The 144,179-nt window shown below is 39.1% G+C and overlaps 3 protein-coding genes and 1 non-coding gene across 5 annotated transcripts; 2 read left to right on the forward strand and 2 right to left on the reverse strand.

Annotated features, from left to right (window-relative positions):
- Nucleotides 1-28,948: 28,948 nt before the first annotated feature.
- Nucleotides 28,949-69,789, reverse strand: gopc (golgi-associated PDZ and coiled-coil motif containing). 2 transcript variants are annotated; one of them, XM_052025177.1, is made up of 9 exons: nt 69,376-69,766; nt 45,909-46,073; nt 44,554-44,577; nt 43,423-43,598; nt 42,509-42,674; nt 40,794-40,889; nt 38,406-38,570; nt 34,875-35,055; nt 28,949-31,626 (listed from the first exon to the last, which is right to left on the reverse strand). In XM_052025177.1, the coding sequence occupies exons 1-9, from the start codon at nt 69,643-69,645 to the stop codon at nt 31,502-31,504; spliced, it is 1,368 nt and encodes a 455-aa protein (XP_051881137.1). In that variant the 5' UTR covers nt 69,646-69,766; the 3' UTR covers nt 28,949-31,501. The 2 variants fall into 2 exon arrangements, with proteins under 2 accessions (XP_051881137.1, XP_051881138.1); XM_052025178.1 differs by lacking the exon at nt 44,554-44,577 and having other exon boundaries at nt 69,376-69,789.
- Nucleotides 69,790-72,677: 2,888 nt separating this feature from the next.
- trnac-gca (transfer RNA cysteine (anticodon GCA)) lies at nt 72,678-72,749 on the reverse strand. The gene has a single exon. It is a non-coding gene; the product is annotated as a tRNA-Cys (tRNA).
- A 5,682-nt stretch (nt 72,750-78,431) lies between these two features.
- Nucleotides 78,432-88,564, forward strand: LOC127575199 (nephrocan-like). The gene is made up of 4 exons (XM_052024904.1): nt 78,432-78,483; nt 80,916-81,049; nt 85,849-86,750; nt 88,102-88,564. Exons 1-4 carry the CDS (start codon nt 78,432-78,434, stop codon nt 88,562-88,564), a joined length of 1,551 nt encoding a protein of 516 aa, XP_051880864.1.
- Nucleotides 88,565-93,339: 4,775 nt separating this feature from the next.
- nus1 (NUS1 dehydrodolichyl diphosphate synthase subunit) lies at nt 93,340-120,295 on the forward strand. The gene is made up of 5 exons (XM_052025290.1): nt 93,340-93,949; nt 104,081-104,206; nt 108,142-108,294; nt 109,852-109,954; nt 116,681-120,295. Exons 1-5 carry the CDS (start codon nt 93,628-93,630, stop codon nt 116,769-116,771), a joined length of 795 nt encoding a protein of 264 aa, XP_051881250.1. The 5' UTR covers nt 93,340-93,627; the 3' UTR covers nt 116,772-120,295.
- Nucleotides 120,296-144,179: the final 23,884 nt, after the last annotated feature.

Below are 144,179 nucleotides of genomic sequence, written 5' to 3' on the forward strand. Positions count from 1 at the left end.
GCACATCTTCTTTGAATTTACCCCTTCTCACTTTAAATGCATGCCCTCTAGTATTAGACATTTTAATACTGGGAATAAGATACTGGCTGTGTTTGCTATCTATGCCTCTCATAATTTTATAAACTTCTATCAGGTCTCCCCTCAGCCTCCACCACTTCAGAGAAAACAACCCCAGTTTGTCTAACCTCTCATTATAGCACATGCCCTGTAATCCAGGCAGCACCCTGCTAAACCTCTTCTGCACCCTCTCCAAAGCCTCCACATCATTCCTTTAACGGGGCGACCAGAACTGAATGTGATACTTCAGATGCAGCCTAACCAGAGTTTTATAAAGCTGCAACATAACCTCCTGATTCTTGAACTCAGTGCATCAGCTAATAAAGGCACACATGCCATAACCCTTCTTTCCCACCCTATCAACTTGTGGGGCCACATTCAGGGAGCTGTGGACTTGGACCCCAAAATCCCTCTGTACATTAACGCTGTAAAGATGCATGTAACAGATTTCTACGCAAATATTTGGGGAAATGTAAGAAGCTATCCTACTCTTCTTGGTCAATGATCAGCACAAAAATATACCAGGTTATTTGCCTTCTGTTCAGAGAACTAAACATTGTGAGAATTTAGGTTTGGCCACAGGTGTGCATCTCAGAAATCTACATGCAAGGTATTTTGTTGCTCTTCTTCAGCAATGCACTTCCTACTTCCACAGCCCAAACCTTCCACTTCCCATTCCAGCCAAGCTCACCATTAACATAAACTTGCAGCTGTATTGTCAAAGGGCTGAACTGGATGCCTCCAGTGAGGAAATCAAAAATCTGCAGATGTTGGAAATCTGGAATAAAAATCTTCATGTAGAAGGGTGTCATACCTTAAGATATCTTTATTAGTCACATGTACATTGAAACACACAGTGAAATGCATCTTTTTTGCATAGTGTTCTGGGGGGGGGGGGGGGGGGGCTGCCAACCTGAAGCAATGATTTCTCTTTCCACAGTTACTGCATAACCTGCTGAGTGTTTGCAGTATTTTCTGCTTTTATGCCTCCAGTGTGAAGGTTGTACAACTCTTCTCACTAGCTATTATTGGGGTGCATTTCAGTCAAGCTGTGAAATTGATTTCTCTGATTCTCTGATCTGTCTCCTAAGGAGAGGGAAGATAGAGATTTGATCATTGACTTTTTACCAATCCATCATTAATTGGCTTTGGTGTCAATGTTTGTGTTATACACAACACAGGCATCCTTAATGAAGAAGAACTGAAAAGGGATGAATATGTAAGATAGAGGCAACTTTTTTAAAAATAACCCGTGTTTGCTATTACTGTTGTAAATGTGTGAATATAAACTAGGAATTAGGCAGAAGCAATACTTCTTCTGCCTTCATCTTTCTTTTCAGCAAGCATAAAAGTCCAGGAACAAGAGATCACAAGGTAAGAATGTTTAGATGAAAGACATTCCCTCACAAGGCCACAACCCTCATTCATGTGTCAAAAAGAGAGGCATGCTGGTAATGGAGACACTTTTGCCTCATCAAGTGTGCCTCCTTCAGGAATTCAGACTTTTCATGGTCCATGGCACTTTTCTTCAGGGTCTACTCAAAACAAAGACAAAACAACCATTTAGTACCGCTTTATCACTGTCAAATCCCAGCCCTGAAGAAATAATGCGGGTGCAACATCTTCCCGGGCCCACTACCCACCCGTGGACACCTTAAATAAGAGGTACTTGGTTCAATGCATAAGAGGCTACCCAGGTTTTTTAACAACGGGCCTGTTAGGCACAAGCGTGCAAGCCATCTTTGTAAGCTGGTTGTTTTGACAAGAGTTCCATTGTTTGTTGTCAGCTGCCCTATCTGTATCAGTAAATGGGAACAATGTTTCAGTGTAATGTTACACTAGTGTCTGAAAAGCCTGAAGTTCAAATATTTGCATCTCCTGTTAGCAACACCACTTACTATAAAAGAAATGAAAAATGAAATAAGCCAGACACATCATTATAATCCCGTACCTCTATATCAGCTTGTCAACTTTGCTGCGAGAATCTTTCAAGAGCCATGCACAGTGGAGGCCCTAGAAGCAAAGTCAAGGGGAGAGATAATTGCCCACTCAAGTAAATCTCACTGAAAGCCAAGTTCCTTGAAAAGCACAGTTAAAAAAGTTAAATCCTTTTCAGAGCAGAAGCTAGCATCATTTTAAAGAGGAGAAAAGAAGTCTATAGCTCTTTTATGCCCTGTCTCCAGTTAAGTTAATTCATTCACCTAGCAAGTATTATATTGGGTGTGAAGGTGGCTCTGATTTCTGCAGAAGGTACTCAAGGCCCAGCTAAAGGCAATACATTGGAATAGTTTATAAAAGGTGACTTAGACAGAAAGAGCATTTGAGCTGTAACAAAATAGAAAAGTGGTTACAAAAGTGCAACCATCAGTATTTTCAGTACTTCTCTCAACATCAAAACATGAAGTATGGTCTCATTCTGTGCATTGTTCAAAGGTTTCAAGGAAAAACACCTCAAATTGCAGCAAAAAAAAAAGTTTTGCCACTGTCATGTTTGGAAGGAAACCAGCTGCCTTTATTTGGCTCAGTCTCACACTTCATTTTATTTATTCAGATTTAAAATCTGGACAACAAGGTCAGTATTTATTGACCATTCCTAATTACCCTTGAACTGAATGTCTTGCTGGACCATTTTAAAGGGCATTTAAGAGTCTATCACGTTGTTGGGACTGGAGTCCCATTATCAGACAGACCAGGGAACAATGGCAGATTTCTCACATTCTCACAGAATGAATGTTTTTTAATGACAATCTTATATTTTTTTGGTCATCATTACAAATGGCATTTCTTTTTTAAACTCTACAGCTGCTAAAATGAGATTTAAAATGCAGGTGTCTGGAGAGGTAGCCCAGGCCTCTGGATTAGTGGTCTAGGAGCTTAACCATTGTGCCACCACCATGCTCTACATCAAATTGGCTGGCTTTCAATTGTCCCTAAAAGCTATTCAGCCAAGGTGGCTAATGCGGTACCATTGTTTAAAAAGGGTAGCAAAAACCAGCCAGGAAAATACAGGCTGGTGAGTCTGACATTGGTGGTGGGTAAATTGCTGGAGAGTATCCTGAGGGACAGGATCTACCAGCATTTGGAGAGACAGGGTCTGATTCAGGACACTCAGCATGGCTTTGTGCATGGGAAGTTGTGTGTGACAAATCTCTTGGAGTTCTTCAAGAAGGTAACCAAGAGGGTAGATGAGGGTAGGGCAGTGGAGGTTGTTTATATGGAATTTAGCAAGGTCTTTGACAAGGTGCCTCACGGTAGGCTAGTCTGGAAGGTTAGATCGCATGGGATTCAGGGGGAGATAGCAGATTGGATTCATAATTGGCTCAGTGGTAGGAAGCAGCGGGTGATGGCCAAGGGTTGTTTCTCAGACTGGAGGCCTGTGTCTAGTGGTGTGCCACAGGGGTTGGTGCTGGGGCCTTTGTTGATTGTAACTTACATAAATGATTTAGATTTGAATGTACAAGACATGGTTAGTAAGTTTGCAGATGATACTAAATCGGTGGTGGTGTAGACAATGTAGAAGGTTATGAAAAGTTACAGGGGGATCTTGATCAGCTAGATATGTGGGCTGAGGATTGGCAAATGGCTTTCAATCCAGATAAATGTGAGGTATTGCATTTTGGGAGATCAAGCCCTATAGTGAATGGTAGAGCCCTGGGGAGTGTTATGGAACAGCGGGACTTAGAAGTGCAAGTGCATAGTTCGGTGAAAGCGGAGGCTCAGGCAAATAGGGTGGTGAAGAAGACGTTTGACACGCTGGCCTTCATTAGTCAGGGCATCGAGTAAAGGAGTTGGGAAGTTGTGCTGCACTTATATAAGACATTGGTGAGGCCAAGTGAGTACTTGGAATATTGTGTACAGTTTTGGTCACCCTATTATAGGAAAGATGTTATTAAACTAGAAAGAGTGTAGAAAAGATTTACCGGGATGTTGTCTGGACTTGAGGGCCTGAGTTACAAGAAGAGGTTGCGTAGACTAGGACTTTATTCCCTGGAACGTAGGAGATTGAGGAGTGACCTGATAGAGATATATAACATCATGAGGGGCATAGACAGGATGAAAGCACATAGTCTTTTTCCCAGGGAGGAGGTGCTAAAAACAGGAGGGCATCGGTTTAATATCAGAGGCGATAGATTTAAAAGGGACATCAGGGCCAACTTTTTCATGCAAAGGGTGGTGTGTATTTGGAATGAACTGTCAGAAATAGAAGTTGAGACAGGCACATTAGCAACATTTAAAAGCCATCTAGATAAGTGCATGGATAGGAGGGGTTTAGAGGGCAATGTGCCAAAGGTTGGCAGATGGGACGAGCTCACTGGGCAACACAGTCGGCATGGACGAGTTGGACCAAAGGGCCTGTTTCCATGCTGTGTGACTCTATGAGTCTAAATGTTGACATCAAGCTCTGTTTCACCAGATCTCTCCCCATTGCCTCCAGGTGAGTTTCCACACACATTTGCTATTCTTGCAATGCCTTCATTATTGTCTCAATGAAAAGGAAGATTCACCTGGATGGTCTACAGAATACTTATCCATTGGTGTGCTTTAGAATGCAAGATACATAAAATGGCACACATATGGACATCCTTTATATCAATTCTATGGCTCACATGCAAGATAAACATTTGACTCAATTGATGATAAAATGATATGCGCACAGAAATACTTACAAACAAATCATTCACCATCTATGAAGACACGCCAATTGTGTTTTCTAATGAGAGGAACTTCACAATGGCTGCATTCTTTGCAGATAGAACAGTGGGGAGTATTGCTCAAAAGTGACCAGCACTAATGACTGTGTCCAAAATTCATGATCCCCTTAAAACCCTTAAAAATTGAGCTGGAAGTTCAATATCTGTCCACTGCCCGGCGTATGAATTCATCAAAGAGGAATTTTAACAGCAGAAGCAAGTAGGTTTGAAGTAGATAGTGAGGTAGATCTGGCCAGAGAAAAGGTGTGGTCCAATCTGCTGTTTTTCACATTTCTCTATAAAGTATTAGGCCTACTCAGGAGTGGCAAATTACTTGTTAAGATAGCTGATCACCTGGAGTCATAGAGTCAGAAAATACACAAAAATCATTCGATATGGTAACCATACTTCCACAGTATTGTAGTGCATGACATCAAAAGCACATAAGACTGATAAGAAAGAAACTACAAATGGAGAGAGGAAACCAGTTCTGCCGTTCATAGGAATAAAGGTATGTGCGTACATCAGACTTTTGAATTTAATAATATTACAGGAGTGTGTTCATATGTAAGGGTGTCCATTAGTCAGGTGATCTTAACACAGGGGCAGCTTGTATGACCCTTCTTGTACAATGATTTCCCCTTCCCCCTCTATTCCCCCATCCTTCGTCATTTTGCGCCCTCTCCCCAAGTCCCCAATTTCCCTTATGTCTCAGGCAGCCAGTGTAACGATGTCGACCAACATCCCAATGTTTGTTGTGTAACCTCAGGTTTAGCATTGGGGCATTTTCAATACCTACTTGGTGCTCCAAAAATGGGTGAAAGCTGATTTCTAGGCTGCAGTCCCTACATCACACTGACAGCACCCTTCACCTTCTAATGGAGGACCATTACTGTGCTAAATGGGATATATTGAGAGAACATTTAGCAGCTCAGAACTGGCCATCGACAACTCCACCGCAGTCTCTAAGCTTATTGCTATCGATCTGTCACTGTTCCATCACATTCTAACCAAGAGACCAACCCTTACTCAAGGAGGAGTGCAGAAGAGTAGGCCAGGAGTAACAACAGTTACATGTAAAAATAAGGGTCATCTGTGAAGTTACAACACGGGACTTCATGTGTACTACATAGTGTGAGCAGAACATCACTGACAGAGCTGAGAAATCCCACAATCAACACATCAGAAAAGTCCTACTACAATCTAGTCATGAATGATAGTGGAAAGATAAACAGCTAACAGGATGATGGTTGCATGAACATACTCTTCCTTGGTGATGGCAGAGTGCTGCCCGGGACTGCAAAATGAAGCATCTATCGTCTTTGGATGGTTATCCTGACTTCCTCCTGAACCACCGCCACAGAAGCTGATATTCAGTCAATTTGATTCATTCTACATAGACCAGGAAATCCCTTAGTGCACTGCATACAAGAAAGATGAAGTGCCTTGATTAAAAAAAAATACCCAGTTGTAGAATTGAGGTCTTGTGGTTCAGAATTTACAACACAAGTCAGAGATTCCTACCAATTCATAGCCAAACATAACTACAACACCAGAACCTACATGATACAACATACAACAGAGAACAGTACAGCACAGGAACAGGCCCTTTGGTCCACGATATCTGTGTTGAACATGATGCCAAACTAAACTAAATCTCTTCTGCCTGTATATCATCCATATCCCTCCATTCCCTGCATATTCATGTGTCAATCTAAAAGCATCTTAAATGCTCCCATCATATCTGCTTCCAACACTACCCCCACTATGACAAATCAGAAAGTTAGCCAGGTTTATCCTCTTCACACAAAATAGGACAAGTTCAGTTTGGCCAATTACAACACTCTCGATCAATAGAAAAGTGATGGGAAGTGTTTTTGATATGACATTAAGTGGCACCAATGTTTGGCTCGAGTTCTGCCAGGATCACTCATTTCCAGGCCTCATTAGAGCCTTGGTTCAGAAGTGTGAGTATGACTGCTATCAACATCAGTATTTGATTTGACGTATAGTATTTGATTGATGGTGACAACCAGAAACCCTAGGGAAATCAGAAAACAAAACCTCCAATGGTAGGAGAAACACCAGCCCAAAGGCACTTGGCTCTGTTCCAAGTAACTGGGAAATGTCCTGCTGTTCTTTCATCACGCTGAGTCAAAATCTTGAACACACTACCTAAAGTACTGTGGCACCCCCCTCATTGCACAGAGAGCTGTGTTTCAAAAGACCATTACCTTTTCAATAGCAGTTAGGGATAGATAATAAACACTGAGAAATACTGAAACAATGACACATCTCCTAAACAAATGAAGAATAGGTTCAGTACCAGTATGACCAACACAAACATCATGAGCAGGCTGAAGTTAGTAAACCTGCAGCTGTCATTAGCAAAGAGAGGTATTAGCTGCAGGGAAGGAAAAGCTACAGAAGGCTTTTATTTAAATTCTAGATTTTATTTAACTATTTTTACTGAAATTCCACAGCTGCCCTTTTGGGATTCAAACTTGTGTCTCTGGATCAATGGTCTAGACCAGTAACTTAACCATGATGCAAGCACACCCCTGAGTTGCAGTGGCATAGCTGCTAAATTACTGGGCTGTACTTGAGGCCACCTGGTGGTGGATTATTCAAGTGTATCCTAGCCTACCACTCTGATCCAATACCCATGGAAATATACCTTTCAACATGATTTACCAGAAAGTGAACAAACACCATGCTTTTATTGAATACCTTTCAACACTAACAAAGTGCCTCTCAACGAGTATATTTCTTGTGCAGTTGCTGCTGTAAGGTAAGAAGGTATGGTAGTCAGTTTGCGTTGTGTATTCTCTTTTTCCCAGGAGCAAGAAACAGATAGTTATTGGGTAGGATTAAAAATGTTAATTCCAGTTGATCCTTTCCCTTAGCCAACCAAGGCACTGAGACTATGTTCAGAATCCCTTAACTACCAGTTTTAAAAAAGGTTGGGTTTCGAATGACTACCTTTCTTGTTTTTTTTAATGGGATTGGAAGGGAGTTTTGGAAAGCTCAACGGTGTAGAATTCCAGAAAGTCTGATAAAGCTCCACATTAAAGGTTTTGATACATGTCTGAAACAGCATATATCCTGAAGAAAACCGAGTATTCAAAAAATTGGTTGAAAGGAAGGGGGCAGAAGGCACTAATTAGTTGGACTGAGTACCGTGCTAAGCAGATACACAAGGATCTGTATTGGGGCTTCTACTTTTTCTGATCTATATAAGGAGTCTGTGTTAAAAATAACACAATTTGGTAGTTCACCAGTATAAACAATAGACAGTGGAGGAATCAAAGAAAAACTCAGATAATATTTGCAAGCGGCATATTTTTTCTGTCATATTTGTAAGAAAATAAAAGCTTTCCTCTTTCTGCTACTTTCTCCATCCTGGCAGCTCTTCCTCCCTGCACCTTCCCTCCTCATTTGAAAAGGGAAGGGCTATGGAACAGATTCTTATTGTCTTAGTTTCAAGCTATGGGGAAGGGTTTAAATAATTGGAATACTTGCTGGAATATAGTTGAATAAAAGGAAGAGCATATAAATTTATATAAGAAAGAAATATCCCTGCTCCTCTTCAAAATAGGGAACTTTGATGATCACCTCAGAAGGGAAGAAGGAGCCCTCAAAATAATCGACATCCATGGGATCTTCAGCAAAATTAGAATTGCTCCTTCCTATTGTTTACTTTGAAGATAACCTGTGCAGTGCAGTAGTTAAACATAAGCCCAGTGAGATAAAAAAATGTGGCATGAAATGTTGAATGAGAAAATAACCGAGATAGCTGTAAGAAGCAATGTAGTTTTTTTTATTTATGAGAGTCATAATAGATGAGAGTTACCTGCTTATGCTCTGAAATGTGTCATGAATGAGGATTTAAAAGCAAGAAAGTGAAAGGAGGCAAACTGGCAAAAGAACAGCACAATGGTTAGTGCTACTGAGTCACAGTTCCATTGAGCTGGGTTCAATTGGATGTTGTCTGTGTGGAGTTTGCATGTTGACCCTGTGACTGCACAAGTTTCCATCATGTGCTCTGATTTCCTACCACATCTCAAAGATGTGCCATTAAGCTAATTGATTAGTTTGAATTAACAATGTAGCTAAGTGACAAAAGAATCAAAGGAGAGTTGAGTATCTGAGAAAGAATAAATTCCAGGGTTATGGGAAATGTTGAAATAAGGAATGGAATTGATGGGATTACTCTCTTGGGAGTTGGCATGGACACAATGGGCAAGTGGCTTCCTCCTTATAATAATAAGAAACAAAAGATTACAAAATAACAGAACACTGGAGGAACTCAGCAGATCAGACAGCATCAGTGGAGGCAAAAGGTATATGTTGACGTTTCGGGTCAAGACCCCACATCAGGACACAGGATTTCCTGTGTCCATTCGAGTTACATTCTGTTAAAACTCAAATTATCCAATAATCTAATCAAGCAATTTAATTAATCACAATTGTGTCTAGTAGTGAAGTAAAAAAAATCATATTCTTACCTGGAATTTCTGAAGTGGATGCTACTGATTCACTTACTCCAGTGGAAGATCATCAGGGAAATAAGGTAAATAGCTAAATGTGTGATAATTTTTTTTTTTGGTTTTCAATGGAACAAGAAAACTATTGAATTCTTCTCTGAATTTTTAATACAATTATAAATCTGAATAATAAAATCATTTACAATTTTACTACAAATACATAGCAGCAGTAATCTTCATCAGACTTTACACATACAACATGTTCAATAGTATTATTAGAAGATAAATATCATTCATCTGATGTACATTAATTTGCAAACCAAGTAACAAGTTTATCCTTAGAACCGTAGCAAAGACAACTCTCTTTGAGTTAGAAATAAGCTTAATTCAAATTCACTGAATACTTCCAGCAGCATTTTATCACTCGTTGCTACATGCAGAGTAGTATTTTTTGTTTCTAACAGTCATTGACCTTTCCAAGTAATTTCCTCTAAAACGTCACTGTTTTTCCCCAGACCAATTGCACTTACAGCTGCCGCTCTGAGCTGGAATGCTCCTCTCACATACTCAACTCGCCAGGTGCAGAGCTGGTGCTACAGAACTCATTCCACACCACTTCCCACGGCTCTGATGCACTCATATTTCTCTGAGAGCCTTTCACTACATCAAACTACCTGTGGATTGATTGTAAAAACAAGAGAGATACAATCTTTCTGCCTCATTTTAACATGTTTTGTGCAATTAGGAAGTTTAGTCCCAAGGTCAAAAAGATGAGTGGAAAGTACTAAACATCTCCCAGATTTCATTCAGTTTTCAATCTTAAATTGACAATTCAAATTGAGTAAAAATTACAGATCTATTGATTAATAGTTTCTACACTGTCTATTACAATTCTAACAAGCATTTCAAAATATGTGTATGTTTTGTAATGACTAGTAATGTTGTCCAACTTGCTTTTTAAAGGATTTTACAAGTTTTAACTCCACGTGCTAGCACTTACACTGTCAGTAGAAGTTTACTACTACATGGGGTGGAATATGGTAATCCGAATAAGCCATTTTTTTTTTTAGTTTTATTTATTATAAATCTAAATAATTGTCATGCTCAAAGAAAATCACAGCACTGCTGCAACTCTACATAAATCATGGGATTTGCAAAAGGGTTATAAGGAAAAATTATTTCCCTCAAGCTGTTGCATTTCAATTGAATTAGCTTTGTTTTCTTTCTCTTAGTTGATGACATTTCTTATTTCAATTTATATTTGAATTTTATCAAAGTAAAACATCCCAGAGTGCATCACAATATTGTAATTAAATAACATTTGACTCTGAGAATCAAAGACATATTAGAACGGGCAAACACAGCCTTTGTCAAAGAGTCAGGTTTCCTTTCTTTCACGACAGAGTTGTTTTTAAACAGTGTCTTAAAGGAAGAGAATTGACAGCTGAAAGCATGGCTGCTAATGATGGAGCAATTAAAATTGGGAGTGTTATAATTGAGAGAATGTAGCTATCACCAAGAGACGTTGATTGACTGAGTTTACAGAAATAGCAAGAGGTATAGCCACAGAAGGATTTGAACAGCATATCAAAGAACTGCAAAGCCATGGGCAATGTAAACCAGCGGTCACAGGGGTGACAGATAAACACGTCTTCAGGTACATAAATAAGCTTTGCTGCAAACAGATTATAAATCATACATTTTGGTTTTCACTTGCAGTGCAAAATCATTGCTATAACTATCTTAACTAGAACTCATTTATATCTGCAACACTACTAACAAGAAATCTTACTTAATAACTTCCCACTTGCAGAAAATGTATTTATGTTATGGAGTTTGTCCAAAAACTCAACTTTTTATTACATAAAATAACATTTATCATGCTTTCTTTCCATAGATTTGCAAAAGAGGATTTAGCTTCAATGTCTCGTTTTTGAAAGCATCACGTATTCAAACAAATGTAAAGAAGTATCACACCTTAGGCTAGACTTTACTGGCCTAGTCCCCTGCCCAGGACTACCCATTGTCCCATTACAAACCTAATTACCTTGTTCATATGTGGAGTGTCAGTCTTGCTCAGGGAGCTCCAGCAGCATGGTGAGGAAGGAGGTCTTGCTCTAAAGAGCCTTGATTACCTTCAACAATAAACAAAGCTGGGAGCTGGCCTTAAAATCTGTAACTGAGTTTAATAATTTTTAAAATTGTAATTAAATGATTAAATAATATTAAATGAAGCTAAGAATACCAAAAACACTATTAAAAAGCATCCCTTTATTCTTCTAATCCTTGGCGGCATGGTAGTGTAGTGGTTAGCGTAACGTTATTACAGCGCCAGTGACCGGTGTTCAATTCCCGCCGCTGTCTGTAAGGAGTTTGTACATTCTTTCCGTGTCTGCGTTGGTTTCCTCTGGGTGCCCTGGTTTCCTCCCACATTCCAAAGATGTGCAGGCTAGAAGTTGAGGGCATGCTATGTTGGCGCTGGAAGAGTGGTGACACTTGCGGGCTGCCCCCAGCACATTCTCAGTAACGCAAAAAGATGCATTTCACTGTGTGTTTCGATGTACATGTGACCGATAAATAAATACCTTACCCCCTGGGAAAGGTCTAACCTGTCAAGAGAGCTCAGAGATGATTCCTCAATGTAACGTACAGGTGGTCCTCAGAAAGCGTGGTCTCTCGTTCATGTGGAATTCCCAAAGGTGAAGCAAACAGACAGATTCTACTTTCAACAATGCATGTGCAGAATAGGTAGTAAGATCTGGTCTATTCACTCTCCGACTTGCTGAGTATTTTCAGCATTTTCTGTTTTTATTTCAGATTTCCAGTAAATGTAGTTTTTTGCTTTTGAAACAATCGGGCAGTTAAGATGCTAATAAATTAAATGTAATGATCCTTTCTCACAGATTATAAACAATAAGCCTTGCATTAGTAGGTAACTGTAAACCATGTCAGTTGTGCTGGAAATCTGTTGATGAAAATTTGGCTGTGACAGAGCGGTATTGGCCTGGAATATTTTTGATCTGAACTGCTACCCAGAATCACAGCTGCAATCCTCTACCTGCCTGCAATTAGGTTTACTGGATATGAAGGGATGGATGAGCTTAACACCCACCTTTTACACCCCCCCACCCCAACTCCAGTGGGGCTGAGAGGATCTGGAAGCCCAGCTCCCTGAAACCCCCTGACTGCTGCCAAAGGCTTTCTAACATCTCTTTGTCAGAATTGAACCTTTGTTTCTCTTTCCATATGCCACCTGGCCTACTGAGTGTGGGTGTTTCCATTATTTTCTATCTCAATCTGATTTTTGACTCAAGCTATCATATCCAATCTTAATATTATTAAATTATTAGCAATGATTCAATAAACTACTACTAAATCCCCATAATGAGTGCAGCCTAGTGACCCAGTGAGTAACTCCACCATTGGGTGTGGTAGTTAGTCATTAAGGTTGGCAAATTCATTGGCTAAAACCTTGTTCTACACTGCATTGACTGCTTTCAGCCAGAGCACAGCAGAAACATGAACAGAAGTTTCTAAACCTCTATTATGGCCCTGTGATTTCTGTTCAAATTTGTGTATGCATGGAGCACGGGTGAAGAAAGAAACACATAATCAATTCATCATCAGGTGTTAACATAGCCTTCATTATACATTGAATTGTCACATGAACAAAGCACCAAAGGGTTTGCATTGCCTGTGAAACCCATCAGGTCATGCCTTTAGGAAAAGTTGAAGCGACATTTGCTGTCTCAATGTGCTATTTATAGGGACAATGATGGTATAGTCATTCCTTCTTCTTCCAAGTCTTGGTACTTGTAATCCTTTCAAGTTCAAGTTAAGTTCCTGGGAGTGAACATCACCAACAGCCTGTCCTGGTCAAATCACGTAGATGCCACAGCCAAGAAAACTCTCCAGCGCCTCTACTTCCCCAGGAGGCTAAAGAAATTTGGAATGTCCCCTTTGACACTCACCAATTTTTATCGATGCACCATTGGTAGCATCCTATCTGGATGCATCATGGCTTGGTATGCCAACTGCTCTGCCTAGGACCGCAAGAAACTGCAGGGAGTTGTGGACGCAGCCCAGCGTGTCACGGAAACCAGCCTCCCCTCCTTGGACTCTGTCTTTACCTCTCGCTGCCTTGGCGAAGCAGCCAGCATAATCAAAGACCCCACCCACCTGAGTCATTCTCTCTTCTCTCCTCTTCCATCAGGTAGAAGATACAGGAGCCTGAGGGCACATACCACCAGGCTTGATAGCTTCTACCCCACTGTGGTAAGACTATTGAATGGTTCCCTTATACGATGAGATGGATTCTGACCTCACAATCTACCTTGTGACCTTGCACCTTACTGTCTACCTGCACTGCACTTTCTCTGTAGCTGTGACACTTTACTCTGTACTGTTATTGTTTTTACCTGTACTACCTCAATACACTCTGTACTAACTCAATGTAACTGCACTGTGTAATGAATTGACCTGTATGATCGGTATGCAAGACAAGTATTTCACTGTACCTCAGTACAAGTGACAATAATAAACCAATACCTGATCCTTTATATATCAATAATAGGATGTTTCCAATTTGGAATATTACATGCAATCTCACCAGTGGAGAGTCTTATCATAAGATTGGACAAGGCTTATAATCAGGAACAAGAAGCTGGAAAACAGTTCTAATTTTATGTAAGCAGCTTCAGTATATGTTAAGTTTCAAAAGCGTTTTGTAGCTGATGTTGTAAAGTTCAGACATATCAAAAATTACATTGCAGAGCAGGGGAAATATAAATGATATTATATCATAATATTAATTAAGTTGATAATAATTGTCTTATTAGTAAAAGATGGGTATCAACAAACAACAATGTTAGTGTCATGAAACTATATTTCCCTGAATGAAATAAAAGGTTTAGATATTAGATAAGTATTTGAAAGATCAAGGAACTGAGGATTAGGGGGAATTATCACTGAAGAACAGGAGGCCAGCATAGATCAGCCATGATCATATTGAATGGTGAGACAGACTTGAGAGGTCTAGTGGCCTACTCCTGCTCCTAATTTCTTGTGTTCTTGTGTTTATCATTCCTTACACAGACAGTCCTTTGGATATGACAGCCATGTTTGCATCTTATTTATTGGGATTGTATTATTTCTCATAGGGCATAAATCCACCCACACTAGCTCCAAGTACAAGTGGGATGAGGGGGGTGAGAAGAGAGAGATAAACCCACTCAGGAAATAATAGTGATCGTTTTTAAGCACAGTATATGGAAGACACAATGGTGTAGCTGGTAGAGCTGCTGCCTTACAGTGTCAGTGGCCTGGGTTTGATCCTGACCTCAGGCTTTGTCAGCGACCATGCAGATTTCCCCTCGATGCTCCAATTTCTTTCCACATCCCCAAGACATGCAGATTGGTAGGTTAATTGACCACAGTAAATTACCCCACATGTGGGTGACTGGAAGAATCTGGGAAGAGTTGATTAAGAATATGAGGAGAATAGTTACAGGGGAAATTAGTGGGGGAAATGGAATTGTTCTGTGAGCTGGTATAGTCAATGCACTAAATGGCCTCCATCTATGGAAATAAAGATGGAGGTTGCATTTTTCTTTCATGTTCAAATTCACACCTGTTAAATAGCATTATCAATTGACTTACTATACACGTTAGGAGTTAATCTGAGCATTTTCCATTCTTTAGTTCCTGATCTTTCCTCACAATGTTTGGAGTTTGGAAAGAACTCATTCCTCCCCAAACACCAGCATTAGTTGCAGTGTTGATTATGTTCTCTGTATTTACCAAGGGATTCATCAGCACTTTTCAGAAGATTTCTCTCAGCAGAAAGTTTTCAAATTCTGAATGCGAGGGATATTCCCTGAAATAAGTACATGGTGTTTTTATAAGCTGGAGCTTGGGCCTGTCAGTATCACATTGGAAGTAGGCACCGAATTGTTATAGCAGAAGCCTGGTTATCTAGCATGTGCTGGAGTAGGCCAGTGCCAGTTAGTCAAATATGCCAGTTAACCCAATGTCAACTCAGTTGCTCCTTCAGGTCTATCCCAATGTCAGCTTGTGCATTCCTTGCAAAGTACTGACGTATGCCAGTCCGTGAAGTGTCAGATAATTGAGACTTTACTGTATGATCACTTGATCATGTAATGTTTCTATATACCATCACTTACTAGCACAGCACCTCTATCATCCTGAATCTACTCCCCACCGTTAGATATAAGCAAAGGCAAATGCCTGGAAATTGTTTCTCACTTATTTTTTGTGCACTAAGTGGGTGTTTCAATGGCAATTATCAGGGCCATAGGTTTTGTCACCAGTGTGTCGATGCTCCCATCTTCCTCAGCGCTGCAAGTCTCCAAAGAGACAGCATTCATAAGCCAATATATAGAAGGCAGTGGAAATCAAAATTATGTCCTTTTAATTCCGTAATGAGTCCTGACTTCCTGTATGATGTACTTCTTGTTTTACTGCGTGTGAACAATGAAGGTTGTAGGTTGTGACCTTTGGACTCAATTTCTGTCCTATCAGAAAGTTTCTGAAGTCAAAGTCACAATTTTTTAAGCTATATTATATAACAATCATGATATAATAAATATGAATATTTTGTAGGAATTGTAAAAATTGCAGAAAAAAATCATTTAAAAAGCTATTTTATATTTACTGAATTAAACAATTTAAATACTCTAAATTATAATACCCAAAATGAAGTAAGGGACAATTGAAAATAAATAACGATTTAAAAAATCTTATAAGAAACTGTATAATTTTATGACCACCTGTAACATTTTTATATACAAATTGATCTTTAGTTCTTCGATTCCAGAACAAAACTCTCTTCTGCAATAAATATTTTGATAGCAATCACAACACCATGGAAGTAATAAAGTATATGGAGATACTGGTCTTCAAATACAAAAAACTAATTTCTACAGCAGGTAATAAGCCTAAACTGGCAAGTTATATGCTGCAGTACAAAAGACATGGAGGAGGTACTAGGAATGAAATATACTGGGAGAGGATAGGAACGATGTCTATCTAGGAGGGTTCAGCTCAAATTATTTACTTAGCATAGAAAGTAGGACTGGAGTGAATGGAATTCAACATCATTGTTAACTTGAAGGACAACAGGTTTAGAGGCAGCATGACTGAATGCTAGAATGGAGTGATTTTTGTAAGATTTTAAAAATATTAATACTTAGCTAAGAGAGACACAAATTTCTTCACATTTAACATTTTCAGCAGCAACACCCCAAGTGATGAGAATTTACAACTGCATCAAGAGGAGGAGCATTCTCTGAATTGTTACATCAGTTGTTGTTGAGTGGGTGAGGTGGTATGTGACAGGCAAGGTGACACCTTCAGCATTGAAACAGCATCACCTGCAGTCACAAGAGGACATTGCAGGAGGTGAACACTTCAAATATGGTTTCACTCAAGAACTTTTCACAGAAATTGACAGTTGTGAACACAACCTGCAGAATTTAATACACGACAGGTTAGGTTTTGTGATTAGTGGTAAACAATGTTGATTCACTGCTGACCTTGTTTAAAAAACACAAATTTACATTTGGCAGTCCTCTCAAATCTAGCCACCCACAAAATGAGGGAAAAAATTGACAATTAACTGTGTTAAATCTGCATGAAGTCCCGTACCACCAGGTTCAGGAACAGCTACTTTCCTACAACCATCAGGTTCTTGAACTGGCCTGCACAACCCTAACCTTGCCTCAGCAACAGAAAACTACAGACCACCTCTTGCATAACTATTGTCTCTGTTTGTATTTTTCTTGGCACAAATGTCTTGTTTCACATGATTTTTCTTCTTCTCTGCCTTGAATGATTTATGTATAATATATGTACAACATATATTCTGTATGTTGTTGTCTGAACCTATGTGCCTGTAATTCTGCTGAAAGCAAGTTTTTCATTGTACCTGTACCTCACCGTACTTGTGTACATGACAACTTGACTTGAGGTATTAAGTACTTAAAGTAATTATTTTAACAAACTGTGTCTTGTAGAAGATTTTAAAGAGCATTTTAAAAGTATTTAAGCTCTCAGATTCTTACCCAAGGCTCTTGCTACTTTTTTCTTCCACTCAAGTGAGGAATATCCTTTGCTCCTCTTTGACCCTGGCATAGAGTTCTCCCGTGAGACTGTAACATGGATGCAAGGCATGCAGCTCATGTTCCAGCACTTGAGTCCACACTCCTGCCTGCCAATGGAAAGTTGACAGAAACTTCCAAATATCTCATTTGTAATAATTTTGAAGTTGCTGCCGGTTACATAAGGTAATGTTCGCTGTTCCAAAGAGGCACTTAAATCCCACCACCAATTGTACTTCCATCCCAAAATTAAATTGGCTGTGTGCAGGATCCCCTTTTAACCTGTGTCCCCAGTAATTTCACCCACAGTTCACCCTCCTGCTCTTCTTCTTCAGCAGTCCACCAATGTTGAGGATTACTCAGGATGACTTGACGACGAGGAAGAACTTCAGTAGGATGAAACAGGAACTAACTGGAAATAAAAGCCATTTAAAACAGAAGCCAATATTCCTGCTTGTCCTCTATATCCCTTGATTTCTGTTGGTGCCTGAAAATTTACCAGTCCCAGACTTTCCCTCTAGCTCCAGTCTTTGTGCCTGAAGATAACAGCTACATGGCATCTATCCTGTCAATGCCACACAGAATCTTACTCATTCCAAAATAAAGATAGAAAATGCTGGAAGTTCTCAGTAGGTCAGGCAATGCCCATGGAGAGAAAAACAAGAGTTAATCTTTCAGGCTGGTGACCATTCATCCTTTCAGGTCAAGACAAGCTCCATCATGTGCTCTCTCATGTGGAATTAAAAGGTCCCATGATTCCTCCTTGTTTTTACCCTGTGGGTTTGGTTACGCAGCATAGGCCCCTACACTGCGATTATATAGGGGCCTGTTAAAACCGCACTGTTAAAACCTTCACAGGTCCGGTCTACCAACCTTTGGAAGGATGTGCATGCAATAAACTTTCACCAGGTGGATTCTTGGGATGAGGGGAATGTCCTATGAGGAGAGATTAAGCAGACTAAGACTATGGTCTCCAAAGTTTAGAAGAATGAAAGGTAGCGGTTAGCGTGACGCTATTACAGCACCAGCGATCGGGGTTCAATTCCCGTCGCTGTCTGTAAGGAGTTTGTACGTTCTCCCGTGTCTGTGTGGGTTTCCTCCGGGTGCTCTGGTTTCCTCCCACATTCCAAAGATGTATGGGTAGGTTAATATGGGTTTAAAATGGGCGGCGCGGACTCGATGGGTCAGAAGGGCCTGTTACGACGCTGTAAGTAAAAAAAAACTTAAAAAAAAAATCCCATTGAAACATACAAAATAGTTCAAGGGCTCGACAGGGTAGATGTGGAGTTGACGTTTCCACCAGCTTTTGTGTTTCTAGCACCAGGGGTCACAGTTTCAGAATTCAGGGTTGCATTTCAAGAATGAGATGAGAAAAAATTCCTTTACCCTGAGAGTAATGAACCTTTGGAATTCCCTACCCAAGATGGCTGTGGAGGCTGAGTCATTGAATATATTCAAGACAGAGATCAAGAGATATCTGGAGTTGAAGGGAATCGGGGATGTGGGGATCCTACAGGAAAGTGGGACGAAGGTAAAATGCTATCCTTGATCTTATTGAATGACAGAGCAGGTGCATTCAGGCTGTTTCTGTTTCTTAGATTATGTCCTTATCCTTCCTTAGGTAGAAATAAAAAAATGCAGATAGCGCTCCAAGCGTGGTGTCACCAAAGCTCTGTAAAATTGCAGCAAGATTTAGATTTGATTCCAATCCTATTAGGATAAAGACCATCAATCCATTTTCTGTCCTGTTGGTGTTTTTCAGGAACACACTTCCAGATTATTCTGCACATCAATATTTATTGGTTTCCTGCCATTTTGAAAAAAAATATTCTGTTTTGCTACTGATCCTACCAATCCAACCTCACATTTTCTGACATTATACTTCACATGCCAACTTCTTGCCCACTTAATTAACCCATCTATATCCCTGCTGACTTTTTTCCTGGCTTGGAAACTTACTTTCTTAGCTAACTGTGGATCATCAGCAAATTTTGACACATGGCATTTTGCTCTTTTTTCTATCACTAATGAAGATTATAAATAGCTGAGACCAGTATTGCTGACATCCCACCAGCACCAGCCTGCCAACCTGAAAATCTCCACATTTATTCCTACTCTGTTTTCTCCCTGTTAATAAATCCTCTTGCTCTGCTAATATATACTGTAATTCCCAAACCTGCAAGCTCTTATTTCATGTAACAATGTTTGTGTAACACCTAACAAATCCCTTTTGAAATTCCAGATTTACTACATCCATTGATTTCCCTTCATTTACCATGATAATTGCATCCTCAAAAAGCTCTAATCGACTTGTCAGATATAATTTTCTTTCCCATAAGAACATATTGACTCTGCTGAAGCATACGATCCTTAATAATGACATTATGTTCAAGATAGATATGACCACTTTATCTGCTACAAACATGCAAATCTTTACATTGGATCAAACTAGTTTTCAGCATGAAAGGCACAGCATTGCCACTTATGTCAAGAAATAAATCTTTTTATCAAGGACATAATCAAGTATTGACAACTTTGCTATACAAGGTTATCTATTTATATGTAAAAATGTGAAGTGTCATTTCACTTTATGAAAGGTTTATGCTTGGCAATTTTAAAAACTGGCACGGTATCGTAGCGGTTAGCATAACACTATAACAGTGCCAGTAACCTGGGTTCAATTCCCGCCGCTGTCTGTAAGGAGTTTGTACATTCTCCCCGTGACTGTGTGGGTTTCCTCCGGGTGTTCCGGTCTCCTCCCACATTCCAAAAGATGTACGGGTTAGGAAGTTGTGGGCATGCTATGTTGGCACCGGAAGCGTGGCGACACTTGCAGGCTGCCCTCAGCACATTCTCAGACTGTGTTGGTTGTTAACACAAAAAGATGCATTTCACTGTGTTTTTCAATGTACATGCGACTAATAAATAAATATTTTAAAATATTGTAACATGGCCCAGAAAGTTAATAGCAACGATACTGATTTCCACCCAGAAACAAGCTTGAATCTGAGATGAGTTCATCGCATAAGTTAGATGTGAAAATTTAGCTAAATATTTTTCGTTCTTTAATGAATGCTGCAGGAGGCATCCTACGCAATTACCATTGGAAAAAGGAAAGTTGCCTTGCCTCACAGTTTGTTGTGTACTTGCTGGCAGGGAACTGCATGAAGTGACAGTTGTGGATGAGCCTGTTTTGGAAACAGATAAGGTCATTTTTCTTGGCTGAAAGTTGTGGAAAAAAAAATAAGAACAGTGTGTATCTACACATATGGAAGTGTCTAAATATTTAATTTAAACTCAGATTACTGAAACGTGAAAGAGAGCAATAATATCCTCACAGGAAACACTGAATTATAATTCATTAAATTGGTCAAGTTGCATAAATCACTAGGCACAGTTTGATAACTGGATACTTAATACTAGCAGGAAATATTTGACAACACATGTTAAGTGGTGCTCAATGGAATTTTTATGGGAAGTAATCACAAAAATAATTGGGCTCTAGCTTAAAATGAAAATAAAACATTTTTCACATGATAGGCCATTTGAATTATCATTATAGGTTTGTAGGACACTTAAAGCCTTGTAATTACATAGCATAGTAATCAATACCTGCCAAGTGATTAAATAAATGTCTTCATGATAATATATGGTAAATGTAAAAAAACGCCCAGGAATTTATTCCCACACACAGGTCTACAGTGAGAGTTTGAGCTACATTCCCAGCATCGCCTTGAGGAATATTCCAACACAGACTGCAGTCATCTTTCCAGGATCACTAAGGTACTCACCTTTTTATGGCTTGAAAGGAGGAATCCAATGAGCAGGAAGGCAAAAATTATTACTGTTTTTCTCTCAGTGTAAATGGCATATATATTAATTTTGAGCCATGCTGGTGACAGGGAGTGTTAGTCCAAGAGACACTCCTGGCTTGAATCTCCATACAGGAAACCAAAAGTAATTTAAATCTTTCAGTCATAGGAAGAGATACAGTACAGAAACAGGCTCTTTGGCTTACCCAGTCTGTGCTGACCATCGACTACCCATTTACAATAAACCCATTTTATTCTCCCCACATTCCCATCAACTCCCCCCAGATTCTACCACTCTCCTACATATTAGGTCAATTTACAGTGACCATTCAACCTACTAACCAGTACATCCTTGGAATGTGGGAGGAAACCAGAGCACCCACCACACAGTCACGGGGCAAATGTGCAAATTCTGCACAGATAGCACCTGAGGTCAAGATTGAATCTGGGTCTCTGGTGCTACAAGGCAGCAGCTCAATGGCTGCACCACTGTGCCACCTGTACCTTTAAAGCAAGGCTCAATGTGGTCCCTGTGTCTCTTTCTATGAGGATGGGTGAGTGGTAGCAGTGTGAAGATGAAGCCACATGGTTGTATTGGTTGCTGAATGGTGGCAGTCACCCTGTAGGGGGTGCTATTGTACCAGTCCACCAAAGAGAGCTGTTGTTGACATCTCAAAAACAAATTAAAGCTCTTATTGCATTTGAAAATTCTGAGAGCTTTCCTTCAGTTAAGTTTTTATAAACAGGGAGCATGTTCAATTCACATTTGAACTTTCAATGAAGTTATAAAGAAGCCTTCTTACTGCAAAATAACCCATCTTTTGCTGATTTATTTACTCAGCACCAAATGTTCTCACATTTAATTAACATTGCAATGTTACAAGGAATTTTAGCCATACCATCTTCTCAATTCCAACTCTAAATTTGTTTCATGAGAACAATAAGCATAAGAAAATTGGAAAACAAAACTTCAGATGTTTTTATGAGAGGCTTAAGTTTTGGAGGGGTTTTTTAAAGAGAGGATGGGCACGTGAATGAAGGAAAATGGAGGGATATAGACAATCAGTAGGTGGGAGGGATTAGCCATGTCGGCACAACATTGTGGGCCAAAGGGCCTGTTCTGTGCTGTATTGTTCTATGTTTTAAGTAAAAATCAAAACTGCTGGAGATACTAAACAGGTCAGGTGACATCTATGGAGAGAGAAGTATGATCAACATGTTGGGTCAAGTGGTGGCACAGTGACAAAGCTAGTAGAGCTGCTGTCTCACAGACACAGCAACCTGGGTACAATCTTGACCTCTGCTGCTGTCAATGTGGAGTCTGCACGTTATCCCTATGATAGCATGGGTTTCTTCAGGGTGCTCTGATTTTTTCCCACATGCCAATGAAGTGCAAATTGATAGATTAATTGGTGACTGTAAATTGCTCCTAGCATGTAGCTGAGTGGTAGAAGCTGGGAGGAGATGATGGGAATATGGAGAGAGAAAAGCATTTGTGTAAAAGAGTGCTTGATGGTTCGCATGAACTCAGTGGGCCCCAAGGGCCTGGTTCCTTGCTGTATGATTCTATAAATCTCCGTATGACTCAATGACCCCTTATCAGAACTAGAAAAGTGAGAAAGCAAGTATGTTTAAGTTGCATAGTGGGGAGGGTTGGTGAGAACAAAGTGAATGTCTATACCTGGCTGGAAACTAAGGTTGTCCAAGTGACATAATTACTTTTAGTGGTATCTACTTAATTATAGCTGATCTGTTTGGAGGAGCATAACTACAGGAAAATGAATGATGGCAGTTAGAGAGATACAATAAAACAAACTGTGGAATGCAGAACACGGTAGTTGCCAGAAATCTGAAATAAAAGGGAATGCTGAGAATACTCAGCAGGTCAGATAACATCTATGGAGATATAACAATTTTGTTGATATTACAGATTGTGACCTCACATCAGTACTAGCAGTTCAGACACAAACAGGAAAGATGGGTTATCTGAAATTGTTGAATTCAATACTGAGTCCCAAGGGCTGCAAGGTGACTTGACTAGACAGAAGGTCCTGTTCCTCAAGCCTGCATTGGGCTCCTTTGGAACAGATTGGGATGAGAAAGAAAGTTTAGAGTGGGAGTGTGATGGAGAATTAAAGTGACAGGCAGTTGTAAGGTAAAATCACATTTGCAGACTGAATGGAGGTATTCTGCAAAGCAGTTACCTCATCTAAATTCATCCATTTGGCACCTCTGGCTGAACAAACACTTCAGCCTCTCATTCAGCATTCATATGCTGAGCCCTACCATTGTGGAGGATGAGGATATCCTTGAACCCTCCTTCTTCCGTTAGCTGTTGAATTGTTCACCAGCATTCATGGCCAGATGTGTCAGGGGTGAAAAGGTTTAGTCTGATTAATTGGTTATGAAGTTGCATGGATCTATCTATTGTATATTGTTTTTGCTGGTTAGGATGCATCTAATCCTGTATTCACATCATAATCTCCAGGAATGTCAGGTGCTGCTCTCAGCAAATGATTCTGCACTCCTCATTGAACCAGTTCTTTATAGTAATGGTGGAGTGAGGAAGATGATTGTGGTGGTGCTGTTGTCACTGATGGTCTATGATGGATCATGGACCCCTGGATTTAAGTTGTCATATTACAACCGCACACTTGTATTGTAAATTCTAACCCCCCCCCCCCCCCCCCCCCCCCCACTCCCACTCAGCATAGGTACCAACTGGAGTAGACAAAAGGCCTCCCAAGCAATGCTGTTGATGAATCAGAAGAAACGGTTCTGAGCTCTGTGCAGTAATCTGACTGTTTCAGCCTGCAACCACACTTAATCACCTGAGGCTTGGTATTTGGAACTTATCACTTCATTACTGGTGATGAGAGTGATAACGCTGGGATATTGTAAATCCCCTGGAAACTGTGAATCCTGAGAGAGCAACTGGGAGACGGAGCAAGAGATGCATAAGCTGAAGAATCATTTACACTCCTGTGCAAACTGCTTCATTTTGGGAGTCAGGTGGTTTCAGTGCTTCTCCCCAATGACTGAGCCTCTGTTCCATGAAGCTGAACTGCACTGATGTAGTGTAGGATTCAGTATATTCAGTCCAATTTTGTGGTACTTATTATTGTTATAATGTTACAAAATATCACAACATTGTTCAAAAAGTATTAGTTTATTTATATCACTGATTTTCTTTGAGCTAGTAGGAATTATATTGATATTCCCCTCAGAGTCACTTCTTTAGAAACATTACAATAATAATCTTTAAACCTTGAAGTGAGTTATTCTTAATATAATTTGCAAATCAAAGAAAAAAAATTATTCATTTCATTGTAAAGCAAAAATTCAATTATGTCATTCTAGCTGACTTCAGATTAATGACGACAATAACATTTGCAAATAAAAGCCATCTGGCTAAGCAACACATGAGCTTCAGATATACCTTTGCAGCACTGATCACAAGCCTTTAGAGAAGATGCACCAAAACTGTCCTCTTAATGTGGCTTCAATCTACTTCCTCAATAGAATGTGCATATTCAAATTTGATCTGCCAAAGTGCATAGTATTACACTTTTCTGTTTTAAATATCTTTGCCATACACAAGCCCATTCATTGACACATTAAGTACTGCTTGAGGCAGATGAGCATCACTTACAGTATAAAAACTTGTGCAGCCCTTGGTATCATCTGAAAACTCATGAATCAGTTCCTCTAATACCTGCACCTAAATAGTTAAAGAAAATAAAAGACAAAGCTTTAACACTGATCTCTGCAGGATGCCGCTAGCAACATACCTCCATGCAGAACCACTGACAATCACTTTCTGTCTATGCAATTGACTGCCACTATTTCCATGAGGTTCTGTATTGATCACGGAGAAATTTGTAACTTACCTTCTGAATGTCCAGGGCAGACAATATCTGCAGGGTTATTTTCATTCATTAACCGGATCATTTCTTCAAATAATTCAATCAATCGGTAAGACTCGAGCTTTTAAAAATCTGAAATGTTAATGGCAGCTGGAGGATGCTCAGCAGGTCAAGCAGCATCTGTGAAAAGAAACAAGGAGCATCTCCAACAACTTATCACCACACTTCTCAGGAAACCCATTAGAAGAGCCTAATAAGACTCCTAAATGAAGATGTGCTGCCTACCCATAATGCCTTAAAGCATGTGTCTGTTACTGAAATCAAATTAATGTGCTTATATTTGTCAGGTTGCATTTTACTGTGAATGCTGATAATTGTAACTGTAATAGCTTAAGTTGAGGGGAAGGTTCCAGCAAAAAGAGAGCTCCTAACCATTTCTTTAAGAACCCATGTGTGAATTTCAAATGGGTTGGCTGACTAATCTATTTAAGTATTTTTCTTTATCTAATATGATATCTTCAGTCATCTTAACTCTAGGAAGTTTCTTTAGCATCACCATCTAACAGTTACATGGAATTTTAAGGATATAATTCACAAAGAATATAGATCTGTGCCCAGATTTAAGTGGGTGCTAATGAAATTTACTCTTAAATCAACATGGAAAATAGAAGAGTGATGATTTGCAGACATAGTACCACTACACAGTAAATATCATCATAGTTTTTCCTGTTACCTTTACATATTCATTTAGTTGGAGGCATCATTGTGCAGAATAATATTAAAGCATCTTTTCATTCCATCACAACCATCATCCCTCCTTCTTTTTATAGAAGCTTCTTAAGTTGCCAAGGCCTTATGCCCAAGGTTAACAAGTGAAGTTAGAGATATTATTAGATCAAAGGAGAAAGTCTGTGATGTTCACAAAATAAGCAGTAAGCCTGAGGATAGGAATATTTCAGAAGCAGAACAAGGCATTGAAAAGGAAAGTAGATGCAAGTAATCTAATGATAAACATAAAAAGAGCGTACAAAATCTTCCAGAGATGCATAAAGTGAAAAAAAAGCAAAAGTTAACATAGCCCCTTCCAGACTGACACAGGAGAAATCATATTAGGGAATAAGGAAACGGGAGAGAAATTAAACAAATATTTTGTGTCTGTTTTCACTGAAGAAAATGAAAACCCTTCCAGAAATGATGAAGAACAATATGTCTAGAAAGAAAGAGGAGCTGAAAATTAAAATTAATAAGACTGAAAGGCATTAAATATCCCAGAACATGATGACATTCATCCTAGGGTTTTAAAAGAGGTGTTGATGGAGATAGTAAATGCATTGGTTATCATCTTCCAAAATTTCTCAAGTTCTCGAATGGATCCTGTCAACTGGATGTAGCAAATGTTATTCTACTATTTAAGAAAAGAGTAAGAGAGAAATTGGGGAACTGCAGCCTAGTAGGGAAAAAGGTAGCATTTCTTATTAAGGACATGGTAATCCGGCACTAAGAAAATTATAATAGGATTATGCAGAGTCAACATATATTCATGAAAGGGAAATCATGTTTGACAAACTTTCTATATTTTTTTAAAGTTGTAATTAGTGGAATAGATAAGGAGAGCAGTGGTTGTTGTGTATTTAGATTTTCAGAAGGCCTTCGATAAGTGCCAAAAGGTTATTAAGTATTATTAGAGTATGCAGGATTGGGAATTGTAAACTGTCAAGGATAGAGGATTGGTTATCAAATTTACCATGATCTGAGCATACACTAACCACTTTCCTCCATTCATATTAGAAAATTGTTACACAAAGGCTTATTGGTAACAAGGTTAGAAATTTAAACTGTTCTTTTCCCATCTATTCCACTTACTTTATTGCAAACTGAGAAGGTGTTCACTAGATGTCAATGTTCAGTAGAAGAAAGTACAATCCTGTTGCCTTTTCTGGTATCAGAATACTAGTTATAAAGGAAATGCATTAAATTCCAAATTTCCAACATTGAAGGTTGAATGGAAGAAACTAATCTGAATATTGTACCGTATAGGCTCCAGAAAACCATTGATGAATTTGCTAGCCAGCAGACCCTGGGTCCAACTTCAGAAAGATTCAATTGTCACCTTTTCAGCAGATGAAGGTCCTGTTCTAACTATAACATAGCCCAAAAAGAAAAATACAAGCGAGAATGATCCCAGGGATGAAAGGGTTAACATGAGGAGCATTTGATAGTTTTGGGCCTGTATTCACTTGGAGTTTAGAAGGATGAGGGGGGGATTTCATTGAAACCCATCAAATATTGAAAGGCCTGGATAGAGTGGATGTGGAGAGGATATCTCCAGTAGTGGGAGAGTCTAGGACCAGAGGGCATAGCCTCAGAATAAAAGTACATCTCTTTAGGACTGAGATGAGGAGGAATTTCTTTAGCCAGAGGGTGGTGAATCTGTGGAATTCATTGCCACAGACAACTATGGAGGCCATATCATTGGGTATATTTAAAGCGGAAGTTGATAGGTTCTTGATTAGTAAGTGTGCCACATGTTATGGGGAGAAGGCAGGAGAATAGGTTTGTTGGGGAAAAATAAATCAGCCATGATCGAATGGCGGAGCAGACACAATGGGCCGAATGGCCTATTTCTGCTCCTATGTCTTATGGTCTTATAAAGTATTAACTTTTATGTTCTCATTCATCCCAGTTTACAGAATATTACACATACTCATAAACATCAATAACTTAGCCATCTCCCATGAGGAAAAAATAAGAGTGACAGAAAAATTAAGTTTTCCCTGAACTCCATTTGGTCACAATAGTCAAGTAGAGTCACTTTGAAAATTTCATCGTAGCTTTTAACTGCACACCAGTTCTTTTTTTTGTGAGATAATGTTAATATTGTCAATCTATTACACTCTACTTGATCTGGTTATGGAATGCAGCTGCAAACGTTGGTTATGGACGGAAGCAATTGAAAGATTCTATTTGACAAAATTTTTCAGTTGTCATTTCTCTGCCTTCCCATTATATTCCAGCAGGAGTTTTTTTCAGAGTAATTGTGAAGAATTGTTCATTCTGAATTTTCGGAATGAAAAACTTGACTTTACTGAGGAACATAAACTCATTGTTCTAGCTTTTTTTGGGGTAGTAAGGCAACACTGTACAAAGCCATTAGTCCTTCATGCTTTGGTAATAACTGAATTGGAAAAGAAAAAGGTACAAACATACGTACATTTGTTGGTTGCATTACAGAATAAGAACCCACATTCCAGATACCTCTGCAGTAGTTTTCCTGAGTGCACACTATCAGCACCATAAATATTATCAATTCCCTTCAATTCCCAAAAGAGCAAGGAGGCCATACTTTATGCCCACTTTCTTTATAGGTTGGTTGTTTGCTTGCCTAAGTACAAAGCAGTTTTAGCTTTGTATCTCAAATTTTGTTAATTCAACCCAGTTAAGGTGAATTGCGTTAATTCAATTTGTTATTGCAGTGCAGTTTCACTCCAATCAATGCAAAGGAAAGCAAGCTGGAAGGTTTTTGGTAGAGGATGTCAGTATTGTACTAATATTAAAATTTAACCAGCTCTTTGTTCAGCTGTGGGGAGCTATGTGTTTATTATAGAATGAACAGAGTGTGTGCTGGTGCAGTTCTGGTCTATTGGCTCTGCACTGCTGTAAACAGGTTTCAGCCTCCATCTGTGACTACTGTCACTTTCATTTTCATAACACTCATCAAGAGATCTTTGGAAATGACAGAATTGCCTAGGTAACACAATATTTAACTATGTCTTTTGCATGTTTTGAAGAAATAGAAGTTCCTGAACAAGCTAAACATTTTGTGACTGGATTAAATAGTGAATCAGACTTTAAAAGTTAAGAAAGTAAGCCTTGCAGATAATCTGATGTTTCTCATATAAATTCACATTTGCAATCGGATAACTTAAACTTTTATGTTTTTATCCTTCCACATCCCTTGTTACCCATTTCTATTTTCACAATCCTGAGAAAATTACTTTTTTCCATTTACTTTGGCATTGTTATGCTTTCTGCAAGTGTACAAAACCGAAAGTACAAAATATAATGATATTGTCATCCAGGTAAAGTTAAGACGTTCCAAAACACAAGGTAATGATAACATAGCATAAATATATTGGATTGTAAAACAAAAGGTAAACAATACATTATACACTTTATATTAGTGAATATAACAAAATAAACTAGTAGCTCTTTCAAATCTCTCTATCATTCAATTGACACGGCAAGAGCCTGGTGTTGAAAGAAAGGAGTGAGGCTTAAGTGTCCAGTAAAAAAAATTCATTGCTGGCACTTCAGTTTTATATAAAAATGTAAATGTGGACAGAAGCTAGTAGTAAAAAGAACATTTGAGTAAATTAAGTAAAAGGATTGTGAGATGAACAGTTTTCTTGGTGGATAAGAGAACAGTGTCACTAATTATGCAAATTCAGAAGTAGATGGTAATCTTGTCAAAGGCTTTCTAGAAAATGTTTACCAGTTATTAGTAAAAGAAATTGATTTACAATTGCATAGAAATAAAACCTATATTTCCATAAATGTACAACAAATATTATCCCACAAATTCTGAACATGCATGTCTCTACAGGTAATTAGTTGCCATCCACTGAAAAAAGATAAATCTTTGCCATTTGAGTCGTATCACATTTAGCTTCAGAAATAGCAGTGATTCAAAATGAAATGCAGCAAAAAAACTAAAAAAAAATGGATTATTGAAGAAAATGTCATGCCAAACTGTTTCAGCAACTCAGCCCAAATGGCAGAGTGTAACAATAAAATTGAATATATTTAATTGTAGACAACAGTCTTTTAACATTAACTTTGAAGCCATGAAAAGTGTTTGTGCATGTGTCTGTGCGTGCAAAAGAGAGAGAGAGAGAGAGAGAGAGAGAGAGTTGGGGGCTGTGGTAAGGGAGAACATAAAAATAAGCATTCACCATAAACCGTGTAACTTTATAAATAGAAAAAAAATCCAATAATGAGTATGTATGTACAATTTAGAGCTACTATTTCAAAATAGCAAAGTAACCATTAGTACGACTGAAAACAAACATACACTATATAAAGTGAAGCATTTGTTTTCTTATAATATAAACAGAAAGAGCATGAACTCTATCAGTAAGTATAGAAAAAAACAGGAGTGGCAAGTATCTCTCTTCCTGTGCTCAGAATATGTTATTTTTTTAACTAATGTGCAGTAATCTTTTGCAGCACTAGCTTTTCTATTATCCAAATTCATGTCACTAACCAAAAACCATTCTTAAGCATGTTCACAAAAGTTAAAAATCTGCATTTCATACTGCAGCTGCACTGTATGAATGAGAAGGCTAAGAGTTCTGAATATTTTAGTAATTTTGAATTAGCAAGTGACCCATGCACAGAGATCAATATACAGTGTACTCTTGGAAGGGTGCAAGTTACCTGAAGAAGTGATACTATGTAAAACATACCACGGTCATCTTAACTTTAACAGACATTACACTTAACATTTTTGCAGAATAACTAAATAGTTACAAATAGTGCATTTCAATGCTGGATCGGATATATATAGGAACTGTGTACTTTCAACAACAATGTAACTCAGGCTATCTTTAAATAATTATTACAGCTGCATTTGGAAATGTTCTTTAAGAAAAATAGTCTTCCAATGAGATGCAGCTATGCAACCTAATAATCCATAACTCACTGGCTCATTAAATTTTACTAAAATACAGAAATACAAGGTATCACATTTTCACTATTGATAGATATAAACTAAGATGTCAATTCATGTCTAGGTTAACAGTAATATTTAAAGCAATGCAACAACATTCTTTATGAACATGACTGTGGGTCGTCACAGTTACATTGTACCATTAAGAGATTCTGCTTAACAGTTCTGCACGTATTTAAAGGGATTATATTTTCAGATTAATTATGCACGAACAAAGAGAAACAAATACAATTCCATAATTTTCTTTGAACCGCTATGGTTCAACTTAGAAGCAAAAACCTCAAGAAAACACTGACAGAGTGTATTGTAAAATGGTGAAAGTGCTTCTTGTGCCGATATTGTGCACAAAAGAACTCCAAGGGAAAGTGCAATAACAGGCAGTATTAACACACGCCAAAATATGCTCTTTGATTTTAAATTTAGGTTAACACCTAGTACGTGCCAAGTCTCTTTCAAGTTTCAAAGTTGAAGTTCGGTGTGACTCACAACTGGTATCTTCCAATAAATTTACTTGTAATGGTTAATTATTGTAAAGTCAAAATATTTTCATACATGCAGAACTGTTATTAAAGCAGTTTTGTGGTATCATTGGAACCCCTTAGCCCCAGAACATAATCAAGGTTATGTTTTCTGACATTTTCAGTACAGGTTTATACAGGTGATCACATTCATACAATGCTCCTTCCGTATTACCAGTCAAGTGCAGAAGAATCATGTTAGTGTTCAAGTAACATAAGCCCAATTTAAGATGAGGATTCTGCACAATCCTTTTGTTTGAATGTTGCATCTTCTGAAGCCGTTTCACTATTTGTTCCTGCATCTCCATTTAAAATGGCATCCAGAACTGGTTTCTGGTCTGTTACTTTTTCTAAAAAAAATTATTCAACATTATTATTTGAAAATGCATGCAGAAGATCTTTTAAGATTTACCTTTGCAATTTGTTAATTCCAAAAATATGTATCCACAGCATCATTTCACTGCATAATTCATGATATAATTAATTTTGATGAATACTGATGGGTTAAGTAATGTTGGCACAAACATGCCCTACCAAATGGGAACTCTATGGACATAATAGCAGGAAGAATGAATTACCAATATAGAATTTCTAGGTGAAAGAAATGAAACATTCACCCAATGATCAAACTGCTGATGGAAGAATGTAATATGCAACACAAGCCATTAAAGTGCTAATTACAGTGTGACAATAATGTTAGCAATACCCCAGGATTGACAGCAAAAAGAACAACCAGACTTTTAACTTTGCATACTTTGTTCCAGAAGGCAGTCACACCCCTTAAATTAAAAGTGTAGAACTTGTCATTCAAGGATAAAAGGTGTGACTCGCATAATGTTCAGGATGCATTCCCAGCAATGACAATGCTAGTGGAATCAGCACTAAAGGGGGTCACCTTTCTGTCTATAGAGCTGTGTTACTGACAGCGCTGCTGTCCAGGAACTTGGCGTGAACCCCTGCTCTCCTAGTAACCTGGCTGAGAGCTTAGCCTTTTGTGGGTGCTCCTGCAGCAGTGGAACGTTTAAAGTTTCAGAGCAGGGAAACAATGCAAAACAAAACTAAAGGCTTTATATCTGAATGAGTGCGGCATTCATAAAAAGGTAAATGAATTAAGGGTGCATATGAAAACAAGTAAGTACATCTCATAATCATTTACAAAACAAAGTTGGAAATGAAATATTCTACGATACTTCATTTCAGAAAAGATAAGCAAAATGGGAGAGTAGGCAGGGTGGCCTCGATATTAATGAATGGGATGAAAGTAGTAGAGGGGGAAGGGTCTTAATTCGAAAAATCAAGTCAAATCAGTTTGGTTCATGCTAGGAAACAGTATGGGGCAAAAAAGATGTTTGGGTGTTGTATACAAAAGCCCAACCACAACAGTAATTCAGGGTAGAGTATAGGTCATGAAATTAGAGGTGTAAGTAACAAGTGTAATACAATAATCAAAGGAGTCTTCAATCTACATTTAGACTTGGGCAAACCAAGTTAGCAGTGTTTAGAGGATGAATTCATAAAGGGCTTGTGAAGTTATGAAATCGTAGAGTTATACAGCACCGAAACAGGCCCTTCAGTCCCTGCTAACCATCAAGCACCCATTTACACTAATGCTACACTAACCTATTTTATTCTCCCCACATTCCCATCAGCTCCCTCAAGATGGTATGACTCACATAATAGGCAGAATGTACAGTGGCTAATTAACCTACAAACCCACTCATCTTCGGGATGTGGGAAGAAACCCATGTGATCACAGGGAATAATGGGACTGAAAGGCATAATTCCTCATGACCTGATGACCTGCATCCAAGGCTTTCGAAGGAGGTAGCTATGGAGATAGTGGATATGCTGATAGTCAACTTGCAAAATTACATAGATTTTGAAACAGTTCCCAAATATTGGAAAAGTAGCAAATGTAACCATGCTATTTAAGAAAGGAGATAGAGGAACACAGGGAACTATATAGCAGTTAACCTGACACTGGTTGTAGCAAAAATGCCATAATCTATTAACAAAGTGGTAACAAGACTCTTAGAGAACAATTATAGTGTAGTGATTTACGGAATGAAAAGCGGATTCAACCAATCTGCTTCAAGTTTTTAAGGTTGTAAGTAGCAGAATAGATAAGGGCAAGCTAGAAAGCCTTCCATTAGTGCCACACCAGAGACCATCAAACAAAATCAGAGCTCACTGAAAAGGGAGTAAAGAGGGCATGGACTGAGCAGTAGTTTATGTTGTTCAAGTTCTGTTTACAGTCAAAAGGTTGTGATTAAAGCAAGCAGCAGGGATTGGTACAAGGATCCCAGCTGTTCACAATCTATATCAACAATTTGATTGAGGAGATCCAAGTGCAATATATCCAAATCTGCTGATGAAACAAAGTTAGGAGGCAATGGTGTGGGCCAATGCACAGAAGCTTCCATCAGATGTAGAATGGTTAAGAGTATGGCTCAGGATATGGCAATTGGAAATAAAGAAAAATGTGGGCAGAATTAGGGTAGAATTAGAAGAAACAAAGACACAAAGTATATTTTAAATGGCAAGAGCTTAAGTGTTATTGTTCTGGAGAACAGCGTGTCCTTGTATATAGGTCACTGAAAGTTAACATACAGATATTTCAAGCAATTAGGAAGGCAAACGGTATGTTGGCCTTTATTACAAGACGATGTGACTAAACAAGTTGAAATATCTTGCTCCAATGATATTGGGCCCTGGTAAAACCACATCTGGAATATTGTGTAATATCCAGTCTCTCCTTACTTAAGGTGTACTTGCGATTGACGGAATGCAGTGAAGGTTCACCAGGTTTTATACCCAGAATGGCTGGTTTGTCACATGAAGAGAGGTTAAACAGCTTGGACCCATAATCTCTTGAGTTCAGAATGCGAGATAATCTCAATAAACATACAGAAGTATTACAAGGCCTGACAGGGTAAATACAGGGATGATCCTTTGGCTGGGGTGTTTAGAACCAGGGGTCAGTTTCAAAATAATGAAGCAAAATTAATGAAAGCAAATGACACTGAGGTAAAAGATCTTATAGGCCAAATGGCCTACTGCTTCTTCTATTTATTTATGCTTTTATGAAGAATATTGGAAAGATACTTGAATGCAAACATATCTAGGGTCATCATAGCAGGTCTGAATGTATGGCAGTTTGTTTGACTCAGTCATAGTGTTCTCAACCCTGAACTGAGATAGTCATAGGTTCAAGTCCCATCTCCGGGAGCTGATTGCACAAGTCAACACTGAGCAAGTGCCACCTTTTAGTTAAACTGATGATGCTAGGGCTTATCTTCTTTGTAGGATATGAAACAATTTGAAAAGAGATTGGAAGATTCTACCATTTTCCCTAGTCAATATGTATTTCTCATCTAATCATGTAATTCTTATTACATCATAGTTTGATGACGCACAGATTGCTTGCCATATTTCTCTACAACAGTGACTATAATGCACAAGTTGCAGAATGCTTTGAAATATCTTGGGCTGATGTAAAGTGCTACATGCATGCTTTTGCCTTTTCCATTTCTAACACGTTCAGGCATCTTAGTGCCACATACTTAGTGCACAGCCAAGTCCATTTTCAAATTTTTACCTGCTAGTGGTTTGGCATCTCCACTTCCATCATTTCTACCGACAGCCGCGTTTCTGCTTTCCTCCAACTCATCAAGATACAAACGATAACGATGCCCAGTCTCATCTTCATAATCCACATTTTCATCATCAGAGTCTATCTCTGGAGCAACATATACCACCTCGAACTCAATTTCTCCTCTCTTAAAAAGAAACAAGGTTATCTTTGTTTTAGTCCTGTTAAAGAATTCTACATTATTAAAGAACAAAATTACTGTCAATGTTGAAATAAAAACTTAACATACTGGAAATAGTCAATCTACAGACAGATAAAGGTAGGGTTTATGCTTCAAGTCACTGACCTAATTACAAATATCCATTTTCTGAAAGAGCTTCAGAGTATGTTCACTCCTACATTTTTAATTAACTTGCTAACCAATGATATTTAATGTATAAATCTGAAATAGTACATCTCATTGGGAACAACGAATATCGCATATATCTCGAAAAATAAGTGAGGTGGGTGAATAGAGAATCATAAATCATGGAAAATAATGACATAATTTAATAAGATTACAGGAAAGCAACAAAATACCAAAGTTCATTTTAAGAGGGATAAAACTGAAAAACGAAGTAGTTGTGTTAAACTTGTGTAGATCATTGGTTAGACCACATGGAGCATGACGAACAATTGCGGCATTCATGCTTGTCTTTTCTATATATAGCAGCTTCGGGCATCTTAATATGGATTTAGATGTACTGGAGAAAATACACCAGAACGCTATCAGAACAGAGAGCTAATACCCATAATAAAGGGCTGAATAGGTTGTGGGAACAGAAGGAGGAATGGACTGATAGAATTTTAAGATTATTAAAAGGTTCAATTGAATAGATGCAAAGAAAATGTTTCTGCCTGCAGTTGAGGCCAGGATCAGACATCCCAAATATAAGTGTCCCTGATAAATCTAAAGGGGATCACGAGTGAAATTTCTTTAACTACAGAATGGTTATAGTGTAGACATTGCTACCTCAAACAGCAGTTAAGGCAAATAAAGTAAATGCACTTAAGGAGAAGCTATTCTCCTTAAGATAAAGGAATGGAAGGATACGTTGATGAAATTAGATGAAAGAAGGTGGAGGATGTTTATCTGGAGCATAAACACTGGTAAATATTTTAGGCTTATTGACCTGTTTTCTGCTATGAATACTTGGTAATATTTAATTTCTGCTTTTAAAACACATATCTGAAGCCAAAATTAAACAAAAAATAACATTTTTATAACTTTCTATTTCTTACAAAAGCTGAATTACAGAAATATGTGGAACCACAGAATTTTTTTTTACATTCAGAAAATTAAAGAGTAAACTTTTTTTTAAACAGTATTTAAAAGTATCAAAAGCATTTAATAAATTTGTTTTTACACATTTATAATTACTAAGGGGCTATATATGATGTCCCAAAAACAGGCAATAAGGATCACAGTTTTCAATTAACCAGTCAACTTTGTGCTGCCTACTAATTTGCAGTCTGTGATACCAGCGCTGTTTTTGTTTGCATTCTTCAACAACATAACAATATTGAGTGACCAGCACCTCTTATAAATAGCCTGAACAAGTAAAGCCAAGCTGCACTTCGAAAATAAGCAAGGTGCGTTTGGCAACAGAACTTGGTGTAGTCTGTGAGACAATGAAGAAAGGAAACATCAATGTTTAAGATTTTCCAAAAATGCATTGGAGGTCTTTGTTGGAGGAGTTGGAGAAAAGGGACAGGATCTATATACAGTGGGCCTGGAAACCCTTGAGATAAATCCTGCAAAGGCAGTGGGAGCAGGAAGTTATAAGGATTAATCATACGAGTTGAGCCCCAAGGATTGCTTATGTGTGGATATGGTCTATGAATGTATCTTCAAATACCATACCCTACCAGCTACACTAAACGCTGCTCAATGTACCTCATTCCCTCACTCACTTACAAAACAACCTCTAATGAATCAGGATTCATACCGAACATTATAAATCCACTTCACCTACTGACCAAATACTTGACTGAAGTTTCATCTCTCCACACATAAACTTTGCCTGCAATCCATTCATAACAGGCATTCCATCCAAATGTGTTGCAATATGCTCAAATATATTCTTCCTGTTCTCAAGCAGAACAAATTATTACTTAATCACACTTCAGTTTAATGGCAGGGAGCATCAGTGACCTTAACTATGTACTTGGTTTCATTAAAGTAGCTGGTGCTGACTCCATATCCAGTTGTAGCATTGAAACAATAGAATGTGATTGTTTCCTCACACCAAATCCTTCTCCTTGTATCCCACTCTCTTCTTTATCCACAATCTCTTTTCAGCATTCATGCATGGGCTGATAAGTAGCCAGTAACATTTATATCAGAAAGTTCCAGGCAATAACCATCTCCCACAAAAGAGAACTTGACCATTTACCTTTGAGATTCAATGGCATCAACATCTACCATCAACATCAGAAACACAACTAGACAAGCTACATAAATGTGTGTTACAGGAGCAGATCAGACGGTGGATATCCTGCAGCAATCGATTCATTTCCTGACATCCCCCTAAACCTTTCCAACTTCAAGTAGGGACAGATCAGGAGCATGAGGGAATACTCTCCATTTGTCTGGATGCTTGTGGCTCCAACAACGCTCAAGAAGTTCGACACCATTCAGAACAAAGAACCCGTTTGATTGGAGTGAAAATTAATTAATTTTCTCTGTTACTGTTTCACCATGACTGCAGTGCTTGCTCCCTACAAAATACACTGCAGTTATATGCCTAGGCTACACTGACAGCACCTTGCAAATCTACAACCTCTATCATCAAGAAGGATAAGGGCAGCAGATGCATGGGACCAAAAGTGCCCACAGATTCCCATCAAGTAACACACCATCCTGACTTGGAAATATCTTGCCATTGCTTAATCATCACTGGATCTAAATCCCTGAAAATGGAGAATATTCCACCACATTCTTGCATCTTATGGAAAGACGTTGTGGTATAAAAAGGTGAATCATACAGTGCAGGATATTAAGCTTCTGAGGTATATTTTTGTATTTATATGTCACGTCCAGATGAGTTTCTGGACAATAGTGACACTCAGTATGAGCACCCGGCATTGAACATCAAGGATGGATAATTAAAACCTCTTGCTAGAGATGATTATTAACTAGCATTTTGGTGGCACAAATGTTACTTGCCATTGATCAGTTTTTGCACAGATTACCTTCCGCTGAATATGTTTAGCTAAACAGGATTATGAGATTGTGCAAGGTTAAGACATATCTATGCATTGGCTGGCTTTTTAGAAACCATTTAGCACTCATGGAATATAAAAAAGCATACACAAAATTTAGTTGGAATAAAAGACAACTATATTGGAAATATAACAGATATTGAAACTATGGAGAATAAAGCCAGATTAACATTTCAGACATAGATTAAGTTCAAGCTCAAAACTTCTTCATCCATAAGCATTTCTTTGACAATCGTACATACACCTCTATACCACATTGGTCTGTTCAATTACCTGTTGGGAAAGGATTGTAACAGCTTCTTTGTGCTTTGCATCTCTTAAATTTATTCCATTAACAGCTAGTATGGCATCTCCAACGTGAAGGCCGCCACATCGCTCAGCAGGCTGGCCTGGGTGGATTTCTGATATTAGAATTGGGACTCCATGCTCCTTGCCACCCTGTTTTACAATTCAGAAAGTGGTTACATTTATTTAGCATCTGAACATTGTTAATGTCTAAACATTGTACTCTTAAATTTGTCTTGGAATTTTGTCATAATTATAAATACCTATAATTGATCATTATTAAAGGGTCTTTAAACTCTTTCATAATGAAGTCTTATTGCCAGAATGTCTCCCTTCAAACTATCATGCATTATATTGTGAAACTCTTAGATTGTAGATCAGACTGCACCCACAGTATTGCGTACAGTTCTGGTCGCCACAATTTAGGAAGGATGTGGTTGTGATGGAGAGAGTACTTCACAACCACACCAGGATGTTGCCTGGATTGGAGGACTTTAGTTAGGGGGAGAGATTGGAGAGGCTGGATTTATTTTCTCTGGAGCAAAGGAGGCAGAGGGATGACCTGATAGAGGTGTATAAAATTATAAGAGGCATATCCAGTTGTAGCATTGAAACTTCATTGTAGACCTCTTTCCCATGGTAGGGGTGTCAAAAACAAGAGGAAAGAGCTTTAAGAAGAGAGGGATTCTGAAGGGGAAGTTGTTTTTTTTTTACACACAGAGAGTGACTGATATCCAGAGTCAGATGTTATCACTATGTTTAAGAAACTGTTAGACGATACTGAAATAGACAAGGCATATAAAGATATGGACCTAATGTGGGCAAATGGGATCAGTGTATTTGGGCAAAAAGATTGGCATGGTGGGCCAAAGGGCCTGTTTCTGTGCTGTACACTCTATCACTCTTTGGCTCTGTGACTCTTTGTTCATCAAGGGTAAGTCACTTGGGGAAACTGAGTAATGTTATGGGAATTCTATTAACATACACAAATCTCAATGCATACATATTTTTGTAAATATTACATCACATCTTAGAGAGAATTTTTGCCTAACACCGATTTATCTAATCTCCAATAATCATATAATCTGAACTCATAATTTTGAATAAACCTGAGATTAGAGAATCCGTATGGTATTTTCCGATCAGAATAAAGTTCTGACAAGGTGACATTTCCTCCAGCTAAGCTCAGTTAACTCTTCACTACCACCTTTGGCTCTTGACTAATAATAGAATTGGGACTCCAAGTCTAGATTTTACTCATCTACTAAATTGCTACTTTGAACTTAGAAGTGCAAAACTTCTTCACTGCCCAACAATCTTCACGTTTCACAATCTTCCTATAACCAAAGTGACTTACTCAATATTGTACAAGTCCCTACATGTACTCAGGATTAGCTTACTTCACCAGTTCCCGACAGATATGGATACCTATGCACATCATCCATTTTTCAGATAACAATTAATTTATTCTTCATATCTCATGTAATTTGCCACTCATGGCTATTCAGCCACCATGAATTCGTGGATTCCATTCTCTAACTCCTGAACCTCAATGCCATTCTGCCTGAATCTTCTTATAATGTACTGCTCTTCAAACTTGCCTTTGCTATCTCTCCACTGTCTCTGATTTTCCTTCTTGCTTCGATACATACACATTCCATGTGTAAGTGATGAGATGTCTTCCAATAGACTATAGACATAAATTATAGCTATAATTGCTAATATTATTGTCCCAAATGTTGCCAATAAAATGAAAGTTGCCCAAGCATTATTTTTCTGCTATAACTTTTTACATCTTTTCATTTAAATCTTTCACAAGAATCAACCAGCACTGAAATGGTGCATTTAAGTTTAGTGAGGTATAGAGCTAAGATGCATTGTTTACGACCTCATACTCATAGAACAGGAAAGTCTAGGCTTCTTAACTTTGTGGACATCATGGAACATTATAAGTCTCTCGTAATTTTTAAAGAACATTATCTTGGACATAGCTGAAGTTGTGGATACTACATTTTAGGATAAATATGAGATTTATCCACCAACAAATCAACAGCTCCATGAATAGCCCTTCACAAACCAATGAAACTCATGATACAACAGCTATTCAAAAAATAGAAACCGAATTACTTGTATTCTCTACCTTAGATTTCCAGGGTTTGAGGACATAGGTGATAATTGGACAAAAAGTTACAGGCAATTAAGATTTCACCTTGCAACAACTAATACTTGTCAACTCTATAAGAGTTTGAAACATATATTAACAGTAAAATAAATTCTGAGAGACTATATGCTACAACTCACACAAGGTATTGACATGGATACTACAACCTGACATACCCAGATAACTAGCATTAATAAATGTTAAAGTAGACTCACTGTAATTGATATACCAAGTCCTTCATGATCCTCTTTAACCAACAGTACTTTGCGAATTGGCCCAACCCCTTGGGTCTTCCTAATTATATCTGGATCCTATTTCAGGAAGGAGAAAAAGATAAATCATTTTTGAATGTGAAAAGCAAGAAAAACTCTCATGATATTTGTCTATAAAATCTTATAAAATTGTGCAACTTATAAAATAATCTAACATTACTATGCTTACTTAACATAAGACATGTATAAATTAGAAAGAATCTTTTAATGCAACAACTTGTACATAATTCACTCATGGTCAGCTGATGCAAGTTTAGGCATTAAGATTATAAATGTGGAAAGTAAAACAGAGTTAATGATTCAAAATGAAGGCACTTCATTAGAACTCTGATGAAGGGTCTCCAACCTCAAATGCTTGAATTGTTTCCAGCATTTTCTGTTTATATTTCTAATATCCAGCATCTGCAATTTTTTTGGTTTTCATTAAGAACACATGTTCCTGTCAAATCTAATTTTGTTGCAAACAATGAAAAACATTAATTAAGATCTAACATGTTGACAGGGCATCATAAAATGATCACTTTGACTTTTATGAAAAAGTAAAGCATATAACACCATTATCCAGCTTTCAGAACTCAAATTATTCAAATACTCTATCATTGATAGAGATCACAAAGATCATTTATATACTGCACTATTTATAGAGGTAAACTTCTTACAAAATTCACCTGGTCTATACCTAACTAAGCCTATGATGTACAGAGATATGAAAGTTTCCTCCTGGACATGGTACAAATTCCTGGTGAATAGTCATAAGTACAAGTCTGGATTTACAGCCTAAAATTGTAATTGTTAAATTCCTAGTTACATTGAAAGTGCTCGTGTGGTATGATTTTACTATGTTGTAAAATTATGGTTGGTCAATTTGAAATGAGTGCATTAAATGCCTATTATGTATTAGATTAAAACTAAGTCACCTGCTTCTTCCATTTGTACCTCCACAAGACTACTCTTCAGTTTCTCTACTTATCCCCTCACCACTCTCTTTTGTCACGCAGTATCATTGCTTGTCATTTGATCATGCCAATCATCAACACCATCATACACCTTTCCTTTTTTTCTCTCACATCCTCTTCCTTTCTCTGCATCTTAAAATCTATTTATCTTTATCCACTTTTGATGAAAGATCATCAATATGAAATATTGTTTTTCATTTCTGAGGACTTTCAGCATTAGCTGTTTTTATAACATTACACACATGCCAGTTGAGTCTAAATTGAGCACATATATTATTTTCTGCTAAGATTTCTGTGTTTTCAGTAGCCATGAGGAGTCTTGTGAAAGTTGTAAAATATCACAAGAATACTATGACTAGTATAGGCAAACTAAAAGTCAAGATGTTATACACATTATTTGGTATAATATGACCATAAAAGCAGAAACCATTTGCACAAAACAGACAACTAAAATGTTTTAAGTATCATTAGATATGCTGACAGATGGATGACTGCACGACTTGAAAATACTTCTGGAGACATATGCAAGATCAAGAACTGAAGTAATACTTCAACCTAGAGCGCTGTTTCGATCTTGAGCTTTGGATCTCTTATTGAGGCTCAAAACGAATTTCACCATTTGTAAGGTTCTTACTAAAACAAACTAATACACAAGTAAACATCATCTTTAGTTAGTAGAGTGAAATTTGAAATTTTGTGTACATGTCCAGGTGGCATGGGCAGGGGTCGTTTCGGATCGTTGCGTCCTCGGCATGCCCGAATGACAGTTTTATGTCTGTGAAGATGTATTTCTGCTTCTAGCTGGTTCCAGAGCTTATCATGAGCAGGTCCCTTCATGTCTCGACCCAAAAGCTGGATTTGTTGAACCCTGCATGAAACATATCAACACTTAGGATTTTTTTTTAAAGAAACGGATGCAGGTTCCTTTAAGAAATAATATTTAAATCAGATTCAAACCCCTTTTCATTTAGATGGAAAAGTATCTTATAATGACACAGGTCATTCGGCCCATCGACTCCCAGTGGAACAATCTAATAGGTCCCATTCCCACTCTCCTATTTCCCTATAGCCCTGCAACTTATTCTCCCACACAAATGCTCGTCAACTTCCCTTTGATTCTTTTCTTGCTATTAACTTAGAAGGAGGAGTAATTTACAGTTACCAATTAAGCCAATACATCTTTGGGATGTGGGACAAAACAGGAACATGTGAAGGAATCCCATGCTCTCACAAGGAGCGCATGCGAACTCTGCACAGACATTACCTGAGGACACTGAACTGCAAGTCAACAGTATTAACTACCGCATCACTATGCTGCCCATGATATAATAGAAACAGAGAAAATATGGAGTGAATCTTTAAATGTGATGATTCAGCAGGAAAGTTCTTCCTTTCCCCATTATGAGCAGACTTTGTAGATTTTCCCAAATTTTCTGTTATGTTTTGCACGTTTAACATTCATTCTAAACTCGGAAAAATTTACCATATGGATCGATGCCTAAATTTAATTATGGTAATTGTGTTAAATTGAAATTATTATATTTGTCAAATGCACGTCTCTGCTGGTTTTCTGTTAGAAACATAGTAATAATCAATAATTATGAGCAATTGCTTACCTGCCCGCTAGCTCTTTATCTAGATACTTAGCTGCTAGCCTTGCACCATATACTTCAGCTTGTAGAACTGCTATATGTCGACGCAGGGCTTCATTCTCTTTTCTCAGCAGTTTTACATCAGCTTCTAGTTTTGCTTCCTTCACTTTTTCTTTTTTATTGGCTTCTAGTTCTTTTTCCTTCCAAAGAAACATACACATTGTTTACCATTACATGTAATCAGTCTCATCAAAACAAAATTCCTTTGCAGTAACAAGCAATGCCAAGCTCACAATGTTCCAACACTAAACAATATCAAAGCCAAAATCTGAAGGAGGATTGGAATAACTTGGGCCCAATGTGATGAGAGAGCCCAAGTACTAACAGCAAAATTTTTTATTGGACATCTCAAAGGATAATTAAGACAACAAAAGACAAGACATGGCTTCAAACTTGGAAACAGAATTTAGCCGAAAGCCAGAAGGAAGGGAATATTATACCATCTATCTTTCCTGTAATTTAGTAAATCAAGCTTTTTAATATTTAACCTGTAGAAAAAATGAAAATATAGTTTACATTTAAAAAGCAAGGATAGGTAAAATACATAATTTAGTTTGTACCAATAATCTTAGTTGAGACAAAGGCTATTTATCATAATGATCTATCACATGTTCATAAAACAAAGAATATTCATAACGGAAATATTTAATGACTACTTTTGTTCTAAGAAAGGACATGAACTATAAAACGTGTCGTTAATTTTGTGCAACTTTCTTGGTGCCTGCTTTGTAAAATACTGAGCTTTCCTCTCCCCAGCAGACATATTGTACATTGATTGAAACATTCTGTAAAAATGCATAACGTAATACTTTTATTAAAAGACCCAAGTTAAAAATATTCAACAAATTAAAAATTGTAGAAATAGTGAACTAACTTATTTTTAGTCAATTATTGATGAGACCTGGTTCAATTTGTCACTGCTGTGCACAATGTAAATATAACAAAAGGTAACACTATTCACCAATAGTCAATCCTCTGTTGGAGTCCAAAAAAAAATTTCCTGTGTGACTTACACTGAAAGTACAAGACTAATGGAAGGCAGCATGAGTTGACACGAAATCCACAAAACAAAACCACACCAGTGTACTCACTTACCATCTCATCCACTGAAAGGACAGACTTGGGACAGGAAAGAAAAAGTTAGGAAGTTAGCATATAGAGAACAGTTAAAGAAGATTCATTCACTGAAAAAAGAAAGAAGTCAATGAATTTTGTTCAACAGCACCATGGAGGTAGTATTCTAATACTAATGGCTATATAATTCTACAGCATAGCTATTTCAGTGAAAGGAGCAGCATTTTAGATTAAAACAATCCATACATCCAAAATGGTACAAATGGTCAACAAATGTGTACATAGTACTTACGAGTGTTACCAGTGGGATTTCACGATGGTCACTACTCAATCCTTTGCTTTATATAATATACAATAAATTACTTAGACTTAAATGGAAGAGATATAAGAAAGAAGTTTCTGGTTGAAAGAAGCATTTGCCATGTGGTTGACGGTGAGGGGGAAAGCATAATACTGTACAAAGATATAGATGGCCTGGTCAGCTTGGCAAATGGTAGTAGAAGCTGAGAGCAGTACATAAATGCGTTTGGAGAGGTGCAACAAAAAAGGATATTAAAAAAAATAAGGGGGAATAATACATGTTGTGGAGAATCAAACAAACCTTGAATCATATACCCACAGATCCTCAAAGGCGGCAGATCAATAAGATAGTTAAAAAAAAGATATGGGATGCTGAAGCACAGAATAGCAGGAAAGTTACACGAGAACTGGACTCAAAACTAGCTTGAGAACTGCATATAGTTCTGGTCATTACATTGCAGGAAAGGTGTGATTACACTATAAAGGATGCAGACTAGTTTTATAAAGATTGGGCAGAAATAGAAAACTGTAGCTATGAGAAAAGATTGGATAAGCTTGGACTGTTTTCTCTAACAAAGAAGGCTGAGAAAAAAACATAACTGAAGTGTATAAAATTATGAAGCACTTAGGTAAAGTCAATAGGAAGGATCAATTTCTCTTGGTAGGGGTCAAAAGTTAAAGGGGATTGGTTTAAGGTAATTGATAGGATTGACGGAGAGATGAGGGTTTTTTTTTCACCCAGAGATGGCAGGAGTCTGAAACTCACTGCCTGAAAAGGTGGTAAAAGAAGTAAATCCTCATTACTTGTTGTGTAGCTGGAGCGTCATGACCAACAAGGCTGTGAACCTTGTACTGGTAATTGGGATGAGGTTTGGTAACCCTTTTTTTGAAATCAACAGAGATACAAAAGGTTGAACAGTTCCTCTCTATGTTGTAAGTTCTCTATGAATAACGTGATGCATGAAAATAATTTGCATGAAAACAAAATCAGCCCAAATAATTCTGAATTTAACAAAGCTCAAAACAAAATTAGATAACTTTGGAATAAATTTCATTTTGTTTTAACAAAAACATACCAGCTTAGCCTTGATTGAGCCGGAGTCAACATTTTGCCCAGTCTTGGCATGCAACTGCAGTTGAACAGCATGAAGCTGCAAAAGTTGATCATGCACTTCTTTCTCTAACACAACCTTCTCAGCCTGAGTATCAATTAACTCTGACTTCATATCCAGAAGCTGGGCCTACAGAGCAAATAATAATAATGGTTAATAACTGTTAATAATTGTGAAGTGTGAACATTCTGAAGATCGCATCTTCATTTTGCACAGGGTAGTATTTTATGGTTTTATTTAGTATACTTACAATAAATATCCTACCAGTACACATAAAATATGCACCTTCGGTTCTATTTATGTCCTTTATCAGATACATTGAACCTGATGATCAAATCTGATCTCCAAATGAAAATTAGTCCATAGCCCATCAGGAACTCACTCAATCTGAGTGCAGTATTCAGTTAGACTTTATAGTAACTACCACTTTAACTAGGATCTCTCCACAATACTTCTAAGCAACAACAGAATACTAAATACACAGGGAAACAAGTTCAGTCTGTGATTTTGTTAACTTAAATTTATGTGTTTAGTTGTAGAATTCCTTCAAATGATTCAATAATAACAAAACAGAAAATGCTGCAAATACTCAGCTGATTAGATGGCATCTACGGAGAGAGAAATAGAAGTAAAAATTTCAGATTTATAACTTTCCATCAGAGTTGAGTATTTCTAGCATTTTCTCTTTTTATTTTGGATTTCCAATATTTGCAGTATTTTTAATTTAATGGTAATATTGTAGGCAATCCAATTACAATTAATTATGCAAATATTAACCATACAAATGACTATGAAGAAACTTCCAACCAACAATTGTAAATATTTATGTCCTAGAATATCCTATATAGGTCAAACAAATAACCAGAAAGAAGTAATTTGCCATGATACTCAAAATGCAGTATACCAAATATAGCATAGTCAGACATAAAGGGTACCCATTTTAATGAGTCACAAAGTTACAGACACCACATCCTGTAGATTCATTGATTAAGTTGGCAATTTGATCATTATACTAAGGACCATTTTGTAAAACATTCCTGAGCACAACCCATGTGGTACCCCACTTGGTGCTACTTTGCAGAACATTGATTTGTTATAGCTTCTTGATCCTGGAGTCAGAACACTCACAGGTGCATACTTCCCTGTAGTTTAATAAGCTATTTGCTCGGACAGCATTCTGCTGTGCCAGAAACTTGGCCTGAACTTTTGATCTCTGTTGGCACTCCTGCAGCAACGAAACAGTTAACTCATCATTGCACAGATCAATGTGGATTGAACCACAGGCAAGGTACAGTGGCTGCCTGAGGGCTGACATTGAGCCAGCTAAGGCAAAGATGTGCTCTTTTAACACCGAGATTCAGGGGGCAGGGGTGCTGGTACAGTGAGTCCAGGCCATTGCTGCAGACCAGTAGTGACTGTTCCACATGTTAACAGACCACACAGATGCTCTGTGCTCTCTCATCACCCTCCGTTGAATGTGTTGGAAGCTGCCATATCCTGCTCTTTTTATTTGATTTCTCCATACTAACAATCTAAACTGAGGTTAGATTTGGAACTATGGGGAAATCTCCAGGCTGGGAAGAACTGTGCAGCCTGACAAAAAGAGGGTGTTGTCAACAACTTCCATCACATCGAGCGACTGGTGATGAGAGAAACCATAGGATACAGACAGTCTGTCAACACATGGAGCAGCCACTGCCAATCCCCAACAATGACCGGCACGCACTTACGGTGCCAGCTCAAATGTAGTCCTCAACCCTACATCTCAGCACTGAGCAGCTGCAACACTTGTTCCAGTCTGCTCAGCACCAGCCCTCACACGCAGCCATTGCACAATGCCTCTGTGGGTCACTCCACACTGAGCCATGCAGCAATGAGATCACTTTAACTGTTTTATTGTTGTTAGTGCTCCAGAGAATTGAGCCCTCAACCAGGTTACCAGCAAAGCAGTGGGCCGCAGCAGGAGGGCAGAGGTTTGCGCCAAGTTCCTAGCACAGCAGCACTGTCAGTAATGCATCTCTCTATACAATGTTCTAGTGATCCCTTTGAGCATTGATTCCACTAATGCTCTCATTCATCTTATTACATTTAAACATTATTACACCTTGCAAATCTTCTCTAATTTCCCTTTAAAAGATGCAACAATCTCCGCTTCAATCACTTCTTATCACAAAGCATTACATTCTTCAGTACATCTTGTAAATAGAGACTCCCACAAATCTATCTCCTCAATTTCTTAGTTTGAATTAATGGCTCCTCTTGACATTCACATTAAAAAGAGGAAAGAAGCCTTTAATCCAAAAGCATTTTAGGTTAATACAGAAGGTCTACCTGGAAAAGTTAGAGATTAAAAATAAAACAGTACCAAGTTGCGGAGAAAAGATGGAGAAAGAAACAACAAAGTGGCAGAGACCTGGAAAGAATAAATGGCATGTGGCAGGGATACCAGCAGAACAGGTGGTTAACACTAACAAACAACAATAGCATTGATTCCTCCAGTTTCCTCCCATACTCCAAAGACACATTGATTGGTAGCTTAATTAATCAAAATGAATTGCGTATAGTGCATAGCTGAGTGATATAATCTGAGGAGTTAGATCCTAGAACAGTTTAAGACTTTTATAAAACTTTTATAAGACTGAATTTGATTTTTAATTGCCAGAAATGAACACCAGAGCTAAAGCTGCAGCTGATAGTAAGGGTAATGGAGACCCTCAACTTACTTTGGAAGCTATTTCTAAACTGGATAAAAAGCTTGACCAGAGATTTGCTACTTTGGAAACATTGTTAAAGGACATTGAAGACAGACAAACTACACTCATACAGCAGAATGCTCGACAACAGCAATTAATTGCTCAACTGGATGAAGCAGGCAAAGAGAGGGATCGCAGACTGAGCTTACTGGAAAAAGATTTAACTGCGACCATCCAGAGGCTGGAACAGCAAAGACAGAGGTTTACTGATTTAGAAAACCGCAGTCAGAGAACTAATTTGAGGGTCATTGGCTTTCCCGAAGACACTGAAGCTGGTAATCCTACTGAATTATTTTCTAAACTTCTGATGGATGTGCTTGGCTCTGAAGTTTTCTCTGTACGTCCCATACTTGATCGTGCTCATCGAGCATTAAGACCAAAACCCCTGGCAGAGCAAAAACCACGGCCAGTAATACTGAGATTTCACTATGTGAGTACCAAAGAGCATTTGATTCGAATTGCTCGTTGTCGAGGAATGATCCAATATAAAGATTGGAAGTTTTGTCTGGTTGAAAATTACAGCCCAGAAGTTATGAAAGAGAGATTGCATTAAAAACCGATTATGTCGCAACTCTATCAAGGGAACTATCCACATGCATTAGTGTTTCCTGCACGCTTGCGGATTGTACTCCCTGATAAATTACGCCAATGGTTTAATTCCGTCAAGGAAGCCGAAGAATTCCTTCAAGATTAACTATTGACTTCAGATAGTTAAGAAACATGCTATTCTTTGATTTTTTATCTATTTGGTCTATTAGGTAATAATTAACTTACAGACTTGAGAGCTTTTTAAGTTCGGAGATATTTTTCCTGCCCTCTGTTAACACTTATGTGCTTGGTTCTGGAACATGGATACTTATCATCTTTCTACTTAACATTTTTTTTTCTTTTTATTATTTTACTTTAATATTTTTAATGGTTTGTTTTGGTAATAATTAAGAATCTGATTGAGTGACTGATCGCTTTTTTTTCCTTTTGAAATAATAATAAGATTGTATTCTTTAAATGTCGATTGTCGGTATTCTTGTTTGTGTAGAACTCTGTTAGCAAGTCTGTTTACATTTCAAAATTTTTGTTTTGGGTACTTGTAATCTCATGTTTTGACTAATGGTGGTGTTTGGCATTCCTCTTAACTTGGAGATTTGCCACCAAAAGAGGTGGGGTTAAATTACTTGGTGGGTAGCATTCTGGCTGTCTATTGGCCAGTTTTCAGGCTTTTGTGGGTGGGGGAGTGGGGCTGTTTTTAGGTTAGTTGTTTTTTTCCTCTGGACTGATAAACTCCAAATATGCCTGAATTGTCGTCATATCCGGCTCCTCTTTGAACCTTTTTTCCTCTTCCTGTTTAGGAGTCTCCTCTTCAATAAGGTTAACCCTTTACATACCATATGTTTTTAGTCTGTTAAAATGGATAAGATGATTAATTTTGTTTCATGGAATACAAATGGTTTAAATAATCCAATTAAGTGCAAGAAGATCTTTAAAGTTTTTCATAGACTGAATGCTCAGATTATTTTTGCGCAGGAGACTCATATTAGGAGAGAGGATAATCAGCGCTTTTTTAGATTTTGGAGGGGTCAAAGTTTCATTCTAATTCACGAGCAAAGGTAAAAGGAGTCTCTATTTTTTATACACTCCTCAATTTCATTTGTTCATCATGAAACAATTTCAGACCCAAATGGTAGATTTCTATTAATTACTGGCTTACTTCATAATAAAACAGTGGTTATGACTAATGTTTATGCACCTAATGTTGAACATCCAGAGTTTTTTAAACATTTATTTGCATCTTTTCCTAATTTAAACTAATATACGTTGATTATGGGTGGGGATTTCAACTGCTGTTTAAACCCTTTGATGGATAGATCTGTTTCGAATCACATACTTCCAAACAAATCTGCTGTCTTTATTAATTCCTTCTTAGTTGATTCTGGAATTTTAGAAGTTTGGAGATTTTTACACTCATATGATAAAGAGTTTTCATTCTTTTCTCATGTTTATCACAACTACTCTAGGATTGGTTACTTTTTTATTGACTCGCGATTAGCTCCATCTGTTATTGACTGTAAGTATGATGCAATTGCCATTTCGGATCATGCGCCATTGAAACTAACAACTAAATTAGCGATTGTACCCTCTGGTGTCAGACAATGGCGACTCAATTCTTCTCTATTGCAGGATTTAGACTTAGTTCATTTTATTAAAGAACAGATTTCCTTTTTCTTTTCAACTAACCTTACGGAAGAAATTTCCAGTGGGATATTATGGGATACCTTTAAAGCTTATATCCGGGGTCAAATTGTTTCATACTCTGCCAGATTGAAAAAAAACGAACTAATAATGCACTACGTATATTGGCTGATAAGATCAAAGAAATCTGTAAAAAATACTCTGATGCTCCTAATTTGGAGCTTTATAAAAAGAGAGCTGAACTTCAATTTCAACACAGTTTATTATTAACATCTCCAATTGAAAATCAATTACTCAAAACCAGGAGTCAGTTTTATATACACGGTGATAAGTCTGGTAAATTGTTGGCCAACCAACTGAAACCATCTTCAACTAAAAGTCAGATTATTAAAGTTTGTAAACGAGATGGTAATTACATGGTGGACCATGATCAAATTAATAAATCTTTTCAAGAATTTTATACTTCTTTATATCAATCAGAATTCCCTGAGGATCTTACATTAATGCATGAATTTTTAAGGAATTTGAAGACTCCGAAATTATCACTTAATGAACGTTCGATATTAGATGCACCCATTTCGGAGGAAGAAATAAAGAAAGCAATTTCTTCAATGAATTCGGGTAAAACACCTGGTTCCGAAGGGTAGACAGTTGAATTTTTTAAATCCTTTTCTGATCTTCTCTCTCCCTGGTTAGGTAAAATTTTTAAAGATGCCCTATCAGTAGGTAAATTACCACAATCCTTTTATGAAGCAACTATCTCTTTAATTCTGAAAAAGGATAAAGATCCTACTGAATGTGCACCTTACAGACCTATTTCTTTATTGAATGTGGATTCCAAAATTTTTTCCAAAATATTGGCTTCTAGACTGGAAAAGGTACTTCCATAAATTACTTCTGATCATCAGACAGGATTTATTAAGAATCATTATTTGCATTTTAATATTAGGAGGTTAATGAATATTGTATATACCCCTTCATCTATAATCCCAGAATGTGTTATCTCGCTAGATGCTGAGAAGGCGTTTGATAGAGTTGAATGGGAATATTTATTTAACACGCTTGAGAAATTTAATTTTAGTCCAAATTTTATATCTGCGATTAAATAGATTTATCATACACCTATGGCTTCAATATTTACTAATAATCAGAGATCCCCCTTTTTCAGACTTTTTCAAGGCACTAGGTAGGGTTGCCCTTTGAGTCCTTTATTATTTGACATTGCCTTGGAACTCTTGGCAATTGCCCTTCGGGACTCTTTTAACATATTTGGTATTACTAGTGGAAAGGGGATCCATAAGATGTCACTATATGCAGATGACCTGTTACTCTATATCTCTAACCCGGAGAAATCTATCCCTGCAGCATTATCATTGCTTGCTCAGTTTAGTGTTTTCTCTGGTTATAGATTAAATCTTAATAAGAGTGAACTTTTTCCATTAAATATGCAAGTCCCAATTCATAGGCAATTACCAGTTAGATTAGTGACTGATTATTTTCCGTATCTGGGTGTTAAAATTACCAGGAAGCATAAGGACTTATTCAAAGTTAACTTTTTACTTTTAATTGATCATGTTAGACAATTGTTTACTAAATGGTCCCCATTATTTCTATCATTGATTGGCCGAATTAACGCTGTTAAGATGAATACTTTACCAAAATTTTTGTATTTATTTCAGGCAGTTCCAACTTTCATTTCGAAGTCCTTTTTTGACACTATTGATTCTAAAATTCTTTCATATATATAGAGCAGAATAAAAATCCAAGGTTAAGTAAGAAATATTTACAAAAATTAAAAAAGGGTGGTGGTATGGCTTTGCCTAACTTTAGATTTTACTATTGGGCAATTAATATTAGATACTTAATTTTCTGGGCACAAGATTTAGATGTAATTCAATGTTCTCGATGGGTGTATCTTGAGTATGAATCAGTGCAAGGATTCTCATTAGCTTCTATTTTAGGAGCCTCACTCCCTTTCGCACTTACTAAATTGAGTAAACAAATGATTAACCCAATAGTTAAACAAACAATACGAATATGGTTTCAATTTCGTAAATTTTTTGGATTGAATAAATTCATTTTATCAAGTCCTATCCAATCTAATTTTTTCTTCCAACCATCTAGAATTGACTTAGCTTTTTCTTTATGGAAAATGAAGGGAATAACATGCTTTCATGATTTATTCATTGATAACTGTTTTATGTCTTTTGAACAGTTGCCTAATAAATACAATTTGCCTAGATCACATTTTTTTCGATATTTACAGATTAGAAACTTTTTTAAAGTTACTTTACCTTCTTTTCCGATACTATATAAAACCTTATGGGAAAAATTTTAGGTTTTAATCCTTATCAGAAGAGCTTGATAGTAATAATCTATGATCTGATTATGAAAATACATCTAGAGACACTTGATAAAATTAAGAATGAATGGGAAGGAGAACTCCAGATACTCTTACCCACAGAGACATGGAAGAAAATTCTCCAATTAGTTAATACATCTTCAATGTGTGCTAGACACTCTTTGATACAGTTTAAGGAGGTTCATAGGACCCATATGTCAAACGACAAGTTAGCTTGTTTTTAATCACCATATAAATCCTATATGCGACAGATGTAATTTGGAGGTGGCTTCCCTAATACATATGTTTTGATCCTGTCCGCTTCTGGAAAAATATTGGAAAGACATTTTTAAATATTATTTCAACTGTACTGAATATTGATCTACAACCCCATCCTATTACAGCAATTTTTGGGTTACCAATGATGGATTCTGGCCATTTATCTGCTTCTGCTTGTCGTATGATTGCTTTTGTTACATTAATGACCAAGAGATCCATTCTATTCAAATGGAAGGACCCTATACCCCCTACTACATTTCAAAAGTTTTCTCAAACTATAACATGTTTAAATTTAGAAAAAATTAGGAGTGGTACTGTTGATCCTTCGCTTACATTTGAGGAAGTTTGGAGTCCATTTATTCAATATTTCCATATGATATGAGCAGACCTTTTTTGAATCTCCTTCAATAACCTTTGAATATAGAGGAGCGGAGCTGACGACATAATAATGTGTTTTTTTTTTAAATAGAAGAAATATCAGTCCAGTTTTTTTTCTTTGAATTTTTTGGTTTGCTTTTGTTTATTATTATACTTTTTTTTGATTTGGGGGTTTTCTCTTCATATAATTAAATCTGTTTTCAATTTTTTTCCATCATGTACACTTAGCAAGAGAGCGGGAGGTCTAGATTACATATTTTACTCCTTGTGAGTATAAATATTAACTGTTATTATTGTTATCCCGATCTCTTTGTATCATATGTATAATTATTAATGTTAAGTATATCAATTCGAATTAATTTGAAATTCAATAAAAAGACTGGAAAAGAGAAGAACCTAGAACAGTAAAGCACAGTACAGGCCCTTTGGCCCATAATGTTGTGTCGACCTATATAAACACCTACTCCCTGATTAATCTAACCCTTTCCTCCTACACAGCCCATGACCCTCAATTTTACTGCATCCAATGTGCCTATCTAAGAGTCTTTTAAATGTCCCTACTGTATCAGCCTTACCACCACCTCCGGAAGTGCATTCCAGGCACCCACCACTCTCTCTGCAAAAAAACTACCTCTGACATCGACCCTAAACTTTCCTCCTCGAACCTTAAACTGATGTTCTCTGGTATTGGCCATTGCCACTCTGGGGAAAAGGTGCTGGCTGTGCACTCTATCTATTCCCCTCATAATCTTATACACCTCTATCTTGTCACCTCTAGTTTGCTCAACCTTTCCTCATAAAACATCTTCTCTAATCCAGGTAGGATCCTGGTAAATATCCTCTGTACCCTCTCTAAAGCTTCCATATCCTTCCTATAATGAAGTGACCAGAACTGAACGCAATACTCTAAGTGTGGTCTAACTAGAGTTTTATAGAGCTGCAACATTACCTTGCAGCTCTTGAACTCAATTCACTTCCCCACCCCCCCCCCCCCCAACTAATGAAGGCCAGCACACCATATGCCTTCTTAACCACCCTATCAACTTGCATGGCAACTTTGAGGGATCTATAGACTTGGACCTCATCCCACTGTTCCTCCACGCTGCTAAGAATCCTGACATTAACCTTGTACTCCACCTTTAAGTTCGTTCTTCCAAAGCGTATCACTTCACACTTTCCCGGATTGAACATCATCTGCCACGCCTCCTCCCAACTCTGCATCCTGTCTATATCCTGTTGTAACCTACACTTCCTCATCCAAATGATTTATAAAAATCACAAAGAGCAGGGGTCCCAAAACAGATTCCTGTGGAACACCACCCGTCACCGACCTCCAGGCAGAATACTCTCTATCCACTACCACCTTCTGCCTTCTCTGGGCAAGCCAATTCAGAATCCACACAGCCAAGTTTCCATGGATCCCTTGCCTCATGACTTTCTGGATGAGCCTACCATGGGGAGCCTTGTCAAACGCCTTACTGAAGTCCATATACACCACATCCACCCCTCTACCTTCAACAATTTGTTTTGTCACCTCCTCGAAAAACAACTCCTTTTATCACTGACAATACTCTACCCCCAGATTTAGGCTCATGATGCACGACCTGCGCCTCACAAATCCATGCTGACTATCCCTAGTAAGACTATGCTTCTCCAAATGTATGTAAATCTTATCCCTAAGAATCCTTTCCAATAGTTTGCTCACCACTGATGTAAGACTCACTGGTCTATAATTCCCAGGATTATCCCTATTACTTTTCTTGAACAAGGGAACAACATTTGCCATCCTCCAATCCTCTGGTACTACTCCTGTGGCCAGAGAGGAATCAAATATCATCATTAACGCCCCAGCAATCTCTTCCCTTGCTTCCCGTAGTAACCTAGGGTATATCCCGTCCAGCCCATGGATTTATCTGTCCTAATGTTTTTCAGAAGCTCTATCTCTTTCTTAACCTCAACATGCTCCAGCACATTAGCTTGTTCTATGCTGACCTCATATTCGTCAAAGTCCCTCTCCCTAGTGAATACTGAAGAAAAGTATTCATTAAGGATCTCCCCTACCTCCTCCGCCTCCAGGCACATTTCCCCCTTTACCCCGAGTGGATCTACCCTCACTCTAGTCATCCTCCCCTCCTGTTCTTTACATGTGTGGAATGCCTTGGGGCTTTCCTTAATTCTACTCACCAAGGCCTTCTCATGTCCCCTTCTAGCTCTCCTAAGTCCCTTCCCGGCTACCTTATAATTTTCAAGAGTCCTGCCTGATTTTTGGTTCCTAAACCTTAAGTATGCTTCCTTCTTCCTCAACTAAATGTTTCACCTCTCTAGTCAACCATGGTTCCTTTAACCTACCATCCTTTCCCTGTCTCAGTGGGACAAACATCCAGAACCCCATGCAAATGTTCCCTAAACAGCCTCCACATTTCTTCTGTGCATTTCCATGAGAACATCTGTTCCCAATTTACACTGCCAAGTTCCTGCCTAATGCCAGCGTAATTAGCCTTCCCCCAATTAAAAACTTTCCCATATCGTCTGCTCCTATCCTTATCCATGACTATGCTAAAGGTCAGGAAGTTGTGGTCACTGCCTCATGCTAACTCTGAGTTGATGAGAATGTGAGGAGAATAAATAAATGGGGTGAGTGTAGGATTAGTCTATATGGGTGGTTGATAGTTAACGTGGACCCACTGGATATTTCTACCCTGGGAAAAAGACTTTATCAACCTTATGTATTCCTCTCATGATTTTATATATTTCTATCAAGTTGGCCATCAGTGTCTGACACTCCAGAGAAAACAGTTCAAGTTTTGTTGAGGACAGGCTCAAGGCTCAGAAAAGTGTCCATTTCTGTGCTGTATATCTCTATGATTCTAACAAGTGGAATTAATTGTCTGAGATATAAGTGAAAGAGAGTTATGAAATCTAAATTCACCAGATGAGACAAAAAAAATTGTACAAACTGGAAATATGACATTCAAGCCTGCAATCTGCACAATAAATTCAATGTTGAATACAGAGGGCTAAAATAAGCCCAACATGTATAACTCCTTCTTTTATCACTGACAATATTCTACCCCCAGATTTAGAAAAGATTCTTCTTCTTCTTCTCCTTCATCAAGAAGTAAAACACTATAGTCTTGAGTGGGATTAACATAAAGGATCAGAACTTTTTTCTTAAGCATTCTATTGTTTGCAGAGGTACATTCTTTCTAACCCTTTTGGTATAACAGAGTGACTCAAAGCAAAATCACAAAGATTAACTAGTCCACAAAATCACAAGGTATTAGAAAATGCAACTCCAAACTGCTAAGCTGTTACACCTCCTTAAAAATTATCTACACTGCATTTCACTTCCTCAAACACCATAAGGGCTGGGCCCTTTGCCTGCCCTCTACAAAACATGAATTGCTTTCTCAGAGGCCAAGGGGAGACCTGATGGAAGTATACAAAGTTATGAGAGGCATGAATAGGGTAGATAGAGTCTTTTCCCCAGGATGGACATGTCAAATACTAGAGTGCATAGGTTTAAGGTGAGAGGGGGTAAGTTTAAAGGAGATTTGCGAGGCAAGATTTTTTTACACACACACACACACACACACACACACACACACACACACACACACACACACACACACACACACACACACAGAGTGGTAGGTACCTGGAACTCACTGCCAGGGAAGATGGTGGAAGCAGATACGATAGCAACATTTAAGAGACATTTGGACAAACACATGAACAGGCAGGGAACAGAGGGATATGGACCACGTGCAGGCAGATGGAATTAGTTTAGATTAGCATCATGGTCAAAGCAGACACAATGGGCCAAAGGGCCTGTTGCTACCTTATTCTGTTCTGTTCTATGTGGGTACAAGGAACAATCAAAAGAAGAACATCCTCTTGACAAGCTTACTAATAATTATCGCATGTAAACTGAACAGGTTAAAAAGTATAAAGAATAACATTTAATTGAAAGCAAAAAACTACAGATATTAGAAATCTGAAATAAAAACAGAAAAAGTTAGGTGCACTCAGTGGGTCAGGCAGTATCTGTAGAGAGTTAACAAAAATTTACCACCCTCTTTCAGTTAGCACCACTATCACTTATGTCATTCAGTCTCTCTTCCATTTCCACCTTATCCTGTTTTTTCTCTCTACCCCTCCCTCTGCTGTTCCAAACAATTTTGGTTTCTAACTTCCTCATTCTCATGAAGGGCACCAGTCTGTAACACTAACTATGTTTCTCTTTGCACAGATGCTACCTGACCTGCTGTTTCCAGCATTGCAAAAGTTAAACGTCTCTTTTAAGTGTGTACATTGTCCAGTGACCACTAGAAACCTGTTAATGTCACAGCATTAAAATACCTGAAATACAGTCACAATAAAATGGGTCTTTAAAACATTGACTGGATGAACTTGTGCTGCATTGAAATGGATAAACTTGTGCAATCTGGTTCATGAAAGAATATACCAAGCTGCTGAACTGAAAACATTGACAATCAACACAAATACCCTTTGCAATAGTTGCATCTATGTAATGAAAGGAAACAGCATGTCAATGTGCATATTCTAAATTTGTAGAAAAACGGTATAATGCTACAGTAATGACCTTTTTTTGGAAATAACTTGGCCAGAAATAACTTCAATTAATCAAATATCCAGATACTGCTGAATACCATTATGTGAATTTTAAACTTTTGGTGAGAACTGATAAAATGAAAAGTAGAGCATATAACTATTTTTGATCATTTTAAGTTGCTGGTCCTTATTGAGTTAACATTTATGAAGTCATGACCAATCCATACAAGGCATTTCCCACTAAAACTATTGCATGGGCTAAAACAGCTTCACTGGAGCAACATCTGTCACTGGTCAGTGATTTGTATTAGACAATGTTAAAATAATCTAATCCATTTTGCTGCAGCTTTATTTAAAAGTAAACCCACATTGACAATAGAGACCATCCCTAACAAGTTTTTCTTGGTTGCACTAACCTTTCAAAGAGAGTTGCAACACGCCTTGATGGCTGCATTGTAACCATATCCAAAAACATACCTGTACAAATTCAGAAGTCCAATGTATGTACATAGGTTCGTTCCTGAGAATGGCAGAACTAATTTACTCCCTCTGTCTACTTTTAGTCATTGTTCTTTCTCATCTGTCTTATGTGCTTTCAGTGCTATTCATTACAATACTGTGGAGGTATGGTTATACCATATTGAGTGATTTTGTGTATTTTCTGACTTATGGACAAAATCAACCGATTGACATCTGTAAAAACAGAACCCATTCATAACCCCCCAGAGATGGCCTATAGAAAAAAATGTCTAGTTCAACTTCACTTTGTGTTTTTTCTTGTTTTTACACACCATCTCTAACATAACAAAGCACCCCAAGACGTTCATAAAAGCAATCACTCAAACTTTTACTTTTTGCCATGCTAAAAGATGTTATGCCAAAACTAAAAGTTAGCAGGTAACTATTTTAAATTTTACAAATCCAAACAATACTGTGGCACTGTCAAAAAAATATTCAAGTAAATACTATTCATATCTGGTGAAAGGGGAACATGGTTGTTTTGAATCAAAGAATAAAGTTGTGCTATGGATTTCAATTACATTTTAATATAATGTCAAAAAATAAAGTTTGACTATTACCCTTAAAAATGTTACATTCAATCACATAATTATGCAAGTCTGGTTCAAATCATTATATACTGAATAACTCCACTCTTTGCTTGCAGGATTCAAGTTCACAAAATGGAGTCTGAATTTTTTCAGCTAGATCTTTCTCCTATTAAGTGTTGCCTGTCGCAGCCACTGACACATCATTCTTCTGATCAATCATTTCAGTCCACCTACAGTAAAAATCACTGTGGCAACGACAAGAACACAAAATATTTGTTCTTAAATTTGTTTTGGTATCCAAACCAATCAAGCAATAATCATGTGAGTTATTCAAGTGATAGTTCGGCCTGATCTACAGGTTCTACTGGTACTTATCAGATTTCTATCCTCTTAGACAATCCCTCAGAGTCAAGGATAATTCACTTCTATTCCAGTCCTGAGGTGGCTGAAGGTTTCTGTGTGGGATCATTCGTGCTTGATGAGGCAGATGGGTGGTTAGTCTGGAATGTTGTGCAGCCCTTCTGCTATCTGCACAAGGCCTCTATGAGCTCCTATCATAATCCTTGAAGAACATGGGACCTTCCCACATGCTGTCCTCCACCTTGAATGGTTGTGGGCAAGAAGATTCAAATGAGTTGGTTTGGATGAGGATGTTACATTTCTCGGGAAGACTTTGGGAAGGCCCTTGAAGTACTCTCTCTGTCTTGAAAATCTCTTCTCAAGACAGAGATTGGAGAAGTGTGTAGGTTTCAAGAACCTGGGGTCATGTGTGACCAAAGCCTCAATGCTAAATGTGTTGGCCTGAGAAAGGATACTGAAATTGGTTTGTCAATCTATTTGTAGGATGTTGCAGAGACAGTGTTGGTGTTATTTCTCCAGCTGTTTTGTGTGTCTACCATAGGTTGGCCATGATCCCAAAGTATTGAATACTCTTTTTCTCATTCGAGGCCAAACTAGTGCACGAGAGCCTTAAGCAAGTTTCATCAAAGTCTGATTTCATTGAGGGGAGGCTCCCGAGATATGGAAATTATCTCCTTTTCCAGGGTTTCACTGTGGATTTGGACTTCCTAGAGTGCGAGCAAGAGACAAATTAGTAGACTACCTTAACTTTCCAGGTGTTTAGTGTGAGCTTTATCCTTTTGTACAATTGAATGAAGTTAACACCACCTTGGAGATTAGTGTCTGGGCATGCACATGTGCAGATCATCAGCATACAGCAATTCAGTGACTGGTTGGTCAATCTGCGTTCTGGATTGGAGATGAAGATTGAACAGTTTCCACGTCCTGCAGACTAACTCCATAATAGCTAGAAGCTCATTGGAGGCGAGTTGCAGTATTGCACCAAGGAAGACCGAAGAGTATTGGAGCAATGACACAGTCTTGTTTACATAGAACAGTACAGCACAATACAGGCTCTTCAGCCTACCATGTTGTACTGACCTTGAAGCCTCGCCTAAGACTATCTAACCCCTTCCTCCCACATATCCCTCTATTTTAAATTCCCCCACATGCTTTTCTAGCAATCTCTTGAATTTGACCAATGTACCTGCCTCCACCACCGCCCCAGGCAGCGCATTCCATGCCCCAACCACTCTCTGGGTAAAAAACCTCCCTCTGATATCTCCCTTGAACTTCCCACCCATTACTTTAAAGCCATGCCCTCTTGTATTGAGCAATGGTGCCCTGGGAAAGAGGCACTGGCTGTCTACTCTTATCTATTCCTCTGAATATTTTGTATACCTCTATCATGTCTCCTCTCATCCTCCTTCTCTCCAAAGAGTAAAGCCCTAGCTCCCTTAGTCTCTCCTCATAATGCATACTCTCTAAACCAGGCAGCACCCTGGTAAATCTCCTCTGCACCTTTTCCAACGCTTCCACATCCTTCCTATAATGAGGCGACCAGAACTGGACACAGTACTCCAAGTGTGGTCTAACCAGAGTTTTATAGAGCTACGTCATTACCTCGCGGCTCTTAAACTCGATCCCTTGACTTATGAATGCTAACATCCCATAAGCTTTCTTAACTACCCTATCCACCTGTGAGGCAACTTTCAGGGATCTGTGGATATGAACCCCCAGATCCCTCTGCTCCTCCACACTACCCAGAATCCTGCCATTAACTTTGTACTCTGCCTTGGAGTTTGTCCTTCCAAAGTGTATCACCTCACACTTCTCCGGATTGAACTCCATCTGCCACTTCTCAGCCCAGCTCTGCATCCTATCAATGTCCCTCTGCAATCTTCGACAGTCCTCTGCACTATCCACAACACCACCAACCTTTGTGTCGTCTGCAAACTTGCCAACCCACCCTTCTACCCCCTCATCCTAGTCATTAATAAAAATCACGAAAAGTAGAGGTCCTAGAACCAATCCTTGTGGGACACCGCTAGTCACAGCCCTCCAATCTGAATGCACTCCCTCCACCACAACCCTCTGCTTTCTACAGGCAAGCCAATTCTGAATCTACACGGCCAAGCCTCCCTGGATCCCATGCCCTCTGACCTTCTGAAGAAGCCTACCATGTGGAACCTTGTCAAATGCCTTACTAAAATCCATGTAGACCACATCCACTGCACTACCCTCATCAATCTTCCTGGTCCTTGGTGAATAACCCATCTTCTCCGTGATTCGGTCTGTGATGAACCCACAGGTAAGCATCACAGCTTGCATGTCATCAAGTAAAAGACATAGAATGATATTCTACTTCTGAGGACACCCTTTTGAGAAAGATCCCCTTTAGCTGATATAGTCAAAGATTTATGAAGTTGAAAGCAGACATGCACAGAAGTTGATGCAGTTCTCTAAATCTCTAATGAATTTACTGTATGGTGAAGATTGTACCTGTAGTACTTCTGACAAGCAGAATGCACATTGCAACTCCTGTCAGGGATGCTTCAGTCACTGGAAAACCATTGAGAAAATCGTTGCAATGGCAGATAACAGGGAAACCCTCTGTGGGTTACTGCAATTGGCCTTGTCTCTATTCCTGAAGATTACCTCTAAAGTCCCTTGAGAAGACCTCCTCTTCCCAAATGATGAACAGCATGAATTTATGCCACAAGTACCTCTCCACCATGGACTTTGGCAGAGATTCTGCCTACTTCAGAGATCTTGCTGTTTTTCAACTGTTGGGTGATATATTCAATCTCTTGTTGTTTGGAGCAGCACTGAAATTGTGGTTGATAGTATGCTGTGGGATGGACTAAAGGATATTTGCATCAAAGATAGAATCTCAATTGAAGAGATCTTCAAAGAGCTCCTTCTGGTTGGCACTGGCTGCTACTCTGTCCTTGGGTTTGGACTATAGATGGTTTTGGTGGTGTCGAAGAATTCAAGCGTATCGTGCTCATCACCCAGTGGGTTCTTTCTACCCACAGCCTGTTCTTTGGATCTCAGATTTTTTTTTTGTTGTTGGACCTTGGTTCAGATAGCTGAAAATCTCTTCTTTTGCCGATGAAACACAATTATGTTTCCAGTCCAAGAACACCTTGCATTTACATTTAATTAGCTCCAGGATCTCCTGGTCATTTTCATTAAACAGCTTGGTGTTTTCTAGCCAAGAGATTGGTACACAAATATTGCTTGACATTTCACTGCAGTACTGAGGATATGCTGTTCAAAGTATGTCTTCGGAAAACCGTCATACTGATACTGTTTTGATGTTGAAAACTGACTAATATCAGATCAGTATTAGTATAGTGGCATTCAGAAGGCATACTTTGAGCACCTTCTCATATTGGTATTAACAACAAAGCCCAGAGATCATCTTTGTTTTAAATGCTGAGAAGGTGAGGGCCTATTATAAAGACTGGGATAAAGTCTCTTTAAGTTCCCAAATTGGAGGTGGCCGTAACAGTGCATATCATAGATGCACAGCACAATGCACAAACAGTGTAGGTAGGTGTGATCCGATCCAATCATACATACTGTTTTGTCCTGGATGGTGTCCAAGATTCTTGAGTATCACTGGAACTGCAACCAGCGAGGTAAGTGGAGAGATTCCATCGCATCCCTGATCTTTCCTTGAAGAAGATGTAAAGGATTTGGGGCTCTGCAATGGTAAATGTTGTTGACCCTGAAAGCTGGAGATGGTTAGAGTCCAGCACTTGCATGGTGTAAGGTTACTTGCTGACTAAGACATGCCTGAAAGCTGAATGACGGCAAAGATTAATTTATCACCTGTGGAAATACTAATGGAATTGAAAATAGTGTGATTGGCAAATATCTCCACTTCTAATGTTATGAAGAAAGAAAGGTCATTGATGAGGCAGCTGAAAATAGCTGGACCAAGTCCCTCCAATGAAGTGATATCTTTCAGCTGAGATGGTTCACTTAAGAACATAAGAAATAGGAGCAGGAGTTGGCCACCTGGCCCATTGAGCCTGCTCCGCCATTCAGTAAGATCATGGCTGATCTGGTCATGGACTCAGATCCACTTACCTGCCTTTTCCTCATAACCCTTAATTCCCCTACTGTGCAAAAATCTATCTGTGTCTTAAATATATTTAATGAGGTAGCCTCCACTGCTTCCCTGGGCAGAGAATTCTACAGATTTACTACTCTCTGGGAAAAACAGTTTCTCCTCATCTCCATCCTAAATCTATTCCCCCAAATCTTGAGGCTATGCCCCCTGGTTCTAGTCTTACCTACCAGTGGAAACAACCTTCCTGCCTCCATCTTATCTATCCCTTTCATCATTTTATATGTTTCTATAAGATCCCCTCTCATTTTTCTGAATTCCAGTGAGTATAGTGCCAGGCTACTCAATCTCTCCTCATAGACTAACCCCCTCATCTCCAGAATCAACTTGGTGAACCTCCTCTGCACCTCCTCCAAAGCCAGTATATCATTCCTCAAGTAAGGTGACCAGAATTGCATGCAGTACTCCAGATGCAGCCTCACCAGTATCCTGTACAGTTGCAACATAACCTCCCTGCTCTTAAATTCAATCCCTCTAGCAATGAAGGCCAACATTCCATTTGCCTTCTTGATAACCTGTTGCACCTGCAAACCAACCTTTTGCAATTCATGCACAAGCACTCCCAAGTCCCTCTGCACAACAGCATGCTGCAATCTTTCACCATTTAAATAATAATCTGATCTTCTATTTTTCCTTCCAAAGTGGATGACCTCACATTTACCAACATTGTACTCCATCTGCCAGACCCTTGCCCTCTCACTTAACCTATCTATATCTCTCTGCATCCTCTGCAAAATTTGCTTTTCTTCTCAATTTAGAGTCGTCAGCAAACTTAGATACATAACACTCGGTCCCCTCTTCCAAATTGTTAATGTATATCGTGAACAGTTGCGGACCCAACACCAACCCCTGCGGCACCCTGCTCACTACTGATTACCGACCAGAGAAGTACCCATTTATCCCAACTCTTTGCCTTCCATTGGGTAACCAATCCTCTATCCATGCTAATACCTTACTCCCAACTCCATACACCTATCTGATGGATGTCTTTTATGTGGCATCTTATCGAATGCCTTCTGAAAATCAAAGTACGCAACATCCACCTGTTCCCCTCTATCCACTGCACTCATTATATCCTCAAAGAACTCCAATAAGTTTGTCAAACAGGACCTGCCCTTCCTGAATCCATGCTGTGTCTGTCTGATGGAACCACTTCTATCCAGATGTCTTGCTATTTCTTCCTTAATGATAGCTTCAAGTACTTTCCTGACTACAGATGTTAAGCTAACTGGCCTATAGTTACCTGCCTTTCGTCTACATCCTTTTTTAAACAGTGGTGGGATATTTGCTGTCTTCCAATCTGCCGAGACCTGCCCAGAGTCCAGAGAATTCTGGTAAATTATCACAAATGCCTCTACTATAACTTCCGCCATTTCTTTCAGTACCCTGGGATGCATCCCATCAGGACCAGGGGTCTTGTCTACCTTTAGGTCCACTCGTTTGCTCATCACTACCTCTTTAGTGACAGCAATTGTATCGAGTACCTCATCACCCATCGCATTCATAAATCTCTCTTTGGCATGTTAGATGTGTCCTCCACCATAAAGACCGATACAAAATAGTCATTCATCGCCTTGGCCATTTCCACATTACCCAATATTAATTCCCCCTTCTCATCTTCCAAGGGACTTGCGTTCACTTTAGCCACCCTTTTCTGCTTCATATAATTTTAAAAACTTTTACTATCCCTTTTCATATTTAGTGCTAGTTTACTTTCAAAATCTATCTTCCCTTTCCTTATTGCTTGCTTAGTGGTTCTTTGTTGCATTTTAAAATTTTCCCAATCTTCCAGTTTCCCACTACTCTCAGCGACTTTGTATGCATGAGCTTTTTGCTTGATGCCTTCTTTTATTTCCTTAGTTATCTGAGGCTGGCTCTCCCCACCCTTACTGCCCTTGCTTTTAACTGGAATATACGGTTGTTGAGCACCGTGAAAAATCCCTTTGAAAGTCTTCCTCTGTTCCTCAACTGTCCCACCATATAGCCTATGGTTCCAGTCTACGCAAGCCAACTCCTCCCTCATCCTATTGTAGTCTCTCTTGTTTAGGCATAATACACTGGTTTTAGATCAAACTGCTGCACCCTCCATTTGTATGAGAAATTCAATCATATTATGATCACTCTCTCCAAAAGGATCCCTAACTACAAGATTGTTAATTTTACCTGTCTCATTGCACAGGACCAGATCTAAGATAGCATTTTCCCCTGTAGGTTCACTAACACGCTGTTCAAGAAAGCTATTACGGACGCATTCTGTGAAGTCCTCCTCAAGACTGCCTCGACCAACTTGATTCGCCCAATCGATGTGGTAGTTTAAGTCCCCCATGACAACTGGCATTCCATTCTTACATACATCAAATATTTCTTGGTTTATTGCCCGTGCCACTGTAGTGTTATTATTCAGTGGCCTACAGACAACTCCCACCAGTGATTTTTTTTTCCTTTACTGTTCCTAATCTCTACCCAGATGGACTCATCACTCTGCTCCTTAGATCTTATATTGTCTCTCACTATTGCCCTGATGTCATTCTTAATTAAGATCGCTACCCCACCTCCCTTACCTTCCTGGCTATCCTTCCGTATTACCTGATACCCTTAGATATTTAATTCCCACTCATCTCCACCCTGCAACCATGTTTCTGTAATATACTCATTTTTTCATTTCTCAGGATGCAGGCATGATTGTCAATGCCAGCACTTTTGCCCATCCCAACCAACCTTTCTTCTTGAGGCAATCCACCGAAATTGAGGATGACCCGTTTCCATTCCATTTCTGTGTGTTTAGAGATGACCGATGAGAATGAGTGGTGTCGTACAGTGAGGGCAAGCCAAAAGAAGATCTTCGTCTTGCAGATGTTGAGAGTATCCCCCATCCTCCCATATGCATCAGTGAACAAGTTTATAATGGCTTGGAACGACCTGCGTAAATGCTTGCGTAGTCTGTATACTGCAGCTTGACTACTGAAGCTGGGATGACATTGGTTTTGGAAAGTAGCCCTGTTGATTAAATAGTTTCTCATGAGTTTTGAAGATTAACCCCAATTCTGCAGGAAGTTTGCTGGAAGTGAGATGCAGCAATTCAACAAGGTTCTGAAGCCATTGGCAAGCCACCTTCTTGAACCACTGCTGTCCTTCTGGTGAAGTACTCACACAATTCCATTGGTAGAGAGTCCCAGGATTTAGACCCAGCAGCAATGAAGGAACAACAACACATTTCCAAGATGGGATGGTGTGCATCTTGGAGAGAAACTTGCAAGTGGCGGTGTTCCTATTTGCCTGCTGCTCCCTTATCCTTGGTGACGTCAGGGTAACCTGGCCAAGCAGCTGCGAAGTATTTTGCAGACATCACACAGTCAAGCCATGGTGCAATGGTTAAAGGATTGAATGCTAAGGATGCTAAGTAGGTTGCATTGTTCTAGATAGAGCAGGACTGATTAAAGTTGCAATCACCCAGGCAAATGAAGGGTATTCTATCACATTCCCATCTTGTGCCTTGTTGATGGTGGAAAGGCTTTTGGGTGTTAGCGGGTGAATTACTCGCCACAGGATATCCAATCCCTTACCTGATTTTGCACATATTGCAGCTATGGTTTGACAGTGATGGAGGGAATGGATTATTTAGAGTGATGGATGGAGTGACATCAAACAGACTGTTTTGCTCCACGTGGTGTCAGGCGGGTACACACAACAACCATTAACTATATTTTTTGTGTTAGGTTCAACCCCTGCCAGTGAAGAGTTCACCCCTTCATTCCCAGTGATCTCAATTTTATTTAATCTGCATATAAAGGGGTAAAAATAAATTTGCTTACGAATATGGTACCAATTTGTGCATGTGCTGTTGGAGAAAGACTTTCAATGGCACACACTGCAAAATTTCGAGCTTTTCTGAAGCAACACACATAAACCACCAATAATTTCAGGAATCATACTCACTACAATAAGTGAAGTAGCACTGATTGACATCAAAGCTAAAGGATGGTGCTTAATTATAATGTTTGGAAAAGTGGCTAGACAAATGTGGGTGTGGACACATCACTTCTCCAATACTGACATCCAGATTGTGGTGAAAGTGGTGAACTCCTGAAAAACTAGAGAATCCTTCACCTGAATAGTTAACAGAAATGTGCTCCATTGATGCAGATCATCTTTCCTCATTAACTTCTGCTCTAACAGCCACACCAACAATTTTTACATAGCACAGGAATGTGACTAAATTTCTCCAGTGCATCGCCTACAAAGTCAAACAGTGCAAACTGATGTTTCATTATATACAAGGAATACTGTCACACAACACAACAACAGACCCTTTGACCCAAAACGTCCATGCCTGTAATCAAGTACCGATCTTTTCCAATCTCAATTTCCAGCAGTAGGCCTACAGCCTTCTAAACCATGGAGTTTAATGCACAACTTCTTAAATGTTGAAAGAGCACCTGCCTCCACCACTCAGGCAGTGCGTTCCAGATTTCAACCACTTTCTTCCTCGAATCCCCTGCCCTTAAACTTCTGCATTCCTCTTGTGGACATTATTGCTAAGGGGAAAAGTTCCTTATTAGCTAACTTGCCTTTGTCCCTCATAATTTTGTATACCCCTATCAAGTGTCCTCTCAGCCTTCTCCCCTCCAAGGAAAACAAACCCAGCCCATCCAATTCCTCCTTATAGTGAGATGCTCCATCTCAAGATACATTCTGATGAATTGCCTCTGCATTCTCTCCAGTTACCCTCTTATCTTTAGTGCATTCATAGAATGTTTTGATTTTTCCAAAGTGTTGATCTTGAATCATGCTTGTTTCGTGCACTAAAGGAGATCTTTAGGTGCTCAAATAACTTGAGTTAGGCACTATATTTCTAGACAATGGTATCTATTTACATGTTAGTAGCCTATCTGACTTCAGAGCAGAAATTCACCTAATATATAGGCTCTATGTTTGGACATGACACAATGGCACATCCTTCGTTAAGTTTTGAATTTACAGTCTCTCCTTATAATAATACTTCTTTTTATCTGCCCTCACTTGCATATAAACAGCAGCATTAAAACTCCATCCTACTCCAGTCAACAATGAGATGTTGATAATATCAGCTTTCACCCTCAGTCAAGATGCTGTAGTGCCCAGTGTCTATTGAGATATTAATGCACTGGCAATCAACTGCAGTCAGGGATGTATGAGTGCATAATCACCATTCAGACGATAATACATTGGCCTTCCCTTAGTCGGGGATGTACTGTACTACCTTCATTTACATATTGTCGCTCGCCCCCCAGTCAGGGATGGTGTGGGTACACTGTCTCCATTCAGACATAAATATAACGTCCCTCGCCCCCAGTCAGGGATGGTGTGGTGCAGTCTCCGTTGACACAGAGCATTAAAACATCACCCTCACCTCCAGCTTGTGATTGATCTGGAAGACGGTCTGAGCCTTGTGGCACAGCTGTGCGAAGCAGGAGCTGAGCGCCGTCATCTTCTGGCGGCCCTCATACGTGATCTCGGACTGATCGGGGTCGATCTCACCCAGCAGCAGGTCCACGTCCACGAAGGCCTTATCGAACTCCTTCTCCAATACTTCCAGCCAGCGGAACATGGAGGGGCCGGGGCCCGAGCCAGTGCCCGCCCCGGGACCTGCCGGAGCCGTGCCCCCTGCCGAAGAGGCCATGTCTGCCGCTGCGATGGAAAGAGAGCACAGGCGGCGGTTAAAGGAAACCCCGATGTCTGTCCGCCTCCCTCTCTTCCTCTCACCGGCACCACCTCCAGTTCCGGTTGTCAAGGGCCGACACTCGATTACTCCCTCCTGCCACCTCGCAGCTAGTGGCCAACCGAGCGATCGAGTGGTTGCCATGGAGATAGAGGCGTGTCTGTATTGCGTCATCAATTCCGCCTTCCTTCCGTGCTGTCGCTCACGCCGGCCTGTGCACCGAAAGTTTTCTGCAGAGTTCGCAGCTTCAGTTTCTGGTTTAACAATTATTTCGCAAAGCATAAATATGTATGCATACAAATATGCTAATAACTAATTTTCTTGAAGTATTTTCTTGAACTGGACATTGAGCAATGGGAGACTTCAACATGTAGCTATCAAGGTGGGCAGGACATTATTTATTGAGGGGATATAGGGAAGAAGTAGTAGAAAAGGGTGGGATGTGGGGGAGATGGTTGGTGGCGCAGGGTTATAAGAGAGAGTGTCGAACTGGCACACGCACTAAGACTGAACAGTTTCATTTTGTATCACTGTGAAAACTGCATTATGCAGTCCCGGAGTGTCTTCGGCGTATTGGTGTGAACTCAATGTAGGTTAATATGCCTTCTGAGAATAGCTGCGCACAGCCTGCAGGTTGTCTTGGTCTGATACAGTTGCTCCGTGCTGTACAATATTGTAAACGTATTCCAACCGCAGATTAGAAACGATTAAGACTCCCAGTTCAGGTTTGTCATCTTCACACACAACTCCAGTCTAAAAACATAGTGGGAGTAATCGATATTTATATAGGTTAACATAATTAATTTCAAAATATGATACGTGTATGTAATGGTAGGGCATTACATTGAGGCACATATAATAGAACTGTGAATGATTGTATCGCACTATTTCAGTAGCCAACATCAATGGGTACTCCTACCTGGAAATACTTCTTACAATAATCTTACCTTGCTAAGGATGAGTGATCCAGTGATAAACAATTATCCTACTTAACTACTGATTGGAGTAAATATTGTACAAAATTACAAGGTACCTGCTTTGGAATAAACGATCTTAATATCAAAAGTTTACAATAATTAATAGACTCATTTACCTATAAAATTGAGACATGAGGCAGAACAATGCACCAACTCATTCACCTTTGAAGATAATCACTGAATCACTTGATCATTGGGATCAATGTTCATTTATATGAAGCCACAGGAAGAACTAGTTTGATTTTAAAAAATCACAATTCTGTCAAGAAAACATAAAAAATACATCCAAAAAAAACCAATTGGGTATGAATTTCATAAAATGTTAGTCCATTAGAGGAGGACACTGGGAATCAATAATGACAAGCAGAGAAATGGCAGAGATTCTAAATAATTATTTTGGATTTGTCTTTGTGGATGAAGACAGTAAAACATCCCAAAGTAATCAATGAACTAATCAATCAATATAAGGAGGGAAGAATTTAATACAATTTCTATCATTAGAGAAAAAGAATGAGGCAAACAAATAGGACTAAAGGCCAGAAAGCTTCCCGGACCCACTAGCCTGCATCCTAGGATCTTAAAAGAAGTGACTGCAGAGAGTGAATGCATTAGTTGTAATCTACCAAAATTCCCTTGGTTCTAGAAAAGTCCCAGAAGACTGGAAAACTGCAAATTCAACTGCACTATTCAAGAAGGTAGGGAGACAGAAAGCAGGAAAGTCAAAGGGAAAATGATGAAATCTATTATTGAGGTAAGAGGAGGTCATTTTGAAAATCATAATCAAAAGTAGAGTCAACATGGTTTATATGAAAGGGAAACCATGTGTGACAAATTTGCTGGTGCTATTTGAGGACTAAGAAACAGGGTAAATCAAGGAAAACCAGTAGATGCAGCACATTTGGATTTCCAGAAGGCATTGATGAGACTGCCCCTGTGTACGGATTTTGTCTCCATATTTAAGGAAGGATATACTTGCATCGGAGGCAGTGCAGAGAAGATTCACAAAATTTATTCCTAGGATGATGGGAATGACATATGAAAAGAGTTTGAGCAGGTTGGATCTTTATCATTGGAGTACTGAAGAATGAGAGGTGATTGCATTGAATCGTACAAGATTCTGAAGGGAATTGATAAGGCAGATGATGAGATGGCTTCCCTTCGTGAGGGTATCTTGAACTAGGGGGCACGGTTTCTGAATAAAGGGCCATCCTTTTAAGAAGACAAGAAGCAATGTTATTCCACAGAGAATCGTGATTCTTTGCAATTCTCTAATCCAGAGAGGTGTGGAGGCGGAGTCTTTGAATATTTTTCAGCCAGTGATCGACGGACATTTGAACAATAAAGGGGAATGAGGAAAAGGCGAGAAAGTGGTTCTAATGCCAAAAATAGTGATGTTGTTTTGCTGAATGAATTGACCGTGCTCTCCGAGTTTAGACTTACCGCTATTCTAGACTGCATTTTTGCGACCTTAAAACCATCATATTTATGCATTATTTAGCAGAGGGAGTTGATTATTACACAAGCATTTTTTTATTTTAAATCATAATAATATTCCTACGTAAACATACACTTCGAATAAGAAAACAGCCAACTCTAAGCCTCTTTAAGTTTTTGTTTTTACCAGCTCTCTCTCCACTCCCCGCCCCCCAACCCCCGGCCTTTCCCAACAATTCTCTTCAGTAACACAAAGTCAATATCTAGACACAAAAAATACAGTGCTGGGCTGAGTTAAATTAACAAGAGCTTCGCTGCCTTCAAAAATCCAGTGCTTCCATCTTATTTCTCTGCTATAACGCGCGCAAAACCCGGTCTAATCTCTTTTTGACTTTCAGGCCTGTGTGTATTGAGAGTCTTCCGTTATAAAAGCAAGGTCAAAATGTAGCTTGAAATTAGATGATAATAAATACAGCATGTGCTTTTGAGCTTCATTCAAGTTCATATGATGGACTGTGATTTAAACGAGGTTCTACACAAAATTGAAATGCATCCTAATCTCTGTTGAGAAAATACTAATAAAGGGGGCACCCGGATTTGAACCGGGGACCTCTTGATCTGCAGTCAAATGCTCTGCCACTGAGCTATACCCCCGGCCGCTAATCGTTGCTCCAAAGTCTTCCTCTATCCCTTACAACAAGTGATGGCTGTTTCTGACGTTAGGATGTGTTCAGCTCTTGAAATCGATCGTCTTCGACGGAGTCACCGGCGAAACGACGGCGGCGGGACCAGCAGACTTACTGGAAATTCAGCCAGATTGCTGCTGTTGTGCAACAGTTTTGCGCGCCGGTCAACGGTGTCCACTTCCTGAAACTTTTCCAGAATTGAATCTTTTTTTAAATCTTAGCTTTATCATTTGACAGTTATTTTTAAGGCATAATTGCTGTTGGGATTATGTTTTCAATTGTCAATGAAAGGCTGGATTAAAAAGAATACCCTTTGGCTGTGTCATTGGTTATATGGCTCGCCTGTTCCTTGCCTGAATTAGACACAGTCGTTTCAAAGCTGGACTGCAGTGAGAACTAAGCCACAGCGGTGCGGACCTCACATTTCTTGGGTACCACACTTTGGCTCTCTCTGGCCCTCTACATTTCTTAGTATCCTACAATTAATTGTGTATCTCCTTGTCTTGCTTTCGCTTTATTATCTCACACTTCTCCAGATTAAATTCCGTTTGACGCTTTTCACTTGACCGGTCCACTGACATCTGACCACTTTCTGCAGCTTTCTTCCTCACATCCAACAATAAGTTGTATTTCCGCGAATTTAATCGTAGTTCCTATGTTGTCTAAGTCATTGATGTTTGTCACATAAAATAAAGCAAACAGCACCGAGGAACACCACTGTAAGTACAATTATCAGCACAATACTGAAAGGCATGCACTTTTCACGTCTCTTTCAGTATGTACCAAAGCACTTCACAATGAAGTACTTTAATGAAGTATCATTACTGTTGTAATGCAAGATATGTGGCAGGTAATTTGGCCAAAGCAATTTCCCACAAACAGCACTGCAATAATTACCTTTCTTTAAAAAAAAGAGAAGAATGTTGATTCATGGATAAATATTACCCAGCAGATCAAGATAAACCCAATGCCCTTCTTCAATAAAGGACCACGTGATCTCTTACATCCACATGAAAGTCGAAATTCGAGTTTATTTGTCACATCGACAGAGTCTCAGCTTAACGGTTACAGCATTTTGACAATAATCCTTAAATATTGCACTGGAGCATCAACCTTGATTATTGTGCTCATGACATTGAAGTGGAATTTGAACCTACAACTTTCTGATTTAAAGGCAAATTCTCCCAGTTAAGCCACAACTGACACTGTAGTCAAAATTAATCTAGCCAAAGGCTTGCACTGTTTTATTATTGTACATAGTTTGTCTTTTATTATGAATAAAGTTTATTTTGGAATTTAAAAAATCTAGCCAAAGAGGCTCGTTTTTAAAGGAGCAGGATAATCAACTTAAAATCATTATAAACTAATGTTACAAAACAAAGCAACAAATAAAACGTGCTATTGTTCCCACAACGCATTGCATTCCCACTGGTATGCACCGGCCAAGAACCCTTTAAAGTGCAGCAACAAAATCTGCTGCTCCATCTCCAGGGCCACCAGGTCATGCACATAGTTGTGGCAGGCATTATTTGAGCTGGAAGTCCTAACCTGTTCTTGTGCCCTCATAGCTGATTTTCCTCACATTGGCTGTAACAACCCCAATTAATATTAGTACTCCCTTCACCTAAAGAATCTATTGCTACTTGCAACTAGAACTCTCTTCTTATTCCTTCTCTCACTTTCAAACTATCATTTTTACATGTTTTCCAACAGGGACTTTTTTTGTTGTTTAAAGTCATTTTCACCTTCCAACAGGGTCTAGGTCCCAGCTCAGTTCAAAATTTTCCCATCCCATAAATATAGCTTGCTATTGTCTCAGGACGAGTGCCAATGTCCTATTGTGGAACCCCTCTTTCTCAAAGTATTTACCTTGGTCCCTGTGACAATTAGCTTGTGGCTCAGGTCCTGCTATTTAATTTAACTGTGCATATTACAGCCCAACAGTGCCTACACTACTATTTGTTTAGGTCAAATTTTGATTAGCTGCAATTCATCTTGGGGGCAAGAAAAGTGTACAAACTCTTGTCCTAGTTGGCTGGTAGATCAGATTGAAAGCTAATTGATTTGTATGCTCCCTGACTTTTTTGTGTGGACCATATCCATTTGGGATCCCTTTAATGCCAGTAGCATCAGTTTAGTATCTTTTTCCTTTAAATGTATTTATTTTTTCTAATTTTCTCTTTATATATTTGCATTCAGCTTTTTAATTTGTTTTACAATTTCAAATAAGAATGCAAAACATATTAAACAGTTGGCTTTATCTTATGAAAATCTGACATTCCTCTGCTTTAACTGTGGCATTGCAAGAACAGTTCCCCCCCCCCCCCCATGCTGTGCTCCCAAATGTATAATTCTTCCTTTTCTTCTTCCTTCAGGATCTAATGTAACTTGCTTCCACTCCAGTTTTGAGGAATGGAATTCCGTGCATGAAATCTTATGACGCAGAGTGACCAATTCTCATCAGCTATGATATGGTCTTGGCAGAGTGGGATCTTAGTCCAGTGGCAAGCAAGTCCAAGATAACTAGAAATCAGGATCTGCTATTCAGACTAAGCACAGACAGTATGTGGACACACACACACACACACACACACACACACACACACACACACACACACTTTAAGCATACACAGACACACTTTAACCCTACACACATCGACAGAGAGACACAATCTTGCAGACTCTTCCTTAGCTCCCCCTCACAGTTCCACACCATGATCCCTTCCTCCTTCAGTCCTCCCTGTCATTTTCCCTTTCCCTTGTCTCCCTCCATCTCACCTGTCTTCCCTTTCACTCACCTCTGAGTCCCTTCCCTTTTCCTTTCTCCCCAACTCTCCCGCTGTTCCTCACCCACTCGCTACCTGCCAGACCCCTCCCAACTCTACAGCTATCAGCTGCCTGTTCTCCTCAAGGTTGAAGCCACCCACTGACTGTTGCTAGTTACCCTTTCAGGGCCTCACCCTAAATGCCAATCCTCCAACTCCTGGGCATCACCCAGAAACCTGAGGAGAGTCTTTAGCTGCCTACCTGCACTGCCTGATGTCAGCAGATTGCCATCTCCCCTTGCACTACATGCAGGTTAGTGGGCCCAATGTGCAATTTCCCAGCAGAAGGAAGAGGGTACATTCTGGGGGAGCAGAAGCATCTTATACAATGACCCTAAAGTCAGGAGGCCTCTGTCTCCCATGTTCCTCTTCAACTTATATGCCCTTGGTCTCTTGTACTCCTCCTAAACTCAAGGGTCTTGAGCACTTGTCTCTTGAGTTGTTTCGCCAGCTGTCTCCCCAAAGGCTCTGCTTCTGACACTTGAATTACCTGCTCTCTCTTATAGGCTGAAATCTCAGGTGTTTCAGAATTGCAACAAGAATGAACACTAAAATTATCTTGAATCTGCTCGAGTGTGCTGCAAGGTCAAAGTTAATGTTAACCAGATCCATAACATTGGTACAAGATAAAAGTTTAGTGCTATAAAGTTGATTGAACAGGAGATGGTTCTGCAACGTGTTTATTATCTGTCCCCCAGCAATTGCCTCCCCCTCCTTCCCTCCACCAATCTTATGCTTTCATCTAGGGTGAGTATTGGCCTATTTCCCATTGAAAAAATTCCCTTGGCCTAACAATCCTTGGCCTCCTTCATCTGTATAAGAGTCTACATTTCCCACACTGGTCTCAATAGCCATCCCAGAATGCACAAACTGTAGGAAAAGTATGACATCATCAATCCCAAGGGATTGCCTAAAAGAAGAGGGAAAATATCATTCCATGATACATGATTAATTTATCTTAAATGAATTGCAATGAACAGTCAGTGTACATCCACAGCCTGTTAGGTTGGCCAATATGCATCCAGTTTTAGCCAGTATTAAATTGGATGAGTTATAGTTAAGAATACTTAAAAATACTTCAGAAGTTCTATAACTCTTTTTCCTAACCCAGCCATGCAGATAGCAACAACTAAAGCACCAAAGGACAGTTATGAAACAATTACAAGGGGGTTAGTATATTTAAAGTGTGGTATATTTTATGTGCTGCACATAAATTTCAATAAGACTTTTTTATTTTCCATTTGGTAAACTCCTCACTGTAGTAAAAGCATTTGGAACCCAAAGGAAAGTGGCAAATTGAATCCAAGATCGGCTGTGTGGCAGCAAAGAAAGGGGGTGGTTCAAGAACAAAGTACTGGGAAGGATCTGTTCACAGACAATGGGCCAAATGACCTCTACTCATTGCCTTAGATTTCTAATATTTTGCGATTACACATAAAGCAGAAGTGCCATCATTGGCACTCTTTAATATGATCACCTGTTTCCACCAGCTCAGCTGGCTACATGTTAATATATAAAAATATAGTAACAACACCTGAAAAGAGGTTATAGAACAATATATCCTGACTTTTTCAGCAACAGTACTGCTTTAAACTGCTAAGTTCATGATTTAGTGATTGTTTAGTCACTACCCCACCACCCATAGATTAGTGTTTGTTTCAATAAGTATCTTCAATAAACTATGTCCATGAGTATAAACGTAACTCATTCATAACAGAAAAAAATAATTGGACAAAAGGTAACTGTGAGGAGACAGAGATAATTGAAAAGATGATTGAAAGCTTGGTCAAAAGGGCATGCTTCAAGGAAAGTCTTAAAGGGAGAAAGATGAAGAGGCAAAGAGGATTAGAGAATTCCAGACCTCAGAGCCTCAATGGCTGATGCATACTCACCAAAGGGACTTTGGAATGTTCAAGAGGCCAGCTTTGGAAGAATGCAGAGTTTTTAGAGCATTGTAGGGTTAGAGAAAGCCATTGAAATAGAAGTAAGACCATTAGCACAAGGTTGTTAATATTAAACTTCAGCTATAGGGGCACTGAAAAATAATATACAGCAACAGGCAAGAGTGTGGTTAATGTGTAAGGATACTGAAATATAACCTGCAAAATTTTGGATGAGTTATAGTTTTAGAGGGCAGCCAGAATTACATTGCAACAGTTGAGTAAGGCAGGTAGCAAAGGCATGATTGACAGCTTTTATGACAGACAAGCTGAGGTAAAGGAAAAGGTGGCAATGCTACAAAAGTAGAATTTGACATTCTGCAATGTTACGGATAAAGTACTTTTAATTCAGCTCAGCATCAAATAGAATGATAAGTTTGCAACAGTCTTGTTAAACATGAGAGTGTGATAGGTGATGAAATTAATGGTAAGTGTTAAGAATTTCTGGCAGCGTCAAAGATAATTGCTTTATTCTTCCACGTGTTTAGCTGGAGGAAATTGTGCCTCATTTAAGAGAGGATATTGGATAAGTAATCAGGCAAAACTATTAGAGGGATCCACATGGTTGTGAAGAGCTTTGTTTGGGTGTCATTAGATAATCACTAAAATGCAACAAGTACATGAGGAAGAGGCTGGTCGAAGAATAGATCACTAAAATTCGGAAGTAGTGGTGTGGGAGTGTTAAGAAAAGCCTTTATCTTTAATCATACTTTGCTCTTGCTGCAGATGCTTTAGCTATGGTTATCTGGGCCTACTGAAATTGTAGTTACTTTGTGTACTTGACCATATAATAAGGTTGCAAAATGGTCTAAAAGAATAAGAGAGTAAATACACCACTGCTTCATTCATAGTGAATGTCATATGCAACTAGGCCATTTCTAAGACATGAAGAAATTTAAATGTGGACTTTATAGGGAGGTTGTCATTGATATGGAAGGTAATCGGTAATGAATAGATCTGCTGAGAGCAGTTTGCAAAGAGCAGCTTGCAAAGAGTTGCCATGCTCTGGCACCATCTTACACAACAGAGGGCCTTAGAAAGTTGAAGAAGTTTGGAGGTGGGTTGATAGTGTTCAAGGACAGAGAGAATGAAGACAATTGATTAAAATTGGGGATGATGGCTGAAGATGAAAAAGGAAAGGAGACAATATCTGAAGAGAGAAAATTATTAATAATGTCAAGGCAAGGAAGAGGAATTGCACGATCAATAATCTAATGATCATAAGAGCAAGAGATGGGCTTCATGGAGAAGATGAGTTCAAAGAGTACATGAGGGGAGAGGGTGGAAATTAGAAAATGATGTGGGTTCAGGAAGATTGGTTGCACGGAGAAAAGGAGAGTTGTGACTTGGAGAGCTGGACCACAGCTAGTTGTGGGGGAGAGGGGGGGGTAAGATGAAAAAAATGAGGATCCATAGATGTAAGACTAAATGTAAGACATTGGAACATTGGATCAGAGAGCACAAGAAAAACTTAATACAATTTTAAAATGTAGAGCTAACCAGATGGCAGCAGAAACCATGTAAATATGAGGTGTAGAGGTGCACAGAGGAAAAGGGGTAGGGAGCAGTACAAGTAAATGTGATTGGAACTGATTGCTTTGGTGGACTATAGATGCAAACATAGCCCTCCCTCTCCCCCACCCCACTCTCCAAATTTTTCACTCTTCTAATGCCTTTGCATTTCCACAATTCCAGTTTCATATGCATCCCAAATTTCCTTTGCCCCACCTTTGGTACCTGTGCTTCATGTGCCCAGGTCCTAAGATCTGAAACTCATTCCTTAAACCTTTCTGCCTCACTACCCCTCTGTCTCTTGTCCTTTAAGACCTTTTGTAAAACCATTGCCTTTGCCTGAACTTTCAATAACTTGTACAAGTATTACTTTACATAAGCTCAGTGTCAAAGTTTACCTGATAATCCTCCCATGAAGTGTATTGACTAAATGATAAGGTTGCAAGGATGGTTTGAAAGAAAGAGGATGAATACACCACTGTGCCAATAATAGGATATGTCACATGTGACCATGCCACTGCCAAGGCACAAAGAAATTTTAACACAGAGTTTGGGGGAGATTGTCATTGCTTTGGAAGATGAAAACACTGATATGAGCATTGTTTCCAATGTTGTTGATACAAATGGGATCCTTACTAAGGGGAATGGTTATAAAAAATCATGGTTCTCTGGCAAAGATATTTTGAGTAGTAAACAATACAAAAATACAGTAACATCCCATTGTATTTTCATTGATTTTGCACTTTTACCCTTCGTATATATAACTATTGTAAAGCAGCAAGTTAATTCTGCACAATGCTACAATCATGTGACAAAGTTAAAATCAAGAGTCACAATAGCATGGCAATGCGGTAAGATTAGATATTAATACTTGGTTTATTTTATACAAATCTAACATTGGACTAATTTTTAAGCATAAATGTAAAGGTCTACATCCAATCCGTTGGATTAGAGGAGTGTCTTGCCAAATTACATTTGACTGATCAACATTAGAAATTAACTAAACTTTGCAAAGTTGCTCTCTTAAGCACCCAGTGGATAGTTTGTATATTGGGAAGCATGAAGAACGCTATCTTATTCTGCTTCCCAGCTTAAAACGGAATCCAAAACACCACAAAGCATGTTAACATGTTGCGGTTATATGGCTGGTATTTTATATCCTTTAACGATTTAAAATCTAGCTGGAGTTAAAGAGGGGCACTTTTCTCTTTAAAATGTAAAATACGCGTTCGTTCCCTCTTATCTTATAGCTCGGGAACTCACCTTGGAGTCTCCAGCCACCTGTGGCAACAAATGTTATTGGGCTTTTGTTTACATCAGCGGGTTAGAAACGACAGCTAGGACGTGGAATGTAATATCATTGTAACTACACAAAGTGATGTTATCTCAACGCGGCAGCAAAAACAGGCTGGAGACGAAAAAGAAAACGAAAAATAATCCTCCTGTTTGCAGATGGACATCCTACACAATAGACAATTGAGTAATTTTGCGACAGCGTTTCTATTAGTACTGTGCTTCTTTGCAAATATCAGGGTAATATACTATTGTCCAGGTCTGGCTTTTCCGTTTGCTACAAAGGATTTGCTTTTTAGGTAGGATAATACAGTTCTTTTCTTTGATCGACGTTTCCAATCAGAAACACGGGCGCACGAGAGACACCAAGTTTAAAAGGGGGAGATAGAAAGACCATTTCAGAGATTGAGATTATTCCACCGAAAGCAGAGCGGTTTCTGCATTGACATCCATTTCTAAGGTGTATTGTGGACCATTAGTAATTAATACCAGTGGATCTTTAAGCCAAAAAAATGCTATTATTTTTTTCTTTTTCTGTGTTGACCTTTCTGATTGCATGCCAAGGCGATTGCCCCACGAGATGTGTTTGTGACTCCTCCAAATCAGTCCAATGCTACAGAGTTACGACTGTGCCCAAAGCCATTCCAACGGATACCAGAAAACTCCACCTCGGACACAACAACATCAAGCAGTTGCGGGTGAGGAAAAAAAGCACAAGGAACTTGCCAGCAACTTTTATCGTGCCCTCTAATACAGATAGTTATTTCATTGACTTGGGTTCAGTTATTCTTGTACACAATCTATATTTTCTTTGATAATTTCTCTTTTAAGATCACTTGATTATTGATATGTATTTAGCCATGGGTTCTATTAGAATAGTTATTCTCAGTAATGCGCTAGTTTGCCTTTATTATTTCGCGCATGATTAATTTGCGAACTGCAAGAGAAATTGAACCCATTGAAGACTGGAACTTCTGAATGTGACAAATGAGTAGACGAGGCAGTTGCCCCCTCCCCAAAAATAAAACGTGGGTAAGATATTCGACAAAAAAAATCACAAAACAACGTTCCTAATAAAAGCTCCACAATTTATTAAATGGAGTTAAAAACCCTTTCATGGTCTAGGATGTGCTTGATAAGGTAAATGCAGATGTTAGCTTTTCGAATTTCATGTTGTTAATTGATGTTACATTTTTACTCAGAAAGCTAAATTAAAATGATAGTCTTTTGAGTTAGCATTGTATCATGTAAAACGTTTTGAAATGAAAAAAATGTGTAGCTTCTCTAATTAAACTCATACGACAGTGTCTCATGTGGAGGAATTGAGAATGGGTCATGAGAGAGTCTCCTAATTCCGTGCCCTCCCAGTGGATTCCAGTCTCGTCTCCGCGTCTGGGTTCCTGTTTCGTTCTAGAGATTTCAGCACAAAGATCTACGTTGACTCGCCAGTGTAGTTGGGGTAGTGAGGGAATGCAGCACAGCTGGAAGTAGGCTTTTCGGGATGACACAAGGATCAGAGAATTCGGCCCGTCGAGTCCGTACCGACTCGATGTAAAAGCAATTCATCTATAGTTTCATTACCTCGCTCTCACCCCAGTCCTGCAGTTTTCCCCCACCTTTTGGATACTTATCCAGTTCCATTTTGAATGATGCCACTAAATTTACATCCACTACAACCCCTGGCCGTGCATTCCAGATCCTAACAACTCTCTGCAAATAAAAAAAAGCTTTCTCCTGGTGTCACTTCTGGTTCTCCTGTCAATTACTCTCATCCTATGATCCCTGGTCTTTGGCCTTTTGCCAATGAAAACAGTTACTCTGTATTTTGTGTCTCCCATTCATGATTTCAAATACCTCTTGCCTCTTAAGATCCCCTTGCAATTTCTTCTATTCCAAGGAGAAAAACCCCAGTCTATCCTATAACTAAAGTCCTTCATCCATGGAATCATAGTCAATCTGAACTCTCTCTAAAGCTTTTATATTTTATATAAAGCATAGCACTCTGAACTGGACACACTGCTTCAGCTGTGGCCAAACTAATGCTTCACAAAGGTTCATCATGACCACTTTGTTCTTGTATACTGTGTCTCCATTTATAAAGCCCAAGATTCCATATGAACCCCTTTCTATATCTACCAAACAACTTTCAATGTTGTCAAACCAAGGTCCCTCTTGCTCTTTCAAATGAATATTAAAGATTGAATTGCACAATTTAAAATAAAAGGAAGGGTTTTTATTCCTGATGTCCAAGCCAGTTTTTAAATGGACAACATTGACAAATAAAAACTGATCAGTTGATCATTGTCACATTACTGTTTGTGGGAGCTTGGTGTGTGCAAATTGGATGTATTGTAGTGAAATGCAACATTACTAAAACAAAACTTAATTGCCAGTAAAGCACTTTGAGCTGATGTGAAGCTATCTATGATAAGTGTATAAATGCAAGTATTTTTTATAACATTTTGAAGTTCATTAAATACAGGAAAATAATATTATATAAATAGATCCAACAAAGATGGCCATTGGGTCCTGGATGTATGTGATTTTGCATTGTTTAAACAATGTGATATTAATCTTACTGAATATTGTTTTCGTCTACTTCCCTGCATTTTTCTATAATTAAGAGATTTACCCATTTTCTCTTAAGAAGTGATGTTGTCTCTCTTCATCTGTTCCTTCTGGCAAACTACTTCAAAAAACACTGTGTAAATAAACTTGCTGCCTGAACTCTTTCTGACAATGTTAAATTAAACAGACCCTCATCATTGGCTTCCCAAGCAGAGGAAATATATTTTCCACATTCATACATATTAAGCACTCAACAATTTTAAAATCCTCCATTACAGCTCCTTGGTCTTCTGTTCTCATTGCAAATTATGTCAGTATCTCAAATCACTCCCTATAACTTGCCACCTGGTAAATTTATGCTATACCTTTCATTTCTTTAGTGAGACAACCAAGGTTAGAGATATTACTTTGAGGCTTAACAATTGTGTTCTACAAATCTCTTATTAGATTATTATGATATTTATGCCTGAAGGTTCTTGGCCTTTTTAAGCTTTACCTGCCCCAAAATATATAAATCCCATCATATTTGAGTCATCATTTTTCAGCCATTTTCTTTTGAGTTTTCTGTGCCAATTCTTTTATCATAAAACACATCAATTCACATTTCATCACATTCTGTAGTGTCCCTGATTGTTTGATACACCTTTTGCTTTTAGACAGCTGCAAATTTGCATTTTATCCAAATGTCCATTTTTAAGAAGAAATGCACCCATACTGACCAATCAGAGCACAATTCCAACGCCCTTCAAATTGAATAACCACTCATTCACTAGAATTATTTGTTTTTAGTCTGTCAACCAAATTTCAATCCACATTATACTTGAGTTATAAAATGATATATGCTTTATTGAATATTATGAAAAAATCCAGAAATCATCTATTGAATTCTTTTCATCAATGCAGTCATTTACTTCTTCAGAAGAAAAATAAAAATTTTCAAACAAGATTTGCCTTTAAAAAAATCGATACTGGCTGTATTTGATTAACACACACATTTCCAAATCTTCTAATTTTATATTTAATTCTATATTCTGAAGGAAAGAAATTCACTCTTGCAAGGGGCTTGCAAAAAACATCTTGCAATAATTATGGATAACAATCTTCATAGAGATTTGACAAATTAGATCAGCAAAGGTAGCCTTGAGCTCTTAATCACAAGAACATAAGCTAATATAAGCAATGTTCAGCAAATCGGCCTCTCAAGTCTGCTCTACCATTCGATAAGATCATGCCTGATTTTTATCTCAGCACCATTCAACCACATGTCCCTTGATCCACTTAATACTTAATGGTCCACAATCTCTTTCTTGAAAATACTCAGTGAATGGGCCTCCACAGTATTTCTTGGGTATAGAAATTTCTTCTCATTTTAATCAGTGCCGATTTGGAAAGGAATGTAGGAGAAAGGAGAAGATAGGGAAGGAGGACAAGATTAGGAGAGAGGAAAAAGAAGGGGAAGAGCAAGAGGGAGAGTGATAATGTGGGTGGGAGGGAGAGGGGGAGTGCAGCCAGGTGGGGAGGGGAAAGAGATGGGATGGAAGTGAGGGGTGAGCAGAATTGAGGGAAGGGGGTAGGGAAGGGGGTAGGAAAGAGTTGAATATTAAATCCAAAATAGCCCATTCTCCAGTTCGGTCCTTGATAGATTGGTTTAGAAATTGAGTTTAAATTTAAACACCCACACTCACACCCAAATATAAAGAATTTAATTGTGATCCATGTTCAAAACTAGCTACACCACCTTCTGCAACTGCATTTTGCAAATTAAGTTTATGTTAGTGGGACAATCAGAATCGAAAAGAGAAAGAAAAGCTTCATATTTCAGATATAGAGTCATAAAGTACTACAGCACAGAAACAGGCCCTTTGGCCCATCTAGTCCATGCCGGCCTTATTTTCTGCCTATTCCCATCTACCTGCACCCAGACCATATCCCTCCAACCCCTCCTATCTACGTAGCTATCCAAACCTCTCTTAAATGTTACAATTGAACCCCCATCTACTATTTCCGCTGGCAGCTCATTCCACACTCACACCACCCTCTGAGTGAAGAAGATCCCCCTCAGATTCTCCTTATATATTTCACCTTTCACCCTAAACCTTTGTCATCCAGTTTTAGTCTCACCCAACCTTAGGGCAAAAAGCCTCTATGCATTCACCCTATCTATACTCCTCATAATTTTGAATACCTTTATAAGATCTCCTCTCATTCTCCTGTGTTCCAGGGAATAAAGTCCTAACCTATTCAACCTGTCCCTACAACTCAGGTTCTCAAGTCCCGGCAACCTCCTTGTAAATTTTCTCTGCACTCTTTGAAGCTTATTGATATCTTTCCTGTAGGTAGGTGACCAGAACTGTACACAATACTCCAAATTCGGCCTCATCAACGTTTTGTACAACTTCAATATAACATCCCAACTCCTGTACTCAATGCCCTGATTTATGAAGGTCAATGTGCCAAAAGCTCTCTTTATGACCCTATCTACCTGTGATGCCACTTTCAAGGAACTATGGATCTGTATTCCCAGGTATCTTTGTTCTACTGCACACCTCAGAGCCCTACCATTCACTGTATCAGTCTTGCCCTGGCTTGTCCTCCCAAAATGCAACACCTCACACTTGCCTGCATTAAATTTCCACCAGCCATTTTTCAGCCCATTTTCCCAGCTGGTCAAGATCACACTGCAAGCTTTGATAGCTTTCCTCGTTGACCACTACACCCCAATCTTGGTGTCATCCACAAATTTGCTGATCCAGTATGACCTGTCACTATTTGTTGAGCAATCAGTTGTTTATTGTTTGGAAAATTTCATTTTCAGCTTTTTTCTTTTCCTTATCCCAATGTTACAACCTACATTTTATAAAGATATGGCTGAATCTTTTTCCCTGGTAATTACTGTGAACTGTATCTATCTTGTGTTGATCTTTTGCAGGCATCTGATTTTGGTGGACTTAATGGAATTGAAGAGCTAGCATTGTCTTCGTGTGGAATGGAAGCAACAGAAGCTTACACATTTTCAACACTAACAAATCTGAGAACCTTAGAACTATGGAAAAACAAGCTGAGACATGTTCCCAGTAAACTTCCCTCCAATGTAGAGGTGCTAAAACTGGGTAATAATAGGATTCAGGTCTTGTGTGAAGCTGACTTTGAAGGTTTGGCAAAATTGAAGGTCCTTGATCTTCAAAACAATAAGATCGCCATAATTCATTCCAGTGTTTTGTCGTCTGCTGTCAGATTAGAAAGTCTTATTTTGGACAGTAATAGACTTGAGATATTATCAGGACCATTAAAGCTTGCTTACCTGAAACGTTTAAGCATGCAAAATAACAGACTCTCTTCACTACCTTTGAATTTTTTCAGCTTTTTACCATCACTACGTTTTCTTAGTTTATCGGGAAACTCATTTTTCAAGATTCCACAAGATATGCCACCATTATTATGGTCCTTAAAAATGGACAAAAATTTGATTAGTGAATTGCAAATGCAAGATTTAAACTATCTCAGACACCTCTTTGAACTCTCCCTTTCTGAAAATCAGATTTCTGTAGCTAATAATGCACTGACTTTGTCAAACTTATCTACAGTGGATCTATCTAAAAATCAACTGAAGTCAATACCTACTGGTCTCCCATCACATCTGCGAATGTTGGATTGCAGTCACAACTTCATACAAAAAATTACAGTGCAGGAATTCTCTGGAGTGTGTGGGCTAAAACATTTGTTTCTGGAGTACAACAACATTACTAATATTGATCTAGATGCACTGCAGCATTGTTTACAACTTTCTGACCTAGCACTGGAGCAAAATCATCTGTCATCTTTTCCAAAAGGGTAGGTTAGTATGACGGGGTTGGGAGAAATACAGTACTTAAGTTCCGTTGATGGAACCTAGGTGTCGATTAATATTGTTCTCAATTTGCTGTCAAACATAAGTTTAAAATCTTGGCACTAGTGCCTATTTCTCTGCTTTAATATCACTCATGATTACAAGCTAATATTTTATAATAGCAGGAAAAAATTCTAGGATACAAAAAACATTAATTATATTAATTATTAGGGTGATCCAAGAAGTGGATCTCCCTAATAATGCTGGAAACCATGTGCATACAAAAGCCCAAGAATTAAAATGCCTCATCAACACATCAAAACAACAATGATGGGCTATTCTTAATATGTCTATTCCTCTAAGATTCTGACAAACAGTGTGCACACCTTTATCTTATATTTTCTTTGCTCAGCTGCTAATAGATCATGTTTTGAGTTCCTCGCATTTTAATTTCAGATTTTCAATCATTGCAGATTTTTTTCAGTGACATAATGGAAACAAAGGGAACTTTTAACTGATTGGGTTGGACACTGCTGCAAATAAATAACGGTGAAAGTAAACTAAAGAACTTAACAGCTTCATTCACATTCCAGAAGAGGTTGACAAGATAGAGGCCAGAAGAGAGAAATAGTTCCTCTTAGCTTATACAATGTCACCTAAAAGGAACAAGATTTCTTTTGGGATAAAGATAAAGACTCAGCACAATATTCAGCTCCAGGGAAAATTGTGGGGAATGGGGTTGGGTGGGGGTTAGGGGATGGGAGGTTGCTATTATCTTGCAAGCTGAGGAGAAAAAAATACTGCCAGAAAATTATTGCAGTATGCAGTAACAGGGTTAGTAAATAATCCTGCAACTAATAGAGCATTGGAAAATCATCACAGCCACGGCGAAGGTGAATTGTTGGACATGCATCTCAGAGGGTTTGGCAGGTTATCTCAGTGTTTTGTGTCAAGCTTTCACTGCAAAGAGGGCCAGAGTATGTCATGGGTATGAAGATTGGGGATGCTGGATTTACAAAATTGACTACTGCAATGCTTTAGGGACTTAGGATGTTAAGGAGGTAGTGTTATTGGTAGGTGCTTGGGAAAACGCAGAGGTAATGAAACAGGAAGGGACAATACATTTCAATTAGCCAAATTAACAATGTATGAATCTTACAGTAAGTGCTGAGTCAGCTTCCTGGGAATCCTATTTATAATGGAAGATGCCCATGCAACATTTTCTGCTGTCATTACATTCTCCCACCAGTGTGGACACTGCAATAATCTGTATTTACTCAAAAATTGTATTTATTTATTAATAACTGAATATTTTAATATAATTCCAGTAATTCTTATCCTTTGTCTTTTCTTCAGGCTCCCTGATACTCTTGTAAGGCTAGACTTGAAAGGAAATAACATAAAGGACATTTGCAAGGAGACAGTTAAAAATCTGAAACGGCTGCAAGTTCTAAACCTGCGTAATAACAAGTTGTCATCTCTAAACCCTGAAGTGCTTGTCTATTTTCCTCGCCTCAGGCGGCTCTATTTAGATGGAAACCCTTGGAATTGTACATGTGACCTCATAAAAATAAGAGATTTATTAACTGCAAAACAATTGGAGATTAAAAGTGGCAACTGTGCAACCCCAGTCTATTATCAAGGTGAGAGCTGGCTATCTTCTACCAAGATTCTGAACAGCTGTGGATATAATATTTGGCATGGTGTGAAAGGAAAAGCATTTCTTGAAAGTTATGCAAAAGTAGCACAGAATCATGACAGCTCAAACATCAATGGTCCAGCTGACTATGAAGATTATTATTACTATGATACATACTGAAAATCAGTGACTAATACATTAATTACTTTAAAAATTCTGATTGTATGACTGATGTGCAAAGGTAAACAATGTTCTAGTGTAACTTGGATTTTATGCTTACATTCTCATTTTGTCTTCACAATGCCTGCTAAATTACATGTAAGTGTTTAGAATAGATAATTATGAGTCTTCTTTGAATCTTTTTTCTGTTGACCTATAATTTAGATTTCTGAGTGATACATTATTGCCACTGCATGCATTGGTAAGGTCAGTACAAGCAATGACCCAACTACACTGAGCAGAAAATTCTGAATAGTCAAAATTGTTCATTTGGTATTATAGGATAATGTTTTGTCTGTGGTCTATCTTTTTTTAAAGTAAAAGATGCCACAGGATTGACTTTCATATAGTAATCGTAAACAAAATGCATATTTGCATTTCCAAATAAGAAGACAATCATTTGTCTGAAATCAATACCATGTTTTAAATCAGTGCTGCCACTAAATCAAAAATTATGCATAACAAGTAGTGTTGTTTAATTATATTACTGCTTTACTTTATTTTTAAATTTTACATAAAACTAGCATTATTGTTCTTCTACCATTGGATTGCCAATATTGAATGTACTACAAATATTGATTACCAATTGATACTAATTATATTACTAATATCAAATGTAATTACAAAGAATATGTGTACAAAAACAAGTTCAGATATCCTATCAGCAATGGTGTAATCACTTTCTGTTGATTTTTGAATAAAGATTTTTTAAATTAAACATTTTATTTCAGGAAACAAATCATTAAAAAAATGTAGATTACATTCAGAGAGCAATGCAAATATTTAAGAATTAATGCATGAAGATTTTTAAAAGATTGTGAAAAAAACAAATTCACACACTAATGTTCATATGGGCCAGTTTGCCTCCAGTGTTGAAGGAACATAACTCACCCTTCACCTTGTTGGTAGCTGCCACGAACATTTTACAAGCAAGTCAGCAGAGACTGCCACAAATACAGTGCTTTTCTGGAGCATGGTGCCCTCTGCAGGATCCCACTGCATTCTGAACTGAGAATACACCAGCCGATCAGATTGGTGTCTTCACTGAGCCGCACAGAGTAAGAAAATGTTCAGATATTAAAGTCAGCAAGTGCGTTTGACTGAAATTCAAATGCATGTTAGATTCTGCTACCACATCAGGTAATGCATGGTCATATTAGAAGTGGAAATTTCTGGATCTGTGTTCAAAATCAGTATGAAATGCACAGTACACTCAATTTGCAAGAAAAGCACAATCTTGAGTTCATAATTTCCTGCCAATGGCAACAAGACTTGTCTTAGTGGTTCCTAAAACACTCCTGCTTGAATTAATGGGGCCTCTTTGGGGCAAGTTTGCACTGAGCAGCAGTCAAGCTATTGGCCTGAGTACCACAGTCGTTGCAGGCCAAATGAGGCAGGAATCATGGTGGCTGCTCCCCAATAAAAAAAAACATTTTAAAGAAGGAATGAGTCTTCATGCTCCCCGGCAGCGATCCAAGTAGTGACAGGCCTTTTTTGACAGTCCCTCAGGATCAATGATGATTTGCTTCTGCTTTGATTCTGTGGGCTATGAGTTGACTGATAAGGTCAATATTGGAACTGCAGACTTTTCCACAAACAGTGCAGTAGGTGCCCAATGAGGCTGATGGATGAGTTGTTTGTGGGGTGTGTACTCCTCTCACCATCAATGCCAGGCTTCTGTCTGCTTCAGAATAGAACATAGAACAGTACAGTACAGGAACAGGCCCTGTGGCCCACAATGTTGTGCTAAACCAATGACATTAGTAATAAAATGCCCAACTAAGCTAATCCCTTCTGCCTACACAATGTCCATATCCTACCATTTCCCTCACATTCATGTGCCTATCTAAGAGCTGCTTGAACACCCCTATCATATTTGCCTCCACCACCACTGCAGGCAGCGCATTCCAGCCACCCACCATTCTCTGTGTAAAAAACTTGCCCCACACAGCTCTTTTGAAGTTATCCCCTATCAGTTTAAATGCATGATATTAGACATTTCAACCCTGGGAAAAAGATACTAGCTGTCTACTCTATCTATGCCTCTCATAATCTTATAAACCTCTATCAGATCTCCCCTCAGTCTCCACCGTGCCAGAGAGAACAAAGCAAGTTTCTCCAACTATCCTCATAACACATGACCTCTAATCCAGGCAGCATCTTGGTAAACCTCTTCTGCACCTTCTCCAAAGCCTTGACATCCTTCCTATAATGGGGCAACCAGAACTGAATGCAATACTCCAGATGCAGCCTAACTAAAGTTTTATAAAGCTGCAGCATAACTTACAGACTCTTGAACTCAGTGCCTCGACTAATGAAGACAAGCATGCCATATGCCTTCTTTACCGCTCTGTCAACCTGTGTAGCTACTTTCAGGGAGCTATAAACTTGACTTGCAAGATTCCCCTGCTCATCAACACTGTTAAGGGTCTTTACATTTGATCTCCCAAGGTGCAACACTTCACATTTGGCCGGGTTGAACTCCATCTGCCATTTCTCTGCCCATATCTGCAACTGATCTATATCCCGCTGTATCCTTTGCCAGTCTTCTACACTATCCACAACACCACCACTCTTCATATCATTGCAAACTTACTGACCTATCATGTACGTTTTCATCCAGGTCATTTATGTACATCACAAACAGCAGAGGTCCCAGTATGGATCCCTGAGGATCATGAACCTAAGATTCTGAGCGGCATTACAAATGTTCCTTCTCCACATTGAATGGCCATGTTGAGACATAGAGTGCAATGTAGAGGAGGAGGGGATTTCTGACAACAACTTCTGATTTCTGTACTTAACTGTGCATGTTCATAATCCAAAAGCTGCAGATGGATTTTATCCAATATAACTGTGACCAGTGATGGTCTTGCCATTGGTATCATTGCAAATTCCAAGTTATTGATACAGATGTGCTTTAGATCCCAAACACACATAGGGGAGCATATTCAGAGTGAGGATTTTAACAATAATCAAACATATAGAATTTAGAATTTGCTTTAATCAATCTTACCTTTTGAACTTCCACATTAAAGATTTTTGAACAAGAAATGAGGGAAACAATTTTGAAATTTACCATTTGTGCATTCTGTTACTGTATGAGTGGTATCTGTGATGTTCCAGAATCAGAATCAGGATCAGATTTATTATCACTGACATATGACATGAAATTTGTTGTTTTGCCACAGCAGTACAGTGCAAGACATAAAAATCAATAAATTACAAAATTAATAAAATATCGCAAAAAAAAGGAATAACGATTAGTGTTCATGGGTTCATGGATCATTCAGAAATCTGATGGCAGAGGGGAAGAAGCTGTTCCTGAATCGTTGAGTTTGGGTCTTCAGGCTCCTGTACCTCCTCCCTGATGGTAGTCATGAGAAGAGGGCATGTCCCGGATGGTGAGGATCCTTGATGATGGATGCCGCCTTCTTGAGGCACTGCCCCTTGAAGATGTCCTTGATGGTGGGAAGGGTTGTGCCCATGATGGAGCTGGCTGAGTCTATAACCCTCTGTAGACTCTTGCAATCCTGCGCATTGGAGCCTCCATACCAGGCTGTGATGCAACCAGTCAAAATGCTCTCCACTATACGTCTACAGAAATTTGTAAGAGTCTTTGGTGACATACTAAATCTCCTCAAACTCCTAAGTAGAGCCACTGGAACTTGAAGTTGCTCACCCTTTCCACCGCTGACCCCTCAGTGAGGACTGGTGTGTGTTGTCCCGACTTCACTTCCTGAATCCACAGTCAGTTCCTTGGCCTTGCTGATGTTGAGTGTGAGGTTGCTGTTGCAACACCACCCAACCAGCCAATCTATCTCACTCCTGTAAGCCTCTTCATCGCCATCTGACATTCTATCAACAACAGTGGTGTCACTGGCGAATTTGTAGATAGTGTTTGAGCTGTGCTTAGCCACACAGTCATGAGTATAGAGAGACTAGGGCAGTGGGCTAAGCACACATCCTTGAGGTGTACCTGTGTTGATAGTCAGCCAGGAGGAGATGTTATTGGCATTGAATAAGCATAATCATTATGGAAGTCAGTTGACTACAACATCAACTTGATTAATGTGGTAAGACACCTCACAGATGTCCTAGCAAAGAAATTTTGACCAAACCATTTTATGTAGTCAATAATACAGCATTATATGGGAATGTGCACAGGACCAGAATTGGAGGGGCACAGTGATTTTGGAAGATTGTGGGGCCAGAATATGCTACAAAGAAATTGAGGAGCTAGGCTACAGAAAGATTTAAAGTCAAGGACAATAATGTCAATACAGAACCATAACCATATTGGGAACTGATGTAGATCAGTGAGCACAGTGATCAAGAGTGAATGAGATCGGACCAGTATTTAATAGAGATGGAGATCCAAAGACATTATATGTTGATGCCCTTAATTCAGAAGCAATTTGCATAAATCAATCATTGTACTACAAAATATATTTAATTTTCTAAGTTATTTCACCCCTGGTCTATCTATTTTGCAGTGCAATACAGTTAAAAAGGGGGTTGGAAGGTGACAACATACTTGCTTATCCAATATAAAATAAAGCAGTAGTTCAGACAGCTGTATGGTCAGGTCTCTGACTTTGTGCTCCGCTTTTTTTCCCTCAGCCTTGCATTGATCTGGAGCCTACAGCTGCATTTCCGAGTTCTGCTCCGCCGCCTGAGGGGGCGCTAGAGCTCGGGCTGTTAGATTGCAATATCCTTCTTGCCCGTCGTCACCCAGGGCCGGGCGTCGACGGCGGAGGGAGGCTGTGAACCAATGCCCGTGCTCCATGTGTTGCTTCAGTCAAAGGTGAAAGTTAACGACTGTTTTAAAACAAAAGTAAAGATGGCGCTGCTATTTCTGGGGAGTTGGCATTGATTTGTAATCGCCGTGAGGAAAGTAACTACTGAGTGGGCAGCCCAGCCGCTTAAACCTTTCCTCAGATGTGATATTTCGATCCGATTCCTGTTCGCACAGCTCAGCAGCGTTGTATTCTGGCCTCGCCCCGCGATTGCCCGCTGAGGCGATGGCGGTGTTTGAGCTGGTGTGGCGGCTGCTGCACGCCGTGCTGTGGCTGCAGCGGACCCTGGGCGCCTGGCTCCGCCGTGGAATGTGCGCCTGGGCGCGGTGGAACGCGGCGCTGCTGGCTCGCGGCTTCCAGAACGCCAAGAACAAAGGACAGAGCCGGCGCGCGCGCTGGCGGGCGGACGGGCGCGGGTTGAAGAAGCTGCCGCTGCACCTGGGGCTGGTGGTCACCGAGGAGGAGAGCAGCTACACTGACATCGCCAGCCTGGTGGTCTGGTGCATGGCCGTGGGCATCTCCTACGTTAGCGTCTATGACAACCAAGGTAAGTGCCGTTACAAGGGGCACGCCACGTACTAACGAGGGGTCTGGATACGAACTTATTCTTGAATTAAAAGCGGCTGATTCATTTTCATTTCGCAATGCACTCAGGTTTTTTAATTGGCTGACTGTGCCTTACTCAGTACTTCCTCTCGGTGCAATGGTTTATCTGTGTAATTGACAGGAAAGATTTTCTTTGGTGGTGGATATGGTAGTACGTTTAGCTTCCAGGCTTCATCCGTAAGAAGTAAAGCGAAGTACTGAAGATGTTGGTAATCTGAAACTCCTTGACAGGACAGGCAGCGGAAGAAACAAGAATTTATGTTTCAATTCATTGACCTTTGAACAGAAGAATTTATTACTAATGGGCGGGTCAGCTGACCTACCCATAAATTTTTACTTGTAATTACCCACCCTCAAATCATTAATACTTAAATATTTTAATACTGTTTCCAATCTAATGTTTTTTTGTAGGCACAGGTGCATAACTATTAAATTTTAAAATTTTATAATTTAAGGTGTTAGCAGTTTCTATTTTATATAGTGTCCTGAATGTGTCAAAATTAATGGCAAGCCTCATAGATATTACGGTAGATGACCAAATGCTTCAGGGGAAAAAAAGTAGAAAGATTTGGGGAGGGTTTTGTAGAATTTAAGGCCTCATTACCCAGCTGAAGGCACCACTGCTAGTGACAGAGCAGTGAAATTCTGGAATGGTCAGGAGATCCAATTTGGGGCGCAGATATCTTGGAAGTTATTGGGCTGGAAAAGGTTAGAAATGAGGGAGAAACTGTGGAGGGGAAATGAGGAGGAGAATTTTTAAACCAAGACATGGCTTTACCAGGAGGCAAAGTTGGTAGTTAAGAAAAAGATTAATGGGTAAATGGAAGTCGATGCACGTTAGAACACAGGCAGTAAAGTTGGATAATTTCAACAATAATGGATATCATTATTCAGATGCCTAATTTGTGGGCTGACATTCTTATCTAAGTGAAGCTTCAAACCACATACCATGGCCTGGCACTAACTTGCATGGATTAACCAATATTGGATTAACAAAAGTTTAGTGTTTTGCAGGAAATGCTGCCCAAATGAGCCAAAGAGATCTAATTGCAGTATTGCTAAAAACCAGGAAGAGATGACAGAGTTGTGGGATCTGACCATTCAAAATGAAAGTAGCTTACCATCACTAGATCTTGTACAATTGGGCATCAGATGAGGGTGAGAGGGACCTGAGGGACAACTTTTTCACCCAGACAGTGGTGAGTACATGGAATGAGCTGCCAGAGGAAATGTTTGAGGCAGGTACAATAGTATCATTTAAGAAGCACTTGGATAAGAATATGAAGGGGTGGGGCTTGGAGGGATGTGAGCCGAACACGGGAAATTGGGACTAGCTGAGTGGGCACCGTGGTCAGCATGGACTTGTTGGGCCGAAGGGCCTGTATCCGTGCTATATTGCTCTGAATACAGAATTAGTTTTCTTTTGTGCGTGTATATATGTGTGTATATAATAAATACATACATACATGTAGGGGCATGTGTCAAATGTTACTTGCAAAGAAATGCATCAGTTTCAACAGGTGTAATTTTTTTATTGAATCAGCAGGATTACTTCTATCTTTTGGACATTATGATGCAAAGCCATAGGGAAATACATTTGAAGTCCAGTTATGAGCTTGGTTGTTTCTTTCACGTCATGCTTTGCATTTTTATGATTGTTCTTTGCGTTCTCTTTGGTATGTTTCCTTTTTCTCTATTGATCACAGAAGGATTATAGGTTAAATCTAAATTGTTACACATGACTCCCGCATTCCAGCCATTTGGGTTACAGAAATTCACCCTTACGGAATTCATGAATCACTATCCAAACCTTTGAGATACAGAATAAAATTCGCACTCTCAGAATTTATGTGGGGGAAAGAATAGTAAATAAATCAACACAATTTTTTTTCCCCAAGTCTCATTTCTTGACGTGCAGATGATGTGGCTTCATTATGGGGTCACCTGTAGTAACTTTAATTTAGCTTGATAAAGATTTCTGTTTTAATTAAGCTAGAACTTTGATCATTGACTGTTGAAAGAGAACCTTGTAACTCCAGTTGTTCACATGCACTTTGTGCTACACTTCCATAATTAAAGTAATGATTTTAAGAAAGGATACGTAATGCTTATTTTTACTGCTGTAACATTAGCTTTAAAGGAATGACACTGTTTGCTTTAAGACTTTAAATACAACCTCCTGCTTAATTTTGTTAGCCAGATGCTCTTCCATGAAGCCAGATGATCTCCTCAATGCTAATGTTGGTTTCATTACACTTTGAGCTCAAATTGACTACCAGCAACAATAAGCATGGATGTTTAAATATAAATGATTAGTGGTTTCATTTTGTTTTTGCTCTTCTCTTCCTATTAACATACAAAATGGTCATTCAACAAGATAATGAATGATCTTCTACCACAGCTCCATTTTTCTGCTCTGACTCCTTATCCCCCATTCCTTTAATATCCAGAAATTTGTTGAGCTCTGATTTGTATGCATTCATGACTGACCCTCCACAAGATAAAATATCTCTATTAGTCACATGTACATCGAAACACACAGTGAAATACATCTTTTGCATTCTGGGGTAGCCCGCAAGTGTCGCCATGCTTCCAGCAGCAACATAGCATACCCACAACTTCCAAACTTGTATGTCTTTGGAATGTGGGAGGAAACTGGAGAACCTGGAGGAAACCCATGCAGACACAGGGAGAACGTACAAACTCCTTACAGACAGTGGCCAGAATTGGACCCGGATCGCTGGTGCTGTAATAGCGTTATGCTAACCACTACACTACCATGCCTACCCATCCTCCTGGGGAGAGAAATGTAAAGATGCACTGCTCTGAGGAAAGACAATTTTCTGAATTTGCTCTTGTGGCCTATATATTTTTTTTAGATTGTGACCCCTAGTTGATCCCTTAGCCAGGGGTAACATTCTCCCTGCATTTACCCTGTAGAGCCCCGTAAGAATTTTGTATCTTTCAATGATTTCACCTTTCATTCTTCGAAACTGTAAAGAATAGAGACCCAGCCTATTCAAGCCCTCCTACCAGTACAGATCTGTCATCCCAGGGCCCAGTTAGGGGAACATTTGCTGTACACCCTCTATCACAACTATAACCTTCCTTGGGGAAAGGAGACCAAAATTGTACACAATTTTCAGGTCTGCTGTCACTAATGTCCTGTGTAATTGTAGTAGGACATCTTTACTCTTGTAATCAAATCTTCTTGCAATTGTTACGGACTCAGTGAAAGTCCCTTTAAGATAGAGAGTATGTGTGTGTGGGGCGTGCTTACGTCAATAGAAGATAAAGGACGTAATGACGTGGTTGAAGAAGTTAGAAGAAGAAGGAGAGAGAGAGAGAGAAGGGAGAGAGACACCAGCCTGCTTGTTTTCTCTATCGATGGATGAGAAACAATAACTGTGTTTGCCACTGAAATCCATGTATGGAAGTTGGAAGTAATCCGGTGGAGTTCACTTTGTTGCTGACCTGTAGAAGGAAACAGGTATTTGTGTGTGGACGACCACGGTTCGGATGCTTTTCGGGGTGAGGAAGTCACTACCGAGTAAACACTGCAGTGTCGTTTGGGGTCCATCGTGGAACATTTGGATTTCGTATGTACTCTCTCTATGTTTTTCTACATCTACATCTACATCTTATCTTCAGACAACGGTGGTTGTTGAAGAAGCCCTTGCTCATGTTTCACCTTATGGCTTGCAGAACTGAACTTTAAGAACCATTCCGGAACTGGGAGTTTTGGACTTTGTCACACACACACACGACGAGTTTAGTTTTGGGGTTAACGTTCGAGGTTTAACATTTTTGAATTCTAACATACTAACATTTTTACTTTTATTTTACGTATTATCATAAGTAGTGATTAATAAAATAGTTTTTAACACTAAATCATGCTCAGTGTGTTTCTTTTGTTGCTGGTTTGTGACACAATAAAGTGCAACATACCATTGGCCTGCTTGCTGCACCTGCACGTTAGCTTTCAGTGACATGTACAAGGACCTAGAGGTCCCTTTGAGCATCAGTTTTTCCTAAACACACTCTATTTAAAAATTATTCCGCATTTCTGTTTTCTCTACCTTTCATTTTTCCACATTATAGTCCATCTACCATGTTGGTGCCTGCTGACTTAGCTTGCTTATATTTTCTTGTATTCTTGTCACTATTTACACTTAGTTTTGTGTCATCAATAAACTTGGAAGTATTACATTTCCCTTTGGGCAAATCATGGATACAGATTTTGAATAGTTGGACTCCGGCACTAATTCCTGCACTATCCACTGCCTACCAACCTGAGAAGGGCCCTGTTTTCTTTCCGTTAACCAGTTTTTGATTCATGCTGATATAATGCTCCCACTTCCATTTGCTCCAATCTTGTTCATCAACCTCCGATGTGGGATGTTCTTGAAAGCCTTCTGGAAATACGATGGTGCAGCTGGTAGAGCTACTGCATCACAGGTCCAGTGAAAAGGGTTCAATCCCGTTCTCAGATGATGAGTCAGTACAGGAAGGAGATAGGGAGCTTAATGATGTGGTGTTATGACAACAACCTTTCCCTCAATGTCAGCAAAACAAAAGAGCTGGTCATTGACTTCAGGATTGGGGGCAATGCACATGCTCCTGTTTACATCAACGGTGCTGAGGTCTAGAGGATTGAGAGCTTCAAATTCCTAGGAGTGAACATCACCAATAGCCTGTCCTGGTCCAACCACATAGACGCCATGGCCAAGAAAGCTCACCAGTGCCTCTACTTCCTCAGGAGGCTGAAGAAATTTGGCATGTCCCTTTTGACACTCACTGACTTCTATTGATGCATCATAGAAAGCATCCTAGCTGGGTGCATCACAGCTTGGTATGGCAACTGCTGTGCCCAGGACTGCAAGAAACTGCAGAGTTGTGGACACAGCCCAGCACATCACGGAAACCAGCCTCCCCTCCATGGACTCTGGCTATACTTCTCGCTGCCTCAGTAAAGCAGCCAGCATAATCAAAGATTGCACCCACCCCGGACATTCTCTCTTCTCCCCTCTACCATCGAGCAGAAGATACAAAAGCCTGAAAGCATACATCACCAGGCTCAAGGACAACTTCTATCCCACTGTTATAAGACTATGGAACAGTTCCCTAGTACGATAAGATGGACTCTTGACCTCACAATCTACCTTGTTGTGACCTTGCACCTTATTGTCTACCTGCAATGCACTTTCTCTGTAACTGTGACCCCTTACTCTGCATTCTGTGTTATTTTAACCTGTACTACCTCAATGCACTTTGTAATGAATTGATCTGTATGAACGGTATGCAAGACAAGTTTTTCCACTGTACCTCTGTACAAGTAACAATAATAAACCAATTCTAATTCAATCCTCACCTCTGGTGCTGTCTGTGTGGATTTGTACATTCTCCTTGTGATTGCATGGGTTTCTTCCAGATGTTCCAGTTTCCTCCCACATCCCAAAGATGTACAGATTGATAGGTTGATTGGCCACTGTAAATTGCCGCTATCATGTAGGTAAGTGATTGAATCTGGGGGAATTAGTGGTAATATGGGGCTAATAAAATGGGGTTAATGTAGAATGATGGTAGGCACAGACTCAGGTGGGTCAAAGAGTCTGTCTCCATGCTGTATGACCCTGACTCTATCACAACACATCCACTGATTTCTTCCTCATCTACCATACTAGATACATCCTCAACTCCTGTAGATTAGTCAAGCATGATTTCCCTTCCATAAATTCCACTTTGGCTCTTCTCAGTCATTTTATTTTCTAAATGTTTTTGTATCTCATCCCTTCTGATAGATTCTAGTATTTCCTAGAATCAGGCTAACAGGTTGGTAGGTTTCCTTCCCCCTTTCTTAAATAGTGAAGTCACATTTGCCACACTCAACTGCAGGAGTCATTCTGGAATCTATAGAATGTTGGAAGATGATAACAGAGCATCCACTATATCAATTGCCACTTCTTTCAAAACTCTGCAATGATAATCATCAGGTCATTGGGATTTATCAGTTTTTAAGGCTCATTAATCTCTCCAGTTTATTTAATTTCCTCATTTGTACCATTGAATCTCCAGTATTTGAGGGTTTTTTTTGTCAGCTTCCATGAAGACAGACCCAAAGTATTTGTTTAATTCCTCTGCTATTCCTTTATTCCACATTAAATATTCTCCCATTTGTCTCAATTAAATCAACATTTGCCCTTGCTAGCCTCTTCCTTTTTACATCCCTGCAGAAGCTCTTGCTGTCTGTTTTTTTTTGTTTCTTGCTAGTTTATACAGATTTAGTTATCCCATTATCAATTTCTTGGTTATCCTTTGGTAAAATACTCCACTCCTTGCACTTATTGCTTTTTCTAGCAAATTTAGAAGCTTTTTTTCTTAGATTTAAAACTATCTTTAACTCTTCCTGTAGTCCATGTTTGAACCAGTCTTCATATTTTAATTGTGTGCCTTAAACCATTTGTTGTAAATCATGTATTAATAACTATTAGGTGGCTTGTGCTTGCACAGATATGGTTGAACATTTTGTGTGTTGAGTTACCTCATGATTTGGGAGAAACAATAACAGCCAACATAAGGTACTTCATCCGGAAAAATCAAGTACTTGATTCCGGATAGAACTTCCCTTCCAACGACTGGGTTGGAGAAAGGCGAGGAACACATCTTGATGTAACTGTTGATTGAGTAGTTACATGAGACTTTTATAGTGTAATTCTTGAAGTTAGTCCTGCCATTAATGGTTGCATTATGATAATCAAAAGAAACCAATTGGTATACCCTTGTGTCCATAAGCATTGCTTGAATGCATTACGCAAATATCAACAGGACTTAAGCCAAGATTTGATGGGTTGAATCAGTTATGAATGGTGACAAATGATAACTTAGCCATCCTAAATTGCAGTTGAAAAAATGGTAAGTTGTCGGTTTGATGTCGTTCTTTTATTATCCTGGAGTGCTTAAATGCCAGCCATAAATCTGTTTAAAGCCACGATCGATTTTTCTGACCTGATTTATTGCCCTACATTACAATGTGCTATAGAATGCAACCAGGTTCTTTATCTTTGGACAAAATATGTTGTCGGTTATTGTAACAAGGGCCAACAGCAGGGAATTGTATTCCACCACATTTTGTAATCTCATGTCTTGGTGCAGCTCTCCTGCTATTATAGTGGAGACTGGAGGCTAGTTTGGTATAATGAAGAATATGAGTGTTCCAGAAGCCGCACCACTATAACTATCATGAGGTACCAACCTACTGAAACTACAACTCAGGACTAAATACTGATAAAAACAAGAGGCAGCATGTTGTAGACAGTGCTGAGTGATCTTGTATCCAGTGGAGCAGATCAAATCTCTTTTGTACTGTCATATCTAGCCATAAGTGATTGTGGATAATTAAACAAGTGATGTAAGAAGAGGTCCATGAACATTCCCATCTTCAGTGGTGGTGGTGTCAGAAGCGCCAAGTAAATTCTCCATCTCACCTTGCTAGTTTCACAACATCTAGCTCTGTAGTGCTGAAGACATGTGGTCCAGAACTAGTTCTATCAAACTGTTAATATACACCTTCAACTTCCTCTTCCAGTCCTGACCTGGACACACGTCGTCCTTCATGTTGCTGGATCAAAATTCTAGAACTACCAACACTGCTGTGGAAGTATCTTCAGACCAACTGCAGTGACTCAAACAGAGGGATCACTTCTACCTTATCAAATGAAGTTATTGATAGATAATAACTACCAGAATACCTACATACCGGGTTTGAATTAAGACAGAATTGAAGCAAGCAATTTGACCAAATGATCCACCTATGTGTTTATGCCCTATATGTTTCTTACTACCCGTCTATCTCGTGTCGTTAACGTACCCTTAATGTTCAATTACAAGTGCTTCAGATAATGGCTGTGGCTTGGACCAAGGGAATCTTATTTCTCTTGGTTTCCTTAATATTAGAACCCCTTACTAGACTAAACGATTTGCTTACATCAGTGTACCCACATCATTTACATTATTAAAAACTCCAATTGAATTAAATCAGCATCTTTTAAGAAGGGAACATCTATATTCCTTAATAACACATCGAGTTTCTGCTCCTTTAAAAATACCTTGAGTTATGTTTTTTTAATCTTAATGGTTAGAGTGAAGGGCAAGGACTGTCATTTGATAAGCTAAAGATATAATAATTGGGGTGGTTGAACAATTAAGTTATATCCTAAAAAGTGCTTTGCCACAACAAGCTATTGAACAAGTCAAAAGATATTTGTTTAACTATGCAATTAAAACTTTGATTATTATGGAGTTTTTAACATCTCAATAATCAAAAATATAGTATCTCATGAAGTTATTGCTTTAGATGGTCCAAGTTATTTTCTTGGACGACTTGCAGAACCAAAATTATAGCATTGAAATTTTATCCATTTTTCTGTTACAGTGTAGCTAATTGCACAAAATTTCCTTTTTGTTTGCAGTGGTATTTATAATCTGTGGCAACCTGTGACCCTCGGCAGATTTCTTTCTTCATGTTTCTGTACTTACCTGGCTGTGTGTGGGTTGAGGACTCTGGGCAGCTGGGTTCTGCTTGGTAATGAAGTAACCACTTAGTTCTTGACGCTTTATTGCTGTTAGTGAGATCATGGCCAGGAAGTAATTTGCAAATCTGTCTTGGTTCCATATCCTTTCCTGACTGTGGTTAACAAAAATCTATCAATCGCTTCTTCCAAATTAACAGTTGGTCTAGTACTACTTTTACCAATCCTTGCTTCCTAGCTTACATTTGAGAGGCCTGGGACTTTTTTTTTATATATACTATGACTTCTTAAACTTCTCTGATCAGCAGATTTCATTTCTCTCTATCTACTCAGTTGGTTCCCCTTTTACATATTGAAAATTTTCACCAAGTAGACCTGTAACCTTCGAACTTCTGGAGTGCAGTAGGCCATCAAGTCTATTCCATTCTCTGTAATGACGTTACACGCTGCATTAGGAATTTTGTAATTGGGTTTTGATCATTTAAAGTATAAAATCTGTGATTGCATCATGTAAACATGGAGACCAGAAGATGGTTAAAGAAATATGTTATCAAGGAGTGAGGAAAGAAACGTAAATCTTAGAGCTTGGGACCTATACAAATAAAGACACTGTAGTTATTAGTGGAAATGGGGTATGCACATTCTGCCAAATTGCAGAGATCCAAGGGTTACACGGGAGTGGGAATAAAGGGATGACACTCTGTACCTGAATATTAGGACAAGTATCACAACTTTATTCTAATTGCACTATGCTGATTTAGGATAAGAGTCATTAGTTCAGGGATAGTTATCTCAAATCTAAAGTACTTACTTTGAATTACTAGGCAAGAACAAAATAGGTTTATTGATAGTTCTATTAATCAAACTATTGTGATATCAAATTGTGCACTGAGCAATTTGACTGCTGTTTTCTGAAAATAGCAAAACCTTGACCAGTTACAATTGTTTTTTGCTTAGCCCAGGTTCTGCATGCTTTTGTATTTATTACCAGGCTGAGCATTCTCACTCAGATTTGCAAGCTGTTAATTTAAAAACTTATTTGAAAGCTGTGGTTTTATCCAATCAATTTTAGCTTGAAGATACTGAGACTACAATTTGTTTTCTACACAAAGGCAGGAAAGAGGGTTGTATTCACTTTTCTTCATGTATATCTTGGTAGTACTGGTAGAAGAGGCACTTGTGCATATGTGTGTGTACATATATGTATGTGTGTGTGTGTGTGTATGTATATATATGACGCTGTTCACTAAACCCTTCTGTTATTCTTACCTGAAGGGGTAAGTAATTTTTTTTGCCACAGGTACCAAAAATGAAAATGCTACTGGTCCTGGGTCTTTAATTCTGTGCTCCACGACTGGCCTCTGTATCTTGTCATTTGCTACTGTATACTCTAAAATGCAGGTCCTGTCACTCACTGATATCCTTGGAAAGGTCACTGACCAGTCTCAGCTGCTTTGGTATTATCATTGTCTCCTATGCTGTTATTTTGCTTGTTGTAATCATTGTTTTTAATAATCTGACTGTGCCTGGTATGTGCCTTTCAGGTATTTTCAAGAGAAATAATTCCAGGCTAATGGAGGAAATCTTAAAGCAGCAACAAGAATTACTAGGTCTGGATTCTTCAAAGTATTCTACTGAATTTTTAAATAGTAGCAGGAAAGCTGAACAAGGTGGGTAACATTTGAACATGTTTATTAAACATGACTTTTTTTTCCAGTTACGTCTTCTGCAACCTGTGATCTATTTGGGAAGGTCATATTACCCAAGTCTCTTAAAATTTCATTATTATTATAATTCCTTATGATTGGACTTAGTGCGATGTGATAAAAGTCCTTTTTTTTAACTTGAAGGTATTAAATATATTTAATACATATACTTTATTACATACAAACTTAGAAAATAAGAGCAGAAGTTACTCACTTGGCTCACTGTCCCTATTTCACCATTCAGTGCAACCACCTTTGGTCCCTCGAGCATTAAGAAATATATTTGCCACCTCTTTGAATATATTTAATGACTTGGCCTTCACTGCCTCTGTGGTGGTGAACTCTATAGATTCAGTGCCCTCTAGGTGAAGAAATTTCTCTTGATCTCAGTTCTAAATAACATTACCCATGTATGATCCCTGGTTCTCTGCCCTCTAACCATTGTGAATATCCTTCTGTGCCTGGTCTGTCTAATGCTGTTAGGATTTTATAGATTTCAATGGGATTCCGTTTGATTTTTCTGTACTCCAGTGAAGCTGGGCCTAACCTATCCAATCTCCCATTTTATATCACTTGGCAATCCCAGAAATCAGTCCAGTAGACCTTTGTTGCACTCCTTCTGTGGTAGGAACATCCTTCCTTAGGTAAGGAGCTCAAACATTGTACTAAAACTTCAGATGCGATCTCACCAAGGCCCTTACCAAGAGATCCTTGTTGCAATGAAGGCCAGTGTACCATTTGCTTCCCAAGTGTTCTGTTGTTGCACCTTTTACGGTAGATTCCAGCATTTTCCCAAGCTAACTAGCCTGTAATTGTGGTTTTTCTTTTTAAATTGTGGGGTATGTTTGCCACTCTCCAATATGTAGAAACTGCTCTACAGTCTAAAGAATTTTGCAATATGACCACCAATGCATCCACTCTTTCCAGGGTCATTTCCTTTTGTACTTTTGGATGTACATTATTTGGCCCAGGATATCAGTCTTTTTATTAATTTCCCTATTGCTAATCTTCACTAATTTCCTCCCGTTCTACCCTCTCTAGACCCTTGTTTCCCTAACGTGTAATCATTATGCCATTTCTTTATTCCCAATTATAATTTGTCTTTTTTTTTTACTATAGGAACATGCATTTGTCTTCACTGCCTTAAGAATTAAGAGTGGATTTAGGAGAGCTAGAAGGGGGCATGAGAAGGCCTTGGCGAGTAGGATTAAGGAAAACCCCAAGGCATTCTACGCGTATGTGAAGAATAGGAGGATGACTAGAGTGAGGGTAGGATCAATCAGGGTTAAAAGAGGAAACGTGCCTGGAATCAGAAGGGGTAGGGGAGGTCCTTAATGAATGCTTTGCTTCAGTATTCACCAGTCAGTGAAAGAGACCTTGACATTTGTGAGGATGGTAAGTTGACATGAGGAATGAGGATGTGCTGGAACTTTTGAAAACCATTAGGATAGATAAGTCACTGGGGCCGGTTGGGATATATCCAAGGTTATTATGGGAAGTGTGGGAAGAAATTGCTGTACCTTTGGTGACGATCTTTGCATCCTCACTGGCCACAGGAGAGTGCCAGATGATTGGAGGGTGGCAAATGTTGTTCCTTTGTTCAAGAAAGGGAGTAGGGATAACCCTGGGAATTACAGGCCAGTGAGTCTAACCTCGGTGGTGGGTAAATTACTGGAGAAGATTCTTAGAGACAGGATTTATGGGCATTTGGAGAGGCATAGGCTGACTAGGGACAGTCAGCATGGCTTTGTGAGGGGCAGGTTGTGCCTCACGAGCCTGATTGAATTCTTTGAGGATGTGACAAAGCACATTGATGGAGGTAGAGCAGTGGATGTGGTGTACATGGATTTCAGTAAGGTGTTTGATAAGGTTCCTCATGGAAGGCTCATTCAGAAAGTCAGGAGGCATGGGATCCAGGGAAACTTGGCTGTGTGGATTCAGAATTGGCTCACCCATAGAAGACAGGGTGGTTGTAGATGGAGCGTATTCTGCCTGGAGGTCGGTGACCAGTGCTGTTCCGCCGGGATCTGTTCTGTGACCCTTGCTGTTTGTGATTGTTATAAATGACTTGGGTGAGGATGTGGAAGGGTGGGTTAGTAAGTTTGCAGATGACACCAAGGTTGGTGGTGGTGTGGATAGTGTAGAAGGTTGCTGTAGGTTACAACAGGACATTGACAGAATGCAGAGCTGGGCTGAGAAGTAGCAGGGTTCAACCCAGAAAAGTGAAGTGATACACTTTGGAAGATAGAATTTGAAGGCAGAATACAAGGTTAATGGCAAGACTCTTTGCAGTGTATAGGAACAGGGGGATCATGGGGTCCACGTCCATAGATCCCTCAAGGTTTCTGTGCAGGTTGATAGGGTTGTTGAGAAGGCATGTGTGTTGGCCTTCATTAGTTGGGGTATTGAGTTCAAGAGCTGCCAGGTAATGTTGCAGCTCTATAAAACTCTGGTTCGACCACACTTGGAGTATTGTGTTCAGTTCTGGCCGCCTCATTTTTGGAAGGATGTGGAAGCTTTAGAGAGGGTGCAGAGGAGATTTACCAGGATGCTGCCTGGATTGGAGAGCATGTCTTATGAGGATAGGTTGAGTGAGCTAGGGCTTTTCTCTTTGGAGTGAAGGAGGATGAGAGGTGACTTGATAGAGGTGTACAGGATAAGGGAGATAGATCGAGTGGACAGTCAGACTTTTTCCCAGGGCACAAGTGGCTCACACGAGGGCATAATTTTGGGGGGGATGTCAGCAAGTTTTTTACAGGGTGGTGGGTGCGTGGAATGCGCTGCCGGCAGAGGTAGTGGAGGCAGATACATTGGGGACATTTAAGAGATTCTTGAATAGGCACATGAATGATAGAAAAGTGGAGGGCTATGTGGAAGGGCAGGGTTAGATAGATCTTAGAGCAAGATAAAATGTCGGCACAACATTGTGGGCTGAAGGACCTGCGCTGTAATGTTCTATGTTCTACCCTTTTTCTCTTCACAAACTTTTATAGAAGCTTTTACAGTCAGACTTTGTTTCCTGAAAATTCGCACTTGTGCTCCATCATCTTATCTTCCCGCCCCCAACCCCTCAATCATTTTGTCCTCTTTAACTGGATTTTATATTCTCAGGCCTGCTTTTTCTGTTAATTGTATATGCCTCTCTTTGGATGTACTGTTAGCCTTAATATTCTTTCAAAGCCATAGGTGAACACTCTTTCCTGCCTTACTCTTGTTCCAGTCAGGAGTGAATAATTGTTGTAATTCATGTATGCATTCTTTAAATGTTACTCATTGCCTATCCACAGTCAACCCATTTAATAGAGTTCCCCAATCTATTAAAGTCAATTTGCATCTCCAACTTCCTCGTTTCCTTTGTCCAGATTTGGGACCCTGGTTTTTAATTCTATTTCACTCTTACAGTTTGCATTGAACCATTTGTAACATTTGCTGGGATGAGCTGTGCAGGTGGCATTGTTGTAGCTGAATTTATGAAGCAGATTCTTCTTGGAATAAATCTTTCCTTGAAACAAAATCGCTTAAATCAAATCTTTAAATTGATATATAGAAGCCATGTTTAAACCATCCCTAATATTGGAAACTTTTAGGAAACTTTCATGATCTAAGTTTACATAGTTAAATTGTTAACTTGCACAGATCCCCTGTAATTCACCCTCGTTTTTTTGTTTTTGAAAAGAATACATTTTTGTTTGCCTGCTTGTTATTTCTACTTACTGAGTATTTTCGAGGAGAGGAGGGGCTTTTGGAGTTTTCAGATAATAAGATGAGCTGTCACGTAAAATCAAAGAAATGTAGCTGACAAAATCCTATATTTCTTTACCCTCTTGAACATTACTGTCTGCATGTTTTTTTTAAATCCAAGTATCACTTGACATATTACAATTCTTTTAACATTTCAGTTTTATGTTGTCCGACCACAGTGAAAGTGCTTTCACCTGATGATGGGAAAGCCAATATAGTGAAAGCTGCTAAGAAGTACTGTCAATTAGTTGCTCAACAGCAAAGAAGGTCTGCTGATCTAAATGTGAATATCATGGACAGTTTAATCAGAGGTAAGTGCCACCTGTTGGTCAGTGGAAGGAATGCAAAATTGTAATTTGCTCAGTTTGGAGAATGTGCTCAGACTGTCTCTTAATTTCATTTCTGACAGTGATATGCTGTTAGTTATGCATTCTGTTGAAATGCTATTTTTTCCTTAATTGCTTTGTTTAAAAATAATTCTTCATACTTAGAATTTTATTGTGAAGTTGCATTTAATAAAACAGCATTCAAAAGTTTTATCAAATGCATTGTTGTCAATTTGCACCGTTTCCTTTATCATTTTAATAAATTTTATTCTTAGCTTAGTCTGTAACATCACAGCATCTCTTATAACAAATCTTTTTGTGTATTTTCATGGCTTGTTGGTCCTGGATTTAAATTGAATTAAATTTAAAGCTGAATAGTAAATAACTTAGTAAACATACTTGGCAGTCTGGCTTACTATTCAGGTAAACACTTAATCAAATGTTCTGAGGGTAATCATAGATAGTCCCAACAAAAATATAAGTATTGTTAGTTATCCTTGTATTTATTATGCATGACGCATTTCATTTGGTAAAGTAAGCAAATGACCATTGATCCGCCAGTATTGATATAATCCATTTATGATTACAAAATGTCCTAACGTGCTTCACAACAGTTTTATCAAACAATTTTACCTTGTACCACCAAAATATTGGGATACCTGACCAAAAGTAAGTTTTAAGTTGCACCTTGAGGGAAAGGCAAGGGAAGTCATGGAGAGGTTTGGGGAGCAAATTCCAGAGCTTAGAATTGAAACTTGTGGAGGATGAAACCTGGAAGTATGCTGGATGCCTAAATTACAAGAACACTGATGTCTTGTTGGACTTTATGGTAGGAACAAGGTTACAAGCTAGGCCATAGTGAAGCTATGGAGGGATCTGAAGTTGAGGATGACAGTTTTACAATTAAGACATTGTCAAACCGGGAGCCAGTGCAGATTAACAAATCTTTGTATGTGTGTAAGCAAGATTTGATGCAAGTTGGATTACCAGCAGCAGAGTCTTTAAATGCACGTATGTGTATGCAAGTATAAGCTAGCTGGTCTGATGTGTATTGGAGTAGCTGAATAGGGTGATTTCAGCAGCAAAAGTTTCCGTGTACCAGATCTTGTTCCAGCAGCAGGTGATTTGAAGCAGGGACACTGCCAGAAATATGAAGCTGGAATTGGCAGTCTTACTGATATAATGGAAATGTGATTGGACAATTCTTTTGGGCTGGGGTGATACCTCGTGTGGTATTTGGTTTTGATCAGATGCTGGAGAGAGTACCAAATACCACATGAGGTAGCACAAATGTTCTTCAGCTGTGTATCTTGGGTGCATTGTTAAATAATACTTTAATTCCATTTTAACGCGTTTAGACTGACCTGTAAAGCAGGAAACAGCTTTATGCTATTGTTCTCCATACTGTAAGTAAATTTTTAAGTAGATCATTAACCAGGACACTGGTTTTTCTTCCTTTGCAAAATCACCTGGGATGTTGTGTGCTGTGTGACTGGATATATATTTGATACACATACTCACTTCATTTTTTTCCCCATTTAGAAGGTTCTTCAGGTTTACCTGACCCAGATCTAGTTTTGAAATTTGGACCTGTAAGCAGCACACTTGGCTTTCTGCCTTGGCACATCAGGCTTACTGAGATTATGTAAGTGCCTTTTGTATTTTAATTTGTTTAGTCAAAAGTGCAGTTTCTAAAGACGTGGATGTATTCTGTTTTAGTTAAAAGTTACATATTTTGATGAAAGCCTAGTGGCTGCTTACCACTGAGGGCTCTTATGTTTTTTTATATACTGTGTTTTAGCAAAATATTTTGGAAATATTGTCAATTATATCATGCAATGGAGTAATGGATTGGGAACCTGCAGGTCCCTAAAGAATGCTCGTAGCTTACTTCAACAGCATATCCTTATCCCATAATATCTGCAAGGATGATAAGAATTATTACATTCTTTAGGTGTGGGGAATTGGTGATGAAAGGATGATGATGATGAACAATGGCAGGGATAGCAGTCAAGTGAACCATGTTCTGTGGATGGTATTTTGTAATACAAGACTATGTGCATGCTAAACAGCAAGAAATGGAATTAAGCTATCTTGTGACCTTATGAATCAGATCAGAGCTCTGAAGTTCTGGAGCTAGTCGTGAATGGTGATGGACAATTAAACAGCTAATGGGAGGGGGATGATCAAATCCAGTGAGAGCAATAGTGTAGATGATTGGTAGAATTCGGGGAGAATTGATGGGGAAAGTAGGGAGAATAGGTTTCAGGGAAAAATTAATGGGGGAATGGGAATGTAAGAGTTGGCATACTCATGATGGACTGAATGATGGCCTCTGATGTGAGAGAATATGAAAATGTTCCACATTATACTCCATCTACTACAATGTGAGGTTATTCACTTTTGGTAGGAAAACAAAAAACAAAGGTTAAGTATTATTTAAGTGTGATTGGGTTATGATGATGATGTTCAAAAGGAACTGGGTGTTCTTGAAGCCACTGAAGCAAACATGCAGGTGGTTCAGAAGGCAAGTGGTATGTGAATTCTTTATTACATAAGTAAAGATGTTTTATTACAGTTAGATGAGGCTTTGGTGAGACCATAACTGGAGCAATGTGCACAATTTTGGTCTTTTTTCCTAGGGAAAGTTGTAGTTGCTATAGAGGGGATATGTTGAGTATTCTCCAAACTGGGTCCCAGCATGGCAGGTCTGTACTATGAAGAGGGAATGAGTAGGCTGGGTCTGTATTCTCTAGAGTTTAGAAGAACTGGAGGTGACCTTGTTGAAACACACCCAAATTCTTGGGGTCAACAGGGAAGATGCATAAATGATGTTTCCCCTACCTGGCAGTCTAGAACTAGTGGTCACAGTTTCAAAGGAAGAATTAGATCATTTAGAATTGTGATGAAGAGAACTTTTCACTGAGGGTAGTGAATCTTTGGAATTTTCAATCAGAGTGTTTTAAGGTTCAGTCATTGATTGAATTCAAAAGAGATCAATAGATTATTGGGTGTTAAGGGAATCGAGGAATATAGGGACAGGGCAGAAAAATAGTGTTGAAGGTAGTAGATTACCCATGATCTTGTTGAATGGTGGGATAGGCTTCAGGGTTCAAATGACCATATCCTATTATGTTTCTTCTGTGTTATATTCATATGATCTTATTGCCATCCTCAGCCATGGCAGCGTCCAGCATAATAAGTGCTAAAGTCAACATGGAACACAGCACAGTATGGGCCCTTTGGCCCACAATGTTGTGCTGATCTATATAAACCTATTCCACGATCAATCTAACCCTTCCCTCCTACACAGCCCATAACCCTCCTTTTTGTTTTCTTACATCCATGTGCCTATATAAGAGTCTCTTAAATATCCGTATTGTATCAGCCTCTACCACCACCCCTGGCGTTCCAGGTACCCACCACTCTGTGTATCTACTCACCTTAAACTGATGTCCTCTGGTATTGGCCATTGCCGCCCTGGGAAGAAGGTGCTGGCTGTCCACTCCATCTATGCCTCCCAAATGTTGTACACCTCTATCAAGTCGCCTCTCATCCTCTGTCGCTCCAAAGAAAAAAGCCCTAGCTCATTCAACCTTTTCTCATAAGACATCTCTAATCCAGGCAGCATCCTAGTAAATCTCCTCTATACCCTCTCTAAAGCTTCCACATCCTTCCTATAATGAGGTGACCAGAACTGAACACAATACTCTAAGGGTGGTCTAACCAGAGTCTTATAGAGCTGCAACATTACCTCGTGGCCCTTGAACTCAATCCCCTGACTAATGAAGGCCAGCACACCATAGGCCACCTTAACCACCCTATCAATTTGCATGGCAACTTTGGACCCCAAGATCCCTCTGTTCCTCCATACTGCTAAGAATCCTACCATTAACCTTGTACTCTGCTTTCAAGTTCGATCTTCCAAAGTGTATCACTTCGCACTTATCTGGGTTGAACTCCATCTGCCACTTCTCTGTCCAACTCTGCATCCTGTCTATATCCTGTTGTAACCTACCACAACCTTCTACACTATCCACAACACCACCAAACTTTGTGTAATCTACAAACTTACTAACCCACCCTTCCACTTCCTCATCCAAGTCATTTATAAAAATCACCAAGAGCAGGGGTCCCAGAACAGATCCATGCGGAACACCACAAGTCACCAACCTCCGGGCAGAATATGCTCCATCTACTGCCACCCTTGTCTTTCTGTGGGCAAACCAATTCCAAATCCATGCAGCCAAGTTTCCATGGATCCCGTGCCTCATGACTTTCTGAATGAGCCTATCATTGGGAACCTTGTCAAACACCTTACTAAAGTCCATATACACCACATCCACCATTCTACCTTCATCAATTTGTTTTGTCACCTTGGAAAAACTCAATTAGGCTCATGAGGCATGACCTGCCCCGCACAAATCCATGCCGACTATCCCTAATAAGACTATGCTTCTCCTAAATGCTCATAAATCCTGTTCCTAAGCATCCCCTCCAACAGTTTGCCCACCACTTATGCAAGACTCACTGGTCTATAGTTCCCAGGATTATCCCTATTACCTTTCTTGAACACGGAAACAACACTTCCCATCCTCCAATCCTCTGGTACCTTTCCTGTGGCAAGGGAGGACACAAAGATTATCGTCAATGCCCCAACAATCTTTTCCCCTCACTTCCTGTAGTAACCTGGGGTATATCCCGTCCGCCCCCAGGGCTTGCCTCTCCTTGTGTTTTTCAGAAGCTCCAATACTGCCTTTTTCTTAACCTCGACATGCTCCAGCACATTAGCCTGTTCTATGCTGACCTCGCATTCGTCAAAGTCCCTCTCCCTGGAGAACCCTGAAGCAAAGTATTCATTAAGGACATCCAAGACCTCCTCTGGCTCCAGGCACGTTTCCCCCTTGATCCCTGAGCAGTCCTACCCTCAATCTCGTCATCCACCTGTTCTTCACGTACGTGTAGAAGGTCTTGGGGTTTTCCTTAATCCTACTCGCCAAGGCCTTCTCGTGTCCCCTTTTAGCTCTCCTAAGTACCTTCTTAAGCTCCTTCCTGGCAACCTTATAAATCTCAAGAGCCCTGCCTGATTTTTGCTTCCTAACTAAATGTTTCACCTCTCCTTTCAACCATGGTTCCTTCACCCTGCCATCCTTTCCCTGTCTCAGTGGGACAAATCTATCCAGAACTCCATGCAAGTGATCCCTAAACAACTGCCGCATCTCTGCTGTGCATTTCCCTGAGAACATCTGTTCCAATTTACGCTCCCAAGTTCCTGCGTAATACCATTGTAATTAGCCCTTCCCCAATTAAATACTTTCCCATATTGTCTGCTATCTTTGTCCATGGCTATGCTGAAGATCAGGGAGTTGTGGCCACTGTTCCGCCAAGAGGTCTGTCACCTGACCAGGTTCACGGCCTAGTACTAGATCCAGTAGGGCCTCTCCTCTGGTCGGCCTGTCCACATACTGTGTCAGGAATCCTTCCTGGACACACCTAACAAATTCTGCCCCATCTGAACCTTTTGCACTAAGGAGGTGCCAGTCAATATTAGGGAATTTGAAGTCGGGTTTATGCCACGTCATGGGTAACAAATTTCACAACAACAACCCTGTTATCTTTGTACATTTTTAAAAAAAAATCTGCCTACTTCTCAGTGTCCTGCTGGTTATTGGGGGGGGGGGGGGAACCTATAGAATACTCCCAATAGAGTGATCGCTCCCTTCCTGTTTCTGACTTCCACCCACACTGACTCAGTAGACGATCCCTCCCTGACGTCCTCCCGTTCTGCAGCTGTGATACTATCCCTGATCAGCAATGCCACTCTTCCCCCGCCCCCTTTACCTCCCTCCCTCCCTATCCCTTTTGAAACCCCTGAACATGAAGCAGGCATTCCTGCCCTTGTGACAGCCAAGTCTCTGCAATGGCCACAACATCATAATTCCACATGCTGATCCATGCTCTCAGTTCATCATCCTTATTCTTAATACTTCTCGCATTAAAGTAAACACATTTCAACCCATCCAACTGACTGCATTTATGCCCTATCCACTGCCTATCCTTTCTCAGTCTCTCTGCACATTGCATCTACCTCTAGACCAACTGCTAGCACTCTGGATACCATCCCCCTGACAACCTAGTTTAAACCCTCCCCAACAGCTCTAGCAAACCTGCCTGAAAGGACATTGCTCCCTCTTGAGTTCAGGTGTAATCCATCCCTTTTGTACAGGTTGTACCTTCCCCTGAAGAGATCCCAATGATCCACAAATCTGAAACCCTGCCCCCTGCACCAACTCTTCAGCCACACATTGATCTGCCATATCTTCCTATTCTTACCCTCACTGTGTGGCACAGGCAGCAATCCAGAGATTACCACCCTTGAGGTCCTGCTTTTTAGTTTCCTTCCTAACTCCCTATATTCCCTCTTCAGGACCTCATCCCTTTTCCTATCTATGTTGTTGGTACCAATGTGTACCACGACTTCTGGCTGCTCTCCCTCCCCCTGAAGAATGCTGTGGACTCGATCCGAGACATCTGACCCTAGCACCTGGGAGGCAAAATACCATCCGGGAGTCTCGTTCTCGCCCACAGAATCTCGTGTCTGTTCCCCTAACCAATGGATCCCCTATCACTATCGCTTTTCTTCTCCCCACTTCCCTTCTGATCCATGGAGCCAGACTCGGTGCCAGGTTGAAGCTTTTCAACAATGCTCAAACAGAAGTAGATCATTCTGAGATTTTCACCATCACAGATTGTCTTAATGTGATGTCATAAAATGACTGAAGTCACTGGATACAACAAAGTCTGTGGGATCAGACACAACCCATCTCTGGTGCTGTGCTCTGGCCAAGCTGTTCCAGTACAGTTATGACACTGATGCTACCAGACAATATGGATAACTTACCATTATCTCCTGTTTCCAAAATGCTGTACAAATCTAATCTGGTTAATTACTGCCCAATGAATTTACTTTTGATCATCAAATGCTATTGACAATGCTATTACCAGCACTTAGTTACCAATAATTTGCTCATTGATGCCCAGTTTGTGTTTACTGGGGCCACTCAGATTCACACCTGAACAGAGTCTCAGTCTAAACAGAGATCAAAGAATTCCAGAAGTGAGGTGAAAGTGACTGTTCTTGATAACCACATCTAATCGTGTGGCATCAAGAATACTTCATAAAACTCAAGTCAATGTGCATCAAGGGGAAAGCACCATAATGGTCAGAGTCATCCCTCACACAAAGGAAAATGTTTATGGTCATTGGAGTCAATTATTCCAGCCCCAGAACATCAGTGCAGTAATTCCTCTGGGCAATGTATTAGGCCCAGTCAATTTCAGATACTTAATCACAAAACCCCTTTACATTATAGCCTCAGAAGTGGGAATGTTCGCTGATAATTGCACAATGTTCAATTCCATTCACAACTCCTAACAGGTGAAGCAGTGCATGCCAGCATACTTGCTAATTTAAGTGGCAAGTAACATTCACATAAGTGCCAGAGAATGACCAAAACCAAAAAGAACATCTGTCTTACCATTTACCCTTGACATTCAATGGCAGCCCCCCACCATCAACATTCAGGAAGTTGCCTTTGACCAGAAACTCAACAGGATCAGCCATATAAAAACTGACTACAAGAGCAGGTCAAAGGCTGTGGGTATCCTGTGGCAAGTGATTTTCCCTGTAACACCAAAGCCTTTGCACCATCCTCAAATCAGGATTGCTGTTCACTTGCTTGGAGGAGTGCAGCTCTTGCAGCTCTAAAGAAGCTCAACATTATCCAGAACAATACAGTCTGCTGATTGGTCTCCTTCTACCACCCTAAACATTCATTCCTCCCTATGAGCACCCAGTGGCTGCAGCCCATACCAGCTACAAATACATTGAAGTGTAAATTCCAATGTAAAACTAGTCCTAGGAACCTTGTTTTCCACTTTAGCTTGAAGTTGGTCAGGCAATGCACAGTCCCAACTACTTCCCTGGGTGATAATCAAAAAGTGCCAACTAAGGGAAATGTAAATTGATATTTGTGGGTACCCCCTAAGGGTAGAACAACTCCTTTAAGTTGAATTAAACCTCAGTTAAAGTAGGATATTGGCAAGCCTCGATCTCATGATTTGCCTGTTTGGGACGTTGCAGCCTGGTGGCCCAGTTTAAATGAGACTGGTTCTTGAAGTGCTGCCCCCTCATTAGTGTGAGTGATCAGCTGGCAGACTGGAGCAGTGAGGTGCACAAAAGTCAAAATCACCTGTATTGCAGCTTGCAATGAGTACATTCTGTATTTAAGGAATATAGTACATTGAATTCTATTAGTGTGCTTTACCTGTAAAAACAAAATTGATCTTTTTCCCCTTTTCTCCCCTGTAGATCATTGCCTTCACACATCAACTTAAGTTATGAAAGGTTTCTTTCTGCCCTCCAGCAGTTTGCAGCCTGTGAGCAGCGTATGGGAAAATGACCGAGTCAACATGGAATCAATTCCAGGCTTCAGTCAAAGGGACCCAAAATATCCAATGTTTACAAGCACCTGTGAACTATGGAAGCCCAGTTCAGTGTCTTTCTTTAGCAACTGAGGATAAGAACATGTCTTCTTTGTCCAAATCTTAGTTGTGTCAGTGTCTGTGAGGGTCAATCTGTTATTTAAAAAAAAGAGCAAGGTTATGTTTGATAATAATTCAGTCTTTTCTCATGTGGGACCTTTTATATAAAAATGAAGTTGTGTTCAAAGGATTATCATTGGACTCTTCTTCCTTGGATGATATGGATGAATAATTTATCTACAATGCCTTGCACTAATTGAGTGTACAATAAATGTATAAAATCATATTCCTATTTTAAAATAACATTTTAATGCAACATGTCGAGTTTTGATTAATTTTAGTTAGCCTTCAACAGAATGTGACCTCTGGTGCACTCTTTATTTGTTTAAATGCAGCATCCCCACTATACCCCATCTTTTCCCACATGCTTTAATAGTACATGTATGGAAACTGAGTATTTCAAAGTCAGAGATTGCACTATTCCATTGTATCATTATGATATGGAATTTGGTTTGTACTTGTTTTCTGTGGTGCAGCGGAAAAATCATGGACTAGTTAACATTCTTACAGATGTTTTGTAGACCAGTGTGGGATTAGGTATTAAATGCAGGATAAAACCAAACCAGGGCAAAAATTGCCCCTTGAATGTTGTTGCTATTAAAGCATGCCTTTAGTTTTCATTTTATTTTGCTGTTCTCAATCTAGTTGGGACAGATGCATTACCAGTTAGTGTTGGGTGAGGGGATCTGTTTAAATGCCAAATACTTTATAAAAATGGATACCTAAGAAAAGCGTAAAAGAACAAACTGCGAAAATGAAGCTCACTAGGTATGTAATCCAATGAAGGGATGTTGATTGTAACTGCCTCAGTTTTTTTTTATATATTGGCATACAAAATATCCAGTTTTTTTGGTAAAGTTTTAAAATCCTAAACGGTTCAAGTCTGAACTTTGAATTTCCCTATTGGAGATGCACTAATATATAAACTTGTAATTTATGTCTTAAATCGATGCATGATACATTTGACTGAATGTGCAGAGTCATAGTTTTGCAGTGTTTTTCTGCTGTCGTGTGAATGTTGTAATGTCAGCATTACTGCTTTACAAATAGAAATATGGCATAGACCAGAGTGGAAGGGCGAAATCCACATCCTTATGCCTCATCACAGGAGCAGGTATTCTGATCCAACACTATTGTAAACTTTATCACCACAGGGAAGAAGAGCACAGGAATCCAGTGATGTACATATGTCCTTTTGGTTGTTGTACACCCGTCCTTGATATTACAAAACCTGAGGCCATAATTGAAGGTTAAATGACTTTCATTGGAAATGTAACAATTTTGGGAAATAATTCTGTTCCTGTTGATACCACAGAACAAGGATTAAATAGAACTATGGACAAATGCATATGATATTTTTGTTTTGGCCTATGTAATTAAAACTATTGAATAAAAATGTGATTTGTCATCTTTATAAGAAAGAGCATTGACAAATCACACCTTAAGTGGGGTCCATCCGCATTTTACTCATGCAAGTCAGATGGCAGAGGTAACTACCAGAAGGTGGTAATTCATATTGGTTAAGGAAGGTTTAAGGCTGCTAACTCAAAACACTATATTAGCGCTTTCAACCTTAGCTGAAAATCATGTCTTAGAGTTCCATGTATATGGATGGTATTGATTTTTGTTTTTAAATTTCCGTCCACAACTCTCAGACTTTCAAAAAATTTCCCTTTTAATCTCACAAATTAACATCTTTCTCTATATTTTGTCATGCAATAATTATTTAGTGTCATATGATTCATTTCATAATTACTTCAAATCTTGGGAAATCTACTAACATATAAACAGTGCAAATTACACAAAACCAGATGAAATTGTGCACTGACTGTATGAGTGACTGAACATTTCTCTCCCAAAACTGGATACTGATAACACATGTTTCTGTTTTATTCACGGTGTTAATATCTGGCTATTTACACAGAATATATAAAACTTTATACATGTGACAAAAACACTTGAATTTTATTATGAGTAAAATGCACTGTGGTATAGATTGAAGAAAAAATTTTGGCAGGTAGTATATAAACGGCAGCTTAATCATCTAGATGTTCTTCTGAATTTATGAATACATCACAACAATCTATTTAATGTGCCTTTTTAAATTCATTGTCAATGGGTATTGCCACAAAACCCAGCATTTGTCATGCGCTTATTATCCCTTGAACTTTGTTGCTTGCTGGACTATTTCAGAAGAAATCTAAGAGTCATTGCTGTGGGGGTGGAGTAAAATGAAAAGAAATAACTGAACAAATAAAAAATAAGGCCAGCTTATTGAGGACAGCAAATTTAGTGAAATAGCTGTTTTGTTTTAATAAGACCCAGTAGTCACATGGTCGTCATTACAGATATTGGACTTTTATTCCAGATTTTTGTTTAACCTGAATTTGAGTTCATTGGTCACTGATGGGTTCTGAACTTGTCTTGGGATCAGTAGTCCAGGCCCTTGAGCTACCAATTTTGTATATAACTTCTGTACCCTACAACCCATTGAAGGAGTGCAACAGTACGATGTGTTAGACAAAAAAAGGATATATGCTACTCAGGCCAAAAATCTTATGTGAGTCACAACACCATTTAACAAATGATAAATATAATGTGACCAGGTCTGAGGTAACCGATATTTTTCAATTTGAGATTGGCCATGTTACTGCTGTCCCAACCAAAAAGTTGGGACCTTATCATGATAAGCAAAGAGTGACTAAGTGTACTTTAGTTTAATGGATCACCAGTGGTTTGAGGGTATGGTTGTGGTTAACACACTGGTAACCCACTAGTTTGAACCAATCCAGAGCACAATAGTAATTTGAGAATTTTGAATTTGCTTTGAAAGAATTTGAAAGAGCCAGCATCAGTGAAAATGATCATGAGCTGACAGTGCTACCAGAAACTATGTATAAAATTCACCAGCACCATTTTGCCAAGAGCTAGTCAAATTTCTAGATTGTTAGACAATTCATCCAAGTTTTACTTGTTCCTCCCAAAGATGTTTCACGTGCGCAAGAAAATAAACAGATGGTGGTGGTGCCAATTTGTTAATGAATCTTGTGTTTTCCTTTTTGTCCCTTGCTTACTGTGGGTTAAAATTTCAGTTTTCTTCCTAAGGTCCTATATGTTACCTTGGTATTTGGTCTCCACCATTGAAGGCATAAAATTATACTAAGGGCAATATGCAGAGATGTCAATATGACTTTGTCTCACTTTAATAGATTTTGATTCGAGGTGATTTTTGGTGCTAAATGATCTGCTGCACCTAGACAAAGGCCATTGTATCCTTTCTAAAGTATGGTGCTTACTGAATGTAATATTCCAGATGGGTTCTCAGTGCAACTGAAGCACAACATCTTTGTAATGAAACCCCTTGAAATAAAGGCCAATACTCCATTAACCTTTTTTGATTGATTTTTATACCTGCCTGGTAGCTTTAAAGGTTTCATGTACTTGGACTTCCAAAATGTTTTTCATATTTATAGTTCTTAGTATCTCAAAATTTAGAAAATTGGTTGATCTTTAACTCCATAAGATCTTACAGTTTCCACGTAAAAGTACATCTACATTATCCCTTTTCCAATTACCTCCTTTTGGCTCTGAACTGTCTCTCGTAGTTTAATGTTGGAGTGGGTTGCCAGGAAACTTTGTTCATATTGTTTCAGAAAATCCTGTTACCTTGCTATGGTTGAACAAAACTGTTCATAGGAAAATATTTTGAATACAGAGTTTGTTAGGATCAGGAATTCCTTATTTTCTACCTACTTAAATAAAATAGTTATTCTCTGGTTATTTTACTTTCAGTCTGATCCTATAAATTTCACTTGCCTGCATATCAGGTGACAACAGGTTGTAATACCAGACCAACAAATATGGGCAGCATCAGCAGTACCTGATGTTTCATAAAAGGTGTTGTCACCTTTAGCAGGGTAAAATCAAATCCACACCATGCACAACAGCTGTCTCAAAAGCCAAAATACAAATCACATTGAAGACAGAAGGTTGTCAGTTTCTTCAAAAGTCAATTGGGTAGCACTCAAAACCTCAACTGGTTTCAAAATTTAGACATGTTTTAATAGTGCAGATCTAATTGGCAAACAATGGAATCTGATGGACCCTCATGAAAATTAATTCTCAATGCACTGCCTGTAAACAATGGCTACTATATCGGCTGCATATTGAATGCTCTGGAGCAACGTTGAAATACTCTGAAAATAACCCTCAAGTGCGATTTATGCTACTTAGAAGATTAAGGGCAACAGGTGCATAGGAACAATATCACCTACATATTTATTATTTTGGAAGTATTGATTGCACGGATCTACCAAATGCAATATTCACTGTGGCCAATTGATGGAATAGGCATTTTATTTTGCATTGCTATTCTAATATTTTTAGAAGTTCTGGGAAAAATAATTTGAGATCCAATGCAGATGGATGATTGCCACCAATGTATATTTTTTATTATTGATTACACTGCTAGGATGTTGCACTTTTTTCAAGCTAACCCATTCAAGTTACAAGAGATCTGCATTCTTCTGCTAATGAGTTAATCTTCAAGTAAGTGTTATTCAAATAATTGTCCTGGCAGTATCTATAAATCTTGGTTCCCTGAATACACACTAGTTGGCCTGAGAGGCCTTATCACAGAGGATCTCTAAAACTTGAATGTGCTTCTTGATCCTCTCATTCTTTATGGCTAAATACCTGCGTGATAAATGGCTGGGGTGATTCATTAGCGGACCATTACAGTATAACCTGTTCATGCCCAGATTGACCAAGGTGATGCAGTTTTAACAGGGTATTAGTTCTAAGTAACAGAGTAGTGATAAGGTTTGACTGCTTAAAAGATGTCTCAGACTTTTTGCATATTTCTGCCAATAGTCAGATTTAAGCCTGTGATCCTGAAACACTTAGAAGTTATTTGTTTGATGTGATGGGATTGGATGTGGTCATGCACCAGAAAGATGCCATGCATACTTGCTGCTACTCCAAATCATTGCTGAACAGCTGATCAAACAGCTGAGGATTTATTTCAGTTTCAACTGGAGCAGGTACCAGACTTGGGGTATTTCAAGTGATTGCACACTTTTGTTCAAACAAAAACTAAATGCAACGATAGAAGCATGTCAATGTTGCAAATGTTCAATGCTTTATTTCTGGTCCAGCACCAAAAGATCAAAGTGAAGCAGTTATTCTTTATATATAAAAGAAATGGCAACAGGGCCATCAGGCAGTCTTGAATCAACAATGAATTAAAATAATCATGCTAGTCATGCACATGCTTTTGTTAGTTATGTCTGACTATTTTGAATGATGGAGAAATGCCAATATAACTGAAGCCACATGGGATCTAGAGAGGTTAGAGTGAGATAGAGAATTAAACTGATGGCACAGGAAGCCCAGGGTTGTGATAGCAGACTAAGGGGAGGTATCCTGCAAGGTGGTCACTCAATCACAATCAAATGTTTCTGTCCTCAACATCCTCCACAGTTCCAACAAAGATGATTGTACGTTTAAGGGAATAGCACCCACTCCTCTGACCAACACATCATAGTTCCTCAATGTTAAGTTCAATAATTTGAGATGTTTGGTTTTCCAACATTTCTTTTGGTAATTTCAAATAATTATAATGCTTTTGCAAATTGATGACAATTTTACTTTAATCTCTTTGTTTTCTGCTCTAAAATAGACTTTTTGACCTCTCATTCCCCAGCCCACTTTGTTTGCATCTTAAAGCCTATTTATCTCTAACTATTACCAGTTCTGATGCAAGGTTGATGATCCTGAACCATTAACTCTTGTTTCCCTTTCCACAGATGCTGTCTGAACTGCTGAATATAACTCATCATTTTCTGATTATATTTCAGCATTCATAGTTTTTTGCATTTATGTTGTATTGGTTAATTCTACTATGGTATGGCCAGAGACAACTTGGACAAGAACATTTGGTTTACAAATTTAATTTTGGTGTTTGCTGGGCAAGATGCAGAGAAATTGAACCGGGACCAGCATCTGGCGATGCTCCTGCATCCCCGATCAGCAAGTGATGATTAATGCTGTATTTAAACTTCACTTCACAAAGGAAACAATATTTGAGAGAATTTGGTAGTGATGTTTATACATAAATATTTTTGAAATGCTGCACTGTTGTTCCTGTGTTCTTGATGAACGCAAGGATGTAACTAAATCTGCAGTTCTTTTGCTTCTGTTTTAATTGTGATCTTGTATAGAATTACAGAAAAAAATCAACATGGAAACAGCCCAACCAGCAAACAGTTGTCCTCACAACAATAGTTCTAATCTTATATGATCACCATAAATGTGAATATATTTATTCCATGATTCTTTAATCTGCTTTTTAACCTGTTATTAAATATTGAAATTATGTCTTTCAGTTATTATTAGGGATATGCATTATTTATTTCTTTTCAAAATATTTTTATTTTTAATATACTTTTTATATTTCCCTGACAATTTTGTAATTTAACTTTATTAGTCCCCCTCATGAGAGAGCCTCAACTACAGGAAATGATCTGTTTCTATCCACTGTCCCATCCCCTCCCAACCTTAAGCACTTTTAACAAAATGCTCTGTACTTTTCTATGTGCTAATGGAAGTCTCTCACTTCAGAGGATGGACAAAAAAAAGTACATTTTGCACAATTCTCATTCACCAACTTAGTTAAGATGTATTAATGCTAAATTCAGTTTCCTGAAAACAAATTTCAGTACTTGATTCCTACTTTGTCAAAGCCTCACATTGGCTAAAATGATCTGGGTGGCACAGTGGCATGGCAGGTATTGCTGTTGCCTGGCAGGTCCAGGGACCCTAGTTCAATTCCGGCCTGTGCAGAATTCTATGACTTGCATAGATTTCCTTCCATATCCCAAAGATGTAATTGGCTATAATAAATTACCCCTGGTGTAGGTGGGCATTTGATGGGTCAAATGGCTTCCTATGTTGTATGGAAATATGAAATATATGACGCCTTCAAACAAAACTCTTTGTTTTCCATCCTTGCTAATTGTCTTCGTTAGCTATGCAACAAGATCCATGTGGCTTGATTAAATTGGCTATGTGGGAGAAGAGACAAGACATAAATTCCTGAGGAGCCAAAGTTTGTAAAAGGTGAAACAATTATATGAAATAAAGCAAAAACATCCACTGAGTGTTTCAATCGCTACATTAATTAACAAACACAATGGCCCAGACTGTGAGGTTGGAATGATTGGGAAACAATCAGGAATCATGGTCATTACACTGTGAAACAGACAGGAACCATTGGAGTGTCATACACAATAACTTCCTGATGCTTTAAGGAGTGCCTCATTCTCCAGTATAACTTCCAGAAATAATGATCTTGTGACAACTCCAAATGGTAGAAATTCATCCTTAGCTGCTTGCACAAATGGGTAGATATCCCATAATTTAAGAAGTCTACTTTAAAAAAAAAACTAATTTTTTATGTGTGGGTAGTAATTCCCTCAGATAAATATTTCAAAATCGCTTTTAAATTAATACTTTTTTAGAGATTACATAAATTTCAGCTTCTACTTAACCTCATATCCATATTCCAATCTTTATTACATGTTAGTTGCAAAGTTTGCTTTTTTACTCTTGGTTTAGTGCCTGTGAGAATTCTCCGTTTTTATTACCAGCTCAGTCATGAGGTTGATATTCATTTTACCCGATGCCAAAGCTCCTCAGTATTAACTCTTGACACCATCCAACATCAGAAAATGGCTAGTTTACACTCAGAGGTTATCTGATTTTTGTGGGCAACTGTCTTTGAGTTCAACGTTAAGCATGTTTTTGCCACTATCTGTAAAAATCAAGACATAGGTTAACAAAGTTTTAATTCATGGAGTCATTCATGTCAGCTTTTCATCTTATCACTAAATAATAGTTTATTGTCCAAGTTTATTGTCATGGGTACACATGCCCTGGGTAGAAATGCCATGAAGATTAGCTTTTTGCTGTAGCAGCACAGTACATTACAACATGACAAACATAAATTACATAAACTTAAATTAACATATATATAACTTACGCAACAAAATAAACAAAAGTAAACATAACATTAGTGCAAGTTGAGGGAAAGATAGTCCGAGGTAGAATTAGGGTTTTTCAGATCAGTTCAAGAACCTGATGGCAGTGGGGAAGAAGCTGTTGTTGAACCATGGTGAGAGTCCTCAATGATGGACATTGCCTTCCTGAAACATCATCTCTTGTAGATGTCCTTGATGGTGGGGAGAGCTGTACACATGATGGAACTGGCTGAGTCCACCAATCCCTGTAGCCTCCTGCGTTCCTGTGCATTAGTCTTTCCATACCAGGCTGTGATGCAACCAGTCCTCGAGTCCATGAATTGTATATGTATTGACCATTTGTGATTATTATAGGTCATACAGCACGGATACAGGCCCTTCAGCCCAACAAGTCCATGCCAGCATGACCCATCTAGTCCCAATTTCCTGCGTCTGGCCCATATCCCTCTAAGCCCCACCCCTGCATGTACCTTTCCAAGTGCATCTTCAATGATATTTTACCGGCCTCAACCACTTCCTCTGGCAGTTCATTCCATATACTCACCACCCTCTGCGTGAAAAAGATCCCCCCTCAAGTCCCTTTAAAATCTTTCTCCTCTCACCCTAAATCTATGCCCCCTAGTTTTGAACTCCCCTACCCTGGAGAAAAGACTGCTACCATCCACCTTATCTATGCCTCCCATGATTTTATAAATCTCCATAAGAGCACTCCTCATTCTTCTACGGTCCAAGGAATAAAGACCCAGCCTGGCCGACCTCTCCCTACAACTCAGGCCCTCTAGTCCTGGCAATATCCTCGTAAGTCTTTTCTGCACTCTTTCCAGTTTAACCATGTCTTTCCTATAACAGGGTGACCAAACCTGTACACAGCACTCCAAGTTCGGCCTCACCAATGACTTATACAACTGCAACATAATATTCCAACTCCTATGCTCAGTGCCCTGACTGATGACTACCAGCGTGCTAAACACCTTTTTCACCACCTTGTCTACCTGTAATGCTGCTTCCAATGAACCATGCACTTGTACTCCTAGGTCCCTCTGTTCCATTAAATTCCCCAGTGCCCTACCTTACATTGTGTATGTTCTACACTGATTTGACTTTCCAAGATGCATCACCTTACATTGTATTGAAATCCATTTGCCACTCCTTGGCCCACTTCCCAACTGATCAAGATCCCCCGTAATCTACGATAACCTTCTTCATTATCAACAATACCTCCTCATCCACGAGCAGTACGAATCAAGAGTTCCTTGATGTTGACATAATGAAATCTCAATGTTACTGGCTGAGGTTTTTGGTTTGGGGCAGGTTTGGATCTTATTGCTTGATGAGCTCTATCAAGAATAGGCTGAACAGGAAACATTTCCGAACCAAACACATCGACCAGAAGTTTAGAAAAAAAAACGTAGGGTTACCAGTCTCGGTGTTCTCTGGAAAACTGATGATCCTTACACTTCTTCTCCTGCTGTGGCCTTCCAGGTCGATGATCCTCTGTTGTTGCTTTTCCAGGTTTTGCTCGGTCATAATTAAGGCTTTTTCAAGTGAGTGGAGTTTGGCATCTCTCTCTTTACCAGCTCGGTCAAGTTCAGCAATTAATTGCTTTTGTTTGGCGTTTTCCTGGGTAAGTGTATTTTGTCTGTCTTCAAAGTCCTTTAAAATGGACTTCAATTCAGCAAAGCTCCGGTCAAACTTTTTATCCAGATTAGAAATAGCTTCCAAAGTAGGTTGGTTTCCATTACCTTTGCCATTAGCTGACACTTTAGATCTGGTGTTCACTTCAACAGTTAAAAATCAAAATTAAACTTGTGCCAGTATTGTAAAAGACTTATTAAAGAGTGGTAAATGGAAGATTAAAAAGTGACTGGACCAAAGCCAAGTTATGACTTAGTCCATCGAGCACCATCAATAGACTCCCAACACCTCCTAATTTCGTGTCAGTTGCAAACTTACTGATCAAGCCTAGTACATTCACATCTAAATCTCTTTCCCAGGGTAGGGCATTCTCAAACTAGAGGGCACAGGTTTAAGATGAGAAGAGAAAGAATTAAAGGGGATCCGAGGGGAAACTTTGCCATACAAAGGGTGGTGGGTAATGTGGAATGAGCTGCTAGAGGAAGAGATGGGTACAATTACAATGCTTAGAAGACATTTGGACAGGTAAGTGCACAGGAAAGGTTTAGAGGGATATGGACCAAATGCAGGCAAATGCATCTCAGGTAGGCAACTTGGTCAGCATAGATGACAACCTTATGACTCTATGGTGTATGGATGAGGTCTCAGGGTGTATTGCTTGAGATATGCTGACTGCTCATAGACTTCCCTGCTCAGTAAAATAGCCGTATTGACAACTTCTTGAGGTCATGAGGAGCTGCATGGCCACAAAAAGTTAATGCGGCAGGGGGTTAGCTCAGGGGAGGTGTGTGGCACAATCCAACTTATTGTATTCAGTAGTTTCAGTCCTATATTCTCCGTTTTTCCCCCTATACATTCTACACTTCCAGCATTCATGATTTTTTGTCCTGTTTTCTGCTTGCATTCCATACTTATTCACCTTCTCCTATTTCACCTCCTCCAGACCTACACTTGTATTCACTGATGCTATGACCACCCTCTGTCACTCAGCTCATCATCAGTTTGTTCTTCAGTCTCTCTTGCCCTTTACCCTATCACAGACTTGCTCTTTTATTCTCGTGCCCCTTTCTTTGCATCTTAATGTTTGTTTTACTTTTCCTAATTCTGATTGAAGGTCATCGACCTAAAACATTAATTCTGATCCTCTTATCACAAATACTCCCTGACTTGTTTCCAGCATTTGCTGCATTATTTCAGGTTTTCAGCATCTGCTTTTGGTAAATTTTTATTTCATTATGTCCTGTTTAAATACTTGAGAAGGTGACCAACTGCCAAGATTTTTTATAGTTTAAGTAAACAGTCCAGATTATTAAATTATATCATTATCAACAAACACTGCAGGACCAGAAATCCACTTAATTTGTGCAAACAAATTTCTCTCATGCATAACAAATTGTTGTCAGTGCATAAATTAATGCGTATCTGTGTTAATTTAATATTTTGAGCTCTATAAGACAAACTCTTTAACATTTGATTTTACTAATATCATAAGGCACATTAAAATGGCTGCACCAACCAATGAGAAACTACATTAGCATATTAATTAATGGAGAAGAATAGTGCTTAAGTACAGCCAAGCTGCTGATTAATGGCACAAGGGAAACAGTAGAGCAGTTTTGATGAACAGCTATTTTGATGAACAATTAAACAATCTACATAGAAGAAATTAGGTAAAGAATCTATGCAGCAGGTAACCAAATAATACTGCTATGCAGCATAAGTATCAAAGATAAAATATATTTAAGGTGTAACAGGAAATCATGTGAATTCAGCTCTCTTTGTTACTCAATCCCCAATGCATTGCCAATCCCATGAGATTTAATTTTGTGTTATCATTTCTTAAATGACACCTGATTGAATGTTTTTGGATATCCATATACATTACATCCACTGGTTCTTCTTGTTAGTTGATAGTGATAGTTACATCCTCAAAAATAGTCTTAACAGCTATGCAAGAGAAAGAGAGGGAGAGAGGGAGAGAGGGAGGGAGGGAGAGAGAGAGGGAAATAGAGAGGGAGAGAGAGAAAATGATAATCACGGGGGATTTAATGGACTGGGAAAACCAGATGGTCAAAGAAAGTCTAAATGATGAGTTCAATCTGTTTTTCTGGGATAGTTTCTTAAAACAGCCAACCAAAGAGTATGTGATACTAGACCTGGAATTGTGTCAGGAGATAGGATTAATTATTGACCTGGCAGTAACTGTACATTCAGTTTGAGCAAGGGAAGAATAGCTCCAGAACTGGTATTTGAAACATAAATAAAGGCAATGATGAGGACATAAAAGTAGAGCTAGAATATTTTTGTACACGTGAACTGATAAATTAGATTCAGTGATCAGTTGACTGAAACACAGCAGCAGATATTCAATGGGAACTCAGAAAGCATAGTTCTGCATTCTGATGTGAAAGAAAAGTTCCAAGAGGAGACCTACCATCCATGGTTAAATAAAAAAGGTAGGAGTAATATCAAACTTACGATATGTAATTGATCAAAGATAGGTGACAGGTCAGATGATTAGACAGAAACAGCAGAGAATGGTGAAAAAAAATTAGAAAAGAGACAAATGGAGTACAAGATAAAGCTTGCCAGAAATATAAAATCAGATTACAAGAGTTTGTATAGATAATTAAAAATGAGAAAAAGTTAACAAAGTGAGCATTAGTCCTACAGAAAATTGAATAGGGAGATGGCAGATAAATTAGATATTTTGGATCACTATATAGTGACATCCCAGAAATAGCTGTACATGGGGAATTGAAAGGGAGGGAGTAGCTCAGGAAGATTACAATCACCAGAGAGGTGGTACAGAGCAAATTGTTGGAGTATCAGGACTGGTGGGACATTAGTGCAACAGGTAGTACTGCTGCCTCACAGCTCTGGCAGCTGGGGTTTGATCCTGACTTCTGGTGCTGTCTTTGTGGACTTTGCTTTGTGGGTGCTCTGATTTCCTTCCATATCCCTAAAATATGCTGTTGATTAGGTTAATTGGCCACTGTAAATTGGCCCTAGTGTAGGTGGCTGATAAGGAGAATCACGGAGAGAGAAAAGTTAACAGGGAAATAGGTGTGGAAGTGGGATGCTCTAAAAGTCAGCATTGATGTGTTGGCCTGAATGGCCTCCATCTGTGTCATTATCAAGTATAAAATATATGTTATTTTTGTTATATTTACTTGTAAGCCATGCTTAAAGAAATATTGCTTACTCTCCTGGGCATTTATTAATGATTCTTATATTTACATTCTTGTAGTTTTAAATAATTGGTCACTTGAGGACTATATTTTTCAAAGCTGTGGATTTAGCATGATGCTAAATTAGTAATTGGGCACTGCAATTAATAACTTAGCTATTAATTACTTATTGGTGTATTTAAATGTAGTTAGAATTCATTGACAGCTTGTATACTTTTATGCACTTGCACCAACAGCAAATCCTTTATAACTCAAGATAAAACTAACGAATAAATATACAGAACACATAAAGGGATATGTAGATATTTACAATAGTACTTATCTTTATTTCCTCAGGTTCTAACACACCTCTGTTTGTTGATAACAATATCACTTTTCCGATATTCTTTCATGGAATAATTCACTTCTTTACTCTTTGGTTTAGATTTCTTACACATCCATATCTCTCAACAACAAATTTGTGTTTTCACTCAACTACTGTTGTTACTGTGTTTAATTAGCATTCCAGTACTGTGCACAAAGACTCTCATAAGCTCTTGAAATTAATGAATTAGACATATAGAAATTATAACACAGAACTACTTGGTAAGTGAAATTGGAGACATCCTGCAACATTTGTCCATAATAGGTACTATTATTCTACTAATGCACTGTCATACAGGCACACACATAGCTTTAGTAGCATCACACAAAAGCTTCAGAGAACTAATACTTGATGGGGAAATTTCTGGAAGAGATCAGCAAACTACTGTCACTCGTTGTGTGTCAAACTTTGATTTAGAGGAGTGGAGTTTGACTTCTGCGTAGGCGACCAGAGAGTGCTGGTCAACTTGCTACCACAAAGTCCTGGCCTCTTTTGGGTTTTGGGAGATGAACTGCAGACATCACAGAGGTTCCAGATGTTGTCTTCACTCTTCAGCCTCCAGGAAGTTTGCTGGTTGGATTGTCAGGAAAGGCCAGTAGGTGGACCATTGGAAAAGGAAATGTGTAACCATAGTACACATCTCTAGCACCAACACAACCATTCAGCCCAGAGAGGCTGCTGCCTCACTCTAAAGGAGTCCTTGTTGTCCACGGGAATGGTACCGGAGGATTGGAGGGTGGCAAATGTTGTCCACTTATTCAAAAAAGGTAGTAGGGATAGTCCAGGGAATTATAGACCAGTGAGCCTTGCATCTGTTGTGGGCAAGCTGCTGGAAAGGATTCTTAGAGATAGGATCAATGGGCATTTGGAGAATCATGGTCTGATCAGGGACAGCCAGCATGGCTTTGTGAAAGGCAGATCATGTCTCACAAGCCTGATAGTGTTCTTTGAGGAGGTGACCAGACAGATTGATGAGGGTAGTGCAGTAGATGTGGTCTACATGGATTTTAGTAAGGCATTTGACAAGGTTCCACATGGTAGGCTTCTTCAGAAGGTCGGAGGGCATGGGATCCAGGGAAACTTGGCCATGTAGATTCAAAATTGGCTTGCCTGTACAAAGCAGAGGGTTGTGGTGGAGGGAGTCCATTCAGATTGGAGGGCTGTGACTAGCGGTGTCCCACAAGGATCAGTTCGGGGACCTCTGCTTTTTGTGATTTTTATTAATAACTTGGATGAGGGGGTAGAAGGGTGGGTTGGCAAGTTTGCAGACGACACAAAGGTTGGTGATGTTGTGGATAATGTAGAGGATTGTCAAAGATTGCAGAGGGACATTGATAGGATGCAGAGCTGGGCTGAGAAGTGGCAGATGGAGTTCAATCCGGAGAACTGTGAGGTGGTACACTTTGGAAGGACAAACTCCAAGGTGGAGTACAAAGTTAATGGCAGGAATCTGCGTAGTGTGGAGGAGCAGAGGGATCTGGGGATCCATATCCACAGATCCCTGAAAGTTGCCTCACAGGTGGATAGGGTAGTTAAGAAAGCTTATGGGATGTTAGCATTCATAAGTCGTGGGATCGAGTTTAAGAGCTGAGAGGTAATGATGCAGCTCTATAAAACTCTGGTTAGACCACACTTAGAGTACTGTGTCCAGTTCTGGTCACCTCACTATAGGAAGGATGTGGAAGTGTTGGAGGGGGGCAGAGGAGATTTACCAGGGTGCTGCCTGGTTTAGAGAGTATGCATTATGAGGAGAGACTAAGGGAGCTAGAGCTTTACTCATCGGAGAAAAGGAGGATGAGAGCAAACATGATAGAGGTGTACAAAATATTAAGAGGCATAGGTAGAGTGGACAGCCAGCGCCTCTTTCTCAGGGCACCATTGCTCAATACAAGAGGGCATGGCTTTAGAGTAATGGGTGGGAAGTTCAAGGGAGATATCAGAGGGAGGTTTTTTACTGAGAGAGTTGGTGTGGCATGGAATGCGCTGCCTGGGGTGGTGGTGGAGGCAGGTACATTGGTCAAATTCAAGAGATTGCTAGAAAGGCATATGGAGGAATTTAAAATAGAGGGATATGTGGGAGGAAGGGGTTAGATAGTCTTAGGCGAGGTTTAAAGGTTGGCACAACATGGTGGGCCGAAGGGCCTGTATTGTGCTGTATTGTTCTATGTTCTATGTTCTAAGAGATATCATGCATTGTCTTAAAAAGGTATTTGTCTGCAATTCCACATTTGAAACTATGGACAAATACAACCTTAACCTCAACAACAAATGCCTCACATATTGCTGCTTTTCCAAAAATTCCTTCAGTTAAATTAGGTCTTTTTTCCATAATGTCATTAAAGGAAATCTGATGTGCAATCATCATGAATAAGAAACATGGTTGAAGGTACAGTTGATAAGATAATTAAAGCTAATCCTTCTGCCGAATCAGTGCTCACTCATTCTAAAACCAGATAAAAATATCAGAAATTGAATGTTCACTGATGATCACCTGTATGATCTTATGAATAGTGGAGCATTGCAGGGGGTTGAATGATCCACTCTAGCTCCTAATCATTATATTTGTACCTTCAGTTCTTTGAGTCTTGAGTTTTGATCGATGCAGGGTTGGGATGGCAAATTCCTGGCAGTATCTCCCTGAGACATTGTCCAAATTAGTGATAGTCTGCTGTATGTATGCTCTGTTACATCCTATTAGCACACTGGAGATTAACTGTGGGCAGCCTTTAGGGGATAAGCAGAGACAGCCAAGGATGTGACTGAAGTGGATGAGCTGTTATACCCAGGCAGCCAGCTGTATAAGCCTCTCATTGCTGCAATCTGAAACCAAGCCCCTATGCTGTTCCTGTTGTCATGCTGCTAATGAGAACTTCTGTTTCTGATCAATGAATCTGTCCAACAATTGAAGAAAACAATCTTGTTGGATATATTAATCTTGTTGTCTCTTAGTTGCCTGTAAGAAGGCACTTTGCTAGTTAGAAGTATAGGAACTTGTAAAGATTCAATGCATGTGAAAGGTCTGAATATGCTTACAGGCCATCCTGGGTTAAGAACGTGCAACTTATGGACACTCCTACATATGCACAATCTCGCATAATATTATTAAATTCAAAAGTCTGACATACATGCGTATGTTAGTTCCTCTCTCTCTCTCCACTTTTAGTAACTTAAGATATGATAAGTTATCTTTATTAGTCACATATAGATCAAAACACATAGTGAAGTGCATCTTTTGCGTTGAGTGCTCTGGGGGCAGCCCACAAGTGTCACCATGTTTCTGGTGCCAACATAGCATGCCCACAACTTCTTAACCCGTATGTCTTTGGAATGTGGGAGAAAACTGGAGCACCCGGAGGAAACCCATGCAGACATGGGGAGGGCGTACAAACTCCTTACAGACAGTGGCCGGAATTGAACCCGGGTCTCTGGCACTGTAATAGCGTTACACTAACCGCTTACACTACCATGCCTGCCCCTACACTACTGTGTCCGTATTGTTCTTTCTTATCAGTCTTATGTGCTTTTGATGCCATTCACTACGATACTGTGGAGGTATGGTTACCACATCGTGTGATTCTGTGTGTTTTCCAACTTATGGACAAAATCGACTTACAGATGTCTGTAAAAACACAAACCGTTCATTACTTAGGGATGGCCTGTACCTTCTTTTGCTTTTGTTCCATTTTGCCATTTATTCTCTACCTCTTTGTACCCATAGATGATGCCGCCTGAGTGCTTCTTGGTGTCTTCCTGCTTCTGCATCACATCTACTACTTCCCTTCAACCACTCGGTTCTTGAACCAACCTGCACAACCCTAATCGCTACCTCAGTATAGCAGTACTATGACCACATTGCACTACAATGGACTTTTTGTTTTTCTTTGTTCTAATTGTGTTCTTTCTTAAAACAACTGTGTACAAATTATGTTTTTCTTGTGAATGTTGTGTATCTGGTACTATGTGCCTGTGATGCTGCTGCAATTAAGTTTTTCATTACATCTGTGCATACATGTATTTGTGTATATGACAATAAACTTGACTTTGACATCACACCAAGGGCCAAGATTCAGGTGCCTGCAGGTCAGCAATGCAGAACTTTGTTATTCTGTTCTTTAATTTATTGATTTTGGGCAACATTGACAAGACCAGCAATGCCAGCTGTAAAGGTAGTTGTGAGCCATCTTCTCGAATTGCTGCACTCTGTGTGCTGTTAAGGAAGGAGTTCCAGGATTCTGACCCAGTGACAAGGAAGGATGGTAATATATTAGGATTATGTTAGTGTGTGACTTAGACTACAACATACAAGCAATGGTGTTTCCCATGTGCTTGCTGTCATTGTCAATGTGGAGACTGTAATTTGATAAACCTTGCTTAGCTGCTGCAATGCATTGTGAAGATAGCACACACTGCAGCTACCAGGTCCTGGTGTTGAAATGTTCATCAAGATCCAGGCACTGGTGTACAGAGCAGTAGGGACTTTTGCATTAGTACAAGAACCTGTGTTACCTTCTTCAAGTTCTTCAGTATTTCCAAAATACATCCTAAGATGGCATTGGCATCTTCTAGCTCTCCAAGGAGTTTGGAATAAATAGTGAAATATTATTTACACTGGTATAGCACAGAGAAGAGGAGCTGGAGAATAATGACTTTTATTTACTTTATTGTGACCCAGAGGCATAGATGCTGATCTGTAGTGGCTTCTCTGCTCCATTTGTTTTCCCTACCAATCACAACCCCCCAAAAGTACCATCACCACCTGCCAGACCCTCCTGGGACTCCTAGCTAGTGTCTAGATTGACTGCATTTAATGTCTGCTCTGTGACGGGCAAACTTTCTGCTTTTTCAGATCTTTGGATACACTTTTGATTCAGAATGTTTCTGTTATTTTAATTGCTGAAGATAAATCGTTTTGTTTGCAGACAGTCTTGTATGTGACAGTCTTGTGATTCCCAGTTGTCACGAACCAGCAACAAAAGAAACACACTGAGCATGATTCAGTGTTAAAAACTATTTTATTAATCACTACTTATGATAATACGTAAAATAAAAGTAAAAATGTTAGTATGTTAGAATTCAAAAAATGTTAAACCTCAAACGTTAACCCCAAAACTAAACTCTTCGTGTGTGTGTGACAAAGTCCAAAACTCCCAGTTCAGGAAAGGTTCTTAAAGTTCAGTTCCGCAAGCCATAAGGTGAAACATGAGCAAGGGCTTCTTCAACAACCACCGTTGTCTGAAGATAAGACGTAGATGTAGAGAAACATAGAGAGAGTAAATACGAAATCCAAATGTTCCACGATGGAACCCAAACGACACTGCAGTGTTTACTCGGTAGTGACTTCCTCACCCCGAAAAGCATCCGAACCGTGGTCGTCCACACACAAATACCTGTTTCCTTCTACAGGTCAGCAACAAAGTGAACTCCACCGGATTACTTCCAACTTCCATACATGGATTTCAGTGGCAAACACAGTTATTGTTTCTCATCCATCGATAGAGAAAAACAAGCAGGCTGGTGTCTCTCTCCCTTCTCTCTCTCTCTCTCTCTCCTTCTTCTTCTTCTGACTTCTTCAACAACGTCATTACGTCCTTTATCTTCTATTGATGTAAGCACGCCCCACACACACATACACACACACTCTCTATCTTAAAGGGACTTTCACTGAGTCCGTAACACAGTCAACCTGTTATTTTTTTGAAGTAGGAAAGGAACAGTCGGTCTTTATTCTTTAAACTATTTATTTAAGCTCATCACCTCACAATGTCCAGGTTCCAATGACCAGGCTTTCTGAGACCCTCATCATTATTGACAGCTCTCAGTCATTAAGAATCCTCAAAGTTATCCTATTTCCTATTGCATGCAGACAGCGGTCATAATCCTTTTCAGTCTTCATATTTCCTGCTTGATTTACATTCATATTGCCTAAATTAAATGAATGATGTTATGTACAGTTAGATTTTTACTTGCAGTCTATTCATATCTTGCTTGTATTCTTTGTTGTCAACTTCAGAGAGAAAAATATGTGCTGTGTTTGATCTTGTTTTATCTCCTTGTGTCTTCTCAGTTATTTGGTAAGGAAAAAAACCTTTCATTACTAGGGCTAGATTTCCAGTGAGTACACATCTCCATGGATACTGCTTAAAATGGTTGACAAATTCCAACTTATTTTGAAAATTCTTTTTACCTTTAAATGTACTGAACATCAAACTATATATTTTGCTTCATCACAAATTTTTGCCAAGCTTGTTAGCTGGGCTTTGTAAGAAGTAGCTTGGGACGGTATGGTGTTGTCCCAGCATGAGCATGGTATTTGTTATTGCATTGATGTCCAGAGGCCCAGACTATTGATTAGGAAGAGTGAGTTCAAATCCCACTGTGGCAGTTAGGCAAAATCCAGTAATTAAATAACTCTGGCATAAAAAGCATGTCTCTGTAATGGTGACCATGAGGCTACTGTATTGTCATAAAAAACGCATCCAGTTCACTAATTCCCACCTGCCAATCTGCCCTCTGCCTATCTGTGATTCCAGAATCACTGATGTACCATCTGAAATGGGTGATCAAGGATTTGACAGTAATTGTTGACCTTGCCTGTGACACCCAAATCTGATGAACAATTAAAGCAAAAAGTGTGCTAAAATCTACACTGAATCATCTTATTTAATTTTGCCTGGATATTAAGCCCAAAATAAATACCCAGGGATTAGCCTTGAGTCAATAAGAGTTAATGAGTTAACTTGCAGTTTTGAGTCTAATTAGTTATGCTTTAGTGAATCAGAAGGAAAAAGAAAACTTTAAGATGATGGTAGAGAAAATTCATTTTTGAACATCAGTTGATTATTGATTATTCTGTGAAAATAGCACGGCATCCATCATGAACTGAGAATACTTATGGTTTAATATTTCTGTGAGACTGGAAATAGGCTGAAGCTGGAGAGCCTGTCACTTGAGATTCATTTTTGACTGTTTGTTTGAGATGTTATTTACTCCTAAAGAATGAATGTTCTTTAAAGGAGCAACCTTCCAGAAGAAGGCAGTGGTAGAAATCAATTGATGGTCCTTTACGAAGCTCTGTAAAGCAGCATGTAAATCAGTTTCTGTGAATGGAGTAAAAATAAGTAGAATAAAAATAAAGGTAACAATCATTTGTTTGTTGTGTGATAGCTGTAGAATTGTGGAATGTCAGTGGTTTGCAACTGTACCCAATATTTTTACTTTAATTGTGTCTTCTGTCCAAATCTATGGTAACAGAGGACAAAAGGAATTCTGTACTAAAGTGGGATGCGTCAGACTACAGCTAACACTGGTGGAAAGCAGTTTCCTAGTTATAAAAATGTTTTCTTTGAACCTTTGATCACAGACAAGATTATTTGAAATACAATAAACAATACATTTTTTTTAACATAAAGGTAGATGGTGAGGGTTTGCAAAATCTGTCCTGTATGTCCAGAGTCAGAGACATGAGCACAAAAGGGACCTTTTATATTTTGATTTACACTGCACAGTTGTAGCAGTGTTGCAAAAGTTTAAAAGTATCCATATTTCTAAACATTTAATTTAATCTATCACTCTTTGAAGTGCAAAAGGTTTTTTTTCCATGTATTCATCTTATAGACTTTTTAACAACTCAAAAGCTGTTTCTACAGAAGTCCAGCTAAAATTTTCAACAAAGGTCTGTGACAAGTAATGTAGATGTATGCCTCAAGAAAAGTTTGCAGAGGTTGCCCTGATGACCAATCTTTCAAAAGAAGCACGTGCACAAAATAACACTAGTTCAGACTCAGGAGATCCCAAAGTACACTACAGCCAGTATTTTTCAAGTGTAGTCACTGTTGTAATGTGGGAATCATGGCAGCCATTTGCATTTAGCCAAATCCCCAAAACAGTAACTAAGCCAGTGACCCGATAATTGTAGAGAGATAAATATTGACCAAGACATGAGGAAACTTTCTTATAATTTTTCTAGATAGTGTCATGAGGTCATTTGCATCTATTGGAGAAGGAAAATAGGGCTTAAGCTACCAATATTTTATATCTTTGCTTTGAACTTTTCATAAAAATTGGAAAATACATGAAGTTCTCAAAATTGCTAAATGCTAGAATTATAACAAATAGTGACTACTGTACCAAAACATTGTTTGTGATAACCACCCTTCATTTGACAAAGTTAAACAATTCTACAGGGTATGCAGGAACAAAGGGACCTGGGTACACATATGTATAAATACTTGAACATTTCGCTCTGTTCACTCGGATTGTGTTTTGAAGTCTTTAGATTAGACATTGAATCCACAAATTCCTGAATCAGAGACAACAGTACTACCAACATTTTATATCTTTACTTTGAACTTTTCATAAAAAATTGGAAAATACATGAAGTTCTCAAAATTGCTAAATGCTAGAGTTATAACAAATAGTGACTACTGTACCAAAACATTGTTTGTGATAATCACCCTTCATTTGACAAAGTTACACAATTCTACAGGGTATGCAGGAACAAAGGGACCCGGGTACACATATGTATAAATACTTGAACTTGACACATCATGCTGAGAGTGTGCTTAATAAAGCACATGGGGTTCTGGAAATTGAGAATAAAGGCATTTGCAAGAGCAGAAAACTTATGAGGAAGGCGCATGAAACACTGGTTAGGGCACAACTGGTGTATTGCATTTGATTCTGAATTAAGAATGATATGAAGGTCCTAAGAGAGTAAAGGAAATATTTACTGGAATGTGTCAAGGAATTTCAGATGTGAGGTTAGGTAAGACAAATAGAGGAAAGCTGTTCCCATTAACAGATGGTTCAATGAGTAGAGAGCATGGATTTAAAACTCTGACCAAGGATGCATGGGGAGCGGCTAGATCTGGAACTCATTGCCTGCCAGGCTGATGGAAAACAAATTAACCAACGTTTTTTGAAGGATTTTGAAAAGGCAAGAAAGAATAATTTGGTAGGTTATGCAGGGGAATGGACTTTGATTAGAGCATTGCCAGATGGAAAACTATAAGTCAGAATATCAAATTCTGGTGCTTTGGGAACTGATAAGCTTCCAATTGTGTGCACAAATCACAAAGCCATATTATTAATATATATAGTGCAATGTGGCAGAATGGATAGGATGTGCATCATGAGCATTTGCTGGAAATACGCAGAGTAGGCAGTTGGTGACATCAAACCTTGTGCAGCACTGCCAAACTGAGCCTCTACATTAAAGCTGAAGCAATGTGATAAGCATACTTGATAAACAGGGCATTTAACAGCAGGTGGTTATAAATGGAATGCCAGGTGGGTGATGTTGTTGGGAGTGGAAAGTAAATGCATGCTTGCACCACCTGAAGCTTGTATATCAGAAGATGCTGCAGAAGGAGACAAGAGTTGGATAGGCAAAGAAGAACTAAGCATAAGCATTCCATCATTCTCTTATGTCTCAGCATCAAATGTGACCAGGGATTCTCATACAGTAATACAGCACGGAAGCAGGCCCTTTGGCCCAATTTGTCCATGCTGACTAAGGGTATGTACCAGCAGCTGCAGAAATAAAGCACTTTCTCGTCAAGCGTATTAAGAGATTGGAGATGTAATTCACTCGCATCTGTTTGGTGCTGTTGCCAGTGATTATGTGTGACTTTATCCTGTGAGAGAAGGGGAAGTGTCTCAGTGGGTGTAATGCAAGGCTGACGCATTTGCTATGGTTGAAGGGGTGGGTATTTAAGGAAGTTGGCGGAGGTGCATGTGAGGATTGGACTAGGGGTAAGTGTCTAACAGGATGGTGGCAGATCTGAACATCATGCATGATAAAGATTGTTGGTAGTCAAGTTACATTGAACTGTGTGCAAGGCTGGTGGTGCAGTTGTGGGTGGTGGCGGGGGAGGTAATGAAGGTATCATTTACCATGATCACTGGTGTGAAGCCATTAAATTCCTCCCTGGAAGTAGGTCCTTGACGCTCGACTCTTAGCCTCATTTCCACTGTGGCCTCTTCCCAGTGATGTTTCTCCAAATTTCAAGGTGACTCCCGGCACCTGCTGTAGACAGAGGATATCTCTCTTCCTTTCCAGCTTGTCCATCAGTGCTTCAAGTCCTGTGGTGGAGAACTGATATGTCCTTGCAATGGTTGGCCATAATTCTACCTGATTTGTAGAATGATTTTTGACTGCAGTCACAAGGGGTCTGGGTTTGATCATCATTGGGTAGCTCCAACAGGAGATAGCAGCCTTTCAGAACTGGGGTGTGTTCATCAGCACTTTAGACCATCAGCAATGTGAGTACTGACTGGCCACCAAATATGATAATGAGGTTGCAGCATAAATTTCATGCATGCTCATCACAGGGCAAGGTCACACACAACCACTGGCTCAAATGACTGGGTGCTAATAGCACTTTTCAATTTCCCCCTCTGGTTTTCTGGGGCTAACCAATTTTATCTCCAATGAATTTAGTCAGATCCATTTTCTCCTAAGAACAAAATCTGAAATTATAAATAATAAATTAGGAATTCCATGTAAAGCATTTGAAAATAACTTTCACCCCTTTGTTCTTTTGAAGTCAGATTTTCAGGCCACCTTAATGTTATATTCATGTATATAATTCACAAAGCTGCACATAAGTGTTTGCAAAAATAAGCTAGTGTGATTTACATTATTCATACTGGATACGATGGGAAAATCAATCTTTGCAAACATCAATTCAATTCACATTTCAAGATGAGCAAATTTATTAGCTAAATAAAACAAGAAATTCTCAGTAGATAATCAGCTTTTTCAGAATATAAGACATCCTTCACTTCCATTGGTGATGAAATGATAACAGTAACCCAATCTGATCTAGGATCTCAGAGTCCATCTATTCCTTAATATGCAACAAGCAATTGGAAATTCACTAAATTGTATACAACACTGAAAAAAGCTGACGCTGAGAGATACAGACAATAAATTGAAGCCTTCACTAAACAATTAAGGCAGCAGGGAAAAGCCTGGTAATGATTGAGCCTAACATCAGTGGTAGGGATAAGACTGAAAAAAATTCTGAGGGAGAGGATTAATGATCATTAGGAAGGCAGGGACTAATGGGAGACAGCCATTGTGGCTTTGTCAAGAACAGATCTTGTCTGATCAATTTGACTGAATTATTTGAAGAGGTAACAAAGTCTATTGATAAGGGCAGGGCAGTAGGTGTAATTTACATGGACATTAGTAAAGCATTTGACAAGGTCCAACATGGGAGACTGATTCAAAAGGTTAGGGCTTCTGGGATCCAAAATTGAGTTGGCAATAGGAGCAGAGGGTGATAGTAGAGGGTTGTTTTTGTGATTCGATGTCTGTGACAAGTGGTGTCCTACAAGGATTGGTGCTGGGACCCTTGCTGTTTGTAATATACTGTACATGAATAACTTGGATGTACAAGATCAGTAAGTTCGTGGATGATGACGAAGATTGGCAGAGTTGTTGATCATGTGGAAGGTCGTGATGTGTTGGTAAAATGGGCTGAGAAATGGTAGATGGAGTTTAATCCAGACAAATGTGAGGTGATACATTTTGGGAGCAATAATGAGGCTAGGATATACACCATGAATGGTAGGGTCTTCAGGAGTACTGAGGAGCAGAGGGACCTTGGAATACAAGTACGTAGATCTTTGAAGACGGCAATGCAGGCAGACAATCTGGTTAGGAAGGCACAAGGGAGACTGGTCTTCATGAGTCAAATACAGAAGTTTGGAGGTTATGCTCTAACTTTATAAAACCTTGGTCAGATCTCAGCTGGAGAATGTGTGCAATTCTGGACACCAAGGTATAGGAAGGATGTAATAGAGCTGGAGAGAGTGCAGAGGAGATTCACCAGGATATTGCCTGGGATGGAGCAGTTCAGTTATGAGGAGAGACTGCAGAAGCTATGTTTGTTCTTCCTGGAATGGAGGAGGTTAAGGGACATGATTGAGATATATAAACTTATAAGGGGTGTAAATAGGGTAGACTGCAGGAAACTTTTCCCCATCTCAAAGGTAGATAAAACTAGAGGGCATAGGTTTAGGGTAAGGAGGAAGAGATTTCAAGGGGATATGAGGAGGACCTTCTTCACCCAGAGAGTGGTAAGTACCTGGAATGTACTGCCTGAGAGGGTGGTTGAAGCTGGGTCACTGACAGTATTTAAGAAGTGTCTAGATGAGCAATTGAATTGCTTAGGCATAGAGGGCTATGGTCACGTGCTGGGTGATGAGATTAATACGGAAGGGTGCCCCCAGATCGGCATGGACAAGTTGGGCCAAATGACCTGTTTCCATGCTCTGATTCTATGATTTAACCAATGAATTTATTATTTGATAAATTGATACTTTTCAGAAAAGTTCCTAAATAATCAGAATACTGCATTAGTTTATGATTAAATTTTTATTAATATAATCTATCAAATGTTCATGTTCAATGTGGATGTTATTCTAACATTCTGCATCTGTAAGCAAGGATATAAGACTGCTTACTTGTTATAATGTCTGAGCTACCAATTGCATGGCTCAGGGGACCCTGTACCAGTGGCCATCAAACAACTATTCTCACTGGAACATAGGAAGCTGAGGAGTGACCATATAGAGGTTTACAAAATTATGAGGGGGCATAAATAGCATAGCTGGTCAGAATCTTGTTCCCAGCAATGGGGAGTCTAGAGCTAGAGAACACAGGTTTAAGGAAAGACAAGAGAAATTCAAAGGAGATCTAAAGGTTTACTTTTTCACAGAGGACAGTGATTATTTGGGATGGGCTGCTAGAGGAGGTAGTGCAGGCAGATACTATTACAATATTTGTAAGGCATTTTGAAAGGAGCAGAAGGATATGGGCCTAATATGTACAGATGTGATTAGTGTAGATAGGCATCACAGTTGGCATGGATGATGTGGGCCATAAGGGCTTGTCTCTGTGCTTTAAATTTCTATGATTCTATGAGATGCTCCTAGAAGAATATGAAAGCAAAATATTTGATCTTAATTATGTATACTTGAACTATGATGCATGCTGAACTCAACCACAACACAATGATTTGGATTATTTCATGGTAATTTGACAAGCTTAGACATTTTACAACCAATTGGCTCTCCAGTAGCTTCCAGATCTTTGGTGAATCTGGAATGTAAAGTGATAAAAATTCAACCAGAAACAGTTCTGTTGACTCCCTGTGGCCTGTTGCCATGTCCATGATTTATTCTTAGAAATGATGGTGGATGTTAAATATATCTCCTCAAAGATTCAATGCAATTTCCCTAACTGTGGCATAGCATATAGAACATGGGTGGAGCCTGGGAAAGAAATGGGAAATCAGTGGGAATGGGAAACAGGCAATTGATAATCAGTTGGAAATTCTACTGTCTGCCTCTTTGCATTCCCTGCATCAAGGAAAGTATCATAAAAAAACATAATGGGCTGGAAATTTTTTTGCACAATGCCAAAAAAAGAGCTGTGACGTTGAAAATCACGTTAATGTGGTGAGATTCAATTCTGTGTTTCTGAGTGTCTTGGATCCTGTTGTTAATATCCTATGCTTAGTTTGGGTGAGATTTTTATGCTGGTTTTTCAAGCACCACTCAGCCAAATGACATAAACAGAAATGCAACACCCAAAACTCATCATTGGTGAGATTTTCAACCACATTAGTCTGAAATAACAACAGTTGCTGTTCACTCAGAAGAACCAGCTTTTACTATTTCAGAGGACTCAAATACATTATTTAAAAGCCCCATCACAATGAACCTTCACTCACAGCCAAGCCAGTGCACACCACTCTACATACACAAAGCTTTCTCTGCATACTGCATGCACTGAAGTTTGCCTCTTCCTTTCATCTTCAAACATCTTGCTGTAACTGAAACTACCTTCCAATGACCATTTGTCTAGACCTGACTCTATTCTTCATGGAGGACATGCACATGAAAGACACCACAGGCATGCAAGAGAGACACATAGCAGAAGACAAACAAGGACTCATCTTCCAGCACTTCATCTACGCAGGCTTCACAGGATGCATGCTTTTATCTAAACTTGTCAGAGAAACC

Source organism: Pristis pectinata, chromosome 10 (assembly GCF_009764475.1).
Source record: "Pristis pectinata isolate sPriPec2 chromosome 10, sPriPec2.1.pri, whole genome shotgun sequence".
In the NCBI taxonomy this organism is placed as follows: Eukaryota; Metazoa; Chordata; class Chondrichthyes; order Rhinopristiformes; family Pristidae; genus Pristis; species Pristis pectinata.

Coding starts and splice junctions, on each gene's coding strand:
- nus1 (XM_052025290.1), top strand. CDS start 93,628: ATGGCGGTGTTTGAGCTGGTGTGGCGGCTGCTGCACGCCGTGCTGTGG. Junction 108,295..109,851: donor CATGGACAGTTTAATCAGAG/GTAAGTGCCACC, acceptor TTCCCCATTTAG/AAGGTTCTTCAGGTTTACCT. Junction 109,955..116,680: donor ATCAGGCTTACTGAGATTAT/GTAAGTGCCTTT, acceptor TCTCCCCTGTAG/ATCATTGCCTTCACACATCA.
- gopc (XM_052025177.1), bottom strand. CDS start 69,645: ATGGCCTCTTCGGCAGGGGGCACGGCTCCGGCAGGTCCCGGGGCGGGC. Junction 44,578..45,908: donor GCTCAATCAAGGCTAAGCTG/GTATGTTTTTGT, acceptor TCCTGTCCCAAG/TCTGTCCTTTCAGTGGATGA. Junction 40,890..42,508: donor TGCCCATGCCACCTGGACAT/GTACACAAAATT, acceptor TTCCTGAAATAG/GATCCAGATATAATTAGGAA.
- LOC127575199 (XM_052024904.1), top strand. CDS start 78,432: ATGAAGAAATTTAAATGTGGACTTTATAGGGAGGTTGTCATTGATATG. Junction 78,484..80,915: donor GGTTGTCATTGATATGGAAG/GTAATCGGTAAT, acceptor TTGCATGCCAAG/GCGATTGCCCCACGAGATGT. Junction 86,751..88,101: donor CTGTCATCTTTTCCAAAAGG/GTAGGTTAGTAT, acceptor TCTTTTCTTCAG/GCTCCCTGATACTCTTGTAA.